This window comes from Bos grunniens, chromosome 9 (genome assembly GCF_055505025.1).
Source record: "Bos grunniens cultivar Pamir isolate PY7600 chromosome 9, Bosgru_T2T1.0, whole genome shotgun sequence".
Lineage (NCBI taxonomy): Eukaryota > Metazoa > Chordata > Mammalia > Artiodactyla > Bovidae > Bos > Bos grunniens.
In genome coordinates this window covers 24,652,922-24,797,100 of record NC_141173.1, presented here as the reverse complement: position 1 = coordinate 24,797,100, position 144,179 = coordinate 24,652,922, and the positions used below count along the sequence as shown (strand labels likewise).

General features: G+C 40.2%; 3 protein-coding genes, 1 long non-coding RNA gene and 1 pseudogene across 6 annotated transcripts in view; 2 read left to right on the top strand and 3 right to left on the bottom strand.

Annotated features, from left to right (window-relative positions):
- Window positions 1–45,303: 45,303 nt before the first annotated feature.
- Window positions 45,304–63,733, bottom strand: KIAA0408 (KIAA0408 ortholog). Its single transcript, XM_086317008.1, has 6 exons — window positions 63,522–63,733; window positions 56,669–56,923; window positions 51,757–52,116; window positions 51,589–51,668; window positions 47,936–49,268; window positions 45,304–45,894 (listed from the first exon to the last, which is right to left on the bottom strand). Exons 2-6 carry the CDS (start codon window positions 56,801–56,803, stop codon window positions 45,721–45,723), a joined length of 2,082 nt encoding a protein of 693 aa, XP_086173134.1. The 5' UTR covers window positions 56,804–56,923; window positions 63,522–63,733; the 3' UTR covers window positions 45,304–45,720.
- MTCL3 (MTCL family member 3) lies at window positions 56,694–122,786 on the bottom strand. The gene is made up of 8 exons (XM_086316971.1): window positions 122,649–122,786; window positions 119,495–120,693; window positions 118,791–119,015; window positions 116,853–117,011; window positions 84,850–84,921; window positions 77,067–78,248; window positions 75,142–75,446; window positions 56,694–56,923 (listed from the first exon to the last, which is right to left on the bottom strand). The coding sequence occupies exons 2-7, from the start codon at window positions 120,596–120,598 to the stop codon at window positions 75,336–75,338; spliced, it is 2,853 nt and encodes a 950-aa protein (XP_086173097.1). The 5' UTR covers window positions 120,599–120,693; window positions 122,649–122,786; the 3' UTR covers window positions 56,694–56,923; window positions 75,142–75,335.
- Window positions 77,514–86,467, top strand: LOC147365692 (uncharacterized). The gene is made up of 2 exons (XR_015132670.1): window positions 77,514–78,661; window positions 86,258–86,467. It is a non-coding gene; the product is annotated as an uncharacterized LOC147365692 (long non-coding RNA).
- Window positions 122,787–127,253: 4,467 nt separating the features above from the next.
- LOC147365690 (small ribosomal subunit protein uS2 pseudogene) lies at window positions 127,254–128,103 on the bottom strand (annotated as a pseudogene).
- Window positions 128,104–140,161: 12,058 nt separating this feature from the next.
- The window catches only part of C9H6orf58 (chromosome 9 C6orf58 homolog), a 13,414-nt gene continuing 9,396 nt past the window's right edge, over window positions 140,162–144,179 (top strand). Inside the window, exons 1-3 of one of the 3 annotated variants that reach the window (XM_086317010.1) lie at window positions 140,364–140,500; window positions 143,107–143,155; window positions 143,597–143,683. In XM_086317010.1, coding sequence (XP_086173136.1) covers window positions 140,444–140,500; window positions 143,107–143,155; window positions 143,597–143,683 — 193 coding nt within the window. In that variant the 5' untranslated portion in view covers window positions 140,364–140,443. Of the gene's footprint in view, window positions 140,501–142,453; window positions 142,531–143,106; window positions 143,156–143,596; window positions 143,684–144,179 lie in introns of those variants that run through there. The other 2 variants (XM_086317011.1, XM_086317009.1) reach the window with 2 other exon arrangements.

Sequence of the window (144,179 nt, the reverse complement as noted above, 5' to 3'; positions counted from 1 at the left end):
ATGATGTCACTACCAGTCTCAGAGTTTTCATCCATGGGACGGACTAGTAATTTTCAACTGGCAACCCACCAGATAACCTGTAACAAGTATAGCCTGATAATATCATGATTATCATTAGAGTCACACAATTTGGACTATTAGAGTTCCTCTCTCTTATTTTAGATAGGAGGAAGTTGAGTCCAGGCCAGTGGTGGTGATACAAGTCTATCCCATGAACCAAAGTGAAATCATAGAGTTTTATACAGACCAAGGCCATGTAATTCTTAGCTACAGGACTCAACGTGGTGGACAAAGAAGGATGATGACAGAAAGATCATCTACACCATAGAAACATGTAAAGTGTGAAAGTGTCAGTTGTTCAGTTGTGTCTGACTCTTTGTGATCCCATAGACTATAGCCCGCCAGGCTCCTCTGTCCATGGATTTCTCCAGGCAAGAATAGTGGAGTGGGTAGCCATTCCCTTCTCCAGGGGATCTTCCTAACCCAGAGATCGAACCCAGGTCTCCTGCGTTGCAGGCAGATTCTTTACCATCTGAGCCACCAGGAAAATCCCAGAGGGTAAGAATTGTCACAGACTGAAAGACAGCTCACAGCGAGCTGCTGTGCAAGAAGGGCGTCATTGTTGAGAAGAAAGTCTTTCCTTCCAGGACCTGAGTGACACATTTCGCCTCATCATAACTAAACTCTCAGGCATTCTTTCTGCCAATAACTTGAGTCATTCTCAAGTGTGATCTACAATCTCTTCTTCTGGATCCCAGAGAACTTCCATTCAAAAAAAAAAATGCAATGTACATATGACCAGACACATACATATATTGATATTCCATAAATTTCAAATAACTGAACATTTCTATAGCTCTTTATTTCCTAAAGTCTTACATCATCCCTGATTTCCCCAGAGATGTTAGCTCTTTAATTTCATTTTAGTGTTGTTCATCCATCTGTTTGCTTATTTTTATTCATTCTTGCATTCATTCATTCCACAGTTATTGAACACTTGCCTTATATGAAGCACATTCCACACCATGGGTGAGATACAAAGATGTTTAAGAGACGTTCTGAAGGATTCACAATCTCCTGTGTCAGACATGCCTGGAAATAGATAAATTAAAATACCAGAATACCACAAAAATGATAGAATTGCTGTTGGAGTACATGGGAGGGTGTTGCATAGTATGCTTGTGGACATTTGAGACAGAGCACAAAGGATGAGAGAAGTTGGCCAGACAGAAAGAACAATCCTTCCTTCTAAGTAACATCATGTACAAAAGCACAAAGTTCTAAAGAATTTGGGAAATGATGAACAGTTTCATGTGGGCAGAATAAAGATGTAATCAACCTCAGATGTAATCAAGAGGTTTAACTGGATGAACATTGGAAAAAGAAACTCCAGGTTTTCTAGCTCAGGAAATAGAATAAATACAGCATATAGTAAAAAAAAAAAAAAAAACGTTTAAACAAGTCTAAGAATATAGCATAGAGTTCAGTTTGGAACATCTGAGAATGTATAAAACCCTGAGGTCATTTGTAGAACAATTCTTATTCTGCTTTTCCAGTAGTTAAAAGAAATTTCCACCAATATAGATGGTCTTGCTTTGTTCTAAATAGTCAGGAAATAAAAGAATAGGAAAATACAGTGGCAGCCACTAGCTTTAAAAAAAGAAAGACTTTATTTCCTGCTATTGATAATAATAGGGCTTTCCATACGGCAAAGCAGTAAAGAATCTGCCTGCAATTCAGGAGACCCACGAGTGTGGGTTTGATCCCTGAGTGGGGAAAATCCCCTGGAGGAGGAAATGACAACCCATTCCAGTATTCTTGCCTGGAAAGCCCATGAGGTTGCAAAGAATTGGACATAGCAGAGTGAGAGTATACAGTATACACTATACACTGTAGATAATAATACTGGAAATCTGGACTGTATTTCTACCACACTTATTTAATTAACCCAGAGGGCTTAAAGAGTAGTGTGGTCCAGTTTTCTAGTATTATCCATTTTTAAATTAGTTGAAGCAGTTACACAAATAACTTGGAATTCTGTTGTTGCTTAGTTACTAAGTGGTATCGTGTCCAACTCTTTGTGACCACACAGACTGTATAGCCTGCCAGGCTCCTCTGTTCATGGTGTTATCCCAGGCAAGAATACAGGGTTGTCATTTCCTACTCCAGGGGATCATCCTGACCTGGTGATCTTCCCAACCTAGGAACTTTTTTTAAAATATAAATTTATTTTAATTATAGGCTAATTACAATATTGTATTGGTTTTGCCATACATCAACATGAATCTCCCACGGGTGTACACGTGTTCCCCATCCTGAACCCCTCTCCCAGCTCCCTCCCCATACCATCCCTCTGGGTCATCCCAGTGCACCAGCCCCTAGCATCCTGTATCATGCATCAAACCTGGACTGGCAATTCGTTTCACATATGATATTATACATGTTTCAATGCCATTCTCCCAAATCATCCCACCCTCGCCCTCTCCCACAGAGTCCAAAAGACTGTTCTATACATCTGTGTCTCTTTTGCTGTCTCGCATACAGGGTTATTGTTACCATCTTTCTAAATTCCATATATATGCGTTAGTATACTGTATTGGTCGGAGAAGGCAATGGCACCCCACTCCAGTACTCTTGCCTGGAAAATCCCATGGTTGGAGGACCCTGGTAGTCTGCAGTCCATGGGGTCGCTAGGAGTCAGACACAACTGAGTGACTTCACTTTCACTTTTCCCTTTCATGCATTGGAGAAGGAATGGCAACCCACTCCAGTATTCTTGCCTGGAAAATTCCAGGGATGGGGGAGCCTGGTGGGCTGCCGTCTATGGGGTTGGACATGACTGAAGTGACTTAGCAGCAGCAGCATACTGTATAGGTGTTTTTCTTTCTGGCTTACTTCACTCTGTATAATAGGCTCCAGTTTCATCCACCTCATTGGAACTGATTCAAATGTATTCTTTTTAGTGGCTGAGTAATACTCCATTGTGTATAAGTACCACAGCTTTCTTATCCATTCATCTGCTGATGGACATCTGGGTTGCTTCCATGTCCTGGCTATTATAAACAGTGCTGCAATGAACATTGGGGTACATGTGTCTCTTTATATTCTGGTCTCCTTGGTGTATATGCCCAGCAGTGGGATTGCTGGGTCGTATGGCAGTTCTATTCCAGTTTTTAAAGGAATTTCCATACTGTTCTCCATAGTGGGTGAACTAGTTTGCATTCCCACCAACAGTGTAAGAGGGTTCCCTTTTCTCCACACCCTCTCCAGCATTTATTGCTTGTAGACTTTTGGATCGCAGCCATTCTGACTGGAGTGAAATGGTACCTCATTGTGGGTTTGATTTGCATTTCTCTGATAATGAGTGATGTTGAGCATCTTTTCATGTGTTTGTTAGCCATCTGTACGTCTTCTTTGGAGAAATGTCTACTTAGTTCTTTGGCCCATTTTTTGATTGGGTCATTTATTTTTCTGGAATTGAGCTGCAGGAGTTGCTTGTATATTTTTGAGATTAGTTCTTTGTCAGTTGCTTCATTTGCTATTATTTTCTCCCATTCTGAAGGCTGTCTTTTCACCTTGCTTATAGTTTCCTTTGTTGTGCAGAAGCTTTTAATTTTAATTAGGTCCCATTTGTTTATTTTTGCTTTTATTTCCAATATTCTGGGAGGTGGGTCATAGAGGATCCTGCTGTGATTTATGTCAGAGAGAGTTTTACCTATGTTCTCCTCTAGGAGTTTTATAGTTTCTGGTCTTACGTTTAGATCTTTAATCCATTTTGAGTTTATTTTTCTGTAAGGAGTTAGAAAGTGTTCTAGTTTCATTCTTTTACAAGTGGTTGACCAGATTTCCCAGCACCACTTGTTAAAGAGATTGTCTTTTCTCCATTGTATATTCTTGCCTCCTTTGTCAAAGATAAGGTGTCCAAGGTGAGTGGATTTATCTCTGGGCTTTCTATTTTGTTCCATTGATCTATATTTCTGTCTTTGTGCCAGTACCATACTGTCTTGATGACTGTGGCTTTGTAGTAGAGCCTGAAGTCAGGCAGGTTGATTCCTCCAGTTCCATTCTTTCTCAAGATTGCTTTGGCTATTCGAGGTCTTTTGTATTTTCATACAAATTGTGAAATTATTTGTTCTAGCTCTGTGAAAAATACCGTTGGTAGCTTGGTAGGGATTGCATTGAATCTATAGATTGCTTTGGGTAGTATACTCATTTTCACTATATTGATTCTTCCAATCTATGAACACGGTATATTTCTCCATCTATTAGTGTCCTCTTTGATTTCTTTCACCAGTGTTTTATAGTTTTCTATATATAGGTATTTTTTTTCCTTTAGGTAGATATATTCCTAAGTATTTTATTCTTTTCTTTGCAATGGTGAATGGAATTGTTTCCTTAATTTCTCTTTTTTTTCTTATTATTAATGTATAGGAATGCAAAGGATTTCTGTGTGTTGACTTTATACCGTACAACTTTACTATATTCATTGATTAGCTCTAGTAATTTTCTGGTGGAGTCTTTAGGGTTTTCTGTGTAGAGGATCATGTCATCTGCAAACAGTGAGAGTTTTACTTCTTCTTTTCCAATTTGGATTCCTTTTATTTCTTTTTCTGCGCTGATTGCTGTGGCCCAAACTTCCAGAACTATGTTGAATAGTAGTGGTGAAAATGAGCACCCTTGTCTTGTTCCTGACTTTAGGGGAAATGCTTTCAATTTTTCACCATTGAGGATAATGTTTGCTGTGGGTTTGTCATATATAGCTTTTATTATGTTGAGGTATGTTCCTTTTATTCCTGCTTTCTGGAGAGTTTTTATCATAAATGGATATTGAATTTTGTCAAAGGCTTTCTCTGCATCTGTTGAGATAATCATATGGCTTTTATTTTTCAATTTGTTAATGTGGTGTATTATGTTGATTGATTTGTGGATATTGAAGAACCCTTGCATCCCTGTGATAAAGCCCACTTGGTCATACTGTATGATCTTTTTAATGTGTTGTTGGATTCTGATTGCTAGAATTTTGTTAAGCATTTTTGCATCTATGTTCATCAGTTATATTGGCCTGTAGTTTTCTTTTTTTGTGGGATCTTTGTCAGGTTTTGGTATTAGGGTGATGGTGGCCTCATAGAATGAATTTGGAAGTTTACCTTCCTCTGCAATTTTCTGGAAGAGTTTGAGCAGGATAGGTGTTAGCTCTTCTCTAAATTTTTGGTAGAATTCAGCTGTGAAGCCATCGGGACCTGGGCTTTTGTTTGCTGAAAGATTTCTGATTACAGTTTCAATTGCCGTGCTTGTGATGGGTCTGTTGAGATTTTCTATTTCTTCCTGGTTCAGTTTTTGGGAAGTTTTACTTTTCTAAGAATTTGTCCATTTCTTCCAAGTTGTCCATTTTATTGGTGTATAATTGCTGATAGTAGTCTTTTATGATCCTTTGTATTTCTGTGTTGTCTGTTGTGATCTCTCCATTTTCATTTCTAATTTTATTGATTTGATTTTTCTCCCTTTGTTTCTTGATGAGTTGGGGTAATGGTTTGTCAATTTTATTTATCCTCTCAAAGAACCAGCTTTTGGCTTTGTTGATTTTTGCTATGGTCTCTTTTGTTTCTTTTGCATTTATTTCTGCCTTAATTTTTAAGATTTCTTTCCTTCTACTAACCCTGGGGTTCTTCATTTCTTCCTTTTCTAGTTGCTTTAGATGTAGAGTTAGGTTATTTATTTGACTTTTTTCTTGTTTCTTGAGGTATGCCTGTATTGCTATGAACCTTCCCCTTAGCACTGCTTTTACAGTGTCCCACAGGTTTTGGGTTGTTTTCATTTTCATTCATTTCTATGCATATTTTGATTTCTTTTTTGATTTCTTCTGTAATTTGTTGGTTATTCAGCAGCGTGTTGTTCAGCCTCCATATGTTGGAATTTTTAATAGTTTTTCTCCTGTAATTGAGATCTAATCTTACTGCATTGTGGTCAGAAAAGATGCTTGGAATGCTTTCAATTTTTTTGAATTTACCAAGGCTAGATTTATGGCCCAGGATGTGATCTATCCTGGAAAAGGTTCCATGTGTGCTTGAGAAAAAGGTGAAATTCATTGTTTTGGGGTGAAATGTCCTATAGATATCAATTAGGTCTAACTGGTCTATTGTATCATTTAAAGTTTGTGTTTCCTTGTTAATTTTCTGTTTAGTTGATCTATCCATAGGTGTGAGTGGGCTATTATTGTGTTATTGTTAATTTCCACTTTCATACTTGTTAGCATTTGTCTTACATATTGCGGTGCTCCTATGTTGGGTGTATATATATTTATAATTGTTATATCTTCTTCTTGGGTTGATCCTTTGATCATTATATAGTGTCCTTCTATGTCTCGTTTCACAGCCTTTGTTTTAAAGTCTATTTTATCTGATATGAGTATTGCTAATCCTGCTTTCTTTTGGTCTCTATTTGCATGGAATATCTTTTTCCAGCCCTTAACTTTCAGTCTGTATGTGTCCCTTGTTTTGATGTGGGTCTCCTGTAGACAACATATATAAGGGTCTTGTTTTTGTATCCATTCAGCCAGTCTTTGTCTTTTGGTTGGGGCATTCAACCCATTTACATTTAAGGTAACTATTGATAAGTATGATCCCATTGCCATTTACTTTATTGTTTTGGGTTCGAGTTTATATACCCTTTTTGTGTTTCCTGTCTAGAGAAGATCCTTTAGCATTTGTTGGAGAGCTGGTTTGGTGGTGCTGAATTCTCTCAGCTTTTGCTTGTCTGTAAAACTTTTGATTTCTCCTTCATACTTGAATGAGATCCTTGCTGGGTACAGTAATCTGGGCTGTAGGTTATTTTCTTTCATCACTTTAAGTATGTCCTGCCATTCCCTAGCCTGAAGAGTTTCTACTGAAAGGTCAGCTGGGAATCCCCTTGTGTGTTATTTGTTGTTTTTCCCTTCCTGCTTTTAATATTTGTTCTTTGTGTTTGATCTTTGTTAATTTGATTAATATGTGTCTTGGGGTGTTTTGCCTTGGGTTTATCCTGTTTGGCACTCTCTGGGTTTCTTGGACTTGGGTGATTATTTCCTTTCCCATTTTAAGGAAGTTTTCAACTATTATCTCCTCAAGTATTTTCTCGTGGTCTTTTTTTTTTTTTTTTTGTCTTCTTCTGGGACTCTTATGATTCAAATGTTGGGGCGTTTAACATTGTCCCAGAGGTCTCTGAGATTGTCCTCATTTCTTTCAATTCGTTTTTCTTTTTTCCTCTCTGATTCATTTATTTCTATCATTCTATCGTCTACCTCACTAATCCTATCTTCTGCCTCCATTATTCTACTATTTGTTCCCTCCAGAGTGTTTTTGATATCATTTATTGCATTATTCATTATATATTGACTTTTTTAAAAAATTTCTTCTAGGTCCTTGTTAAACCTTTCTTGCATCTTCTCAATCCTTGTCTCCAGGCTATTTATCTGTGATTCCATTTTGTTTTCAAGATTTTGGATCATTTTCACTATCATTATTTGGAATTCTTTATCAGGTAGATATCTCTTCCTCTTTTGTTTGGTTTGGTGGGCATTTATCGTGTTCCTTTACCTGCTGGGTATTCCTCTGTCTTTTCCTCTTGTTTATATCACTGTGTTTGGGGTGGCCTTTCTGTATTCTGGCAGTTTGTGGAGTTCTCTTTATTGTGGAGTTTTCTCACTGTGGGTGGGGTTGTACAGGTGGCTTGTCAAGGTTTCCTGCTTAGGGAAGCTTGTGTCGGTGTTCTGGTGGGTGGAGCTGGATTTCTTCTCTCGGAGTGCAATGAAGTGTCCAGTAATGAGTTATGAGACGTCAATGGGTTTGGAGTGACTTTGGGCAGCCTGTATATTGAAGCTCAGGGCTATGTTCCTGTGTTGCTGGAGATTTTGCGTGGTATGTCTTGCTCTGGAGCTTGTTGGCTCTTGGGTGGTGCTTGGTTTCAGTGTAGGTATGGAGGCATTTGATGAGCTCCTGTCGATTAATGTTCCCTGGAGTCAGGAGTTCTCTGGTGTTCTCAGGATTTGGACTTAAGCCTCCTGCTTCTGGTTTTCAGTCTTATTCTTACAGTAGCCTCTAGACTTCTCCATCTATACAGCACCATTGATAAAACATCTCCTTTCAAAGACAATGGGCTGCTTTTCCGGGTGCCTGATGTCCTCTGCTGGCATTCAGAAGTTGGTTTGTGGAATTTACTCAGCGTTCAAACGTTCTTTCGATGAATTTGTGGGGGAGAAAGTGGTCTCCCCGTCCTATTCCTCTGCCGTCTTAGGACTGCCCCCTCAACCTAGGAACTGAACCTGGGTCTCCAGTTTGGCAGGCGAATTCTTTACCACTGGGAAGCCCGTAACGTAAAATGCTAGTTATTAAAACAATTGAAATTAGAATGGATGCAGATGGATAGGGTCAGAACAAAGTTGCAATGCACGTACTAAAAATAAATTAGATCACGGTGGGGGAAATAAATCTATTAATTATATTAAAAAGTTAACTGATTTATATTACCAACTTGGTTTTCTAATTTGGTGTAAATGTGGTGTAAATATGTGTTCTTCTATGTATGTATCTCGGAGAAGGCAATGGCACCCCACTCCAGTACTCTTGCCTGGAAAATCCCATGGATGGAGGAGCCTGGTAGGCTGCAGTCCATGGGGTCGCTAAGAGTTGGACACGACTGAGTGACTTCACTTTCACTTTTCATTTTCATGCATTGGAGAAGGAAATGGCAACCCACTCCAGTGTTCTTGCCTGGAGAATCCCAGGGATGGGGGACCCTGGTGGGCTGCCATCTATGGGGTCACACAGAGTCAGACACGACTGAAGTGACTTAGCATAGCATAGCATGTATGTATCTACATGAAGTAATCTATTATAAAGTACTATGAGCTATTGGAATAGAATAATATATTTCTTATAGTTTTCTTTTTTCTAACCTTTTATTTTAAAATAGTTCCAAATTATAGAAAAGTTATAAGAAAAATTTGAATAGCTTATATTGCTACAATATCACACTCAGTAAATTTAGCATTGATATAACAGTTTTATCAAATCAACTATTTATATTACACTTTGGACAATTTTCTCATAATGTTTATATAGTCTTTTTGCTTTCAGTACAAGACCAAGACTAGTCTAGGCTCATACATTTCAGGAAGTTGTCACATCTTTGTATTCTAGCATCTGAAATATTTCACTAGTCTATGAAATTGATATTCTGAAGGCTATAGCAAAGTTATTTCATAGAATATTCCTGAATATTTATTTGCCTATATTCAGGTAATGCCTTCCTGGCCAGAATGCTAAGAAAGTGATGTTGTGTTCTTTTTAGAATGTCATATCTAGAATCACATGATGTCCACAAATCCCCCCTTGGTGATGTTAATTTCGATCACTGGTCAATTTGTTGTCTGGTTTCTCCACTATATCCTTACTAACTTCCTCCTTGAAACTAATAAACAATCCAAGGGGTTGAAACCATTCTGCTGTTCAACATACCCATCAAACTCATTCCCTAACCCCTGGATATGATCAAACTCAATCATATCCATCTATTGATTATTTTCTTGGGCTCCAAAATCACTGCAGATGGTGACTGTAGCCATGAAATTAAAAGATGCTTGCTCCTTGGAAGGAAAGCTAATGCAAATCTACACAGCATATTAAAAATCAGAGACATCATTTTGCTGACAAATGTCTGTAGAGTCAAAGGTATGGTTTTTCCAGTAGTCATGTAGGCATGTGAGATTTGAACCAAAAAGAATTTCAAGCACCAAAGAGTTTATTCTTTCAATTTGTGGTGCTGGAGAAGACTTTTGAGAGTCCTTTGGACTGCAAGGAGATCAAACCAGTCAATCCCCAAGGAAATCAGCTCTGAATATTCTTTGGAAGGACTGATGCTGAAGTTGAAGCTCCAATACTTTGGCCACTTGCTGCAAAGAGCGGCTCACTGGAAAAGACCCTGATGCTGGGAAAGATCGAAAACCAAAGGGGAAGCGGGTGGCAGAGGATAAGATGGTTAGACAGCATCGCTGACTCACTGGACATGAATCTGAGCAAACTTCAGGAGATAGTGGAGGACAGAGGAGCTTGGTGTCCTCCAGTCCATGAGTCTCAGAGTTGGACAGACTTACTGACTGGACAACAGCAACAACAATTGATTATTCTTGCTGAAATCAATATTTAATATAATGGAGGCAAAATGATTCGCAACTCCAGTGAAATTAGTTGTCGTTCTACTCTAAGAAAGGGCTTTTCCTTTCCTCTATTTACCTATCTCTAATGTGGACCCATGGATTCCTATTTCATTTGATGATATTACTACTATTACTATCTTTATTTATTTGAATAATTAAAATGTCTCAGATTGCCAAAGTGGAGACACTTCAGGCTGGCCTCTGTAAGATTTATTTGTGCCCCTATTCTGTTTTTTTTCCCTTTTTCATGAATCCATCCTTAATTTCTTGTACAACAATAGGTTCCATATTCATCTTGTACCTTCCTTACCCCAGCTCCACAATCAGTTAACTCATATTTTATCAGCTCTATGGAGCCATGTGGGGCTTCCCAGATGGTGCTAATGGTAAAGAACCCACCTGCCAATGCAAGAGAAGCAAGAGACTCAGTTTCAATCCCTGGGTCAGGAAGATCCCCTGGAGAAGGGACTGGTAATCCACTCCAGTATTCTTGCCTGAAGAATCCCATGGACAGAGGAGCCTGATATGGTCCATAGGGTTGCAAGGAATAGGACATGACTGAATTGACTTAGCCCACATGGAGCCATTTAAAACATTTTACTTTTTAACATTCAAAACATAAACGAAAGATTTACTCTGGCATTCTGGATATATTCCTCAATATTGCTTGCTCTGCCACTAAGGAAAAATACTAAAGTGCTCTCTTTTTAACAAATGTGCAGCTCATTTTAAAATATCATCACACTTTGGTGGATTAAAAAAAAATCAATGATTCAATCAATGATTTTAAAAAATGATTAAGAAATATCTGATAGAACTTGTAAATCAGAGAACATCGCGCTGGATTAGAATACTTTCCTTGGCCTCTAGAGCATGTTAACAAGGACTAAGTTGATAATCACACAGTTATATATTGCTCACATTATGGGAGCAACTGTGGAGTCTGCATTTGTCTGCTGGACATCTGCAGCTCGTTAGCTCATACACCCAACAGTTCTGGTGATGTAGCTCAGCACCTGCCACCACTGTCAACTGTTGAAATTGGCTTTCATCACTAATTTTTAAACAATTTGGAGCACCACCTGTTGTTTTTCTTAATGTGATCTTTCTATCACATGATTTAATCATGATTTTCTGCTTCTCAGCATGCAATACTGTATATTAAGTAGCATTAGAATACAAAGATTGGGTAAATTTGGGAATAGAGTAATAGACCCTGATTCTAAGATTAGCTGTTGCACAATGAAATTGCAACTTGACCCAATTCATTTCTTTAGTGCAGTATGCAGGTTATAGATATCTTATCATAGCTCTTTAAGTAATGCAACTTATATAGTATGGGATCCACATCTGAATAAAATCTTGTAACAGACAAAGAAAGTTTTAAATTAGTGCTCTTGGGTTTTTCTGTGAGTACTATTGAGGGTAAAGAATCTGCCTACAACGCATAAGACTCAATCTGGGCTCAATCCCTGGGTTGGGAAGATAATGGCAACCCATTCCAGTATTCTTGCCTGGAGAATTCTTGGACAGAGGAGCCTGGTGGGCAGCAGTCCATGGGGTCACACAGAGTCGGACACGACTAAAGTGACTTAGCACACATGCAATATTTATTTGGCTCATGAAATTTTGTTTGGGCTCCACTGGTCTGAGTCTTCAGGTCTTACTCATGTGGGTCTGCCATCAAGTCAGGTTGGCTGGAGTCTGATCTGGTATGGCTCTCTATGCAATTTGTCATCCTTGTCTTGACTAACTGTGTGTGCTTGTTCACATGGGCAAGCTCCAATGTGCAAGTTTTTGTCAAGCTTCTGTTGCTCATGTCTCCTTTGGTAATGCTCAAATCAAAGGTGATAAAACAGATTCCACCTTTAATGGGAGGACTTGTAAAATCAAACTGCAAGGACATGGGTTCTGGAAGAGAAAGAGTTTGTGGTCATTTTTAGAATTCGTCTACATCTTAATATGAATAATATAAAATTATAAATAAATTATTAATTATAATAATTGTTAATACAAATTCAGATGATAGTTCCATAGTGTTTTATGTTTTCAGGAACTGAAGCCTCTTCATACCTGCTAAGTCGCTTCAGTTGTGTCCAACTCTTTGAGACCCTATGGACTGCAGCCTGCCAGGCTCCTCTGTCCATGGGATTCTCCAGGCAAGAACTGGAGTGGGTTGCCATGCCCTCCTCCAGGGGATCTTCCTGACCAGGGATCGAACCCATGTCTCATTATGTTTCTAGCGCTGGCAGGCGAGTTCTTTACCAATAGTGCCACTTGGGAAGCCCTATACCTTGTCTATTACAACATGTAACTAAAGGAAGAGACACTGCATCATGGTAAAGCGAACACAGTCATTCTTCTGTTTACACTGGGGATTGGTTCCGGGACCTACCACCCTCTCTTTTGCCCCCAGATACTAAAATTCAAGGAAGCTCAAGTACCCTATATGAAATGATGTAGTATTTGCATATATCCCTTGTACATCCTCCTGTACATGTTAATTCACCTCTAAATTACTTATTAATATATAATAACACTATACTATAATATATATATATATATAATAGAATGTTAATGCTAATTAAATAGTTGTCAGGATGTGGCAGTATAAAGTTTTGCTTTTGGAAATCTTCTGTAATGTTTTTTTCTAAATAGTTTTGATCTGTGGTTAATTGAATCAGAGGATGTGGGTTTGGAGGGTCAGCTGTGTGTGGTTTATTGCAGATGTTCCCTTATCAGCTGTTCCAGTGCCTGTTAACAGCACCTCACTTTTCTTTTTGGAAGTTTTCCTTCCTTCATCCCAATTCAAAGGAGGTGAAAGGCAAGCAATGCATATATTCCATACTGTGCTGTCATCTCTTAAAAATCTCAGTCTGAAGTGAAGTGACACAAACACTGTGGCTGAGATTCCCAGAGGTACCCTGGTTCTTTTATTTCTTGGAATCTGATTGCTCAGCATTTTCTTCAATACTGTTTGTATCTTTAAAAATGTTCTGCTTTGTGTAAACATATTTATTTAATAATATGTATGATTTGCTTGCATGCCCAGTCGCTAAATTGTGTCTGACTCTTTGTGACAACATGGACTGTAGGATTTGTCCCTGCCAGGCTGTCCATGGGATTTCCCAAGCAACAATACCGGAGTGGTTTGCCATTTCCTTCTCCAGGGGATCTTCCTGACCCAGAAATCAAACCCGCATCTCCTGCACTGGCAGGTGGGTTCTTTGCCACTGAGCCACCTGGGAAGCCCATGTATAATTTACTATAGGATATATAAATGATATGTGAAGCAGGATATTTATGAAGATACCATATATATCATAAACACATGTGTATATTTTTTTATTTTGCCAGAATTTTTTTTCTAGCCAAAATAGACTTAATAAGAAATTAATATAGCTTACTTCAAAACTGAATATAACAAATCCTGAATCCCAAAACCTTACTGAGGGCAATACAGTCTTTCATTTAACAACTACTAGCTGAACACATTTTGTGGATCACATTTTGTCAGAACTCTCCACCATGACCCATCCGTCCTGGGTGGCCCTACACACCATGGCTCATAGTTTCATTGAGTTAGACAAGGCTGTGGTCCATGTGATTAGATTGGTTAGTTTTCTGTGATTGTGATTTTGGGGCTTCTTTGGTGGGTCAGAGGTTAAAGCGTCTGCCTGGAATGTGGGAGACCGGGGTTTAATCCCTGGGTTGGGAAGATCCCCTGGAGAAGGAAACTGGCAACCCACTTCAGTACTCTTGCCTGGAGAATCCCATGGAGGGAGGAGCCTGGTAGGCTACAGTCCATGGGGTCACAAAGAGTCGAACAGGACTGAGCAACTTCACTTTTCACTTTTTCACCCTCTGATGGAGAAAGATAAGAGGCTTATGGAAGCTTCCTGATGGAAAAGACTGACTGAGGGGGAAACTGGGTCTTGTTCTGATGGGCAGGGCCATGCTTAGTAAATCTTTAATCCAAATTTCTGTTGATGGGTGGAGTTGTGTTCCCTCCCTGCTATTTACCTGTGGCCAAGCTATGGCAGAGGTAATGAAGACAGTGGTGACCTCCTTCAAAAGATCCCACGTATGCACTGCTACACTTAGTGCACATAGCCCTGCAGCAGGCCACCACCGATCCACACCTCCACTGGAGACTCTCGGACACTCACAGGCAAGTCTGGGTCAGTCTCCCATGGTCTGACTCCCCTCTCCTGGGTCCTGGCATACAAAAGGTTCCCCCTGTGCCCTCCAAGAGTCTACTTCCCAGTCCTGAGTAAGCTCTGTCAGCTCTACGGTGGGGTCAATGGCGACTTCCTCCAAGAGGGCTTATGACTTACTCAAGTCTGCTGCACCCAGAGCCCCTGTCCTGGCGGCAGTCCACTGCTGACACATACCTCCACAGAAGACACTCAAACACAGTTCTGTCCCAGTCTCTGTGGGGTCCCTGGGTCCCGGTGCACACAAGGCCTGCCCAAGCCCTTGAACTTCTCTGGTGGGAATGGGGTCCAACTCAAAATGCGAATTTGCCACTCCTACCATCTTGCTGGGGCTTCTCCTTTGCCCTTGGGCATGGGGTATCTCCTCACAGCCGCTGCATCGTCTACCATCTTACTGGGGTTTCTCTGACCTTGGATATGGGTATCTCCTCACAGCCACTGGCTCCAGGGCTGCACAGCCGCTGCTTGACAAAATTCCACTGGAGAAGGGACTAGCAAACCACTTCAGCATTCTTGGCTTGAGAACCCCATGAACAGTAAGAAAAGGCAAAAAGATAGGACACTGAAAGATGAACCCCCAGGGTTGGTAGGTGCCCAATATGCTACTGGAGATCACTGGAGAAGTAATTCCAGAAAGAATGAAGAGACAGTGCCAAAGCAAAAACAGCACCCAGTTGCGGATGTGACTGGTGATGGAAACAAGGTCCGATGCTGTAAAGAACAATATTGCATAGGAACCTGGAATGTTAGGTCCATGAATCAAGGCAAATTGGAAGTGGTCAAACAGGAGATGGCAAGAGTGAACATTGACACTTTAGGAATCAGCAAACTAAAATGGACAGGAATGGGTAAATTTAACTCAGATGACCATTATATCTACTACTGTGGGCAAGAATCTCTTAGAAGAAATGGAATAGCCATCATAGTCAACAAGAGTCCAAAATGCAGTACTTGGATGCAATCTCAAAAATTACAGAATTATCTCTGTTCATTTCCAAGGCAAACCATTCAATATCATGGTAATCCAAGTCTCTGCCCCAATGAGTAATGCTGAAGAAGCTGAAGTAGAACGGTTTTGTGAAGACCTACAAGACCTTCTAGAACTAATACCCAAAACAGATGTCCTTTTCATTATAGGGGACTGGAATGCAAAACTAGGAAGTAAAGAAATACCTGGAGTAACAGGCAAATTTGGCCTTGGAGTACAGAATGAAGCAGGGCAAAGGCTAATAGAGTTTTGCCAAGAGAACGCACTGGTCATAGTAAACACCCTCTTCCAACAACACAAGAGAAGACTCTACACATGAACATCACCAGATGGTCAATACCAAAATCAGACTGATTATATTCTTTGCAGCCAAAGATGGAGAGGCTCTATACAGTCAGCAAAAACAAGACCAGGAGCTGACTGTGGCTCAGATCATGAACTCTTTATTGTCAAATTCAGACTGAAATTGAAGAAAGTAGGGAAAACCACTAGACCATTCAGGTATGACCTAAATCAAATCCCTTATCATTATCCAGTAGAAGTGAGAAATAGATTTAAGGGACTAGATCTGATACACTCTAGTGCCTGATGAACTATGGATGGAGATTCGTGACATTACACAGGAGACAGGGATCAAGACCATCCCCAAGAAAAACAAATGCAAAAAGGCAAAATGGCTGTCTGAGGAGGCCTTACAAATAGCTATGAAAACAAGAGAAGTGAAAAGCAAGGAGAAAAGGAAAGCTATACCCATTTGAATGCAGAGTTCCAAAGAATAGCAAGGAGAGATAAGAAAGCCTTTCTCAGTGATCAATGCAAAAAAATAAAGGAAAACAATAGAATAGGAAAGACTAGAGATCTCTTCAAGAAAATTAGAGATACCAAGGGAATTTTCATGCAAAGATGGGCACAATAAAGGACAGAAATGGTATGGACCTAACAGGAGCAGAAGATATTAAGAATAGGTGGCAAGAATACACAGAAGAACTATACAAAAAAGATCTTCATGACCCAGATAATTACGATGGTGTGATCACTTACCTAGAGCCAGACATCCTGGAATGTGAAGTCAAGGAAGCATCACTATGAACAAAGATAGTGGAGGTGATGGAATTCCCAGTTGAGCTCTTTCAAATCCTAAAAGATGATGCTGTGAAAGTGCTGCAATCAATATGCCAGCAAATCTGGAAGGTTCAGCAGTGGCCACAAGCCTGGAAAAAGTCAGTTTTCATTCCAGTCCCAAAGAAAGGCCATGCCAAAGAATGCTCAAACTACCAAACAATTGCACTCATCTCACACACTAGAAAAGTAATGCTCAAAATTCTCCAAGCCAGGCTTCAGCAATACGTGAACTGTGAACTTCCAGATATTCAAACTGGTTTTAGAAAAGGCAGAGGAACCAGAGATCAAATTGCCAACATCCGCTGGATCATTGAAAAAGCAAGAGAGTTCCAGAAAAACATCTATTTCTGCTTTATTGACTATGCCAAAGCCTTTGACTGTGTGGATCACAACAAACTATGGAAAATTCTGAAAGATATGGGAATACCAGACCACCTGACCTGCCTCTTGAGAAATCTATATGCAGGTCAGGAAGAACAGTTAGAACTGGACATGGAACAACAGACTGATTCCAAATAGGAAAAGGAGTATGTCGAGGCTGTATATTGTCACTCTGCTTATTTAACGTATATGCAGAGTACATCATGAGAAACACTGGGCTGGATGAAGCACAAGCCGGAATCAAGATTGCTGGGAGGAATATCAATAGCCTCAGATATGCAGATGACACCACCCTTATGGCAGAAAGTGAAGAAGAACTAAAGAGCCTCTTGAAGAAAGTGAAAGAGGAGAGTGAAAAAGTTGGCTTAAAACTCAACATTCAGAAAACTAAGATCATGGCATCCGTCTCATCATTTCATGGCAAATAAATGGGGAAATAGTGGAAACAGTGCCAGACTTTATTTTTGGGGGCTCCAAAATCACTGCAGATGGTGACTGCAGCCATGAAATTAAAAGACAGTTTCTCCTTGGAAGAAAAGTTATGACCAACTGAAACAGCATATTAAAAGCAGAGACATCACTTTGCCAACAAAGGTCTGTCTAGTCAAGGCTATAGTTTTTCCAGTAGTCATGTATGGATGTGAGAGTTAGACTATAAAGAAAGCTGAGCACCAAAGAATTGATGCTTTTGAACTGTGGTATTGGAGAAGACCCTTGAGAGTCCCTTGAACTGCAAGGAAATCCAACCAGTCCGTCCTAAAGGAAACCAGTCCTGAATATTCATTGGAAGGACTGATGCTGAAGCTGAAACTTCAATACTTTGGCCACCTGATGTGAAGAACTGACTCATTACAAAAGTCCATAATGCTGGGAACGGTTGAAGGCAGGAGGAGAAGGGGATGGCAGAGGATGAGATGCTGGATGGCATCACTGACTCAATGAACATGATTTTGAGTAAACTCCAGGAGTTGGTGATGGACAGGAAGGCCTGGCATGCTGCAGTCCATGGGATCGCAAAGAGTCAACAGGACTGAGTGACTGAACTGAACTGAGTGGAACACCAGCCATGGCTAGGTCCTGATTTATGTGATAGGGATAGATCAGTGAAGACAGTAGATAGTAATTCCTGTCCTCCAGAAGCTAACACTCTGGTAGGGGGACAGCAAGGCTGCAATGGCTCTAAGAATTCACAAAACTGTAAATGACTCAGCCCTGAAATGCTCAAAGAAGACTCTGTGGAAGTAATGGTGAACTGTGTGTTCAATGAAGTGGGATTTAGATATCTGGAAAGGAAAGCCAAGAGGAATGCATTCTTGTAATTTGTTAGAGTTTTTTTGTGAATTAAATCAGTGTTTTAGTTGGTGTTGGTAACACACAATCTGAAATAAACTTTTAAAAACAAAGCACATGAGGTCGGTCTTGATTTAAATCCTTCAGTGGATTGCCACTGCTCATAGGATAAAGTGAAAGTCAAAGTGTTAGTCACTCAGTCATGTCCAACTCTTTGTGACCCCATGTACTCTAGCCTGCCAGGCTCTTCTGTCCATGGAATTCTCTAGGGAAAAATCCTGGAGTGTGTAGCTGTTTCCTTCTCCAGGGGATCTTCCCAACCCAGGGATTGAATCCGGGTCTCCTGCATTGAAGGCAGGTTCTTCATCCTCTGAGCCACCATGGAAGCCCAAGTCATAGGATAAGATCATAGGAAAAGACCAGGCTCCTCAAAGATCTGGTCCCAGCATACCTATGAAACTTCTTTTTTACCCTTTCTTGTCCTTGCTCAATAAACTCTAGCCACCCTGACCTACTTTCAATCTTTATACTTTTCCAGTTTCATGCGAGGCTTTTTGATCACTTTGCCTAGAAGGCCTTTTCCCTGTTGGTTTGCTTAACAAACTCCTACTCAGCCTCCACCTCTCAATTAACTGACATTTTCTCAGGGAAGGCTTTTTGTAATGTGCTAGTTTATGCAAGGTCCCCCAGTTATATGCTCTCAATATCCTGTATCTTTCCTTCAGAGCATTTCATAGAATATAATTAACTAATGATCTGTGAAATTACTGGTTTAACATGTGTCCTCCCTCTTGATGGTAAACACTTTGGTGGACATTCAATATTTGTTAAATAAATATAGGAGTAACATGAAACTCTTGTAACCATCGAGGCCCTTTTCTGCTCCAGTGACTGTTTACTGCAGGTACTCCTCATGTCTGGGAACAGATGACCCTAGATTTCCTCAGGGTTGGAATTGCCAACAATGAAGTTTCTAGTAGAGTATAAGCTCTACCATCTCCCTTGTCTAGAATAGGGTAGAGACTGAAAGAAGTTGTTACCGCACAAGGAGAAAGAGCCAAGGTTTGAGAGGAGGAGAGAATGATGGTGTCATGTGTGTATGTGAAGAAAGAGGACACAGTTCGTGCAGACAGATCTCTATTTTTCTTTTCTTTAAAGATATTAAATATCTTTAAATATCTTTAAATTAAGTTAAAAATAAGATAAGGTAAACTGTTCAAAACAAGGAGGGCATATGAAACAGATGGTTTTGGGAAGGTGTAGGACTGAAATGACCCTCAGGCAGTAGGAGAGAGAGGCTCGGGAGAAATAAAAAAGTGGCTGGCACTGAGGTCCTGATAAGCTTGACAGTAGCCCCTTGGGGAGACACACCAACCTTTAGAGGCTTAGAATTTCCTCCAGCTTGATCAGTAGGTAAGAGAAGCCAACAGATTGATATAGATGTGGGATTTTCCCAGGAGAATATCATGACTAGGTGCAAGTACCTCCCCTTCCTCCTGTGCGTGTTCAGTCATGTACGACTCTTTGCAATCCTGTGGATGGTAGCCCTCCAGGCTCCTCTGACCATGGGATTCTCCAGGCAGGAATACTGGAATGGGTTGCTGTGCCCTCCTCCAGGGGATCTTCCTGATCCAGGGATTGAACCTATGTCTCCTGCGACTCCTGCATTGCAGGTGGATTCTTTACCACTGAGTGGCCAGGGAAGCTCCTTCCTTGGGGCTCCTAATATGTTACTTAAATCATAGAAGAAAGTCTAAAAGTTAGAAAGCAGAAGAATGAGGGAAGAATGCATCTCACCACATGAACACACATACTTATACTGGTAAGTATATTATATTTTATATTTATATTTAAATATATATTATATTTTATATATATTATACTATAATTATTTACATTTTTGAATGCCTGATTTTATTGTGTATGTAATGAAAACCAATGAATCTATAAAAAGGTATATATTTTTTTTAATTAAAAATAACCTTTTATAATGATAAAATTATGTCTCAGGCATGTGGGAAATTTAGATTCAAAATACTTTACTGAAAATGAATGGCAGGTACCCTTGTTCCCTGCCCTGCTTTTAAAATATGCAGAATGGCCTATCTTTTTTAATCTCAATCTTCTTTTGTAGCCAGTTTAATCATTATCAAGTATCTTTTGCCCAGATATGATCTTGTAAGTAAAAGTTTTTTGCAGTTTTCAAAATTGCTGGAAAAGCAGTTTTGGACTGGAGGAAATTGTTGGACTAGAAGAAAAAATAAAGTAACTATTCTCCATGTTCAAAGTCTATAAAGTGCTCATTCAAATATCACCTCTTTGAGAAATGTTTAATTAGAAAAATTATTTTTAAATTATATCATAAAAAGATATGAGTCAAAAGATTGGAAAGTTTCCTGTTTTCATTTTTCATTGTGCTGTAACCGGAAGAAAAAAGCCAGTGAATATTTGTTGACTGAAGAATGAAAAAAAGTAAACATCAATGTACATCTGCATATCTGCCTTCCAGAAAGAAGACTCACAAACAGGCTGCCTCTGATGGTTACAGGCAGTAAAAGGTACATCAAAAAACATAAAAGAATTTCAGGGAGGAAGTTCGCCCTGCCTTTCTCTAAGTTAATATCCATCTGAGCCCTGATATAATTATTAATTACATTTAATTAATATACTTATGTAATTAATAATGTAAGTAATAAGGTTAATTACATTTAACCTCAGTTTAAATGCGATGCTTCAGTCCTTCCTGAGCTGATCCTTTTTCTCTCACTTACCTTTCTACCTGTCTAAAGCCAACTATACAGGGAAGTAAACAGCTCAGGAAGAGGAGACCTGTACCCCAGCTGCTAGAAGACCAGTTGCATTATTTTTTTGTATCCTACTGGGATGAACAACATTCTCTGACAGCAGCTGGTTAGCTACCCAACATCAACAGGCTCTTTTTCCTCTCTGTCTTCGTCTATCTGGTACATCTTTGCCTGCTTGGCTTCCTGGCCTGTTGTTCTGCTCCAAGTCATGTTAAGAAGTGCACACTGAATCTTTTTCTCCATTCTTCCTGGACTGTCCAGTGGGATGTGCCAACCTCACATCTTTTCTCCAACCCTCCATTTCTGGTGGGAAGAAATTCAATTCCCTGCCCCCTGTGAGCAAACTCCAAACCCTATCCTATGCACACACATCTTGAATGTTCTAAATCCCTGGGTTACTGCCACACCTAAAGAGTCCAGATTAAAAGGGAAATATTTACAAATGTCAAGCTAGAGTTACCTGAATCTGCTTTTATTTAAATTAGCTGGGTAATAATTCATACCAATGCCATGCTTAAAGGTACAGAATGCGTCTGTCAGATTGTAAGTCATTTACAAGTACTTTTTAATTTCAAGGTTATTTCTGGGAGCTCTGAAGTCCTTGATTTCACAGATACAATTTGACTGACATAAAACATGAAATACAGTTTTATGGGAGGTAGTTTAGATGCTGGGCTTCCCTGGTGGCTCAGACAACAAAGAATCTGCCCGCAATGTGGAAGATTCAGGTTTGACCCCTGGGTTGGGAAGATCCCCTGGAGAAGGGAATGGCAACCCACTCCAGTATTCTTGCCTGGAGAATTCCATGGACAGAGGAGCCTGTCAGGCTGCAGTCCAGGGCTCACAAAGAGTCAGTCATGACTGAACGACTAACACACACACACACACACACACACAGTTTGGATGCTGTCCCTTTCCTCCTGTGACTTTAGAAAGAAATTCTTTCCAGGATTTCAAGTTTCTGTGAGGAAGGGGGTTTTTCTGGGAACTGTAAGATCATGCAGCCCTCCAGGTGTGCAGACTCTTCCTGTTCACAGGGCCAGTGTTTTTCAGAGTCCTCCCTCACCTTCCCTCCTCATAATACTCAGGCTCATAGTTACTCTCTAGGTAGGGAGACCTGGGGCACAGCATGGCCAAAGTTGGACTTAGACTAAGTCAGCTTCTGGAGCTGCAGCCCTTACTCCTGATGTGTTCTTCTTATGTCTGTTCAAGGAAAGAGTTGAAAGAACAGAGATCACCAAAATGTTCCATCATCTTCCCTGCCTCAGAAATAAAATGAAAGGTTTATCCCAAATTAGCATGAGACTGCTCAGTGCTTAGCTTTATCTAAAATATATAAAAGTCAATATGTGCTGCTGCTGCTGCTGCTAATTTTCTTCTCTGATTGCCATTGCTGCTACTGCTAAGTCGCTTCAGTCATGTCCGACTCTGTGCGACCCCATAGACGGCAGCCAACCAGGCTCCTCGGTCCCTGGGATTCTCCAGGCAAGAACACTAGAGTGGATTGCCATTTCCTTCTCCAATATGTGCTATATATGGTTTCTTAAAGTTCAATGATGTTTTGCTTAATCCAATCTTTATAAAACATTATCATATCAATATTTAATCAACACAAAAATTCATGAGCTATTTTACCTTCTTTTGAGGGGTAGCAAGTCTTCCAATTCTGTGTGTATTTTGTACTTATGTTCTGTGCTTAGTCACTCAGTCGTGTCCAACTCTTTGTGACCCCATGGACTGCATCCTGCCAGGCTCCTCTGTCCATGGGGATTCTCCAGGCAAGAATACTGGAGTGGGTTGCTATATCCTCCTTCAGGGGATCTTCCCAACCCAGGGATGGAACCCAGGTCTCCCTCATTGCAGGCAGGTTCTTAACCAACTGAGGCACCAGGGAAGCCCATTTTATACTTATAGCAACTTCATTTAGTGGCTTTGTCAAAATGAAGACAATAAAAATAAATTTAATAGAATGCATGATTATTTATGAACTAGGTTTGTCTTTATTTTATTACTTGTTACAACACCAGTCTATAAATAGAACAGTCAATCTGTGTAACAGTAATCTGTGAATCTGTGTAGCAGCTAACTCTGCTGTTTTTCAGACTTTCAAGTTGTGTGAAAACCATAGTTTTACTGGTATTTTGCAATTTTGTTGTTATGAGGTATGTCTCATTTTGTGCTCTTGTCCCAAACCCGGTGAATATTAGAGGCGGGATTGACTGCTTTCCCTTCACTGTATGACCAGGTGCAGTGGAGGAGAGCCTCCTTAAGTAGTACTTACCACTGAGCTTTCTTATTCCTAAATATCTTCCCACCTTCCCTCTATTCCCCTCAATCTGTCTCCTTCAGTGAAATAGATATCAGTATTTATTGACTAAATAAATGTGATGTTTTTATTTTATAAAGACTCACTTCTGTTATCTAATTGGTACATAACATCCTCTGAGAGGCAAATAAGGAAATAGGCTGAAAAAGTTTAAGTTCCTGGGGTCAAAGTTTAACAGTTTCACCCAGGGCTCTTCATTTTAAGTTTTCACTCCTTCCACTTCGTAGCTGCATTTTGGACTTGGAGAAATGGGCGTCAGGGAAGTGTTTCAGCATGAGCAAAGAAACAGAAAATAGCTCTTTGGGTTAGCTAAAGCTCATTGCGTTCAGAAAAAAATAGAACGTGTGGGAAAGAGCAGGGCTTTGGTGATGAAGCCTCCGATGTCAGCTTTGGGATCTTGTGTATTATTCTGATAGTTTGCATGCTGTATATTTTTTTTTTAGGGAGAAAGTAATTGAAGTAAAGAAACTTTATTTTTATCCATAAAAATACTGTTTATTTCCTCTTGAGTTGAAGCTGGTCTTCATCTTAGTAGAAGCAGGAGCAGGGAGAGAAGTCGCTCAACTTACACTTGCCAATGATAACTCCCAAAGCCCACGGACTTCCTTCATTCCCCCGGGGTGAGCAGGAAGCCTCTAATCCCAGCCAGCTGGCTGCTCTGAGAGTACAACTGGACAGGAGAACCCAGATTAGAGAGGGTGGATACATTAGTTCCAAACTGACCATTTTTCTGCCAAATGCCAGAAAAAAGGAGCCACATTTTTGTACAAAGGACACGGCATTTCTTTTTTCAATTGATAGATACTACTTTATGGACTCTGTTTTTAAGGTAAAGGAGAACTATTTGTTTGGAATTTTCTTTTAAATTCTCAACAAGGCATCAGAGCCATGCCTTTAAAACATGTTTAAGATCTTATCATTCCTTTGCTTAAAGCCCTTCCAGGACTTTTGTTCTCCTTGGAGTGGAACTCTAAGCCCTTGAAATATCTCTGCCAGCCTTACACAATCTAGTTCTTCATGACCCTTCCAGTCTCTTCTATTTATCTCTCTCTTATTCCCTGTTCTCCAGCCACACTGGCCTCCTGGTTGGGCCTTTCACTCACCAGATATCCCACTGCTGCAGGACATTTGGTCTTGTTAATCCTACCTGAGCATATTTCCCCCAGATACCTACAGAGTTCAGTCCCTCACCTTCTTGGCTCAGTGGGTAAAGACTCTGTGTGCAATGCAGGAGTTCCAAGTTTGATCAGGAAGATTCCCCTGGAGGAGGAAATGGTAACCCATTCCAGTATTCTTGCTTGAGAAATCCCACGAGCAGAGGAGCTAAGTGTGCTATAGTCCATGGGATTGCACGAGTCAGACACAACTGAGGGAGTGAACAACAAGAACAAACTCACTTCAGTTGTGTCCAACTCTTTGTGACCCTATGGACCGTAGCTCATCAGGTTTCTCTGTCCACGGGATTGTCCAAGAAGAATACTGGAGTGGGTTGCCATGCCCTCATCTAGGGGATCTTCCCCACCCAGAGATTGAACTGAGTCTTTTGTTTCTTCTGGGTGGGCAGACAGATTCTTTACCACTAACACCACCTCGGAAGCCCACCTTCTTATCATCCTGGCTCAAACATCCTCTTCTCAATGAGCCCTCACTAATCACTCTATTTAAATTGAATGCCCATTCCAGCATATTCTCTCTTTTTTCTAGTTCATTTTCCAACACCCTACTCCCCACCTGGCATTCAAAATCTTACCTTTGTAAGTTTTTTCTTGGTCTTTCTTCTTTCAATAGGCTGTAAGCACCAAAGGAAGAGATTTGGTCAACTTGTATTCACCCAGCCCTACAACAATGCTTAATATGTGAAGATGATCAATTAATATTTGCTGAATGAAATAAGTGGGATCTTTTATTCTTGGAAGATTGTGAGTTAGCATTGCCTTGGGTCTTTTGTCTAGTTAAAGTAACTGTTAACCTTCTTATGGATTTCTATGAATCTAGAGGAATTTCTTCATCCCCATGAGTATTTTGGATTACAGTGTTAGAAGCTTCCTTTTTGTTTTTTTATTCAGGAGGACTAGCCATGTCATTAGGGTTTTAATTGGACTGAACAAGGATGGCCTGTTTTTTGTAGGTCATAGAATGGGGTTTAGCAAATCATGAAAATCTTGAAAAAAAAAAATTTCCATCTGCTGGATGGGACACGGGCACCATTTATGGTCAGGAAAATTATTACTCTATCTGCCTATTCTGTCATTTCCACCCTGATTCTATGTTACATGTGTGCATTTAATTTGTGCTGTTACAGTATTGTTTTATGCTTCAGTTCAGTTCAGTTCAGTCGCTCAGTCAAGTCCGACTCTTTGCGACCCCATGAATCGCAGTACGCCAGGCCTCCCTGTCCATCACCAACTCCCGGAGTTCACTCAGACTCACATCCATTGAGTCAGCGATGCCATCCAGCCATCTCATCCTCTGTCGTCCCCTTCTCCTCCTGCCCCCAATCCCTTCCAGCATCAGAGTCTTTTCCAATGAGTCAACTCTTCGCATGAGGTGGCCAAAGTACTGGAGTTTCAGCTTTAGCATCATTCCTTCCAAAGAAATCCCAGGGCTGATCTCCTTCAGAATGGACTGGTTGGATCTCCTTGCAGTCCAAGGGACTCTCAAGAGTCTTCTCCAACACCACAGTTCAAAAGCATCAATTCTTCGGCACTCAGCTTTCTTCACAGTCCAACTCTTACAGGAAAAACCATAGCCTTGACTAGACAGACCTTTGTTGGCAAAGTAATGTCTCTGCTTTTCAATATATTGACTGCTAATTTTGGAAATGCTTCAAAGCATGTATATTTTTCTCTATAACCATGTTTTAATACTTGAGATCAAAGATCCGTGTGACTATGATATCTAAAATGGTGGTGTATGCAAAGGCTCAATAAAGTACAGGTTGACTCATATTTATGGTGCAGTGATGACTGTCTTTTAATTCTGAAAGTCAAATAATGTCATAAATTATAATCGTAATCTGTGGGTATCAATTATACCAAGCTATTCAAGAGCTACATATGAACAAATAAATCTTGCATGTTTTTAAAATATCAAGATATGTAGAATCAAAGAGTAGGAGAAAAAGAGTAAGTGAAAGAATAATTTTCTATTATACTACTTCAAATTTTATCTCTAGTTTACTTATGCATTGAGAACATTTTCAGAATGCTAATTAATCTTATTCAACTTGATGTGTCTTGCTTCCATATAGTGTTATAAAATTAATTGGTATAGTATTCATAAGAACAATTTTAGTGAATTTTTCAGACTCATAGGTTTTCCCTATGCTTCACTGACAAGGAGTTTTAGAAGAGGGGCAAAGTTGTGGTGGAGCCAGTACTAGTGGTGTACAGCTTTATTCCATTGCAAGATGGAAGCTAGTCAGCTCCGAGCTGGAAAAGAAGCACAAAGAAATGTCCCCTAATCCTAGATCAGAATCTCTTGGCTCTCTTCAAGTCTTACCCAAACCCACGTTATGATTGTGCCCTTCACTTCCTCTCTGGCATGCCTCCTCCCAGTTTCCTGGTGTCTCAAGACTTTAGAGAAACAACACTGTGCCTCAGAATATGTTCAAAGTCCCTGAGAATAAAGTCTAATTATTGGAGATAAAATGGCCTAAGTTTGTAATTCAAAAAATGGTCCTCAGAATTTTGGAGCACTGCAACAGAGAAACAGTTGACATGTGTTGCTATCACAGCAGGGACATCTGTGAAGGGATTTTAACATTGTTGATGCCTGTAACATTTTGCCACGTTTGAGTGCCTGCTCAGTCACTTCAGTCCTGTCCAACTCTTTGCTAACCTATAAGTCGTAGCCCACCAAGCTCCTCTGTCCATGGAATTTTCCAGGCAAGAATACTGGAGTGGGTTGCTGTGCGGTAATCCAGGGGATCTTCCTGATCCAGGGATCAAACCTGCATCTCTTATGAATCCTGCATTGGCAGGCGTGTTCTTTACCATGAGCGCCAAGTTCAGTGGTCTGAACAATGTGTTCTGGCTTAATATGGCAGGCTTGAGTTTCTACGTTATGGAAGCCAAAACTGTCATTTTCTTCAAAGATAAAATGTCACAGTCTTGTTTCAAAATTTTCTCTAGTACCCATTGGTTTCCTTAATAAAGTGTAAACATTTTAGCCTTAGCATTTCGGTCTCTCCTGAAATCTCCCCTCAGACAAGCTGGCTCAGTCACTGTTCTTCAGATTCCAGTGGAAAGGCCTCAGGGATTCCTGTTTGGTGTGCTTTTGCCAACAAACTTCTCATTCACTTAACATGACCTCTGTGCCTACATCGTTAAATCCAGCATCTGTCATAAATGCTCTTTTGATAAAGCTATGCTCCAATTTTGATTTTCTAGGCATTTAATTGCCTGGAGTACTCCAGATAGTGAATTCGATGTCAGATCTTATCTCTTACTAGAAGTGAAATCTTGGGCAAATTCTTGTCTCTCTAAATCCCAATTTCTTCATACATTGAATGGTGGTAAAAATATCAAATTCAGAGTTTAGTGAAGGCCAAACTTAGCAGACTCTAATAAATCATAGAAATATTAGATATATCATAATTTCTGTTCAATACCATGTATGGTTATAGAAGTTACCATTTATATATAAATATCCCATTTCTCCATCTACACCCTGAAATTCTTGAGAGTGTTGTGTAGTATATGCTGTATATGCCTGGCTAAGTCTTTTTCTATTCTATATAAACAAAGGCATTTCTCAATTTATGGAATGAATTTAATACAGTGACAAAATGCTTCTGGAGTATCTCATGTTAAGTATCTTATTAGTTGGTTAGTAATATGTAAGGATAGTGCTTAATTCTTTGCTGTTGTTAATTACAGGGGACATGGGGTAATTTAAAATGGAATTGTGACAAAGAGGATCTAAGTTCTGTATATTAATTAAAAAATTATATATCCCTCCTTTTCATCTCTCTGCCAGAAAACCAGTGCTGAGTTTGATCAAATGTCACCTGTTATTCATCATTTTAGCTTTAAAAGCTAGGACCCTGCCTTGAGTCTCTGACTTCAGGGTGACTTGTAATTCAACCTATTGGGGTCCGACTGTATATCAAAACACAGTGCTTTAATTAGATCTTTCAAACAGCTGACAAAAGAAGAAACATTGAGGGTGGGGTAAAGAGAGAGAAAAGATGCTTCGTTTTAGGGACCTATTTTTTTTTTTTCCTTTTTATCTTGATCAAAGGACCTCAGTGGCTGCTTCAGAGACTCAAATCAGTGGAGTCTCCAGGGTTTACATTAGTTTCTCTCTAGGGTAAACAGGACAGCCTGCAGCAGAGCAAGGAAAGTATGTAATGCAGCCAAATAGATTATTTTTAAAAACACGTTTTGGTTATTAATTTGAAGTTGAGCAATCTGTTTTTCTATATGAGGATACAATGATTACAAGTGTTCATTAGAGCTTCAAAGCTTGGTCAAAGGCAACATGAGATTCACCCAGTATTCCTTTTTGCTACTGATTGGTTCGTGATGGCTCACTGTCAAGTGATGGCTTCCAATGAGGGCAAAAAGCATGGGCTCGCCTTAGAACTACAAAACTAACAGGAATATTATTTTTCATGATTCCTTATAATTTAAATGCTTTGAAGTATTTAATTGAATTAAGAATAAGGGAATTGTTCAAGTCACTTTTTAAAAATCATAGAAACTGTGCAATTGCTTGAAAAATTAGGGAGAGAAAAATTATTGGATAAGACATAATTGTGTTACTTAGAAAAGCAACTTTTAGCAGCTCAGAGACACCTAACAAAAGCTTTAAAAGACTCATTTGTATTTACTTAAGAATTCTATTTGTATTCTATTTCTATTTGTATTCTAATTCTATTCTATTTGTATTTACTTAGGAATCCTGACAATCTTTCAAAATGAACTAATGGTAAATATGAAGGAATAAAAGCTTTAACTGCTGTATGAAATGAACCATAATGCAACAATTAAAAGAGTACCATTAAAAGTGATATTTGTAATATGGGATAATGTTAATAGAAAAAGTTTAGACACAAAATTAGGTTTATATTATTTGATTAAAACTATAAAAAACAAAGTAATGTATAAAATATAACAAAATGCTAATAGGATTATATCTAGGTGTAGGTAGATATCGCCTTAACTTTTCTCATAACATTTAAGGGCAAATGCAATTTTTTTTTTTTTTTTGCAATTTTAAAATAAGAGGCTATTTCTTCCTGTTGAAAATATAGGAAGAGATCTTCCTCTCACTAAGCTCCTCTGTCCATGGAATTTCTCCAGGCAAGAATATTGCAGTTGGTTGCCATTTCCTTCTCCAGAGGATCTTCCCGACCCAGGGATGGAACCCGCATCTCCTGCAATGGCAGGCAGATTCTTTACCGCTGAGTCACCTTGGAAGCCCCATAGCTGTGAGTACGTCCTCTCTTTCTGAAATATATGTAAACCCTTTTGGAAACTAGATAGGCCTTTGTCAGCTTCATGAACCAGGAACATTTCTTATCTGGGAACTATCTCTTTGAAATGCAAACATCAAAGTCTTTTCCCTATGAGGACACAGTGGACAGAATGAACCTGGAAGTCTACGAACAAGGAAGCGTCCTTGTGAGTGTGAGTACAGTGTGCTAAGGCAATCCAGTCCTGTTGACTCTTTGTGACCCTATGGACTGTAGCCCTCCAGGCTCCTCTGTCCATGGGATTCTCCAGGCAAGAATACTGGAGTGGGTTGTCATGCTCTTCTCCAGGGGATCTTCGCGACCCAGGGATCAAACCCGTGTCTCTTAGTCTCATACACCGGCAGGCGGTTTCTTTACCACTAGCGCCACCTAGGAAACAACCTCACAGACATCTAATCTGTTCAGTTTGTCTGCCTTGATTTTGGACTTCCGACTTAGCAGCAGCAGCAGCAGAAGGCAATGGCACCCCACTCCAGTACAATTGCCTGGAAAACCCCATGGACGGAGAAGCCTGGAGGGCTGCAGTCCATAGGGTCGCTGAGAGTCAGATACGACTGAGCGACTTCACTTTCACTTTTCACTTTCATGCATTGGAGAAGGAAATGGCAACCCACTCTAGTGTTCTTGCCTGGAGAATCCCAGGGATGGGGGAGCCTGGTGGGCTGCCGTCTATGGGGTCGCACAGAGTCGGACACGACTGAAGTGACTTAGCAGCAGCAGCAGCAGCAGCAGCAGGGCTTCCTTGGTGGCTCAGGAGGTAAAGAATCCACCTGCAATGCATGAGACCTGGGCTCGACCCCTGGGTGGGGAAGATCCCCTGGAGCAGGGCATGGCAACCCACTCCAGTATTCCTACCTAGAGAATCCCCATGGACAAAGGAGTCTGGCGGGCTGCAGTCCAGGGGGTCACAAAAAGTTGGATATGACTAAGCGACTAAGCACAGCACAGCACAGCCTTCAGAGCTGTGAGAAGGATATGTTTGTTTGAGCTCCTCTGCCCCATCCCTACTCTGGCCCTGGCCCCACCACACATAAAAGGCAATGAAAACATTAAAGGAGACAGTCTCCCAGTCTCTGTGGGAGGACAGGAGCCTTAACTTGAATGGGCACCTCACTCCAAGGTATGAAACTACTTTCTGTCATAAAAATAAGAAAACGGTGTTTTCCCTCTGGCTAGTTCAGTTACCTAGCATAGATGGTCACTGAATTACCAGGTGAATTTAGAATGAATTCTGTATGACTGATGGTGCTGTCCAGCCCTCCCACGTGAGGATTAGTTATTATTATCTTGAAAATAGGTATGTATTGGGCTTCCCAGATGGAGCTAGCAGTAAAGAATCTGCCTGCCAATGCAGAAGATACATGAGATGTGGGTTCGATCCCTGGGTAGGGAAAATTCCCTGCAGAAGAGCATGGCAACCCACTCCAGTATTCTTGCCTGGACAATCCCATGGGCAGAGGAGCCTGGTGGGCTACCGTCCATAGGGTCACAAAGAGTCGGACATGACTAAAGTGACTTAGCCTGCAATGGGCTCTATCAGCTTTGCTTTATAAGAGGGTGAAACTCCTTTCTATCTTTACAGTCTCCTAGCAGGTTACCTGTGATGTGCATTATAGTCTGCTTTAGTCCTTATTCAAAAATAAAAGTACTGTCTTTCTCTATTATCTTTTTTGGGTTGGGAAAGCATTGTGTTTTTAATTATATTTCTCTAATGATTTCAAATTTTATATAATGAGTATTATTATGAATACAATGGGAAATATTTTATTTTATAATTAGCTTCTATTTTTGTAATTGATTTCTTAATCTTTTTTGTTAACCACCAGTTAATAACCACTTTATTTGTTTATCCTGCTCTAAACTATAAACTGTTCTTAGCTCTAGATCGACTTTTCCAAGTCAAAAGAATTCTTTTGACTGTCTGTTCCATTTTCTTCTGAGCTGCATGTTGTAGGGTGTTAAGCCTGGGAAATACCTGTTTAACATATTGTTGCAGCTAGGAGCTCCATTGATCTCTCAAGGAGATCTGCTTAAAATCTCCTCTGCTTTTCAAAGCAACCAATTTATTGTTAGTCTGGTTAGCCTTCCTTTGGGCTCTGCCTTCAAAATATTTCTCTTTTTCTTTCTTTCCTCTATTGAGAATCAGAAAACAACAAAAAATATTTTACTATAAGGATGTCCTAAATATTATATTCTATCTTTCTATCTTCTGTCTACTTATCATCATCTATCTATCTTTGTGTTAACAATCGATTCAGAATAGAATAAACCAATAGTGTTTTATAAACTGATTATTGTTTATCTGAAGTTCAAATTTAACTGGGCATCATGTATTTATAATTTTAAATATAGAAACCCCACATGTATGATCATCATAAATATGCTTATTGGAACCATTTTCCTCCAGATGATAATTTCTTTACCCAGGTCAGGGTAATTCTATAGTCTATTATTTAAAATAAGTTGATAGATTAGACACAGTGAAGCTAACAGAAAACACATAATTTAAATGAGTAGAAAGTGACTTATTTCTCAGATAAAAAGATTTCTCCTATTCTTTAGGGAAAATTAATTTTCCAATTAAGATACTGGAAGATAAGCATCATTTGAAGGAGTAAATCAAAGAAATCATATTTTATTTATAGATTAAAAAATTTTTTTTTCCTCTTTACAAATACATTGCTGTAAAATTTTGAGTAGAAAATACAAAAGTATTTTGCTATACATAAATGAAACCCCACTACTTTTTTCCCACTCTACAATATAGCAAAATTTTTTCCTTGCAGTCAAAAGAGTAAGTAAGTGCCTGTTTGCTACTAAGTCCTCTAAACTTCTCTATATTCTTCTTTCTCCTTCCCCTGAGTGCTATAGTTCACGTATATAATGAGAGACACCTTGAGATGGCTGGTGTCAGTAGCTCATTTCCTCCCCCTTTTGGTAGCTAGCTAGACTCCCATCTGAGGCTGAGGAAAGAACAAGCAGAAGGTGGTGCCTGAATTTGGGGTTCCCCTTTTCCAACAAGCCTGTTTTTAATGTCCCATGACATTGTGAAAAGAAGCTCCCTTTGTTACATTGTCAAAATCAAGTGGCCATTTCCTACTCCTCTTTCTCTCTCAATATGTAGAATAGTAGTATCTGGTGAGGTCTTCTTCTGACAATCCCTGTTCTCCCTCCTCAGCTTGCCCCCCACATGCCCCCCAGCCCCGCAAAGAGCTACACAGCATATGCAGGGCAATGGGATGGCTTTGCCTTGCTGTTTTCCCCGACTGTATGTTTTCCCAAAGCGTTCACTTTACTTCTGGTTGCTAATGTTGTGTGTTTCTTTGCCCTCATTGCATGTGTACTTTCTGAATTGGGGGACCGTAACAGTCAGGTAATTTAGAATCAGATCTATCTTTTCATTGTGTCTTATGAAACCTAAAGGGCATGGACCCCTACCCCAGAGTGGAAAACAGACATCAAAGCCATTCTTCATTCCATTCTGAAAATTTCCCTTTGCACTTTATAAAATTTCAGAAATTAGAACTGCTAAGGAAAAAAAATATTTGAAAAGGTCAAGATTTTCTATTAGGTTTTGCCAGTACCAAATTTTTTTCTTCTCTTGAAATGGATTTGAGATTTAAATAATTTTGGAAGCTTTGTTGAATAATCCATGAACATTCTGTTGCAGGAAGAGGGACTCCTTCCAGGGCCTGAAACTGAGCTCTTGTCTAACACTCGGAAATGAATTGTCTGAGGAGACACATGTGCTGACAAAGCAAGAGATTTTATTGGGAAAGGGCACCCGGGTGGAGAGCAGCAGGATAAGAGAACCCGGGAGAACTGCTCTGCCACGTGGCTTGCAGTCTCGGGTTTTATGGTCATGGAATTAGTTTCTGGATTGTCTTTGGCCAATCATTCTAATTCAGTCTTTCCTGGTGGCGCACACATCGCCCAGCCAAGATGGATGCTAGCGAGAGGGATTCTGGGAAGTGGACAGACACGTGGCGTCTCCTTTTGACCTTTCCCGAACTCTTCCGGTTGGTGGTGGCTTATTAGTTCCATATTCCTTACCAGGATCTCCTGTCATAAAACAACTCATGTGAATGGTTACTAAAGGGCCTGGCCAGGGTGGGTGGTTTCAGTCAGTGTGCTTCCCCTAACAATTCTAGAGTGTAAATTTCAGAGTTAGAGAAGAGATACCAGGTGAATTAATATATTTTCAGGTTTTGTAAATTGATGATCAGGGTAAGAGGTGCTTGCTTGGAGCACAAATGTAAAATGTAGTTTAAAGAATGATCCTCAGTGATTTGTTAATCTTCTTCCCTTTAAAAACAGATTGAATACCTTTATGTGAAAGACTTATTCCATATTCTTCTTCACAAAAATGTTAATATCTGAAGTACAATTTGGGGGGGAAAAAAACTCCATAAATTCCTTTATTCTCTTACTAGAAGTTTGAAATTTCCATGTAGTACTCTCTACCAATTTGAGCCTGTAAACTCTTCTGATTTTACTGAGATCCATAAGTAAATGATCCTGTTACACATCAGTGATAATTTCACTTTGCTCTAAAATACTGGAGAAAATAAAAAGTTGGCCAACAGGTGCCATCTTTGATCATTTTTCCTTATGTTTAAGGCATTAATGTTAAGTTAAACGTTTCATTTTAGAGTAAGTTCTGCAGTAACATTTTGGATTTTCCCACTTCCCTTTTATACTCTGCTGTGTATGACGAGGGCTGTGAGACTACACTGTATCTTCTAGGCCCCTTTGGTACTGGAAGGAGATCTGGATGATAAAGAAAGAGAAGCTTCTGGCTTCCAGCTCCCACCCAGTGATAACTGCCATTGTTGTTGTAATGATAGTGATGGTGAGGCGATTTTAAACTCAACAGTCCAAATGGAAGCTGCATTTTTCTATAGGAAATGGTTCTTATTTGGCATCCTAGAACAAGCCCTGATGGAGCTTCCAACAGTGCGGCTTCAACATTAGGGAACATTAGCAGGTCCTAATCTCTAGGTATTAAATCTTCTTTCTTGCTCCTCTAGCCCTCATCATCAGTTTGTTTCTCCAGATATTCTGTCCCTTTGTTATCAATTTCCCGTTCTTACATGTTTCAATTCCTATTGTTTCTATCCTCCTGACTGGTCCCTGACAAAGTACTGCTTTGAAGCCACTAGATTTCCTAGACTACAAGTAGCTTTGGAACCTTTGTCCCTTTCCCAGGTGGCGCTAGTGGTAAAGAATCTGCCTACCGATGCAGGAGATGCAAGAGACAGAGTTTTGATCCTTGGGTCGAGAAGATCCCCTAGAGAAGGAAATGGCACTGCATCCAGTATTCTTGCATGGAAAGTTACATGGCAGAGGAGCCTCTTGGGCTTCGGTCCATGGGGCTGTAAAGAATTGGACAGAAGTGTATGTGTGTGTGTGCGCACGCGCACACACACACACACACACACACACACAGATATGTGCAACAAACCAAATGGACCCCAAGGACATTATGTTTAGTGAAAAAAGTTAGATTTTCACCCCCACAATATTAATAGTGTATGATTCCATTTATATAACATCCTTGAAACAATAAACTAGATGGGTAGAGAACAGGTTAGCGGCTGTCTGGGCACAAGGATAGGTTTAGTGGGGAGGCAGCACAAAGGAATTGTTTTGTGATGGTGCATCAAACATGTATTTTGATTGTGGTGGTGATTATACAAATTTGTACATGAAAAAAGGTGCATAAAACTACACACACACACACAAATGAATGCAGGTTTTAAAATGCAGGTCCTAATGTCAGTTTCCTGGTTTTGATTTTACACTAGAGCCTCTATAAGGTGTCATCATCGGGGAAGCTGGGTAAAAAGCTGGGAAGCTGGGACTCTTTGTTCTATTTTCTCAGCTTACTATGAGTCAACTGTTACTTCAAAATAAAAAGTGTATAAAACTGTGTTGGGTACAAGCCAACTCAATAAAAATTAGATAACCTGATTTTCTTTGTTGGTGAATATTTTGTGGCTTTTATGTCAGCCAAGAAAGCATAACCTTTTTAGATACAATTATTGACTGGGAAGTTTAGTACTCTTGTGCTTTGGGGAATAAAGTGCTGTCAACAGTGTGGTCCCACAAAATGAACAGAACATGCTACTAGAAGAAGAACAGTGTGTTAAGATTTCTCCTGGCATTGGCTGCTAGAGCAGGAAAAGCTGAAAAATGGGGTTTCCCCATGTGTCCTCAGAGACCTGGACAGCCAGTCTTTAATTATTCAGTTGCTGCAAGAATCAGTGTTTCTAGCCAAGACACATAGTAATCAAACTGATGAAAAGTAAAGATAAAAATAAAATATTAAAAGCAACAAGGGAAAAATGACAAATAACATACAAGGGAACTCCCATTAGGCTATCAGCTGATTTCTCAACAGAAACTCTACAAACCAGAAGGGAATGGCATAATATCTCTAAAGTGATGAAAGGGAAAAACATACAACCAAGGATATTCTACCCAGCAAGACTCTCAATTCAGATTTGATGGAGAAATCAAGAGCTTTATGGACAAACAAAAGTTACCACCAAAGCAGGTTTACAACAAATAAAGGAACTTCTGTAGGCAGGAAACATGAGAGAAGGAAAAGACCTATAGAAAATAAACCCAAAACAATTAAGAAAACAGTAATAGGATCATTTATATTGATAATTACCTTAAATGTAAATGGATTAAATGCACCAACCAAAAGACATAAATTGGCTGAGTGGATGAAAACACATCCATGTATGCACTTTCACTTACCACATCACTCTGATTGACCCCCCAAATTCTATGTAATTATTTTATATTGCTAAGTTAATCATGGAGAAGGCAATGGCACCCCACTCCAGTACTCTTGCCTGGAAAATCTCATGGACGGAGGAGCCTGGTAGGCTGCAGTCCATGGGGTCGCTAAGGGTCGGGCACAACTGAGCGACTTCACTTTCACTTTTCACTTTCATGCATTGGAGAAGGAAATGGCAACCCATTCCAGTGTTCTTGCCTGGAGAATCCCAGGGACAGAGGAGCCTCGTGGACTGCCGTCCATGGGGTCGCACAGAGTCGGACACGACTGAAGTGACTTAGCAGCAGCAGCAGCAGCAAGTTAATCATGTTCCCAATATGGCTTGCAATTATGATCCTCTTTTATTTTTTGTCTGGCTATTGATTGTGAAAACTGATACACATCTTTCACTATTGAAAAAGAAAGAATCAGTGTTTTTAACCTTTAGATTACATGCCACAGAAAGTCATTGATTGCAAAATGGAATTTAAGAATTTCTAACAATTACCGTGATTATGTATTTTGTTTACAAGTGCTTGATTCCTTCTAAGTTCTACTTCCTGCCAATAGAGAATAAGTATTTTAAAATAAGCTGCATTGCATGTTATGGTATCATTTTTTGAAAAGCCCCTGATGCTGGGGAAGATTGAAGGCAGGAGAAGAAGGGGATGACAGAGGATGAAATGGATGGATGGCATCACTGGCTCAATGGACATGAATTTGAGCAAACTCTGGGAGATGGTGAAAGACAGGGAAGTCAGGCATGCTGCAGTCCTTGGGGTCACAAAGAGTTGGACATGACTAAGCAACTGAACAACAACAACAATTTTAAAATTGTATTTCCTCAGGAAATATATTATGTCATTTAAAAAGGAAGTTTGGGTCCCAAGCTGAATATTGAGTAAAGTAAAACAGATAATTTAAACTTCTTAGTACTTCCAGAAATCAGCAAAAGTTGGAGAGATGAGTTTTACCAATGAAATGATGATGGAAAGGTCATAGACCACTTTCTTTACTACTGAACTGGTACTAGGTAGCTGCCATCTAAAAATAGTAGGATGTACTTAGAGGCATATTTGAAATATGAGCTATAATATGGTGGAACTGCCAAAGGTCTAGTTGTTTATATCTTTCAGTGGATAAAACTCTGAGAATAACTGCATAAACCATCACTGTTCTTGTGGTTAACATTAAAATAAACTGTTCAAAGGAGCAGAAAATGTTGCACCAACAGAGGAAAAAAATATTAGCCAGGAGTGAAAAGCACAATTGAAAAGACAAAATTGCCTGATTATTAAAATCTGTTTAAAGAAAATAACCCCAATCTTGGTGAAACTCCACGCTATAGTTATGATTATATCTGTTTGGAGATTAAAAAGAAACCAACAGGATGAAAAAGATACAATTATTAAATGATGTTTGATGTTTGATAGTTCTAACATACAAGAAGAATGACTGATTGAAAGATGAACCCTAACCTTGCTCTTTATTTTAAATTGGAAAGCATGGACACTGATAACTTGGTAATTTAAAAATCTTTATCCCAATTTATACAGATTGAAATTACAGAAAATGATTTTTAAACTGTATATGAGATTTCTTTTTAATTAATGAAAATGCCCATTGATGAGTGTTTGCAGAGAAATGAATCTATGATGTTGATATTGATGTCAACAAGGGGTCACCCTTTTATATTCTGCATGAATCAGCATCCCTGGGGTGGTGCGTCAATAATATCCCCTCTCAAAGAATTTGTTTTTTTGCTTTTCTTTGTGGATTAGTGGGCTGGACATAAATGCTGGATTTTGTTGAAAATTAACAGAAATAATTATTTAGATGCTTATCTTTTAGATAAACTTATAAAGAAATGGGAAATGAGTTTGAAAATCTGCGCTTTGACACGTATATGTGCTGGTTTAGGCAGAGAAATCTGCTTATCAAATTAGGGCCCTCCCTGGTGGTCCAGTGGTTAAAGAATCCCCCTGGCAATGCAGGGAACATGGGTTTGATCCTAGTCCAGGAAGATTTCACGTGCTGCGTAGGCGTACTGCAACTACTGAGGCCCACAAGCTCTAGAGCCTGTGCTCTGCAACAAGAAGAGGAGCCCCACTCTGCAACTAGAGAAAGTCCCCGCACAGCAACCAAGACCAAGCATAGCCAAAATAAATAAGTAACGATTTTAAAAAGATTTTCAATTTAGTAAAACTACTGTTTTAAGAGGAAAATTAAAAACTTGGAAAAATGGCTAAAATATGGGTTAAAATGATGAATCACGGCTTTATCTAATGGCAAACAGTAGTTCTCAAAGTTGGCTTATTTAGCAAAACCATTTTAAGATTGAATTATCTGTGAAAGCTTTCACCGGGTGTGATAAGACAGCAGTTAAAATGTGACAGCTGTGAAGAACTGACATCAACCATGAAATTTTGGAAATTTTAATTCAGTGACATGTGGTAAAAGTTAGTCCTATATTATTATTTTTTTGTCTTCACAAAAGCCCTTCAACTATGTTTCTTCTCAGACAATAAAAAAGAGAGCCTTACAATATTTCACATAGCACACTGACTTTTCAGCTAAAAGATACTTAAGTTTCTACCAGCAGTCAATTCAAACATTCAAGAATACTATCTCGTTGGTAGTATTCTTGTCATTTTATGCCAGTGATTATGCTTATAAAGTTTACAAAACAGTGAAAACAAATGATCTCTATTTGTAGGCATATTTTAAGTGCTGAAAATATGGTGACACCATCAAGAAGAGAAATTACTATACAAAGTAAATTCAGCTGGCTCAATTTTGGGAAATAAATAATTTCAGTCCGTGGTAATTAAATAAGGAAGCAGAGAGGAAAACCTATTTTGATTTTCCTGATAACAAATGATTAAAGCATTTTGTTACTGTTAAACAGTTAACAACAATTTTTTTTTTATTCAACAAATATTTATTGAGCTTACTTTCTGCTGGCACTTTCCTAAGCACTTGGCACAGTAAGTGAACAAAGCAAACACAATCCTGGCTTGTTTAAGGACTATAAAAATTTTCAAGTTATGACTACCCTAAATGAAATGATTTTAGACACCACCCTTTATGGATCAAAGCCTTGTTGTAGCAAAGGGGCTTGTATAAGTCAATGAAGCTATAAGCCATGCCATGCAGGGTCACCCAAGGCAGATGGTCAGATGAAGAGTTCTGACAAAACATGGTCCACTGGAGGAAGGAATGGCAAACCACTCCAGTATTCTTGCCTTGAGAACCCCATGAACAATATGAAAAGGCAAAAAGAGAGGACACTGAAAGATGAGTCTCCCAGGTCAGAAGGTGTCCAGCATGCTACTGGGGAAGAGTGGAGGGCAATTACTAGTAGCTCCAGAAAGAATGAAGTGGATGGGCCAAAGTGGAATTGATGCTGTTGTGGGTGTGTCTGGTGGTGAAAGTAAAGTCTGATGCTATAAAGAACAACACTGCATAGGAACCTGGAATGTTAGGTCCATGAATCAAGGTAAATTGGACATGGCCAACACGAGATGGCAAGATTGAACATCAACATCTTAGGAATCAGCAAACTAAAATGGATGAGAATGGGTGTATTTAATTGAGATGACCATTTTACCTACTACTGTGGGTAAGAATCCCTTAGAAGAAATGGAGTAGCCCTCATAGTCAACAAAAGAGTCCAAAATGCAGTACTTGAGTGCAATCTCAAATATGACAGAATGATCTCTGTTCATTTCCAAGGCAAACCATTCAACATCACAATAATTCAAGTCTATGCCCCAACCACTGGTGCTGAAGAGGCTAACGCTGACCAGTTCTATGAAGACCTACAACACTTAGAACTAACACCAAAAACAGATGTCCTTTTCATCATAGGGGACTGGAATGCAAAAGTAGGAATAATAGGCAAGTTTGGCCTTGGATTACAAAGTGAAGCAGGGCAAAGGCTAACAGATTAGGTTTGTAAAGAGAACATACTGGTCATAGCAAACACCCTACTCCGACAACATGATTCTACACATGGACATCACTAGATGGTAAATACTGAAATCAGATTATGTTCTTTGCAGCCAAGGATGGATACAGCTCTCTACAGACAGAGACTTTGGGTAGTTATTTTTTTTTACTATTAGAGAGAACTTCCTGGAAATGTTAAAAAAAAAAAAACAAAAAAAAACACTGGTCTTGATACTCTCTTATTTCTCTAAACAAGTCGTTAATTTGAGAATCAGAACGGTACTTGAGTGAGTGTGGGAAAAGTGAGCTGATGGAACTGGGTGACCCTTTGGTGCAGACCTGTGGGGCACTGACAGTCTGCGGGAACCTCCTCCCCTAGAGACAGAATGGAGTAGTACAATGGCCAGAAATTTCATGTCCTCAGGCCCTGGCCTTTTGGTTTGTTTTAACTGGATGGCAGAGCATCAGCAGTGGATACTCTTGCTCTCAAGTATCTTTTCCTCTGCTCCATGCAGCCCACCTCCTTTCCATTCAGGACAGAGCTCAGAGAAGCTGACTAAGCTTCACCTTCTTTAGTTATAATATCGCTGCACTTCTTTTTCCCTGAGACCATATTTTATTCCCAGATGCAATATGGGTGTCCCCTATGCTTTTCCACTTCATATATACAGTCATTTTCTAAGTTCTTCTAGACATGGTCTTACTCTTTGATGTTGTGCCTATTTCTTTTTTTTATTGAAGAAAAATGTCACATTCAGTTTCTGGGGTATCTAATTTTGCTCTTATTATATGAAGATTTTATTTATGGGTTTATCTAGATAAAATTTTAGATGACAATAAAAGGACGGTGGAAAGAACAGATTATCAGTCTACAGGCACCACCCTTGCCTGTCTTTTAAAGTCAGATGAGATGGCTCTGTGTGATTTCTAAGGTCCTTCCTACTCTAGCTTCTTCTCTCATTTCTAGACTCCATTATAGATTCATAAAAACAGAATCATTTTTCTTTCCAGAAGTTGCCAATCTTACCTGTTGGATTCATGAGATCATTGTAATATGTATCAGATTTTAAGTCTTAAGATTTTTTTTCTCACTGAGACAAAGATTATTTTCTATGATAAGAATTCCCACAATAAAAAATGGCTAGGCACTTGCCTTAAAACTCCTCCTGCAATTTTTTTCTTTGCTTTCTTTTACTTTATGAAGCTCATTTTTGGAGAGGCTTATTTTCTGAGCTGTAATAAAATGAAGGTCATGGGTCTAGATTCTGATAAAGTTGCATGCATACTAAGTTGTTTCAGTCATGTCCAACTCTTTGCACCCCTCTGGACTGAAGCCTGCCGGGCTCCTCTGCCCATGGGATTCTCCAGGCAAGAATACTGGAGTGGGTTGCATGCCCTCCTCCAGGGGATTTTCCCAACCCAGGGATAAAACCCATGTCTCCTGCAGCTCCTGCATGTGGATTGCACATGGATTCTTTACTGCTGAGCTGGCAGAGAAGTCCCTCTGATTAAGTACTTGCTACTTAAGAAATGTGCAGAATTTGAAGTGAAATAGCACTCTACTAGAAATCTGTGGGGCTTTCCGGGTGGCTCAGTGGTAAAGAACCCACCTGCCAAGCAGGAGGTGCAGTTTCAGTCCCTGGGTCGGGAAGATCCCTGCAGAAGGACATGACAACCCACTCCAACATTCTTGCCTGGGAAATCCCATGGACAGAGGAGACTGAGGGGCTACAGTCCATGGGGTTGAAAAAGAGTCAGGCACAACTTAGCAACTAAAACAACAATAACAAGAAATCTGTGTGTGTCTAAAAATAATGTAACTGCTTTCATAATGTAGGAGCAAATTTCAGAGGAGTATTTCTTTTTAAAACAAACTTAATCAGACTTAATAAGCAGATAAATAGACACCAAGTGGTGTCACTACATGAGAAACTAGATGTGTTTGCATATGACTGGGTGCAGGAGTTCAAGCAGGCTTGGTCTTTAGACTACCATCTTGAGATATTTTAGGAGAAGCTAGGTTGAACTGTGTACATATTTGAGTTTAGACTTTAGAAAACTCTCAGCTGGAGTTTCACCAGTAAAAGAGGAAAATATAAATGCTCTTCCTCATGTATACACATGCCACCACGAGTGTTTCCACACCTATTTTACTTGATAGTTTCCAATGATTGAAAGAGATTTCATTATTGAGTAGCTGTTTGTCAGCAAGCGTGACTAAAAATCATTTTAAAAAGTCTGTATGGGAAAGCAGATTCTCGTATTTAGGTCCAAATGTTTTCTTAGTATGACGTGGAGACTGGCTAAATCCTCTATGTAGAAGTAATCATGTTTTGTGCATGATAATATCTGGTCTTTGTCATTGTCTATGTAAAAATAAAGTTATGAATAATGTTTAAAAAAGTGAATTATACAACATCATTTGTATTTGGCTTTGATCATAAAGCAACATAGGGAGCATGGGCAAGGGTTGTGCACATGTACACACACACATACACACATACAGGCACACGGGCACAGAAACTCACACTCTCCTCTGCCTCATTCTTCTTCCTTTCTGAGATCAATCTACAACATCAGTAACTCTACTGAAATAATATAAGATTTTTTTCCCTTCAAAAGTCTGCCAGGGAAAACTTCTAATCAAGTGCCTCTGAAAGGTTTATAAACCCCTAAAATCCAGTAATGATGGTATAATAAAGGTAAGTTTGGGGGGAAGAAAATGCCCATCCAAAGTAGAAAAACTACTGGCTAAAAGTCACAATACATCAAAAATGTATTTTCCAGGATAATTTCCATTTAACTGATAGGTTTTTCCATAAAAAATTATAAAATATGTAAAAGAGAAGACAGAATATTCAAATAATATTTGTTTTAGTTTTTCCAACTTTACAATCAAGGAGTTGGAGTAGATACTAAGTTTTTTTTTTTTCCCAGCGCTAATATTCTATGATTTTTGTCAACATAGGATGTTAAAATGTATCCCACTGTTTTATTCAGATGGTTAGAACAAGTGGCACAAAATTGTGATGTGTGACAATATCACCCTTTTAATTTACAGATAAGGAAGTCCCAGAGAAGTAACATGAATATATCCAATGATACACATCATTAGGGTATCAATGAATGTCACTGCTTCCAAATCTCCCTAATTAGCAAGTATTTTGTTCTGTGTTATTAAGGACTCAAAATTCCCTCCCCACCCCTGGAAATTCTCTTTTAGTAGTTATGGGGTGAGGCCAAGAATTAAAAAACAACCCTCAATATTTGACTTGTAATTCAAGTTAGGACCACAGACCCACGTCAGACTACCTGGGATACAGCGAAGGAGAGGAGGAGCTTTGTCGCACAGCCCTTGGGCAGGCTTGTGCTCCACTGTTACACAGCAGGATCTTCCGGTTCATTATCTTATGCCATAGTCTCCCACCTCCCCAGGGTCTTCTCCCTTTTAGATGAACAGCATATTATATGAGTGACATCACTTGATATCTAGGGTACTTTTCTCTTACAGTCTTCCTATGGAAAAGGATATGCCTGAAACAAAAAGAATTAAAAGACTGGATCTGTAGCACTTTCTTACCATCTGCTCCAACCTCACGTTCTAGAAGTTTAATTCTGCTCAACTCCCGGAAACTCTTCTTATCGGAAAATATGAATCTGGCCATCACCATGCAACAGTCTTGAGCCTTTAAGGCAGTCTGGGATTCAAAAATTAATTACTGTACGTCAAATCATGGTGTGATGAAGTGAATTTTCCTAAATTGTTAGAATGTATCACAAGGAGAAGGCTCTTTGAATATCTTTGTAATAAGAATTCGTTAAGCTTTTGGTAGTAAAAGAAAAGCTTAAATAGAATTACTATCTAATAATGTAGTTGGCTTTATACAGAGACAGTGGACAGCAAAGTTGCTTCTAAGATCATTCATGTAGAATTCCAAGCACCTCAACGTTCCTATTTCTGTCAGCTCTCAGTATATGGATATTCACTGTTGGCAAAGTGCAACCACCAAAAAAGTTTCTGCCCCTTATGCTACCCACAGATGCCAAAGGTTAGTTTAAGGCTTTTTGAATGTAGCACACTGCAAGAAATACAATTCAGCTCTCAATGAAATATCGTTCCTGATTTTCTTTGTTAATAAAAATTTGAAATAGTCTCTTATCTACTAATTTCAGGGAAAAGGTTAAAAAAGGAAAAAGTGAATAACTTACCTCTCACAATATGCATTGCTCCAAATGCTGAAAAAAAGCTTACTAAAATTTTGCCAAAATTAGAATTCAGCCTAACCAAATTTCTTTTTAAACCATATTTAAGGTATGTTTGTTACTGAAGTTGTCAAAATAAATTAATTGTTTAGTTATGTTGTTTATAAAGCAGTCTTACGCTGGCTCTGAGGATCAAGTATACAGCGAAAGCCATAATAGACTGCTGAATGATATATAAAAGTTTTTGTGGACATTTTATGTTTGTTTTAGAAGGCTGATCTGTTTCAACCTATTTAAACTTTTTATTTATTAATATTTAAAAGAATAAATGAGGAGATCAATGGTATTAGTCTATCTTTGTATGGGTTAAGGAACTGAGTTGGCTGTAGAAACCTACTAACCTTAGGTATATGTATAGTTAGTTTTCTATGTAGCTGGGGCCAAGAAAGTGGTTAGTTAATATATGTACCTCAAACGCCTTAAGTGGATACCTATTAAAAGGTACAAAAAATATAAATAATACTGTGTATTTTAAAAATTTTTAAATAAACACAAAGAATATATAGGTATATATGTTATAATTTCAAAGTCAACACTAGCACATAAGTTTTACTTATCTAAATACATACTGACATTTCCTGTATCAACACATGCACCTACAAAACACATAGCCATGCACATAACCTTGCTTTCTGCCACTTGCAAGAAAGTCAGAATATACAATATAGTACACTGTTTCGATGTAAATCATATTGGCAAATTAATGAGGATGGCATTAAAAAATTCTGATCTAGGAAATCAAAATACAAGAAGATAATTACTCCATAGATTAAAAACACTGAAGACTGATGGGAAGTTAAGGTTTAAATTGTCCCAGTAATCTTGAAAGATACAGAAGAGATAGAATTGGTTGTAAACACTCGGAATACTCTGTTTGGCAATCAGGACTTTCGTAGTCTAGCAATCCAGGCCAGAGACTTAGACCATCGATGCTTCTGATCGCAGAGGAATGGGGAAGTTGTGGGCAGTTCTCCGCAAGGCAGGGGGTGCTGAAGGAGATCTAGATGCCCATCTGGATGGGAGACGGCGATTTGCTGGTCTGGCAGGTCGGGAAAATCCTTTTCCAGGTGAGGATTTCACTGCCATGGATTCCTAAGACACAAAAGAAGACCTTCACCTCACCATTCAGGCACCAACAATGAGCTTAATATACTATGGATCCCAACTGTAGGATTAATGTATTTACCATGTTTACAAGCAAGAAAAATTGAAGAATCTCTTTGTCTAATATTTGTGGTCTGGGATGTTTTCATCAAAAGAGCTCACTTTGAATATGAATATGGCATTTTCTAATCTTGTGGATCTCGTCATACTAAGTTTTAATACAACTAATTTCTAATTTCATAGAACTAACCATGTAAGTTAATCTTATGTTAGAACTCAAAGTTTATGTCAGGTAACATTGATATGATGGAACTAAAGATTTTCCTTAGTGGAGTGTTAGGATATTTCAGTTTTTTAAAGATAATAATTTAAAGAAGAATTAATTTGCGTCCAGTTATTTTATGTCAAGTTATTGACACTTTTAGAGATCATAAACAAAAGGGACACAAATCACCAAATGATTTGTCTGATGCTATCTTTTTTTTTGTTCACTAAGAACCACTCTTATTATCAATCTTTTAAAAGCTTCAAAATTATCTTCAAAAGACTTTAAAATAGAACTTTGTTCTTTTTAAAAATATTTACTTTTGGCTGTGCTGGGTCTTAATTGGGGCATGTGGGGTCTTTTGTTGCCGAGTGGGCTCTCAGTTACCATGTGTGAGGCATCTCTCTAGTTGTGGCTCTTGGGGTTAGTAGCCCCTTGGGCATATGAGATCTTAGTTCCCTGACCAGATATCAGACCCATGTCCCCTGTATTGGAAGGTGGACTCTTAACCACTGGACCACCAGGGGTGTCCCAAATATAAGAACTGCTCTTAAGGATCTACAGTAGAGGACCCTTCTCAAATCTCCAATCATTGCAAAAATGGGAAATATTTAATAATATTTGTTAATGAGAATTTTGGGCTGATCATTGTGTACATGCTCCCACGTCCATGCCCTTCCATCTGAAGCCAGAGGACCTTACAGGTATCTATGGGCTCAACTGAACAACAGACATACAAAAGCAGGATAGTTATTTGCACTTTGGGCAAACAGACAAAGTTTCTGATCAACTGGATGTAAACTGATATTTTTGTAGGACTTGAAAACCACATAAAAATTGCTCACACCAGAAGGAGGCAACTTGCATCCTTTAAAAACTATGCTGCATACACACTGTGCTTTGTAAAACTAGGATTTTCAAAGTATTGCCTATTATAATAATATGTCACCTTGGAGCTTTTTATAAATTATGTGTATAAGGTACTGATGGATAGCTCTTCACTGTAAATACAGATCTCTTCAACCTCTTTTCTCCCCTCTAAGATTATACTCTTTTGCAAGCACACTGTAATAAAAAAAAGGTAACAGTTTGTTTAAATACCCATTTTGGGGGGACAATTTCCACATAAAGAATTTATACCTACAATAATAACTTTAAAGTTTTTATGCTATACTATCATTTTTTTTTCATATACTGCCTTTTAGCTCCACAATAAGATAACTTTATGAGGCACTATTTTAAACGATTTTTTTTAAACCAAACTCATATTCATGTGAATAATCCCATGAGGAAGAACACAAATCAAATTCTGGGAATGACTGAACCAATCATAGCTAATAACAGAAAAATACAAGTTATTTTTAAAATACTTTCCATATACTTTAACAAATATAAACACTTTAATAGGATAAAATTCTATAAATGAACAAACTCACATTCAGAATATTCTTTAAGAAAGAAACACAACAAATACTTGATCATTTTGTTCTGGAGCCCACTTATTACATATATTTTCTGCTATTTCAGAATTTAAACAAAAGCTGTAATGTGCTAACCCCAGACTTAAAAACTAAACTTTTAAAAGTTCGTGCTGAGTTACAATCCTAAGGTTTATATTTATTCACAAATGAAGGGTCAAAGAACTAAGAAGATGTCAAAACATTTGCCTATGTTCTATTTATATGAATGGGCAAATGACCGAACTCTGAGCCATTGCTAAATATGGATGCAGTTCCACCAAAATATGTTAAATTGCTTTCTCACCTCAGTTACCTTTTTCCGATCTACTCCTTGCCTCACTTGCTGTGCTCCATGCATTGCTGTCTTGTGCTCAAGCTCTTGTTCTATTTGGAGCTTTTCTAAATGTTGACCTAATGTGGCTCCACCACTGACATCAGAACTACATTTGGTCCAGTTGGCCTGGAAGCATCGAGAATTCTGCAATGCAGACCCCGCAGATGTCTCATAGGTTTTCAGCAGCTTTTCCACCACACCATAATTTGACCTGGGGTCCGCAGACCTTGGCCGGCCAGACAAACTACTTGGTCTCCAGTCATGCTCGTGAAGCATATTCCGGTAACTGCGAGGGCTTATGGGCTCCCGCGTTTGTCTGAACTGGCCTGGTGTGGGTTTTTTGGTGGAATTATCAGGCACATTTTCCCTGGGCACAGGCATGGGGGCACTGGTTTTCAGAACATCAGAAACACTCTCACTGACTGAGACGTTGTCTGTGCACGCAGTCAAGGTCTCACAGCGCTGAAGATCTTCGGATCGTTCTGAGCAGCTTTGACTTTGTTGTACAGCATGACAATTTCTATCTGTTCTAAATACAATTCTGTTAAATTCATCAGTCTTTTTTGCCAGCTTTTCATTCCCAGTAGTCTTTTCAAAGCCATAACTGAAACTTCTCAGTGGGCCGCTGCTCTGTGACGCTAAGGAGCTACAGTCATTGCTTATATGAAGATCAGGAGGAGGTTTAGCAGAGTGATCTGGAATTACCTTTTCATATTTCGGCTTATTGGGAGTAGAGCAGGCTTTCTGAAACCACAGTGTAGAGGGGCTATTTTTTGCACAAACCCCAGGGTTGCACGACCACATGCTAAGTCCAGCATTTTCATTACATGGAGGCTTGTTATCTACTTTGGCTTCTGGTGCCAAAGAAGGAAACGTGATACCATCATTCAGAGTCTTCCCTTCATTTAGACCCAGCAGTGGCATCTCATCATGCTTCCAGAGAAAATGAGGGTGGCTGTTCTTTTCACCTTGACCCTCTTGGGCCACCCAGCTGCTGTGGTCTAAACATTCCTTCCAACTTTCATGGGCTTGTGCAGAATATGAGCTAGGAAAATTTCGAGATGTGCTTCTTGGAGGAGGAATTGGTGGAGTTTCACTTCTTTTCGGATCAGTTGTATCAATTCCATCTTTTTTCTTGGAATTGTTCTGGAAAACATTGGTACAGCTCAGATTTTTTCTGTTTTTCCATTTTTCGTTTTCTAAACTGGTTGAAGGAATGCACTGGCTGTTGTTGATCATGTGACCTCCATGTGGAGTATTCATTACATTTGGTGTTTCCTGGAGAAAAGAATCTGACTTCATCCTAAAAATTATAAAGCATGCTATATTAGTGATGACTTTGTTTATGATAAGCTCTTAAAAGACACTGGGCCTAAAACAATGGATTCTGATATAGGAAAAGGAGTCACAACTTCCTTAAACAATATTTTTATATAAATTTCCTAGTACAAAACTTCAAGTCACTTTTGCTGTAGGATAAAGACCACCACTCAGTGTTGTATTCAAGACTATATACGTAGTCTGACCCAAACTGTCTTTTTAACTGTCTCTCATTTTCTTCTATTACCTGAAACTTCACCTACATTTAGACTTTGTGTAGTCTCTTGGGTGTCTCCTATTGGTGTTCCCATTTCCATAGGTTTTCTCTTGCCATTTCCTTATGTCAGCTTGGCCTACTGAATTCCTATTCATAATGTCTTCTGAGCTCAATCTCCTCCCCTCGAATTTGAAATAACACTCTAAGAAATTAATGAAATAACATTCTATTTCATTCCAGAAATCTGAATCAAAGCACAGAGAGACATGAGCAATACCAAATGGGAGGTGTTATTTGGACAAGAAAGAAAAGTGAGCTTTTTTTTTTTTTTCTGATGAGTAAAGGACATATTTTTTTTAAAAAGCTGCAGTAAAAATCATGTGGCTGCTCAAGCTACAGTGAGTAATCTGGCATAGATGGAATATAAAACAGAGTGGGAAAGAATGATGACAAATAAGAGAGAAATGCTAGGTCAAATTGTAACAACTTTGAATTACATATTAAGAATTTTGAGCTTTTTTTATAAAGGCCATGAAGTCACAGTGAGAACTTTATACCAGGGATGGTTTGTAAAAGCAAATTGGAAAGTAAGAATTTTCTGAATTATCGAAATAAAAACCTAAATGTAGCAATAATGTGGGTTCACAAATTAACATTAATTAATCATATTGATCAATAGAAACCATATTTATACCTACTTAACTTCCATTATGAGATAGCTTATAATAAAGCACAGATGAATGCCTACTAGGCAAAAGCTAAATGGGAAAAGTGGAAGGCAAAATTATGTATAAAACATGGTTGGGTAAGTAAAATCTGTTGTTAAGTCAGTACAAAAATTCTCTCTGAGCTTCCAAAGAGATGAAGAAAAATAAGGGTTCACATTGCTATAGCTTCTCAGAGAAGTACGCTGTCCCACAAGGAGATAAATGGTGATTTTAGAGCAATCCATCACTTAACTTGCAGAGAATCCAATTTATTTTTCAATTTGGCTAAAACTTACCCTTAGAATTATATAGGTGTTTCTGAACTGAAACAGCATTTTTACAGCACTGTGTAAATACATATGTGGGTATGTATTTACAGTACGTTGTTCTGAAAATTATGAATGCTTTCATTATATACATAATAAATGTAGAGAAATAAATAATTCAGAATATTTCAGCAGAACATCATTATAAAATTAAAACACCATACTGTTAAATTTGACACAGCTTAAAGATGTATTTGGAGAAGGCAATGGCACCCCACTCTGGAGTGGAAAATCCCAGGGACAGAGGAGCCTGGTGGGCTGTAGTCCATGGGGTCGCTAAGAGTCGGACACGACTGAACAATTTCACTTTGACTGTTCACTTTCATGCATTGGAGAAGGAAATGGCAACCCACTCCAGTGTTCTTGCCTGGAGAATCCCAGGGACGGGGGAGCCTGGTGAGCTGCCGTCTATGGGGTCGCACAGAGTCAGGCATGACTGAAGCGACTTAGCTTAAAGATGTATTTAACTAGGTTAACCCAGCATACTGTTCCACTGGGCAAATACTCCAAACAAAAAGAATGCCATTGCATACACTTGTTAATTTACTATTTATTATGGTGAGTGTTGGGGTTTTCCAGGTGGCTCAGTGGGAAGGAATCCACCTGCCAATGCAGAAGGCAAAGGAGATGTGGGTTTGATCCCTGGGTCGGGAAGATCCCCTGGAGGAGGGCATGGCAACCCACTCCAGTATTTTTGCCTGGAAAATTCCATGGACAGAGGAACCTGGTGGGCTATACAGTTCCTAGGGTTGCAAAGAGTCAGATATGACTGAGTGACTGAGCACAAGGGCAAGTATAACTAAACTAAACATCAATAAAAAGTAAAGTACACGTAATAGTCAAATTATAAAGAAAACAAGATTTACTTTAAGAATTAATGAACAAAGAAATGTACAATTTAAGCTTTTATCTCCTAAAATAACAGATTTTAGTAACATTACTAATTCTTGCTAACAAAGTGTTAAATGTGAAAGGTAATTTGGACTCATTAACTTAAAACAATATCCGTCTTGATTTTTCAACATAAAAATCATCATAGATGTACCAGCCTACCTTCTGTGGTTAGACCGCTTCCGAATTTCCTCTTGAAAGTTGCATAATTCTTCACTAACTTTGGCAAGTTCTTCAAGAGCCTTTATACATATAAGCAATATCATGTTAGCCCTTTGAAATGTAAATATTTCTTTAGAAACAGTCCAAGGCAAATCCCGTCTTACTTACTGTGTTGAGGGCGCCAGAGCAGCTCTTGTTCTCTGCCTCAGAAGTCCTCAGGTCAGGCCAGGCCCCATGTTCTTTTTGGTTGTCTCTGGCTTCAGAATCCATATACCCTACTTTTGATTTTTTGATTGTTTTTTGTTCCTTGCACACTTGATTTCTTTCCCTGAGTAAACTCTGCTCTGTTTTATCTTTTTTTCCCAGAATGTCCCTGGGATGTATCCCTGTAAATTTACATTGTCCTGAATTGGGGTAATCTGGAGAAGATTCCATTTTATCTCCAACAGCCTTCTCACAATCAAGATCAATGACCTTAGCACGTTCACTCATGTTGATTTTCCTCCGACGCTTTACTTCATGGCAGAGCTATAAGGAAAACAAAGATAAAGTTTTCCCCCTAACCCACTTTCTCAATAGTTTTGATCCTAAACACAGTGTTCTGAGTTCTCTTAGCCATATTACTATATAGTGGGTCTTCCCAGGTGGCACTAAGGGTAAAGAACCCACTTGCCATTGCAGGAAATATAAGAGACTTGGGTTTGATCCCTAGGTTGGGAAGATCCCTTGGAGAAGGAAATGGCAACCCACTCTAATATTCTTGCCTAAAGAATCCCATGGACAGGGGAGCCTGGTGGGCTACAGTCCCTAGGGTCAGACATGACTTAAGCTACTTAGCACGCATGCATACATAGACTGCTCCAGGGCACTAATGCTTATGCTTCCAAACTATGCTTCTAAAATCTGGATTAGGTGGAGCAACTTTTGATGAACCATAAAGACTACATGTAGTAGGGCAAAGAAGGTAATTTCTATTTGACTAGAAATCAATTCATTCAAAAATGACAGAAACCTGCGTTTATATATAGATGTCATAATGATACAGAGCACTGTTAACAAAATTGGAATGACCTCAATCAATTACTGGCTGCTGCTGCTAAGTCGCTTCAGTCGTGTCTGACTCTGTGCGACCCCATAGACGGCAGCCCACCAGGCTCCCCCATCCCTGGGATTCTCCAGGCAAGAATACTGGAGTGGGTTGCCATTTCCTTCTCCAGTGCATGAAAGTGTAAAGTGAAAGTGAAGTCGCTCAGTCGTGTCCGACTCCTGGCGACCCCATGGACTGCAGCCTACCAGGCTCCTCCGTCCATGGGATCTTCCAGGCAAGAGTACTGGAATGGGTTGCCATTGCCTTCTTCCAATTACTGGCAATGTGCTCTAATTTAACCAACATTAAAGCCATATTTTAAAAATATATGATCCTACTTGTAAGTCAACATTGAACTGTCTAAATGACTGACAATCTCACATAGTAACTCAGCTCATTCTGTCCCCTAAGTAATTGTCTCATCATCAAAAGACGCTTCTTTAGGACGTTATGTGAGTGAGGAGTAGGTAATTCTCAGACTTGCTTTTTTTTTTTTTACTTCCAAGGCTATATACATTCAAAAAAAGTTTCTTCCTTTGTCCTAATTAAATGTGAGCCTGTCCTATGTAATACAATTGAACTCTAAGGCTTTGATCATCTATTAGTTTATTAATTGCCCCAAATTATTTCTTGAGGATTTAGTTTAACCTGCAGGCAATTAGTGACTTTCTCTTCAGGCTTGAGTTCTGAGAAAGCTTGTCAAATTCCAAAGACTGTCAGAGAACTATTAAAGCAAATGACTCTACATTTTACAATCACATCCTATATCTGCACGAGATCTATTAATCAAAGAATAACAGATTAATTTCTGCTCAGTATTTATGCAAATCTCAGAGAGAAGCACTAGAACATATTTAATGCCTGAAGGATATGCAGTGCATTTATTGCCCTAGTCATAAATTTGTCATTGGATAAAGTCAGGATAGCATCAAATTGCCATCATGAATCAACCATTTTGGCTCCTGTAAAATTATCTGCACTGAACTTCTGTGGGCATTATAATTTTGGCCGACCTTGAGGGGCATAATAAGAAGCAACCCTCAAAAGCACGAGGCTAAATCTAAGGATGTTCTTGGTGGCACTGTCCTCTTATAGAGGAGTCATGGGTGAAAACAAAATTGCTTCAATGTAAAATTAGGGACCAAAGCACTATTTCTGGAAAATTAGTCTGATTTTGTTTCCTGAATATTGAGAAATATGCATCTGATAATTGTTTGTTACTTGCTAGAAAGACAGGCCTGCTGCATGCATTTTGCAAGGGATCCTTCCTCTTATCTTCATTTCACCTTTCTCTTCTCGTTTTGAAATACTTTAATTTACACAGAATTCTATTTGACATCTTAAATTCTCTTGGGGACTTAGGTGACGTATGAAAAAACAAAAAACATTATACTATTGGGAAACCATTTATTCTGTGCAAGGAAATCTGTTACTTGGTCCTCAGCTGTTTTCAATGGGTATCTGATCATTCAAACAAAGGACACAGGCAGGAAAGATGGCAAAGTGATTAAAAAAAAGAAAAATTCCCAGCTGTCTATTAACTCTGTTAAGAGTAACTATCTGGATCAGTCTAGGTTTCAAAGATCCAAGTATCTACATCTTCACTTTGTAACAGCAAATGCAATGATTGTGGATAGTGGCTGAAAAAAGAATCATTAGCATCTTAATACCCAATACTGATCCTTTCACTAATGATATATTTACTTGGAATCACAGAAGTTATAAGCCTGCACCTAAAATTGTCAAATTTTCTAGCATATGACTTAATAAGTTGTGTCTGATTTAAAACACAGAATTTGTGATAAATAAGAAAGAAATACAGTCTCTTAGTCTGGTGCTACTAAAGAACCTGCCTGCCAATGCAGGAGACATAAGAGACACAAGTTCGATCCCTGGATCAGGAAGATCCCCTGGAGGAGGACGTGGCAATGCACTCCATATTCTTGCCTGGAGAACCTTATGGACAGAGGAGCCTGGTGGGCTACAGTCCACAGGGTCGCGAAAGTCGGACACGACTGAAGTGACTAGCACGCACACGTGCACATGCTTGTAGTATCTTACATTTTTCCAAGTGTAGACTTTTAATTTTAGTTAACAATATTGTCTTGACTTTCTATGACATGTGAGGACAATTTCCTGTTTTTCCCAATCTTTTCTAACCCAGCTTTGTAGCTTCTAAGCAGGAAGATATTAAAGGTACATTATTACAGGTACAAATACTGGGAGTGGAAAAGGATACATACATACTCTGCCATTTTATATAAGGAACTTGAGAGTATCCATGAATTTTGGTATCCATGGGGTCTCCTGGAGCCATTTCCCGTGTCTACTGAGGGACAACTGTATTGTTATGACAAGGGGGACACAATGCTAGTCTTCAGGTATTGTAGAGCATCCTCTCTGGGTGGGTAGTCTGGGTAAGCACATTTTTCAAACATATTCTCAGGTATGGTGCTGTACCATGCATGCATCATGACATAAATAGCACCACAGCTACTATCCAAGATAAAGAAAAAATATTCCATTCCTTCTGTCAGTATTTTTACGGACTATCACCTAAGTTGGAAGTATGTTTAATGCCTGCTAATTGATAGGGCTCATATCCTCCATAGATGGAATCAGCAGAGCTGTCAGAATAATTATTTGACAATAACAAATTTAACCAGACAGCAGACTGTCTTAGCTACCATCTTAAGCTACATGGCTTAAACAATGGGCTAGACTAATCCTGACTCCCTTAATTATTTTGCTCAGATGCTAGAATTATCTGAGACTATTATTTAATGGATTTTCCAAACCTTGAGAAGCCAGTGACCTATGAGTTCAGGTTTCAAACTGGCATTGTAGACTCTGATTTAGCCATCTCCTTTTTGATCCAATTGAACTCTGGGTGGAGGAGTTAACAGAGGAAGCAAAATGTATTTTCCAAACTATAGAAGGACAAGAAGCAAATTCTCCTTTCAATCTGCAATCATCTACTACATGCCTGACTTCTCAGCTGGATTTTCCAAGAACAGTCTAACGGCCATGTGTTAGTCACTCAGTCATGTCCAACTCTTTGCAACCCCATGGTCTGTCCATGGAATTCTCTAATAGAGTAATGGCTATTCTTTTTTTATTTTTCCTTTTAGCATGCCAATTTGTATTTTATTCATAACTAATTACATGGCTGTTAATAAGAAAATTATTTGCACTATAAACAAAGCATCAGCATTGATTGCCTGTGAATGAAGACCAAGGAGTCTGTTAAAATAACTGTCTTGACAATGTGCCCAAAACCATGTAAGTCAACAGCAGGGATGTTACAAGAAAGCAAGATAAGTATAAATAATTTTCAGTTGGAACAAGCCTGAATATACGTCAATGCAGATAACTAAAGGAAATATTCAAGGTCCAACAGGCTGAAGGGATTAAATTATTATTTGTATCAGATTCTGGGCATGTCATTTTTCATACTCTTTTATAATAAATGTGCCAATAAATGTGGTGCACCTTGCCAGGATAAATATGTCCACTGTCATTTTCTTTTTGAAATACGACACTCCTTTTGGTTATACTGAATTATTGAGTACATAATTTCCTTTAGTAGATGTTATTCATAAATTATCTCAGGAAAGATCTAGTTTTAATGCCCAATTGTAATAATCCAAAGGTATGTTCCACTAATTATGTTTTTCTTTTATTTTCACACTGAGCTCAGCATTTGAAAACTCATGCAAAATACATACCTCACTTTTGATGCCATCAGAATTTTAGTCAGAAAAGAGTAAATTGACATATTTTAGAGTTTTCATGCCAAGTTATAAAATAAGTATAGTCTCTACACTACCAATGGGTTAGGTTATGCTATTTTCAGTCTAATTAAGTATCACTGAGACATGTATCTTTTAGGTAGAATTGGAAAGTAAAAACAGTTTCCAATACAAAACAAGCCAAAAGGATTTTCATTCTGAGTTTTAAGTTTCCAAAGTATTCAAACAAATCAACACGTACCTCTTCTATCTTCTTCTGCATTATCTTCCATTGACTTTCCCATTCCTTTCTTTCATTGTCAAACTGGTCCAGTAATTCCATTTTTTCCTTGTGCCAGTTAGCCTCTGTGTTCTCCCACTGCTTGTGCAGGTCCATGGCAACCGTGTGAGTGTTAGTGAAGGGGTATTTCTGTTCGTCTCTGCCTTCTCTTAACTGTTTCTTGGAAGCTTGGAGCTGTTTTATTTGAAGCCGTCTCACTTGCCTTTAAAACAAAGCCTAATATAAACATAACAAGAGAGAGTTCCAAATCCATGTGCTTTCTGGAAACATTTTATCAGACTGTCAAGAGCCATTGACATAAACAAACCACAGGAAAATTGGACTCAAAAGAAGAGATGACAAAAATATCTGCTTAAGAAGAGACTAGCACAATCAAAAACAAAAAAAAAGTATCGTTCAGGTTTTTTTTCTTCCTCTTTCTGAAACCAGACAGCAAAATTACAGTGGACAGGATGGTTAAATGCATGTGTGAGATATAAGTATTCCTTAAACTAACCACCTAATCTAAAGATAGAATTTTTCATGACTATTTAAGAGTGGAAGTATGAAATTCAACCGGATAGTCACAGCTACACAACTGTGGTAGATTCTTCTGCAGTAGAATTACTCCTTCTGTTCTGATGCAACCAGATTATATAATTTTATGATTTTTAAAGTCCTGAGACAGTGCTATGCTACAGTCTTCACTTTATACTGAAGAGCTCAATCTTGTGGCAAATGTAGTTACTGTATCAATAAGACCCCAATGTTGGTAGTCAATCTGGGACTGATGGTATCAGCAAGAAACCAAACTAAAGCATGGAAAAATATTGTCATTATTTTATTTCATCAAGTAAAATACTAAAGCAGCAAAATTATTCTGAAAACCATGTTAGAACTTATCCATGCTCTCTTTTCCTTCTAATAGCAAATTTGGAAAACTCAGCAGTGGCCACAGGACTGGAAAAGGTCAGTTTTCATTCCAATCCCAAAGAAAGGCAATGCCAAAGAATACTCAAACTACCACACATTTGCACTCATTTCACACGCTAGTAAAGTAATGCTCAAAATTCTCCAAGTCAGGCTTCAGCAATACGTGAACCATGAACTTGCAGATGTCCAAGCTGGTTTTCGAAAAGGCAGAGGAACTAGAGATCAAATTGCCAACATCCGCTGGATCATCGAAAAAGCAAGAGAGCTCCAGAAAAACATCTATTTCTGCTTTATTGACTATGCCAAAGCCTTTGACTGTGTGGATCACAATAAACTGTGGAAAATTCTGAAAGAGATGGGAATACCAGACCACCTGACCTGCCTCTTAAGAAACCTATATGCAGGTCAGGAAGCAACAGTTAGAACTGGACATGGAACAACAGACTGGTTCCAAATAGGAAAAGGAGTACGTCAAAGCTGTATATTGTCACCCTGCTTATTTAAATTATATGCAGACTACATCATGAGAAACGTTGGGCTGGAAGAAGCACAAGCTGGAATCAAGATTGCCGGAAGAAATATCAGTAACCTCAGATATGCAGATGACACCACCCTTATGGCAGAAAGTGAAGAGGAACTAAAAAGCCTCTTGATGAAAGTGAAAGAGGAAAGTGAAAAAGTTGGCTTAAAGCTCAACATTCAGAAAATGAAGATCATGGCATCTGGTCCCATCACTTCATGAGAAATAGATGGGGAAACAGTGCAAACAGTGGCAGTCTTTATTTTCTGGGCTCCAAAATCACTGCAGATGGTGACTGCAGCCATGAAATTAAAAGATGCTTACTCCTTGGAAGGAAAGTTATGACCAACCTAGATAGCATATTCAAAAGCAGAGAACAAAGGTCCATCTAGTCAAGGCTATGGTTTTTCCTGTGGTCATATATGGATGTGAAAGTTGGACTGTGAAGAAAGCTAAGCACTGAAGAATTGATGCTTTTGAACTGTGGTCTTGGAGAAGACTCTTGAGAGTCCCTTAGACTGCAAGGAGATCCAACCAGTCCATTCTAAAGGAGATCAGTCCTGGGTGTTCTTTGGAAGGACTGATGCTAAAGCTGAAACTCCAATACTTTGGCCACCTCATACGAAGAGTTGACTCATTGGAAAAGACTCTGATGCTGGGAGGGATTGGGGGCAGGAGGAGAAAGGGACAACAGAGGATGAGATGGCTGGATGGCATCACCAACTCAATGGACATGAGTGTGGGTAAATCCCGGGAGTTGGTGATGGACAGGGAGGCCTGGGGTGCTGCAATTCATGGGGTCGCAAAGAGTCGGACACGACTGAGCAACTGAACTGAACTGAATAGACTAGATATCAGAATGTATGTTCTGATACTGAATTTAGAGTATTGAAGAAAATGTTTTAATCACTTTGCAGGGAAATCTTTGATCATACTAAGCACTGACTGAAATAATTAGATTTCTAGCATTTAGGGCATGTGTACTCAGGATTTTAAGATGAATTTTAAAATACCTGATTGGTAACTCTTTTATAACTCATCTAAAATTTCTGAGATTTATTTACTTACATTAGAATGGGGGATATCCACAAGGTTATTATAAAGATTAAATGACATGAATAAAAAGAGATTTGAGAAAGATAAAATTTCCCCTATTTCTTGTTTAAAAAAAAATCTTGTGCTGACTTCCACTGAAAGTATTTTTGTTAGTAAAGCCAGATACATTTTTAATGGGTAGAAAAGCATGCTTAAAATGTTCAAATCTCCATCTAAGATAATCATGCCTAAAAGAAGTCTTTAACTCTTCAACTTTTTAGGCCACGACCAAAGTGCCTTGACTTATGAGGTGGCAGATGATGCTACTTTTGAGCTAATTCTCAAGAGTCATAGCTGCCTGGGTGCTGGCATTGTCAAATGAAGCCCACAAAACCAGGCAGCAAGCCTCAGTTTGCAGTCATAGAAGGCCGCATATTTCATATCCCAAATATAAACATTGAAGACATTTGATTTTTTTTTTGGTCAGGCTGTCCTGAATGTGCATATCATGTGCTAAACTGTGCCAAACATACACTTTTGAGCTGCAATCTATTAATGAATTATAAGAGACTAATAAGGGTCAAAGAATATCAGTGCTATATGCAGGGCTCCACCCTCAAAAAACACCCCAATAATGTTAGGACCTATATGGTTATTCTTCTCTCAAAAAATTTGTTACAGATACTTTGATCATTCTTACCTACTTCTTTGGCACTCTACTGTGACTAATTTATCCAAGAAAAAGAAGTAATTTCAGATTTAGCCATTAAAAACACTACCGTGTCTCAATTTTATCCAGTTTTGCTAATCTCATTTTCCATCCTCTCTGTCCCCCTTCCCTCCTTTTGCTACCCTCCAGCCCTATGAGACAGTGACCAGAGGTGCGTGCCACAGCAAATGGAAGTTGCCCCAAAATAATGTGTCGATGAAGACATAGCATAAGAAAGAGAGTAAAGAATACACAGAACTTTGTGTCTTAGTAAATCTGTTACTGATTTTGATTACTTATTAATCTTCTGCTGCTGCTGCTAAGTCGCTTCAGTCGTGTCTGACTCGGTGTGACCCCATAGACAGCAGGCCACTAGGCTCCTCTGTCCCTGGGATTCTCCAGGCAAGAACACTGGAGTGGGTTGCCATTTCCTTCTCCAATGCATGAAAGTGAAAAGTGAAAGGGAAGTCGCTTAGTCATGTCCAACTCTTAGCGACCCCATGGACTGCAGCCCACCAGGCTCCTCCGTCCATGGGATTTTCCAGGCAAGAATACTGGAGTGGGGTGCCATTGGGTTCATCTAATTCACAGGAAATGGAGACAGTGCTAATTTTCAGAGAATACAGACTGCTTTACTATATGTAATTACTTGTGAGCTAAAACTATCTTGCAGACTAGCAGATATTTAACATTAAAACCTCTTAGGAAGAGTGGAATGCTTTAAGATATCAAGAGAAAGTTGCAAATTTAACCAATCAAGTTATAGAAAGAGAGCAGGCTAATTTCAAGCGACTAGAAAAGAGGTGCTATGATAGTCCATGTTTCATTCCGTCTTTAAACACTAAATGTACAGAAATCATCATAAGAGTCTCCTACAATTATGTAGCAAATGGCTTCAATTTTTCTTTTCATTTCAAATTCTTCTTGAACCACTTTCAAATCAGGGTTAAAGGGCAACAGACCCTTTTCTTTTTTACCTACTTGAAGAACATCATCCAGGAAAACCTTCAATCAGGCTTGCTCCTGGTAACAGGACTACACATGAATCCAGGTAATGTTCCTGAAGCAGACAGAACCCTGCACTTAATTGCAAAAAGCCAAACTCATCACTTAATACGGAGAAGGACCAGAGCTTCTACAGAGCTTCTCTTTTCCAAGACTAGAGCCATATCTAGTGCCACAAAACTCAATGGCTACGGATCAAAAACAAGCCTTTGAGAGCAAATTCCTATAGAGCAATGTCTGTGTCAAATTCTGTGGGTTTATTGTACTTTTCACTGTCTATGTCTTATCACAAATGTCAAATATAATACAGCTGAATATATTGCTTTCTCCTCCAAAAATAAAGTGGGGTCCAAAGCATTTTGTGAGGATTAAATATGCAAGAGAGAGAATGCTTAATCCAAGCACCTAACACCGTTTCGGATCATACTAGGTGCTCAATAAAGGGCTGCTTTCTCCTCTCTCCTTTCTCCCTCTCTCTTTTTTTGGTCTTCCCCTGCACCCTTCTTTCTTTAATCTATCTTCCTCTAGATAAAACTATGATTTTGATTTAATTAGAAAATTCACAGAAGCAAGTATAATTGTGTGGACTCATATTTTTAATGGTTTTCCTTTGCCTTCAGTGTTTTTCAAGTATTTTAAGAACAGAAGGCAAGTTAAAGATTTAGGAATTTTTTTTATTGTTAGTAAAAATCTGAGTAGATGAATCCTACATAAAACCGTTCTTGTTATAATTCTCCCTAAATGTTAAAAAAAAAAAATCCAACTAAATAGGGCAATTTTGTAGGGACATAATGTTCTGAAATGAAAAGTTATGGGGTAAAATGGCTCAACCGATTCAAAAACTCAATTTCAGTGCTTTCTGCGGAGGCCAATATCAAAGTTCTCTTTGTTCCTAGCTATCTCTCTTTTTCGCCCACAGATACTGGTATCTCCGTGGGAGAGAAAGAAGAATTTCTGCTATCTACATCCCTCCCCAGGTCTCCTTGACTCTCCATTTCACTTCACTGTCTCCAGAATTTCATTCAGAATAAAATGTGTAAGAGCACATGTGAAGTATCAGAGGGAGTTGCATTACTCAGTCATGCACACATTCTTCCCCCAACAACTCTAAGTGAGCATTACATAATCCACTTTAACCCACCTCTCCCTCCCCAAGGCCGGAAGCCAGATTTGTAGAAGAGTTGTGAGTGGGTTGCATAAGTATGATGATGAGAGGAAAAGAAGTTCTGCTAACCTTCCGGCCCTACTAGGAAGCAAAATTTAGGAGCAACACAGGAATTTCACAATAAATCAGTTCCATTTTCCATGTTAGGCTCATGTAGGCCATGGTAACACTTCTTCATCTGAGGGATGCTCCACTCTTAACTACACCTTCATCATTACCAGTTCAACCTTCATCTTCCCCACTAAAAACTGGATTTTAGCCAAACAAATGAAACAATGTTAGGAGAGCAGACTGGATGGCAACTTCTCCCTTTGGAAAGTTTTGTTCCTAGTTTGTTTCCTATTCTCTGATTTCCTTTCCCTAAACATGCTACTTTTCATATCATGGAAACATTTTCATTTGTAGGAGGTTACACATTCCAATAGGAATGCCACTGGTACTGCCAACCTCACAATTCCTAGAACAACCGTTTGCCTTGGAGATGCTTTGCTTCCTCTTAACTTTGAGGAATCAGGAATTCCCTTGTCTATACCCATCAAAGTTACACACCATTTGCTTCCAGGATTCTCCAGCCCTTTCTCCAGGCTATTAGGAATCACTTGCAACAATTCAACTGATTAACAGACCTTATTCCTCCCTTAGTGTTCACTGGCAAAGGCATCTTTCCAAAGAAAACCATGACTTGATTCTGTTACAAGGCAAAAGGGAATTTTTAAAACTGGCTATTTCAACATGTTCTTTATCTTCCAATAGGGTCAAAGGGATATTACCACACACAATTCTGAAAAATCAATTTTGCCTTTCCATTATCTTTTTGTTCTCTCTTCAGTTATATATTCAAACTAGAAAATATCCAAGGATAAACAGATGCCTGAAGTTAACCAGCTTAAACAGTAGAAGACATAGATTAAGGTTCCCTCCTAACTGCAGATGAACCCATTATGAATGTTATGCACTTCAACTCAAATTACAGAAACACTTATCATGCAGTGAGTAAACCATCATCTTGGATGAAACCACACTGATTTATTTTTCCCTGCCATTTTCAAATGCCAACAATTTCAAAGACTGTGAACTTTACTCGGCAAATGTTAAAAAGTCTTCATCCTAATGAAACTAGTTTTCAAATAAATAAATTAAGTGAAATCCTACAGCAGGGAAAGCGGTCTTCAAAGTTCTGAGAAGCAGTGTTTGAAAAACCGTCTCACAGAGCGGATGGCACCATCAGTCCAGAGTCAGGATATCCACTCACGGCAGCTGAACCCTTTCTTCCCTGGGAGTCAGTAAAATCCGTTACGCACCCCGCCCCACTGTTTTGAAGCCCAGGCACTGATGCTGAATCAAGCAGATGTTGAAATCACCCTCCACTTAAACCGTATCCACAGCTTTAAACATGTCAGCAGCAGCCCCTCTCTATATTTTGCCACAATTACTCACTTGCTTTCAAACTGTCAGAAAACAAACATACCTTTTTGCACTGGGGAGAAATCCTACAGAGGTCCAACCACCGGTCAACCTAGCAATGGGAGGACAACTGGTTGTTTTAGAGTGAAAAGCCTTTGACGTCTTGGAGCAGTGAATCTTGCTTCTTTGCATGAAATGGGAATATAAAATCAGTCCAACCATTCAACAGAGAAGTACTGACAAGTCCCTTTGAAATCTCTACCACTTTCACAAATCAAAAAGCTGCTCAGCCCAGTGTCACAGCGGCAGCTGAGACTACTGTGACGTCAGTTTCTCGGAGGCGGCCTTCGAGTCACCTCTTCCAACCAGAGCTCTGTAACTTTAGAGCAGCTCCTACTCTGGGTAAACAACTCCAGGTCCAGGACATTTTTAACTTTTATAAGGGAGCCCAGTATTTCTAAACTTGCCAAAAGAGCTGGTGTTAATATCTCACGATGACAATGGCCAATTTTAGATTTCACTTATTTGGAAAAGTTAACTCCTTGTTTACAGGCAAGAATCATCTGGCCTACCTCTCTCTTCCCCCCTTTCAGAACTGCGCTTTTTGGTCCCTTTGGAAGTTGGTGTTTTATGTGGCAGAAATTTCATATATATAATCTCAAAAGATTTGTGAAGATGTATCAAACTTCTGTCTTGAAATAAGGTAGAAATGGCACATAAAGACTAGCCTCCTTCTTTGTGATTCATTGGTAGCTTGCTGCCTATATCCATAGCGATGGTGATGTCTTTCTGCTAGAGGAAATTAGATACCATGGGAAAGGACGGTATTTATTGTGGGAAGGAAAAAAGAAACAATGAGTTACTTGTTTTCAATTAAGGCATGCTGCAGCCTAATTCAGCAAATATGCTAGATAAAACTTTAAATAATAAGGGCTTATCCTCAAGTCCAAAGTCTGTGTGGTCCTTAAGGCACTACATATTCACTCTCACAGTATTTTGCTGCTTCCAGATAAATGGTTCATGGGGAGCTAAAATGTTTACTATGTATAACCTTCTCATAGTAGGACTTTAGTATACGTAGGACAATTAAATGAAATCATACTTTGTGTTTCGAAAGCCCAGCCTCATAATCTCAAAAGCAATTAACAACAATAGTAGTTATAGTAATAATAGTGATGACTCATGGAGAGACAACTCTGCACAGCTCTGTGCTAAGTACTTCTAATAACTAATGTATCTTCATTTTAGTTCACTCTTGCAGAAAATGTGTCTGTAGATATGAATCCAATTTTACTGATAAAATCAGGGCTCAAAGAGGCCAAGTATCTTGCTGAAATTCACAGAAGCTTGACTACATCAGAGGAGTAGGTCTTAGAACTGGATTCTCTAATTGAGGACCCTGGAATTTTGTCACAGAGATATTGGTTTCAAATTACTGCTACCACTTATCTGTGTGAACTTCAAGTTTGTTAATTCTGTAAAGGGATAATTTACTTAGTAGGGATGTTTTAAGAGTATGGGGGGTGGGGGAAGGACTTACAGTACCAGGTACTAGGAAATGTTAGCTCATTCTGCCTCCATCCTTATCAGGACAGAAGGAAGATCTTGGCATGGGGGTGGAGGTGGGAGTTGGGGGGAAAGGAATATCCCCAAGGCATCTCTACAGAATTATCTAATGAAATTGTTTCTCCTACCCTCTCTGTCACTCCAGACCTCTTAATTTCAATGTGTCTTTTGTAAATCAAATTCAGACAGTTTTCCACACCCTGTCAGAACTTCAGATAATATGTAGCTAATTACAAAAGAATTACATTGCTCTCTCCTCTGTACTTCACTCAATAGTACCTATTTCAATGTCATTTTTGACAGATGTTCCAGTAATTATTTTTTGCAGTTGTTTCATCTGCATCTTGTCATGGTAAAGTTGACCTTAAATTATATATAGAATAAAAATGAGGGATGAAAAACTGATGGAATTTCACCCAAGTCTACCATTTTTTTCTAGTATTTACCAACCTTTTCTGTTGTATAATTTTATGTGTATTAGCTAATATTTCCAAGCTATATTTCATACTTAAAGAAATAAAGTAATACAATTAGATGACAGCATATAAAGGCAATAAATATTCAGCACAGGTATTTCTGAACCTTACCACTAAAACTTTTAAGGAAATTTGTTTTAAGAAAAGTTCCTGCTCTTATGTACACAAAGCAAATGGATTTTAAAGACTGATGCCAGTATGCCCAGCCATAGAGTAATACTCAGACATTTAGAAGTTCCTGACATTTTCAAGCAGGAGTCATAATGGCTGAAAACCTTATAGAAAAAGTGCAGTTTGTTGCATAATACAGGTTACTTTGAACCCATTTAAATATTTAAAACTTCTAATGTGAAACTGACTCAAATTATTGCTCTATACCTTGGAGAGAATTTGGAAGAATCATTTGTATCTGATGTCATACTAATCCTTTTTCAATGTATAACAAATATGTAAAAAAATGCATATAATAATACTTAAAGTAAATGTAGAAACACAAGCTGCTGTCAAGAAACAAAAACAGAAAATCCTGGAAAGGGTTTGAAATGATCTGTATAAATGATGATATTAAGCCACAAACTAAAACGTTTTGGAAAGGGGGCAAGAGGAATATTGAGAGCATAAATGTCACTAGGAGGTGTTTCCAGACTTATAGAATTTTATGGCCAGAAAAAACTGCAACTGTCCAGTCAAGCTTCTCATTTTACAGCTGAGGGAAGAGGCCTTGATGTTATTTACTCAGGGTCACAAAGCCATTTACTAGCAACATCAGGAACAGAATCCAGGTCTGCTAATTCCTGGGGGAGTGCCTCAAAGTTTAAAATTCCAACGCGCTCAAGGTAAGGAATAGAACCCAGGGATGAGAGTTTTGGGCATAAGACACTGACTTCTAGCCTTGCCAAATCTTAAACTCACTTTTTCTAAGTCCAAATGAGGGGACTAATACTAATATTTCATCTTCCAAGTATGATGCAGGAGTCATATAAGACAGTATTTGTAACTATTTATCTTGAAAAGTTTGTATCGTTCAATAATATAAGTCCTTGGTCAGAATAAGAAGAAAAAGAATTTTAACTGAGTGATCATAAAAAACCTGGGGATTAAAGCACCGACTTTGTCTTTAGCATATAATGCACATTTCATTTACAGTTCTCTATCTGAAGAATGATTTTGAAGCACCACAAAGTAGTTATTTATTTCATCTCTTTATGCGGTTACAGCTCTGGCCGTATATTAGATTGGGTAGCTTCTGATTTCTTGCTTGTACAATTTTCAGGCCCTTCTTCCTTTACTCTTTAAACACATTTGCCAGCTAAAGGAGTACTGTTTTTCTATTTTTATTGTAAAGAGATGGAAAAAATTGGAAGGGATGACTTTGAAAAACTGAACTCATAGCATAGTAAAATTTAGAAGCTATTACAGGTGGCAAATCTTAAATAATCCTTCCTTACAGTATAGTATCTGCCCTTTGCAATTTTTAAAATGCTTTATATGGAAACTCTCAGGACTTTCTGCATTTTTCTGAAACCAAAACTGCTTAAAAAGTCTTCTAATTTGAAAAGTATAAATTTTAACAAATTATATCTATTTAATAAAAATAAAGTGCTTCATGAAACATCTCAGTTGTTTAATAGAACTCTCTTGAATCTTAATCTTCCATTCTAAAGAGAGGTCTTGGGTACTTTTAACATTCCACTTAATGAATATTTGTGAGCACCAACTCTGGGCCAGGTGTAGGGTTGGATTCTGAGGACTGCAAGAATAAAGCAAATCTTTGTCCTCAACTGGCTCCATCGCCTCTGAAGATCCCTGCAATAGCAACTGCAGCGTGACTACCCACTTCCTGAGTATTCCTTGAAACAAATGAACAAATATGGAGCACCTCTCTTGGTAGTCCCCACAGCATTCTGCCACCGGGAGCACCATTCAGTGTTACTCTCAGACCCTGCTGTATGCTGCAATCACTCAATTACTTAAAAAACTCTCCTCCAGAGACTTTCTGAACCAGACCACCCAGTGATGAGGCCCAGGTTTCTTAATTTTTATAATGTTCTACAGCTGATTCTGTCAAGTTTGGTCCTGTGTTTATGAGTCATAGAATGACAGAGTCTAGACTCTTGTGTTAGTAAAAGAAATATTGTGTCAATACTTACTAGAATCTGTTTGGGGTGATCTATTTTCCATGGAGTTACATGTTCAGATTGTCATGTTCCAGCTAATGTGCTATGTTCCCAGTGCTGGATGTTTTCCCCTTAAAATCATGGGATGCTGGCCGTCTCCTCTACTCTGAGGGATGGCGACATGTCAAATATGTTAGCCAAGCAAGTCTGTCATGGGGTTTATGTACAGGCATTTCCAGATGACAGAAATATTCAAAGGAAAGAGTTTCAAACTATCTGATTAATTTTTTTAAGTATTGGCCTATATTTTGAAGAAACAAAACATTTTTAAAACATGTTTAGTTATTTAGGACTAGAGACACATCTTGCTGACGATTTTCCAATTTGTTTCTGGCATCTCACTGTATTAAATTTTTTTGTTATTATATTATTATTTGTTTTTATCTCACTATATTATTTCCAGATTCTTGACTTGGGAAATGTTGATACTGAAGATAATGATAATGTTGATAGTGATGACAATAAAAGCTAAGTGACACAGAGACTCTTCTGGGGCTACTTCTCATTTCATTCCAGAAAAGGGCCTTGGGAATGCCTGTCCACCACAAGAGGGCCACCCTGAGACACTTCTGTTAGGAAGTTCCAGCGATAGAGCAGGGCTCAGAGGCCATTGCTGCTACTACTAAGTCCCTTCAGTCGTGTCTGACTCTGTGTGACCCCATAGACGGAAGCCCACCAGGCTCCCCCGTCCCTGGGATTCTCCAGGCAAGAACACTGGAGTGGGTTGCCATTTCCTTCTCCAGTGCATGAAAGTGAAAAGTGAAAGTGAAGTTGCTCAGTCGTGTCCAACTCCCAGCGAACCCATGGACTGCAGCCTTCCAGGCTCCTCCGTCCCTGGGATTTTCCAGGCAAGAGTACTGGAGTGGGGTGCCATTGCCTTCTCCGGAGAGGCCACTGAGAGGGTGTTATAACTTGAAGGACACAGTAATTCGTATTCTCCCCACCCTGCCCCATCCCAGGGTGTTTCCACCCCACCTTTATCTTCTACCAGAAATGTTAGATTTATCACCACTAAGTGACAGCATTACATTTTAAGTAACTGTCTGATAAAATGCCATTGACAGAGGAAGCGATTACTGGCTAGTCACAACTTCATTCAGAAAAGGAGAACCAATGAAAAGAACACGAGAAATCCTCCAAAAGAACAACCCATCTCTCTAGTCTACTTGACTCCTAGTTCAAAAAGGAGGTTAACAAAAATGCTAAAGGATTTAAGAAAGATGATTAATAGAAGCACAGAGCACTGTAACAAGGAACCAGAAACTGTAAAGAGGAACCAATGGAAAATAGATAACTCAATTGCCATGATTACAAACCCATCTAAAAGAAGAGGAGAACAGCCAACACACAAAAAGGGCTGGAAAGAACAATCAATATAGGTAAGCTTTGATCAGAGCCTGGGGAACGAAGCTGTTTCCTTTGTGGGCTGTAGAGCAGACAGACAGACAGAAGGTCAGAAAGAGGAACTGAATGAGTGGTGCTAGATTTTGAGGGGCTAATGTGAGAGGTCTTGATACCCAGGTGCAAAGAAAATGTGGCATCATGACTTGAGGAGGCCACGCTAAAGGATCTGGAGATGAGAGTTTAGAAAGGGAGGCCCGCAGTCATACTTCAGATCCTTTACCGTGGTACAAGACATTTATCTTGGTACAAAATAAAACTTAAGAGTATTTATTTATCTAATAATGCATCGATAATTTAAAAGAAAAACAATCAAAATAAGTAAAATATTATGAACTGAACTTGAAAAACCCTCAACAGGAAATTTGGTTTCAACAACATTCAAAGAAATATTCTCATCCTCAAGTCAAAAGCGTTACATGAATATTTTCTGAAAGGATGAAAAACTGCTAAACACCATTGATTATATACGTGTATAGTAAATTTTAGGGCTTCTCAGGTGGCGCTAGTGATAAAGAACCCGGCTGTCAACAGAGGAAATATAAGAGACGTGGGTTCGATCCCTGGGTCGGGAAGATCCCCTCGAGGAGGGCATAGCAAACCACTCTGGTACTCTTGCATGGAGAATCCCATGGACAGAGGAGCTTGGTGGGGTACCGTCCACAGCGTCCCACAGAGTCACACACAACTGAAGTGACTTAGCACACACGTGTAGTAAATTTTGTGAATTCGTAAAATCTTACAATTTTATTTTCAGATGCTGGATGTGGATGGTACCCTATTTAGCTATAGAGAAACTCATACAAGTGTGAACTAAAAAAGCTTTTATAATTGTAACAATGAAATAAAATAATCAGGAAATGTCAACATATTTAAGCTTATTAAACATAAACATCTGAGGTATAACATAAGAATAGGTCCTTTGAGACAACACCACCTGGTTTGACAGTGGCAAGTGAAAGGTGGAGATTCTTCCTTGTTTTTAAGAGTTGAGTGTTGCCTTTCCTGCTCCTATTCTTTGATCAAGCGAGGTTGCAACAGCGCTGTACTTGAAAATGGCCCCTAAAAGTGTCAACTTTTCTCACTTTCAATCCTGACTTTACATTAGAGCATCTGACCTGAAGCATGACTGCCAGATGAAAATGAACTGTGGTTCTATAAGAATATAGCTACCAACACCACATGAATATTTAGAGTTAAGGCTTAGCGACCAAACTGACATTCCAAAGTTCACTGGCAGCTGAGGAAATAATCGTATCCCACTCTACCACACAGAATGAAATGAAGGCTAGGGAATGCAGGCCAATACACATTCCAGGCTCAGCACTGAATTTTCCCTTGTTTTGAGTTTGAGCCTGTTCTGCTTAAAAATAGCCAACTGAATTCTTTTTTTCTTAAATCTCAGCCAAATTACCAAAGACACTCCTTCCTACGCCCAAGAATGTGCAAGCAATGGAATTTTTGTTTGTTGGAATTTATTTTCAGGGTGATGTTTAAATAGCACAGTTTTCAAAGGTGCAAATAGGAGAAGAGTCCCTGTTTCAATAATTGGAGGACTGTGTTTTCTTCATGAATAAAGGAGCCTGGATGTTGCTCTCCTAGAACTAGCTTTATATGACAAAGACCATGCAAGGAACAGAATCAAAGGGGAGGGGAAGGGAGATAGTAGAGATTTCCTTTCTGAGGTCTTGGGAGTCATCTCTGTTAACTTTTCTTCCCATGACTATATCCTGCAGTGTAAGGAAGACATTCACCCTAGATCCTGGGTGCTCACGGAACAGCCTCAGGTTCCAAGGAGAAGGCCGAAAGGGACAAGGTTAACTTCCGTCTGCTGGCAATTTGCTGAGACCACCTTCCAATTACTGGCCCCCAGCAGTGCCCTGAGATAGAGTCAGGCCTGAATTCCCTGACACTGGATGCATTTCCCATTGTACATCACAGTGTATAAAGATGTGTGTGCACACACAGGCACAGACTGGGTAATCAGTTCTTCAGTGGGTGGGGCAGAGTTGGGAAGAGCCTCCAAGTCAGTCCTATTTCCCCTCATCTTTTTCTTACTGGGGTTTATATACAAAGAGCCTGGATGGAGTTCAAATTTCTCATGAAATTCTTCTATAAAGTCAATGGCTTAGGGATCCACAGGTAAGGTTAATAACACTGTTGCCAGGAAGAATTTAATGCTTCACAAGAGATCTGAGGACAAGGCTGATGTTTTGGATAGCCTGGACCTCCCTTGGTTACCCTCTCCTTTCTTGTTCAGGTCACAAGATATTGTTGATATATATACTGCACGCATGCTAAGTCTCTTCAGTCGTGTCTGACTCTTTGTGACCCTTATGGACTGTAGCCCACAAGGCTCCTCTGTCCATGGGATTCTCCAGGCAAGAATACTGGAGTGGGTTGCCATGCCCTCCTCCAGGGGATCTTCCTAACCCAGGGATCAAACCCACATCCCTTGAGTCTCCTGCATTGGCAGGCAGGTTCTTTACCACTAGTCTATGGGGTCGCACAGAGTTGGACACGACTGAAGTGACTTAGCAGCAGCAGCAGCAGCAGCGCCATGTGGGAAGCCTACCCCTGCATTGATTTCTGTATTCTTCTATCCAAGAATGCCTAGGGGGTTTACTGTGTTCTCTGAGGGAAATCTAACATGCTATCAGGTATGCAATAAAGAATAAATTGCAACCACAAATCTGTTTTTTGCACTTTGGTAAGAATACAAGTCAGAGTTAGCTGTCTATATCTCAGTCCTTGTCAATCAGCCAGTTGAAAGCTGTGAAAACGTAGAAACTGAACCTCAATTTCTTCTATACTTAACACAGCCAATACTTCAAAATGTGTGTTAAATAAACAAAGGATCCATGCTCTATCTTTTTGCTCACATCTCTTATGTATGCTTTCTCTTTGGGGTTTGGAGGTTAGAGTCAGTTGGCATCTGTTATCCCTGGTGGGTTTGTGGGACACCATATCCTCTCTGTGGATCACACGGGGAAGCTTTGTGGCAGAGATGATTGTGTAACAACAAAGTGGTGGTTTGTTATGATGTGTTGGGGGGGATTATCTTGAGGTTTTAATTCAGCGTTTACATGCACCATTATCTCCAGGTGTGTGTGTGACCCTGACACACACAATATTCATCGTGGTTCTCCTTTCTGACACATATTCTGATTTGTCTTCTCTAGCTTTGTTTCTTTCAAAAACCTGTTTGAATGAAAGGGGGAATTTTTTAACACCATTACCAGTATGGAAACAGAGTTGCTTTGTCATTACAGGTCTCTGGCAAAGGCCATATGACAAAGGTAGACATGCTCTATAAAGAGGATACAGATGTTCAATGAATGCTTGGAATTTTAAGGTCTACTAAAATCTAGACAACCAATGATAGTATCACACAGTTTGCTGTGACATTGGTATATATGTTGTATATACCTTATATGCATATTTTAATAATTCAAACATCTAAAGAAGTGGTTCTTGGGAGTTAATATATATATATCTGCTTGGGTTCATGTATTGGATTTCAATTAATGTAAAGTAGCATCTCAATTCTAAAAACAAGCCAGGAATTCTGATGCGCAGCTAGGATTGAAAACCACTAATGTAAATATTTAGTTTTTGGTTCTCCTCGTGGTAAAGATAATTTCAATTCCAAAGCCAGTTTCTTAAAGCCACACAGGATACTGAATATCTATAACATTTCTGAAGTGAACACCTGCACTGCACACCATGCTTCCTCATAGGAACAAAGCTAGGAATCTGGGGATGACACGTATTTGAAGTTCTGGCCCTTTTCCTCTAAATGCCAGTAGACCTTTCAGTCACCGTGACTGGAACCTGAAACACCTCCAATAACTACCAAATGCCTCATAGGTAGATGAGAGAGTCATTGCTTAGCTGACTGTATTCCAGTCCAAAGGCAATAAGCATTTCATTTAAATTTCTGCCTCAAACATTTACTTTCAGTTCCACTTTCATTGCCAAAACGATTCCTCTGAGACAGCAAAAGTGAAAGTTGCTCAGTAGTACGACCCCATGGATTGTAACCCGGCAGGCTCCTCTGTCCATGGAATTCTCCAGGTAAGAATACTCAAGTGGGTAGCCATTCCCTTCTCCAGGGGATCTTCCTGGTCTGGGGATTAAACCCGGGTGTCCTGCATTGCAAGCAGATTCTTTTCCATCTAAGCCACCTGGGAAGCCCCCAGGATGGCAATCTGGGGGTTAATCAAGGTTCTAACAGTCAAATTCTGATTTTTAATTAATTTTTTATTTTTAAAGTGGCTTCTTTCCTGGAGATGAAATATTTTTTAAAGTAACATTTGTATAATTGATTAACTATAGCATTTATGCTATTTCATTTGTTCTTGTCATGAAGCTCTATCTAACCACTTGAAATCTTAAGATGAAAAGCTGGGAAGTATGTACTGACAGATTCTAACTGTTGGTTAACCACTCCTCACTCCCAGTCTCTTTTTTCTCCAAAACAAAGCAAAAACTAAAACTAAATTAAAAATCAGGTACATTAAGAGTAGGTATCCCTGATGGCTCAGACGGTAAACAATCCACCTGCAATGTGGGAGACCTAGGTTCGATCCCTGGGTGGGGAAGATCCCCTGCAGGAGGACATGGCAACCCACTCCAGTATTCTTGCCTAGAGAATTCCATGGACAGAGGAGCCTGGGGGGCTACACTCCACCGGGTTGCAAAGAGTCGGACACAACTGAGGAACTAAGCACATTATAAACTCAATTTTTAATTATTATGTAGTTTTTACTACATTAACACTAAAAGGGAAATTTACATGCCGAGGGATGAGGACTCAAAAGCCTGTGGTCTGCACCAACTTCTGTACTGGAGCAAAGATTTTCCATATATCATTCTTTATGCCTGGGGCAAGATACTTCATTTCGTTACAGATTTTCATATCTATCCACCAACTCAGCAGTATTTCTAAGTAGGTAACGTCAGTTAGTGTTCTCAATCACTCAATCAGCATGACTCAACATGACTGAGTCCAGTTTTATACTCTGTAAATTGCCAGTGAGATGGACAGCATAAGACCTTTTGGCTACAGGAAACCTATCCAAACCACTTTAGGTAGGAGGAGAAAGGGCAGTGCTGAGATTCACCAAAGTAAAATTGTCTACAGAGCAACTCCCACTGGAACTATGCTACTGGCTTTGGACTGTGATTTCATGAAATTCTACTGATTTACTATTTTTTCCCTACTCAAAATACTTCATATACTGAATTTCTAGCATATTTCCTGCTCCAGAAGCAGTCCTACATGGTAACCTATTACAGAGGACAGGATGCCAGGCAACAAACCTGATTAGCAACATACAGCTCCAAGTATAACAGGTAAAAAGGTTTCCCTGGGGGCTCAGCAATAATGAATCCACCTTCGATGCAGAAGATGCAGGACATGTGGGTTCGATCCCTAGGTTGGGAATATCCCCTGGAGGACAGCATGGCAACCCACTCCAGTGTGCTTGCTTGGAGAATCCCATGGACAGAGGAGCCTGGTGAGCTACAGTCCCAGGAGTCGCAAAGAGTTGGAGACGACTGAAGTGACTGAGCGCGCACGCACATAATAAGTAAACACAGATATGGTTGGTTTGGTCCGAATGGTTGAAACTGGTCAAATGCAGAGGACAAAGATAATTTCCTTCTCAATGAACTAACTAATCCAGTCTCATGCTTCCAAACACGTAGACAAAACACCATCAGCATCACAATGACTTGTTTAGTTTCCATGATGGTCACATTTTATTTCTTCACCATAATTTTTCCTGATACTTATTGGTTATCAAAGTTATTTTGTTAATCTGATGCAATTTAGCAAAAGCACTTTATAAATCTATACATTTTCTAAGATGTGACCAACTTGTGAATGTCCAGATTTTGAATTATCATAATAGTCAAATACTGAGAAATAATTGAGAGACTTGGGAAATGTTCACAGTCATTCTTACAGTGATTTAAGAAGAGTACAAATCAAAATGTAAAAGAAAGTAGTAAAAATGAAAATGATTTATAAAAAGAGAAGTTGTACTTCCACCCTTACCTGAAATATTTAATGCTCAGGCTTCTTACTGAATTTGGTAGTGGGAAGATGCGTCTTTTTAAAGAAATAAGCAGTCTTCAGTGTTTTTATAGCATTGGTTACTACAGAAATTATACTTCTTTTACTTCTTGTCTTGAAGGGTGAACAAAACAAACAAACTGAAATACTACAATGAATGGTAAACGATGAAAGGTTTACAGTACAAAAAACAGTGTAAAAAGGAAGACAAGTTTAAATATTGTTGTGTAAGAAAGTGATGAAAATAATACAAGAATGAGAATAAGTAAAATGATAGGCTGGAACATCTGGGAAGGTAAATGCAAAGACAAAAAGAAGAATTAATTAATAATAATTTTTAAAACTTAAGTTTATATCAACTAATCTACATATCCATTCAACTTAAAATAAAGACCCCTCCCTCATATATACTTACAAAGTCTGAAAGCCTACTGTTATATACATACTTTCTCTTACTCTGATTGCTATTTCTTTCTGAGAGTATCATTGAAAAAACACATGCGCAAAGTATTCAAAATCTGCAACAAGGAAATTAAAAACCAACTATTTGACATAATACATAGAGAAAAAAATCATTAACATTTCAAAATTCAACAAGTTTTATCATAAAACTTTTTATTTTTTTTAATAGCAAAGCAAAGCAGCATGCAAGATAAATAAGCAATAGGGTTGGGATTTTTCTAGTTGTGACTAACAGGCAGTTAATCTAATATCATGCTTCTGTGTATAAACTGATTTTTAGATGTAAACCTCTTGCGTGCCTTAAAAGCCATGCATGCTGTTGCTCTTCTGTGGGTTCTCCAATGGATACAAGATACCAGGCTTGCCAGAAGGGTAGTACTGCCTGTTTGTTTTGTAAACTCTCTTTTATGTGGTTAACTCTGACAAAATGCATTGGTTTTTGGCCACCATACCTGGCTAGAGGAGATCAGTCCAATTCATCAGATGTGCCTCTACAATTAGGATGAAGGAAAAATGCTGGTTTTCCCTGTTCGGGAATAGTTATTACTATTTCTCTGAGTTAGTGTTGCCTTGAGGCTAAAGTGTAACACTCCTTCCCCAGCCTGAGGGTCTTCTATAGAACGGACAGTGATTTTCTCTAGAAATAAATATCATGTTACTTTGACTGGTGGTAGGTACAACAGCGGCTTCTATCTGCTCCTCTTGTAGGGAGGGCTCCAGACACAAAAGCATCTCTCTTTAGCTGGTTCCCTGGTGGCTCAGCGGTAAAGAATCCGCCTGCCAATGCAAGAGATACAGGTTCGATCCCTGGATTGGGAAGATCCCCTGGAGAAGGAAATGGCACCCCACTCCAGTATTCTTGCCTGGGAAATCCCATGGACAGAGGAGCCAGGTGGGCTACAGTCCACGGGATCACATAGAGTCGGACACGACTGAGCGACTCAACAACCGCCACCACCACCAGTAGTGATGCACCAATACTGATCATTTAGTGATTTAAAAGTATGTTAAGCTTAATTTGAATCTCGGCTAGAAAACCACAGGCCAGCAATTGAAGATTTCTATTCGGGATCTTCCTGCGGCAAAATCTATTAGAATCAGTAGAGTTAATACTGAAAATGTCGACCTTCAATAATAATGTATCTTAGAAATCCTTTCATCTTTACACAAAAACTGGGGGAAGGGAGAGGTGGGTATATCTCTCTCTGAAACAGATCAGAGAGGGAACAATTAACTTAGCGATTGGATGACGAAAACCTCAGGCCTGAAGAAGGACAGGGTGAAAGAACAAGTGCGCCGTGGAGCTTCCAAGCCCAGAGAGGCTCTGAGCTGGGGTTTCCCTAAAGCGGGGCGTGGAGGTGGGTGCGCGGAGTCGCCCCTCCGGGGACCGCGGCTCCGCGAACCAGCCTCGCCAGCGCCGTGGCTCGCAATAGGCAGAACTGTACCTGACTCACGGATATGGGCTCCTCGGCGCCGGGGTCGTCGGCGGACTTGGGCACCTCGAGGCGGTCGATGAAGGTCTGCAGCTCCTTGCGGAAGGCCTTCATCTGCGCGTTGATGCGGTAGAGCAGCTCGTGCTCGCGGATGCGGCTGCCGTCGTCCTCCTCGTCCATGAGTCCGAACAGGTCCCCGTTGGCCACATAGATGCGCGCCTCGGTGATGATGGTGCTGGTGTCGGCGATGAGGCGGTCGATGGTCTTGCCCAGGCGCTCGGCCTCCGAGCGGATGTCCTTCATCTGCTGCCGGTCAGAGAAGCTTTTGGGCCAGGGCCCCGGCGGCGGCGCGGGGTAGAAGGAGCGGGTGGGCGTGAGGCAGCGGATGTTGCGCACCTCCTCTGAGTCGCTCTCGCCGCCGATAGGCCCTTCTCGCTTGCGATGCGGCGGCCGTGAGTCGTCATCACTCTCCTTTTTGCCCGCGTCGCTCTCGGCGTCGCTGTCACGCGGGCTGCCGCGGATGCCCAGGTGCGAGGCCAGGTCGTAGCGCTGCATGTTGGACATGAGCACGCGGTTCTCGTACTGCAGCTGCATGACCTTGCCGCTGAGCTCGTTGATTTGCAGGCGCGCCGCCTTCAGCTCCTCCTGCAGGGCCTCGGTCTTGGCGCTGTCGTGGTGCCGCGCGCTCTCGTGGCCCCCCGACTTGTATTTGTACTTGTTGAGCTCCGCCGTGATGCGCTTGTTTTGCTCTTCGAGGTCAGCCACGTTCCTACGCAGCAGCTCCGTCTCATCCTCCACCAGCTGCAGGTGCTGCCGCAGCTCCGACAGGGATTCGCTCTGCTCCCTCATCAGGGGGTTGGCCGAGCCGTTGAAGTCGTCGCCCCGTAGGTCGTCCAGTTCCGCCTTCAGGCCTCGGTTCTCCACTTCCAGTTCGACGATCTTTCTGCCCAGGATGTTGGCTTCTTCCTCCACCAGCCTCAGCCGCAGCTTGAGCTCGGCTTCTCTGGTGCTGGGCGGGCCCCCGGCTTCTCCTTTGGGCAAAGGACTGTCCAGATCCCCGTAAAAGGATCGGTACTTCTGGAGCTCGTGTTCGAATCTGTCCTTTTCTTTGTCAATCTTGGCCATTTTCTTTCTCATCAGAGCGGCTTCTTCCTTCACGAACTGCAGCTGGCATTTCAGATCTTCATTGTCCTCCTCAATTGGGAAAAAGAAAAGGAAGGGGATAGGAGCTCATTTTTCATGTAAAGAAAGAAAACAACCAAAAAGGGACACCTGCGGAAATCATTCCCTTTCCTTGTAATTTAAGATTTAATGAGACAGAGGGAGAGACAGAGACATAGATGCTGTATGTTTTCTCCAAATCATTTAAATTCTTTGGCAAATAAAAGATCAGGACAATATTACATCCTGAAAACAAAAAGAGAAGGGAATATAAGAAGAGAAAAACTGTGGTCATCACTATTCACAAAATTATATGTTCCCAATGCATACCACTGGTTTTGACTGTCATTTTCAACAGTGTTCACTTTGTTTTGTTTTTCTTGCAGTTTGAATTCCCCGGAATGCAGTAAATATGAAAAACATTCCCTGGAAGGAAGATGTGGTTGGTATGTACTCCCTGCCATTTATTGAGCTCTGACTCTTAGCCGGAGTCTATAAAGTTCTCAACATATATGACCTAATTTAATGTGTAGAGTAAATTCAGTAGTACGTATTACAAGAACTGGTTTAAAGATGTTCAACAAATTGTTCAAGGTTACATGGCTATTAAGTAGCAGAGGACCGAGGTGAAATTTGAATTCAGTTCTGACATTAAGGCTCAGTTAGGCACATGATCACAGAGCCATATGGAAAATAATCTATCTACCATCTTTATTCAAGGGAGAATTGTTTTTACAGCCTTTAAAATAGGTAAAGTTTAACACAGGAATGGTCCATCCAAGAAGAAACTGGTTCCACCTAGATCACTTTTAAAATGGGATGTATTCCCATAAGTCTGAAATGGCTAGAACTGGTTCTGCCTGATGAAAGAATGGTAGAGTAGATCCTACAGAACAGGGGTCCCCAACCTTTGGGATCTAATGCTTGATTATCTGAGGTGGAGCTGATGTAATAATAATAGAAATAAAGTCCAATAAATGTTATGCACTTGAATCATCCTGAAATCATCCTCGCCCACTATGCCCTTGTCTGTGGAAAAAACTGTCTTCCATGAAAACTGGTTTCCCTGATAGCTCAGTTGGTAAAGAATCTGCCTGCAATGCAGGACACCTGGTTCGATTCCTGGGTCAGGAAGATCTGCTGGAGAAGGGATATGCTACCCACTCCAGTATTCTTGGGCTTCCCTTGTGGCTCAGATGGTAAAGAATCCACCTGCAATGCGGGAGACCTGGGTTCTACCCCTGGGTTGGGAAGAGCCCCTGGAGAAGGGAAAGGCTACCCACTGCAGTATTCTGGCCTGGAGAATTCCATGGGGTCTCAAAGAGTCAGACACGATCGAGTGACTTTCACTTTCACTTTTCATGAAAACTGGTCCCTGGTGCCAAGAAGGTTGGGGACTGCTGCTATAGAAGTTCTTCTCACACATTTGTGGGCACCCTTCAAACCCTAATCATTAACTAAATGGAAAATTACAAACAGAAAAATGGAAATCAACTCTTTCTCTGAGAGCCAATATAAAAGCACATTATAATGTTCAAGGACATATTTCCCAAGGACGATTTCCCCAAATTCTCTTTTAAGCAGGAACTTTGGGCATATCATGTGACTTTGGCGGACTTTGGTTTCTTTATTTCAAAAAATGGGAATAAAAATGCCTTTCTTTTCCAGCACTGAGTCAGCTGTGTTTGAGGTGAATTCTGGTAAAAATGTAGCAACCACGGAAGGTGAAGGTGAGGAGAATAACGAGCTTCTGCCAGGGATGCTCAGTAAATACAGCCCAGAGCTTTCCAGATGGAAGAGAGGGAGAGTGGGGCACGGGCTCTTATGCTCCCATCCACTAATGAGAATTAGTATGAAGGTCTGAGAGCTGCTGAATGTGCAGAGCCTTAATGTCACATTCTTTATATCATTACATCTTCATACTAGCCCCACGAGGAAGCTGATATACAAAATCTACTTTATAGATAGGGCAGCTTCACGGAAGAGCCCAAGTTAATGTGACAGAGCACATCTGTATTCAGACTGATTCTCAAAATCATGTTTTTCCACTGCACATGATGCCTCTAGAAATGATGTGCAAAAGGAAAAAAGTAGGACAATGAGTTAAAATAACAAAATCAGATGTGTTGGCTTGTATGCTTTCCTCTAGAAGGGGTTCACAAGAAAGGAGAGAAGCCCAGAGAGATAAGAGAACCCCAGGAGCACAGTGAGAGAAAGGGGTTAAGAATATATGTCACAGGAAGATTAGATATGAAAATCCATTTCACCAGGAAAGAAAGAAGCTGCCTTGTAAGAGACTATGTGTGGGGGTCCCCTGGACTAATTCAGTGAGAATGAAACCAAGGACATATTGTGTGTGTTAGTTACTCAGTCATGTCCGACTCTATGCAATCCCATGGACTGTAGCCCCCTAGGCTCCTCTGTCCATGAGAGTCTCCAGGCAAGAATATTGAAGTCGATTGCCAAGCCCTCCTCCAGGGGATCTTCCCAACCCAGGCATTGAACCCGGGTCTTCTGCATTGCAGGTGGACTCTTTACCATCTGAGGCACAAGCCTAAGGACCTATCACAGTGTCTAATATCACATCAGCAGAAGAGTCAAAGATAACCCTGATGTTTTTGAGCTTAGGTGTCTTGATGAATTGTGTTGCCAATAACAGGAACAGAGACTGAACAAAAAGGATCAGCTTTTAGGGGAAGAATATGGGTTTAAGTATATTAAAATGTTGCCTTTGAGGTGTGTCCGCAGAGGGATACCCAGTAGAAACATCTATCAGTGGGAATCTCAGGCCCACGATTAGCAAGATTACAGCCCTGGACCCGGAGACAGCTTGGGCCCAGAGAGGAGGACATGAGGATGAGATGCACAGAGGTGATGGCTGAGGCTATTGCAATGGCTTCAGAGGCAATCAAAGGGGAGAAGAAAAGAAAGGGAGACTGAAAAGAAATGATCAAAAGTTGGAGCCCGGAGCAAGACAAAGTCATTAAAGCCAAGAATTGGAAATAATGCTTGAAGAGAAAGGTGACCAACAATATGCATGCCGAATATGCTTTTATCTAGACTAGATTCTGTCAGGAAGTAAGAGTAGGTGAGATGGGGAAACCAGCTAGGCTCCATGTTCTGTCAAAGTCCTTGACTGCAAGGAAGGCCTTTAGCTGCTAGTAAAAAAAAAATGTTCACATAACACTGCAGTTTGAATCTAACTAAAACAGCAACACAGTTTAATATATAAGTCATAGATTAGAATAGAATGACAAGCAAATATAAAAGAGGAGGATATCTCATTTGTGTAAATGTAAGCTCTCCTGTCCATTCTTTCATTCCATTTCATGCAATGAAAACATTAGAAGTATGTTATGAGTTGGACATGTATTCCATGTAGCAAAGTCATGAATCCTGTATGTCAATGTGCCTTGCATCCTGTATGTCAGAATCCTGTATGTCAAGGTACCTTGTATCCTCATCCTGTAACCCAAGTATTGTAGGCACCATTTGGAACTGGGCAGGGAAATCCCATACGTAAATGTGAATCAGTAAATCAGAGATTGTATGGAAAGTGCCTGGTTGAAATGTAACTGATCAGAAATGTTTGCTCCTATTTTCCACAACTAATGGCAGTCAAGAAACATTACAATGCTTTGAGATGCAAAGCAAGTTATCTTTTTTGTGTGTGTATGGTAAAGACTCACTCTTAAGAAGATATAACCATAAGAGGAAGGGGAACATTAAGATGATGAGGGCCCAAAGAAGAGAGCTGAGCTTAACTTTAACTTAGCCATTTCTAGAGCTAAACTGCACTCTAATAAATTAACTAATTGGAAAAGACCTTGATGCTGGGAAAGGCTGAGGGCATGAGGAGAAGGGGACGACAGAGGATGAGATGGTTGGATGGCATCACTAACTCAATGGACACGAGTTTGAGCAAACTCTGAGAGATAACGAAGGACAGGGAAGCCTGGTGTGCTGCATAATCCATGGGGTCGCAAAGAGTCAGACACAACTGAGTGACTGAACAACAACAACAACTCATTTAATCTGTGCAACAACTCTCTATTATGACCCCATTTTAAGGATGAGGAAACACAGGCATAGAAAGAATAAGTAACTTGTCTAAGGTCATGTAGCTGGTATATGGCAGAGATTTCCATGTAGGCAACCCAGTCCTAAAGTTACTGTTTTTAACTGCTCTGCAAGACCATTTCTCAGTATATAAAGTCACTGTGCCGCTGGAGGAATATGTGGGGAATACGTAAAAGAAAGTGAACAAAATGAAATACAAAGCTATCCAATAGTAGCAGGTTGAACCATATGAAATAGCCATTTGTGTAGGTCAGAATCAACAGTATGTTGGCAATTTCATATGGCTCATCTAGAAAAGGGGTACATGGAAGTATTCAAAAGTGTGTATTGATCCTACTCCAGAGTGCCAGACATTAGACACTGATGAGCACAAGCTGAATAAGATGGTCCCTGGCTACAGTATGGGGGCTTCCCTGGTGGCTCAGAGGGTAAAGAACCTGCCTGCAATGCAGGCCCCAGGTCCCACTGAAAAGCTAATGAAAGCTGCATGTGTCTTTTGAAGAAAAGTGCCTACATGCACATGGAGTGGGGGTCCACAGAGCCAGGAACAAGCACTTAAGGATTCCTGGATTAGAGAATATGGGTGAAAAGAATAAATAAACTTTAACACGGGAAGTATAAGAATAGGACAAACACAAGTTAAAACTGAACTGAACCGAACTGAACTGAAGTTAAAAAAAATAAACTGTTAGTTAAGCTGACTTAAGACTTTAAAGCAAGGCGTATAAAGCACCTTCTCCCTAAATGAGGTTGGGGAAGAAAATTGATGGATAAAATTATGGCAAGACAGAGTTAGAGAGTTGTGGTGACAGAGCATATATGAACTTATTAAGGGAGGATGAGACAGGTACAGATTGTAAAGAATCCACCTGCAATGCAGGAGACCTGGGTTTGATCCCTGGGTGGGAAAGATCCCCTGGAGAAGGGAATGGCTACTTACTCAAGTATTCCTGCCAGGGAAATCCCATGGACAGAGCAGCTTGTTGGCTATAGTCCATGGGTTTGCAAAGAGCTGGACACAACTTAAGCAACTTAGCATGCATGCACAAGACAGTTACAAAAGGGAGATGACTTTGGTAGAAGACTTGGGATTCTAGAACTGCTGAGGCCTATAAATGTTCATGTCAGTACCAAGGGGAAAATGAACAGAGAGGGGAGAGAGAGAACAGGAAACTTAACAATTACTATGTTATGCTTTTAAAAAAGAATGAGATCAACTTTTTCAAATTTGAATATTTAAACATTGCTTTAGTTAAAATTATTACCAAATGAGAAAATACCTTGTAAGAATGAAAAAAAAAAACATATGCTATAGTATTATAGATCCCAGTTTACATCTTTAAGAATAAATATTTAGCCAAGTAATTTTAGCGAGCCATAATGTCATAGCTCGGAGAAGGCAATGGCACCCCACTCCAGTACTTTTGCCTGGGAAATCCCATGGACGGAGGAGCCTGGTGGGCTGCAGTCCATGGGGTCGCTAAGAGTCAGACACGATTGAATGCCTTCACTTTCACTTTTCACTTTCATGCATTGGAGAAGGAAATGGCAACCCACTCCAGTGTTCTTGCCTGGAGAATCCCAGGGACGGGGGAGCCTGGCGGGCTGCCGTCTATGGGGTCACACAGAGTCAGACACGACTGAAGTGACTTAGCATAGCATAGCAATGTCATAGCTGACCCTAAATATCTCGTCTTCTGTTTTAAAATCTCCTTTATTACATCCACCAGCACCTCTGCTCACCATAAAGCTAGTCTTTACTGTAGCTGTTCTAGGTTCTTAACATGCCCATGTTGAGGACATGTTTTAAGTTTTATTTTTATTCTTTCATTTCTTTTCTTGGCTCCCCCAATCATGGTAGAGAGAATTACTTCATTCTGGGACTCTCCAAAACCATCATGAGTCTCTCTTTTCCCTCTGCCATCTTTCCTACAGCATTCCTTTCTTTCTCCTCTCCTGATACTATAGGAACAGCTATTCTAATGTCCTTATTAATTATGGGTGAACAAGATTAGCACCATGGGTACAGTTCTTAAATGCAGCAACGCATAAAGGACTAAAGACATTTTGCTATGTGATTACAACACAGAAGCAATAGTAACAGGAATGTTAGTGGTAGTTTTTTAAGCAAAGATACTGAATGTTTTATATTGCCTCCTGCATTTATAGCTACATAATGGATACACATAATGTAATTCTGTTTTACACAAGTATGTCTCGTTAATATGTCTACATATGAAGTGAAGTCGCTCAGTCGTGTCGGACTTGTCATGACCCCATGTACTGTAGCCTACCAGGCTCTTCCGTCCATGGAATTTTCCAGGCAAGAGTACTGGAGTGGGTTGCCATTTCCTTCTCCAGAAGATCTTCCCAACCCAGGGTTCGAACCCAGGTCTTCTGCATTGCAGGCAGAAGCTTTACCATCTGAGCTACCAGGGAAGCCCTGGTACAGGGAAGCCCAGAGAAGCCCTATATGTCTACATATAGATGTAGCTTATCATTATGTACATTTAGAGGTGTTTGATGTACTAGTTGAAATTTTATTTCCACATACCTCTGTGGGAGTCTGCTGAGCCTTTTTTTCAGATTTTGGCAAATCTTTGCTTCCTCTTCTCTTTAAAGATAGCTGAAACAAAGCATGAATAGGTTTAGTTTGATAAACTACAATTTAAATTCAATTTTAGTTTTAAGAGTTCTAATCTCCTATGATTAAAAAAAAAATAAGCCAAATAAAAAGTTCAATAATTGTAAGAGAGGGAAAAAATCCAAACCATATATATCTTACTTTGGATGGGAATATATATCATAATAGAAGGATAGCTGGCAATTATCATGTTGAACTGAGAAATAGAGGAAAACTACTGTAACAATGCAGAAAAGCAACTTGGAGGAAATTTAGATCAATAACTTAATATACTTATATTGCAAATGAAAGCAAATCCTTGTTATCATTCTACATCATGGAAGAAAAAAAAAAGAAGAAAGTATTATTTCTGGTTGGACTTAAGGTTGTTATAAGATTATCAAGACCAACTCTCAGTGGATTTATATAGAATTTGAAGAATCTTGCTCTTTCCTAATCACTCACTCATGTAAACAAATATGATACACATGTCCATGTACACACTTACACGCGTGTAATACAGTTGGGAGTGGTAGGGGTTACAGTGAAATGGAGGCATCATGCTTTTTCTAAAGGAGCAGGATGATGAGAAGGAATTAGAAATATAGGCTTTTTCAAAAGAAGCTGGAGATTTGGATAGTTATGTAAAATCTTCCACGTTTTACTTAACTGAAATTCAAACAAACAACACTTTGCAGGTCAAAAAAAATACACATTGAGTGCCAAATCCTCTGAGACCAGCAGTGTTTGATCTCTGGTGCTCGGTTCTATTTCTCACCACCAGTAAAGTAAAGTCATTCTGTATGAGTAAGAATCCATATGTATGAAAATCTATCATGTACCAAATATTGAGCTGGACACACAAGGATCAAACATATAATGTACCGACCATCAGTAAGTTCACAACCTGGCGAGGAAGACAGAGATACAAATGCAAACAATTTAGTGCAAGTTGGCAAATGCCATGATTTAGGTTCTGTAAAGAAAGGACTTTGTCTCAGTGTGGCATCTCCACCATGAGAATAATGGTTGCCACAGAGCAGATGTTGAAATGAAATATTTGCTGAACTAATGAGTGAATGTGAAATATGAGATTCTGAGGTCAAAGAGAAGGATGGCCGTACAGGCTGACAGTAAAGGCAGGCTCGGTTTCTCAAAAGAACAGGCTTCATGAATTTGCCAAGAACTGCAAATTAAATTCCTTACATGCTAATTTCTAACCCATTTCCAGTGTTAAACACAGGCATATGTTCAGGTTGCAACTGCTTTCATTCAGTATAAAATGGTAACTACAGAGCCAAATGAATAGTCTACGTGGTTACTTATTTCTCTTTTACAGAAATTCTCCATGTTGCTTGTATAATTTTCTTAGAAGCTGTGGGGACTGATTCACCATAACCAAAAGTGATTTAGGAATGAAGCAGCAAAAACTGTCTCAAGAAAACCAGGAATACAGTAAGCCATCACTAGGGACTCGTGGAACCATCTGTACAGGGGCTATCTATGAAGACATGCCTAAGTTCATTTTATTAAATATTTATGGAATGCTCTTACTTTGAATTTATTCCATTATATGTTTATCTAGTGCTTGCTAATGTACTTCATGAAAGTGAAAGTGAAGTCGCTCAGTCATGTCCGACTCTTTGCGACTACCAGGCTTCTCTGTCCATGGGATTCTCCAGGCAAGAATAGTGGAGTGGGTTACCATTTCCTTCTCCAGGGGATCTTCCCGACCCAGGGATCGAAACCAGGTCTCCCACACTGGAGGCAGACGCTTAACCTCTGAGCCACCAGGGAAGCAGTACGATAATAACACTAACACAGTTTCTGCTCATTATGATTTTCCTGATTTACTTAACAAATGGTCTGTTCAGTCTGCAATTTAATAGTGTGGTGAAAGCAATGATAATGTAGAAGCAATATTAACTGCCATTGAGTACTATTCATATCAAACACAATTTTTTTAAGTTTACTTTGTAAATGATAAGGGGCTTCCCAGGTGGCACTAGTGGTAAAGAACTTGCCTGCCAATGCAGGAGACTATGAGATATGGGTTCAGTCCCTGGGTTGAGAAGATCCCCTGGAGAGCAACCCACTCCAGTATTCTTGCTTGGAGAATCCCTGGACAGAGGAGCCTGGCAGGCTATGGTTCATAGGGTTGCAGAGTCGTGCAACCCAGAATCGTTGTATGACTGAAGCATCTTAGCACAAACATAGATGGTAAAAATAAAGCTGAGAGAGGTTAATTAGATTATTTAAAGCAGTGGTTCTCCAAGTATGGTCCCCACAGTAACATCATCAGTGTCACTTGGAAACTTGTTATTTGTGTAAATTCTCAGGACCCATCCCAGAGCTACTGAATCAGAAAGTCAAGAGATGGGGACCAGTGAGCCATGGTTTAGCCAGCTCTCCACGTGATTCTGATGCATGATAAAGTTTGAGAAACACTAGTCTAAAGTCACTGCTTGGTAAGTAGCAAAATCAGGCCTTGACCCAAGTCTTTCTGATCTTTTGTTGCTGTTGTTGTTCAGTCACCAGGTCGTGTCCAACTCTTTGTGACTCCATGAACTGCAGCACCCCCGGCTTCCCTGTCCTTCACTAACTCCTGGAGTTTGCTCAAACTCATGTCCAATGAGTTGGTGATGCTATCTAACCATCTCATCATCTGTTGCCCCCTTCTCCTTTTGCTTCAGTCTTTCCTAGCATCAGGGCCTTTTCCAACGAATCAGCTCTTCGCATCAGGTAGCCAAGGTATTGGAGCTTCAGCTTCAGGATCAGTCCTTCCAGTGAATATTCAGGGATGATTTCCTTTGGAATTGACTGGTTTGACCTCCTTGCAGCCCAGGGGACTCTGAAGAGTCTTCTCCAGTACTATAATTCAAAAGCATCGATTCTTTGGTGCTCAGCCTTTTTTATGGTCTAACTCTCACCTCCATACATGACTACTAGAAAAACCATAGGTTTGACTATATGGACCTTTGTTGGCAAAGTGATGTCTTTGCTTTTTTAATATGCTGTCTGGTTTTATCATAGCTTTCCTTCCAAGGAGCAAGCATCTTTTAATCTCATGGCTATGATCACCATCCATGGTGATTTTGGAGCCCAAGAAAATAAAATCTGTCACTGCTTCCACTTTTTCCCCTTCTATTCATCATGAAGTGATGGGACCAGATGCCATGATCTTAGTTTTCTGAATGTTGAGTTTTAAGACAGCTTTTTCACTCTCCTCTTTCACTCTCATCAAGAGGCTCTTTAGTTCCTTTTCACTTTCTGCCATAAGAGTGGTATCCTCTGCATTATCCAAGGTTGTTGATGTTTCTCCCAGAAATCTTGATTCCAGCAAGCTTGATTCTGATCTTTATTATTTACTAGACCACAAAGAAGAAAGGCTTGATCCAGCCTAGGGCTGGAGATGGAATGGGGAGCTAGAGATGATTTCCAGAAAGAAGTAGAATCTTATCTTGACTCTGGTAGATGAGGAGTAATACAGCATGGCACCCCACTCCAGTACTCTTGCCTGGAAAATCCCATGGACAGAGGAGCCTGGTAGGCTGCAGTCCTTGGGGTCGCTAGGAGTCAGGCACGACTGAGCGACTTCACTTTCACTTTTCACTTTCATGCATTGGAGAAGGAAATGGCAACCCACTCCAGTGTTCTTGCCTGGAGAATGGGCTCGAACAGAGTCGGACACGACTGAAGCGACTTAGCAGCAGCAGCAACACAGCCGAAGATGGAGAGGAGAGGAAAAAACAAAGCATTCCATGTAGAAAGACCATTGCTGGGACAAAGATATTTGGGATTCTGTAACAAAGTGTGAGGAGAGGGTGACATGGGATTTACTATCAGATCTTGAAGGACATTGAATAAAGCCTCGATTTTATTTCAGGAAGGTCAAACTATTGTCCTGATGTCAATTAGGACAATTAAGAAGTCTAATTATTAATTTATTACATTTCATTAGTAAATTAGAATAATTAATTAATGATTAGATTACATTATTAGGTTAATTGAATTTAATTGTTAAATCAAGTTATTAATGTTTTAAAGGAGTGTCCATAATCAGACTGTCATAGAAGAAATACAAAGACACAAAGGAAGCAGTCCAAATGACCATGAAGTAAAGGGATGACATTAAAGGGAAATGAGGGAAAGCATGCTCTAGTTCTGAGAACTTTTGGTGGGGGGAGCGGGGGGGCTTTGTTTTTTATTCACTACATAGATATAATATTTGTTGACTTCTAACCTAATATACTGGAGAAGGAAATGGCAACCCACTCCAGTATTCTTGCCTGGAATATTCCATGGATAGAAGAGCCTGGCAGGCTATAGTCCATGGGGTCGCAAAGAGCTGGACACAACTAAGCGAATGTGCATGCTGGCACAGCATGTATATGGTACTATCAGATCAGATCAGTCGCTCAGTCGTGTCCGACTCTCTGCGACCCCATGAATCGCAGCACGCCAGGCCTCCCTGTCCATCACCAACTCCCAGAGTTCACTCAGACTCACGTCCATCGAGTCAGTGATGCCATCCAGCCATCTCATCCTCTGTCGTCCCCTTCTCCTCCTGCCCGCAATCCCTCCCAGCATCAGAGTCTTTTCCAATGAGTCAACTCTTCGCATGAGGTGGCCAAAGTACTGGCGTTTCAGCTTTAGCATCATTCCTTCCAAAGAAATCCCGGGGCTGATCTCCTTCAGAATGGACTGGTTGCATCTCCTTGCAGTCCAAGGGACTCTCAAGAGTCTTCTCCAACACCACAGTTCAAAAGCATCAATTCTTCAGTGCTCAGCCTTCTTCACAGTCCAACTCTCACATCCATACATGACCACAGGAAAAACCATAGCCTTGACTAGATGAACCTTTGTTGGGAAAGTAATGTCTCTGCTTTTGAATATGCTATCTAGGTTGGTCATAACTTTCCTTCCAAGGAGTAAGCGTCTTTTAATTTCATGGCTGCAGTCACCATCTGTAGTGATTTTGGAGCCCAGAAAAATAAAGTCTGACACTGTTTCCACTGTTTCCCCATCTATTTCCCATGAAGTGCTGGGACCGGATGCCATGATCTTCATTTTCTGAATGTTGAGCTTTAAGCCAACTTTTTCACTTTCCTCTTTCACTTTCATCAAGAGGCTTTTGAGTTCCTCTTCACTTTCTGTGGTACTATATGGTTATACAAATAGGATTGGGAAATATTTCACTCTCCCACCAAAGGGCTAACTATTTATGATGGTAAAAAGAATGCAGATGATTAACTAAATCAGTAGACAGAATTAACTCTATTTATTAATGAAGAACAAATAAAAGATGGAGAGAGGGAAAAAACAGCTATGATTCTCTTTTTTTTTTTTCCTGTTTTTGGCTGTGTCCCTCAGCTTGTACAGCTTCCCTGGTGGCTCAGATGGTAAAGAATCCACCTGCAATGTGGGAGACCTGGGTTCAATCCCTGGGTTGGAAAGACCCCTGGAGGAAGGCATGGCAACCCACTCCAGTATTCTTGCCTGGAGAATCCAACGGACAGAGGAGCCTGGCAGGCTACAGTCCATGGGGTCGCAAAACGTCAGACACAACTGAGCAGCTAAGCATAGCTCAGCTTTAGGATCTTAGTTCCCAGCCAGGGATTGAACCTAGGCCGCCAGGGGTAAAAGCACAAAGCCTTGGCCACTGGACTGCCAGGGAATTCCCTATGACTCCAGATCTGGGGAAATCAGAGAAAATCACCCAAGAGGGCTGATATTTGAAGGATACATGACATTTCAACAGAAATAAAACCAAGTAAGCAACAAGGGCAAAGACGTGGAGAAATAAATGTGCTTTATAGATTTGCTGACTTATGAAAAGAAGTGATGGAGGTAGAGACACTAGAGTTGAGGTATAATGCTTCAGGGATTGAGGTCAGCATGTGGAGGTAAGAAATTTACACTTTATCCTGTGGGCAATGTTAAAATGAGCCCTCTGAATTAATATAGGAGAAATGCTGAAACTAGGCCATCTTTTCCTAAGAGGCATTTTCTATTTTACTTTTATTTAAATATCACTCAAGTGGGATGTCAAACTCAAATAGAATTCTGAGTAAAGGTTTCCCCCTGAATAAAAATATATTGCCTTTAAGGCACATCTAGGGCCACACATACCTTTAAGTAACACATTTAAATTTTCAATAAATATTTGACCATCTTTTCATATTCCAGTAAGTTTTTATTAACTTTCTGACTCCAGTGAAACAAAGACAAGAGATTCACTTGGGTAGAGAAAGCTGGAGAAGTAAGTGAAGTCTAAACAGCCTCTTTCCTATGAGGATAACATTTGTCACCTCCCTCCACTCCCCATCATCCTGTCCCATCTTCATGTACTAAATCTAGGAACCTCTATAAGGGGACCAGTTTGGGAAGCTAGAGCTAAATCTCATATTGGTTCTCATAGAAGGCACTTCAGGTGACTCTCTAGAGAAATATACTGAAATCATGTCTTCTCCACATCATAATTCTTTGCATTCCCATCCTCAGCTATCCAAAAGACTGAAATTCTTTTTATCCATGTCAAGGCCAAGAATTAGAGAGTTTTACCCCAAATTGTTTGCATAGCAATTATATAATTTGGACTTGTGTTCTAAAATGTTTCGAGACTGACTTCCTTCAGCGATTAAAATTTGGGTCATTTCTTAATATGTGGCATCTTTGTGCTTTTAGGATATTAAACAACAGAGAGGAACCTGCCTAAAATTCTATCTTTATACATGTTATATGTATAAAAATCTCCTGTGTTTTTTAATAAAATTAAAGAGAGGCCTATTTGCATAGCAATTAAATTAAGAAGGAAACCATAAGTGTATTAATATAGGATTTGTTTGTGTGTTAGTTACTCAGTGGTGTCCTACTCTTTGTGACCCCATGGACTGCCGCCCACCTCTGGGACGGCTGCCCAGGCTCCTCTGTCCATGGAATTTTCCTGGCAGGAATACCAGAGTGGGTTGTCGTTCCCTTCTCTAGGGGATCTTCCTGTCCCAGGGATTAAACCCAGGTCTTTTGCATTACAGGCAGATTCTTTACCATCTGAGCTACAAGGGAAACCCAATATTGGATTTATGGAGCACTAAAAGTATGCCACATACTTCTCCAAATACTTGATATGTTCCCACTCACTTAATCTTACCAGTCTTAGGAATTTGCCACCATCATCTGAAGCAAACAAGAGATAAACCTCTCAGCTTGTGTTAGAGCCAGGATGTACATTATCCAGCTCACAACTCTTGCTCTGAACAAATACATTACATCCCACTGCTACTCCAAAAGAATTAAAGTACAGAGTTATATTATTTCTGGCCATATCCTTCTGCATGCTATTACACCATGGCTGCAGCTGCATGGGGTTTGGGGCACTGGTCTACAGAGATTACACAGGAGCAATGTATTTTCCTATTTTCAACATAGGAGTCGGCAGAAGTGACATATACACCCATTGGTTCTCACAGTCATCCTGTAAATGCTTGTGACTTCAGGGCAACATTGGAAGTGAGGCACGAGGATTTCTGACTAAAATCTAAGGAAAACTGAAAGGCAGGAAGTCCGGCTCTGCTACAGTCTGAATGTTTGTGTCTCCTCAAAATTCCTATCTTGAAATCCTAAAGCCTAAGATGGTGGTGACAGGAGATGGGGCCTTTGGGAGGTGCCCAGATCACGAAGGTGGAGCCTTCAAGAGTGCCCTTATCAAAAAGACTTCGGGCTTCCCAGGTAGTTTAGTGGTAAAGAATCCGCCTGCCAATGCAGGAGATGCAAGAGACCTGGGTTCGATCCCTGGGTTGGGAAGATCCCCTGGAGAAGGAAAGGGCAACCAACTCCAGTGTTCTTGCCTGGAGAATTCCATGGACAGAGGAGCCTGGTGGGCTGCAGTCCATGGGGTCGCAAAAGGGCTGGATGTGACTGAGCATGTACAAAGACAAATGCAGACAGAAAAGAGACCCCACAGAGCTCTCGAGCCTCTTCAGTCATGTGAGTATACTGGTTTGTGTCCTGGAAGAGGGTTCTCACTCGGCCATGCTGCCACCCTGATCTTGGACTTCCAGCACCCCAGACTGTGAGAAATAAATTTCTGCTTTTTATAAGCTAACCAAGCTAACCAGCCTGTGGTATTTTGTCACAGCAACACAGTTTGGAGGGAAGCAGGTGTGGCTCGGGTCACGAGAAGTCCTCCTCCCTCCCTTGGATTGCATCCTTGACACCTGGCAGAGGAGAGGCAGGTGAGCGTACCCAGAGATCTTGCCCAAGACCACATCCTCCGCTCTCTCCCCTAAACAAATGAGGCAGGGTCCTAAGCTTTCTGGGGCTTCCCTGGTGGCTCAGCGGTAAAGAAGCCACCTGTAACGGAGGAGACTTGGGTTCAGTCCCTGGGTCAGGAAGATCCCCTGGAGAAGGGAATGGCTACCCACTCCAGTATTCTTACTTGGGAGATCCCATGGACAGAGGAGCCTGGAGGGCTACAGACCATGGGGTCACAAAGAGTCAGACACAGCTTAGATGCTGAGCATGCACGCACACTACCAAGAAGTTGGTAGGTTAAAACAAAATAATAAATAAAAGTCCACTTAAAAAATTCCATTTAAAGCTTAGTAGGGCTTCCCTGCTCACTCAGTGATAAAGAAGCTATCAATCTAGGAGACATGGGTTTGATTCCTGGTCCAGGAAGATCCCATATGTTCGGAGCAACTGAGCCCGCATGCCACAACTATTGAGCCTGTGCACTAGAGCCCAGGAATCTCAACTATTCAGCCCACATGCCCCAAATATTGAAGCCCTAGAGCCCATGCTCCACAACAGGAGAAGCCGCCACAGTGAGAAGCCCACACGCTGCAGCTAGAGAAAAGCCCAAGCAGCACCGAAGACGCAGCACAGCCAAAAAGTAAATAAAAAAAGAAAAACAACAAAGCTTAGAAAAACAAAATGTCTCTACTTTTTCAACAAAAGACTGAAGAGCAAAAATATGTATGAGCTGAAAAGTATTTAAAATGGGACATATGAAACACCTTTGTTCTGTTCTATTACTTCTAAAAAAAAATTTCTTTTTTATCAATTCATTTTTCCAGAGTGATAAATTAAGATTCTAGGTCTCGAAATCATTCTGTAAAGATTATTTGGTCCCAGCACTCTTTAATGGCCTATCTGCCTTTATGGCTTCTACTTATCAGCACCTTTTCAACAATTTCTCTTCTATCCCTGGCCCTGGAAGTCCCCAGAGTCTTGACACTCTTCCCCAAAGTCAATTCTTTTTTTTTTTTTTTTTGGCCATGTGGCATGCCCTGCAAGATCTTTGTTCCAGACCAGAGATCCAATCTGCATGCCCCTGAAGTGGAAGGATGGAGTCTTAACCCCTGGACAACCAGGGAAGTCCCCAAATTGCTTTCTTAAATGACCTTTGCCCTCAGTCATGCAAGGAACCAAGTTAATGACTCTCCTGACTCTTTCACTTGCCCCAGCCTTGGGGAAACAGCAATGTGGTAATTCTGATGTGAACTAAGTTGGTTTCCATGTAATATAATTCACCAGGGTTTTACAAAACAACCTGGAAATGATGTTCATAAAGGAACCTAACTTTGGGCTCCAACCAGTGTCTCTTATACATCAGATCTAAGACTTCATTAGTGATGAAGGCTTTCCACAGTAAAAACGTTTACAAAGCTGACTGTATTTCTCCCCTCCCAGTAGACAGCCCATTTGCAATGTGCCCCCATTAAGAGGCAGAGTCTTTTCCTGTACCTGTTCAAACCAGGTTGGCCTTGTGACCTGCTTTGACCAATAAAATATGGTAGGAGTAAAATGTGGTAGAAAAGATGACAAGCTAATTCTGACTAACCCTCAAGAGATCTTGCTCATTTCTGCTCATTTTCTGTTGGTCTCATGCTGTCCCATATGACAGTCTGGGATAATGTGCTAGATGGAAAGAGTCACGTGGCCCAGTTATTTTCCATGGTCCTAGTCAATATCCAGCCAACTCCCAGAAGCAGAATCTCCCAACTAACTGGCTGCTGCTGCTGCTGCTAAGTCGCTTCAGTCGTGCCCGACTCTGTGCGACCCCATAGACGGCAGCCCATCAGACTCCCCTGTCCCTGGGATTCTCCAGGCAAGAACACTGGAGTGGGTTGCCATTTCCTTCTCCAATGCATGAAAGTGAAAAGTGAAGTCACTCAGTCATATCCGACTCCTAGCGACCCCATGGACTGCAGCCTACCAGGCCCCTCTGTCCATGGGATTTTCCAGGCAAGAGTACTGGAGTGGGTTGCCATTGCCTTCTCCAACTAACTGGCAGATGACCACTAATATGTTTGGAGACCCAACTGAGACCAGAATAATCTATATAGAGAGCAAAATAATTGGGCAAATAAATGACGGTTGTTTAATGCCACTAAGTTTTGTGATAGTTTGTTGCATATAAAAAGCTATTTCATTTACCAAACGTTTTTCACCATTGAAATTGAAAAATGATTCAGTTAAGTTTAAAAAAACAAATCCTTTATTCAAACCCCAGAAAAGCAAAAGACATATGTAAGAATCCAGGAAAAAAAAAGTTGAAGGGAGGGTCAAAAAACATAGGAAAAAATAAAACTCAATATACTTTCTTTGTTCTTACCTTGCCCCTACTTGTGTCAGTATTTTGATTCCATAAAATATTTTTTAAAATAAAACTGAGCTTTAGATAAGTTATCATAAAAGCTCACCTTCCAGTTTTAAAATGCAGATACTTAAGATGCTTCTTTTCATAAAAGAAGGTGTTTAATTAGCACCAAAGGTGTGATACAAGTTAAATGCTAATAAAGTTCATCCTAACAGTCAAGCTTAATGCAGGGTCTGGCTCAGCATATTTTTGAAATACTTCTATTTGAACTTAGTTTTTATTCTTCTTTTTAAAGAAATGATATATATATCTTTACAGTGCTTCCCTGGATCCAGGTTTTTGTCCTTTTGTTTCTATAGTCTTCTTAGGCAAGGCAAGAAAAGAAATCTTGCAAGATGCCCTAATTAAGTCAATATGCAGAGTTGAAACATAAAAATTCAAGGAAAGCTGTACTGAGAAAATTCTCAATTGTATTTTAAGAACTAGATTTCCCAAACTTCTACTGCTTGCTATTTTCAAAGGCCAGAATGTAGGAAAGAATAGAATAGAGAAGAGAGAAAAAGAAATTAATAAATTCTAAGAAAAACCTTTGGAAGGTTTGGGAAAGAAAGCTAATCAACAATTTAAATCTTAGATTTGTTCCCAGAAAAAAAAAAACAATAAATAAAAAATGGAATTTTCCTCTCTTGGGGAACATGGTGATCTGAATATTATCACAGAGGTATAAGTCATAGTGGAGAGGTGTATCTGGCATACAGAAATGTATGTCATAGAGGCGGAGCTCCACATCTGCAAGAATGAATCTACCCTCTTCTGTCAGAAGGTTACTTACTGTCTTCTGTCCCATAAGCCCAGGCCCCACTCCTATCTTCTGAGTTATGAGGCTTCCAAACTTATTTTTTCCTTACCTCCAGTGACTGCCTAAATAAACACTTTTAAAAGCTGGAAATGTTAGCTTTCTGCTCTAACTACTTCAAACCAAAGCCAAATTGAAATAGCTAGGATCATGGGATCATGCATGTTCTTTTCTATTTCAAGGTTTTCTTTTAACTATTAAAATTTTTATTGGAGTACAGTTGCTTTACAATGTTGTGTTAGTTTTTGTTGTACAGAAAAGCGAATCAGTTCTGCATATATCCATACATGCATACATGTATTCCCTCTTTTTGAGATTTCCTTCCCACTGAGGTCACCACAGAGCAATGGGCAGAGATCCCTGTGCTAGGCAGTAGGTTCTCAATAGCTATCTATTAGTTATCTACTGTTTGTTTGTATTTTTAATAAAATAATCCAATAAATTTTCCTTTCCTTGTTTCCTTCATCCTTCTCCCTTTGTGCTGCTGTAGATATCTACAGCAGAGGTCAGGTTGGCTGTAGAGGAGTAAAAATTCTTTATTGCCAAGGAACATCAATGCATGAGCTTTGTAGAACATGCTATCAAACCGGACCACCAATGAAAGGGAAAACATTTGAACCTTTGCCTATATGGGAATAGGGGTTATCTCCTCAGGGCCACATGGCTTTGAATGGCTCTAGATTTGCATAGTGTCTTTCCTTTTATAAAAGTCATTCTTTGTTGCCAATCATCATCACTTTAGATCTCTTCTGCTCCCTTCCTAGCATACTGCTTGTTATTAGTGCTTAAATGTTGTTAGATTGGAACCCACTTTCCATAATTAGCACAGTGAAATTTAGGTAAGCCAGAAACTTGAAAAGCAAAATACCGAACTCAATTCCAGAAAATTCAGAAGATCTGAAGGACCATGGACTATCAGAAGGGAAAAAAAAGGAAAACGAATGTTTCTCTTATTAATGGGATGTGCTTACTACAGAACTAGAGGAAACGACATTGGGAGGAAACTTGAGATAATATTGTAACAGTGGGGGCTTATAAAACCTCTGTGAAAAACATCCCTTTAAAAAGTTAAGTTTGGGCTCAGTAATTGCCTGCCTCCCATTGTATTGTGCTTTCTATCATATGATCAAACTATCTCCCGGATCCTTAGGGGGAATTAGTGTCTATATTCTCTAAGCTACTTGAGGACATTCAAGGGGCTCAAGGCTACTGGTGAGAGATTTTCTAGTACTAAAATCTCATACATCTTTGAAGAAATCCTCTTTTGATGCAGGGTATAGGTTCTTAGAGGGTCTTCCAAGTTATTAATACAGCAATAAACTGATCCCAAAGCAAGATCACCTTGCATTAAAAAAGCAAAGTCAACATGATAACAGTGTTGATTATTATTCTCTGATACACATATCCCATATTACACTTGGACAGGTATACCTTTAAAAGGCCTAAGAAAGTCTCACACAATCAAACAGATACAGGACTGGAAGCTTTCTCATTTGAGACTTTTTTTCAAACCTGAGAGCCTGGTTAATGACTTCTGAAATAATAATAATTAAAAAATTATTTTATGTCTTAGATACTTGATCCACTATAAATGTATGATTGCTAAGCTATGAAAGTCATCAGCAAATGCAGAGATTTATATTCCCTTCTAAACTGCTCTTGTTAATGAATTGAGTTCTAAGCACCACTGCATTTAGCAATTAAAATTCATTTAGAAAATTGTAGCTGGGCAGTGAAAGCAGTTTCTTATGGCTTTTCTCTCTAATAGGGCAAAGAAAAAAATTGCAGCCAGCATTTGTAAATTAAAATAATGATTTTTCCAGTTTCTACATTGTGTATCAACCACCTTTACTTAATGTAGATTTTAACATCATTTGATTTTAATGATTAATTTAATTTTAACATCATTTTGTATCAACTTATAAGAAACATGCTTGAAGTACCATTAAGACGACAGGATGCTAAGGGCGGTATCGCATAGGTGCTTTAAAATTGTTCTTTATGCAATCACACATTTAGATATTTCATGATAAAATTTCAAAGGTCAGTGTGTGTGTTGCGGTTAGTCACTCAGTCATGCCCCACTCTTGGCAATCCCACGGACTATAGCCAGCCAGGCTCCTCTGTCCATGGAATTCTCCAGGCAAGAATACTGAAATGGGTTACCATTCCCTTCTCCAGAGGATCTTACTGACCCAGGGATTGAACCCAGGTCTCCTGCATTGCAGGCAGATTCTTTACTGTCTGAGCCACCAGGGAAGCACTTCAAAGGTCAGAGTATTCAGTAATTCCTGAAATGCACTTCAGGGGAGTAGAAGCAAGGTTCTAGGGTAATTCCTGGATGAGATTTAAAAGTGATAGCCCACAATTGCGCTTTAAAAATTTTGGAATTAGTTGCTAAATTTTAAAATGTGGACAGTTTCCATTTTAAAAAGGAAGATTTCCAGTTTCAGTTGAAAAATTAGAAGACCTGGTAAAGTTGGGCCTTGATTATGGCGGGGCAACCATGGGCTGGAACCAAATATTGAGACATACACACAATATCCAATTAGTCCCATCACTCCTAACACAGACAACTTCACTCATTCATATAACCTTTTTGACCCCTAGTAACAGAGAAAAGTTCAAAGTCTGCCCTGGAACGCTAAGGTCACATATGTGGAAGGAGCTCAAGAAACTCAACCTAGACCCTGCCTGTACTTTTCTAGTAGTTTGCTTCTATAGAAGGCAATACAATCCCTTCACAAATGACTCTAATGGATAAAATATCTTTATTTTTATCTCAAATCTACTTAAAGTAGAAATCACTTAAAGCAATTCAAAAAATAAATCTACTTTATCTTCTGTACTATATCCTTTCACTTAGAAGAAAGTGATCACATCTCAAGTATTTTCTTCTCTAGGCTGTATATATTGCTCACGCGTGCATGTTAAGTCAGTTTAGTCATGTCTGACTCGTTGAGACCCTACGAACTGTAGCCTGTCAGGCTCCTGTGTCCATGGGATTCTCCAGGCAAGAATACTGGAGTGGGTTGCCTTGCCCTCTTCCAGGGAATTTTGCTGACCTGGGATCGAACCATGTCTCTTATATCGCCTGCATTGGCAGGTGGGCCCTCTACCACTAGCACCACTGGGAAGCCATATACTGCCCAAAGTGTGTTAGTTGCTCAGTCGTGTCCGACTCTTTGCAACCCTATGGATTGCAGCCTGCCAGGCTCCTCTGTCCATGTGATTCTCCAGGCAAGAATACCAGAGTGGGTTGCCATTCCCTTCTCCAGGGGATCTTCCCGACCCAGGGATCAAACCCAGATCTCCTGCACTGCAGGCAGATTCTTTACTGCCTGAACCACCAGGGAACCCCATGTACTGCCCAGTTCTTCATCATATGACATGATTTCATGTCTAGTTTATGGTTAACTTAACTTCCTAAACTTTTCTTTGTGTAAATAGCTATGAATATATTTCTCTCTTTTTTTTGTATTTGTAGAAATTTAAAAAATCAAATAGTAAGATCACATTTATTCATATTAAGTTTCATTATGAATTTGGGATTATTACTCTAGGATATTAACAATTTTTTATTCTTTCCTTACTTGTATTTTCCTTGATAGCTACAAGAGGGTTCTGCCTACATATTCTTTTATTCGAGTATAATAGACATTTACTAGAGATGCAGTTGAAATAATGTGAAAATATTTATATTTCTTATATTCTTTTGGAATAGGCCAAAAAGACGAATGTTTGCTGTCCATGCTAAGTCACGTCAGTTGTGTCCAGCTCTTTGAGATCCTATAGACTGTAACCGACCAGGCTCCTCTGTCCATGGGATTCTCCAGGAAAGAATACTTGAGTGGGTTGCCATGACCTCCTCCAGAGGATCTTTCCGACCCAAGGATCGAACCCACATCTACTGCAGCTCCTGCACTGTAAGCGGATTCCTTACCACTGAGCCACCAGGGAAGATCCTCTCAAGAAGGGGATGTTTTCCCACCCACTCCAGTATTCTTTCCTGGAGAATTGCATGGACAGAGGAGGGTGGTGGACTGCAGTCTATGGGGTTGCAAAGAGTCAGGCATGACCTAGCAACTGACACTTACACTTCCTTACTTTACTCTCATACTAGCCACTCTGTGTAATAATGAAATGTCTACTAGCTGCCAGAAATTGGGTTGGAGTTGTGCATATCAAGTTGCACCACAGCTTTGGATCTGAGTACTGGCAGTGAGAAGGACTATGGAAAAGTTACACAGTGTCTTGAGCCATGATGAAATATAAAAAGAAAATCTGATATTCAGTGATAACATTTTTTTAAAAAGAAACAAAAATTAGAAAAAGAGATGAAAGTATATGGGACGAAGACATTTCAACAGGTAGAGGATAAGTTTTTCCCATGAACAGGGCTGGTGCAGTTGGAACTCCACGTGCAAAAAGATGAATTTAGACACCTAAATCTCATGTTCAATGTTCATGTTCAATGTTTAATAAAATAGCTATAATAAAAAAGAAAATAATGTTGGTGAGGATGGTGTTAAATTGGAACCCTCCCCCATTGATGAGCCATGATGGTTTCCAAGTGTTGCTAGTCTTCTCTGAATGCCTAGCCAGCTTAAATTAAGAATGTGTGCATGCTCAGTCACTCAGCTGTGTTGAGCTCTTTGCAACCCCAAGAACTGTAGCCTGCCAGGCTTCTCTGTCCACTGGATTCTCCAGGCAAGAATACTGGACTGGGTTGCCATTTCCTCCTCCAGGGGATCTTTCCCACCCGTGTCTCTTTTATCTCCTACATTGCAGGTGGATTCTTTACCCGCTGAGCCATCAGGGAAGCCCCAAATTAAGAGCATGTTCCTTCAATCCTACCCACACCACTGTGAGTAATCCTATTCATTTGCACCATCTAAGGCAAATTTTATTTCCTACTGAAGCACACTGATTGATACAAAGGGTAAAGAAAAAATACCCAGAAACATGCAGAGAGAAAGTAATTTGATACACAAAGGAATCAAAATCAAGATAAATCTCACACTTATCCACTGCAAGAAAAATGACAGAAGCTAATGGAACAAAATATGTAATATGAATGTGAAAAAAATTCACACATAACGTGGAAAAAATTTTTTTTTCTCCATGATTCCTTTTTTTAAAATTTTTTTTACTTTACAATAAAAATTTTGACTTAAAATTTTCATTCTGCCATTCCTATGTGAAGTCAAGCAAACGCTATTTTCAGAAGTGCAAAGTCTCAGAAAATAAAACATCTACAAACTTTCCTTGAAAAAAAAATTCAAGAGCATTATCTAATCAACTTAAGATGATATACAATTGAGGTCTCAGAAACGTAGAAGTTGTGGTTTAACATCATTGACAATAAGTACTGAAATTGAATATACAGAATTGTTTCTGTGACTATATAATTACACAGGAAGCAAAGATATTCTTTAAATTGAAACTTGATACTGCAACAATGAATACTTTAATAGTAATCTCATTCTATAATCCCATTTTAAATTAACAAATACAAGACAGTAGGTGGCTCAGATGGTAAAGAATCCTCCTGCAATGGGAGAGACCTTGGTTCAATTCCTGGGTTGGGAAGTTACCCTGGAGGAGGGCATGGCAACTCTCCAGTATTCTTGCCTAGAGAATCCCCATGGACAGAGGAGCTTGGCGGGCTATAGTCCATGGGGTCACAAAGAGTTGGACATGACTGAGTGACTAAGCACAGCACAGAAAATAATCCAAGGGACCGTACTAAGTAAAAGAATTCTTAATTCTGTGTTCCATTCTTGGTTTTGGTAATAGTGAAAACTGAAACTTATACATGTATTAAAAAGAAAATGTATATTCAGATATAAAAGGAAAAAAAAAAACGAGCAGAATTTAAAATGTCTTTTAAAATGGAGTATTACTCAGCCATTAAAAAGAATACATTTGAATCAGTTCTAATGAGGTGGATGAAGCTGGAGCCTATTATACAGAGTGAAGTAAGCCAGAAGGAAAAACACCAATACAGTATACTAACGCATATATATGGAATTTAGAAAGATGGTAACAATAACCCGGTGTACGAGACAGCAAAAGAGACACTGATGTATAGAACAGTCTTATGGACTCTGTGGGAGAGGGAGAGGGTGGGAAGATTTGGGAGAATGACATGGAAACATGTAAAATATCATATAAGAAACGAGTTGCCAGTCCAGGTTCAATGCACGATACTGGATGCTTGGGGCTAATGCACTGGGACGACCCAGGGGGATGGTATGGGGAGGGAGGAGGGAGGAGGGTTCAGGATGGGGAACACATGTATACCTGTGGCGGATTCATTTTGCTATTTGGCAAAACTAATACAATTATGTAAAGTTTAAAAATAAAATAAAATTTAAAAAAATATCTTTAAAATATATTTTTAAAAAATTTATCTTCTGAATCATTATAGAACATAATTATTCTAATTCAGCCATATCTCTAAGTAAATGAATTCAATCATTGCATTTTACCCTTGAAGGACAATACTTTCCATATAACAGATTCTCCTAAATACAAGCAGACAGCTACCATTTCATGAAGTTCTATGAAAATGCTTTCTTCCATGTGTAAAGAGGCAGTGGATATAATCACATACCAACATATTAGACACTCATTACGCACTTGAATGCAATAATCAGTTGGGTTGTCTAATTATTTCTACTATTAGTCAAGGCTCTTGGCCAATTGAAGAATGCTTACTTTGTGAAGGAAAGAAAAAATAATGTAGTTAATTTTATTTACCACTATGATTAACTGGCTAGACAAATTAGAAATAACTGAGCTAGCCAGACAACGAATATAGAACACTTGAATTTTTAATTTTAAGCACTTCTGAGTTGAATCATGCTGAATACAAATGGCCTTATTAAGTGAAATATTTAAGTATAAAATGGAAAATGTCAGGAGAGCAGCTAAATGACATCTTTAAATGTCATCTTCAAATGTCGTTTGCCATCTGGATAAAGATCAGTTTAACTGACCCTGAAGTGTAAAAATGGAATTAGAACAGACATCAAATAAGTGGCTGCATTTCCATTAAAATGCAATCAAGTACAAAATATTAAAGATATGACTGAATTTTCAATTTGGAAAACATTTCCTAATATACAGTGAAATTGCATGTTATATTTACTCAAATGTAACACAAGTACTGGAAAACAAAGGAACCGAGTAAATTCTAATTTTAGGAGCTAAAGCTGGGCTCCTCTGACAGCAGTCAATGTCTTCTTAAACACGTCTTCCCTTGACTGTGCATTTATTGACAGCTTTTGCATGTTTAACAGTCTGCCTGTGTGAGTTAAATGAAATATGGTTCTTGAATTCAGAGAGCATAGAATTTAGCTGTGGAGTCAATAAAAGCTAAAAATTGATCAAAAGTATCTTGTGCTTGAATACAAGAGCCCTCTTCTCTCTGCTAAGATGTTTCTCTTTAAGAATAATGTTCACTGAGCAGCGGAGGTAGGAGAGAAACATTTATCCAGACACATGAGCACTGTCAGCCCTGTTGATGGTTGCAGGGGCAGGCAGGGCAGCCTCACTGTAAGCAGGTCCCCCCCAAACCTTTGCAAATGTGAGCTAATGGATGGCAAAGCAGCAAGGACTAAGGACATACCTCCTGCTTCCTGCCTCGGGACGGACAGAGTGGTTTTATAGTGAAGTTAGATGTCATAGGGAGCTTCAGAAAGTAGCAGACATTCATGGGAAAAGAGAAAGCAAAAGAGTTTCAAAGGACTACATAAAAGAACTGGAGTCCTAGAAAGACCTAAAATTTCAACTACATGGACTTAAAAATTCTTCCTAGGAGTTGTCTTAATCGGCTAATCTAGAGCTATTTGATATTATTATTATTATTATTATATTAACAACAAAATCTGATGTCTACATCATACCTGACAGTTTTTCAAGCACTTTCACATTTTATCTCCTGTTATCCTTGTGAACAGATTGGACAGGGAACATACTTATTTTCCTTTAAAAAATTAAAGGAAAATAAAGGAAAATCACTTTATATTTCCTTTAATAAATTATTTCCTTTAATATTTTTTATTATTTCCTTTAATAAATTAAAATTATTTATTTTAATTATTTCCTTTAATAAATTAAAGGAAAATCACTCTCAGTGATTAAACTGAGAGTTGGGCTTTCCTGGTAGCTCAGTGGTAAAGAATCTGCATGCCAATTCAGGAGACACAGGTTTGATACCTGGTTCAGAAGATCCCCTGGAGAAGGAAATGGCAACCCACTCCAGTCTTCTCGCCTGGGAAATCCTATGGACAGAAGAGTTTGGTGGGCTATAAACTATGGGGTCGCAAAACAGACATGACTTAGCGACTAAACAAGAGTCAGCCATTAACAAATCTATCTGAAAAAACACAGGTATTAAGTCTGTAAAAAGAACAGGCAGGATCAACAGACCTGAAAATATTTTTCTAGCTTTATGTTCTTAGTTTTTTTTTTTTCTTCAAAGATTCCCTTTTTTGTGAGATAAAAGAGATTTTTCTTATAGACATCTTGAAAGTATTCTCTTAATGCTTGTCCAGAGCATTCCCTAAATGTGTGCTGGAGATGCAGACCTTGAAGATTCCAGAAGTACTGAGGTGCCTATAGAGGACAGGTCATTTGTGGGGTCAGGAAAAAGATGAAGTGGCAGCCTGAGACTCTGCAGTGAGACCAAGCTGGCCAGTGGAGACAGGGGTTTGGAGGTAGATGGACTGATGCGGACCTGGCCTATTTTCTGAGCATTAAGTGTTCATCTCGAAAATGAAACTATTAACACAATGATACATAAAGTGACTGGCTTATAATTAGCACTCAACACTGATGGCTATTGAACAACTGCAGCCCTGGGGTGATTTTCCACATCTCCCAGGCCAAATTAACTGCTAATTGAATGTCCCAAACATTGGCCATTTAAAGTAAATTTAGATAAGTCTTTGAGGGTGAAAGGATCTGCAGTCTTCTTCCATTCTCTAAACCTGCAGTTCACGATTTCTCACCAAAGAACATGGAAGTTCAACTGCAGATTCGATGCCCAGGATGTCAGTGTCATCTCCCCTTCCAAGAAGCCAATGAAATCTTGTTTCAGGGAAGACTTGCTGCTTCTGGGGAATAATTGGGGTTTTCAGGAAGCAAGGTAGAGGCCTGGAAATTTCTAGGAGGCAGGAAAGTCTCAAGAGACCTCTAATGCTGGAAGTGGGGTGGCGCTGGAGTTAGTCATCTACTTCCTTCTCGTCTTGTTTGTACAATCTCAGCAACCAAAGAAAGAGCCCTGATTCTGAGTCAGCTTCCTGTCCTCTCTGCAAAAGAGGGCCTGAAACACCTTTCCTAATTTCCATTCATCCGCTCATTAGAAATTATTTATTGCTTGTCCAATGTTGTCAACAACTTCCAGTTGTTGTGGATACAGTGGTGAATAAGACAGACTCAGTCCTTACCCTCAGGAAATTTACACTCTAGTGCAGAAAAAAGCTACAGACAAGTGAAATATGAAATATCAGTTGTTACAATATTACAGAAGCACAGGGTCTCATTGACTACAAGCCAGGCACTGAGCTGGATGGAGTGCGACAGTGATCACAATAGGTGGGGCCCTGTCTTCACAGTGCTCACCGATGAGACAGCGAACACCAGTGTGCATGCTGAGTCGCTTTAGCAGAGTCCGACTCTGTGACACTATCGACTATAGCCTGCCAGACTCCTCTGTCCATAGGATTTTCCAGGCAAGAACACTGGAGTGGGTTGCCGTGCCCTCTTCCAGGGGATCTTCCCCACCCAGGAGTTAACCCACATCTCTTATGTCTCCTGCATTGGAAGGCGGGTTCTTTACCACCAGCATCACCTGGGAAGCCCGAAAGTATTCAGCACAGGAATGCAAATACTTTGCTGTCAAATAAAACCTCTACAAGACCATCTTTTCCATCAGAAAGTAATTAACTTGAGTCCAGGGACTACTCTCATGGTGACATTAACTGTTATTCCCTTATACACACTATATGTACACACTCAGTAAATGTTTAAAAATACTTGCTAAATTAAAGTCAGATCAAAGTTTGGGGATTCTAGGCTCAAGGAAAAGGCTGAGACAGAGAACAGATGCATTTTATGCCACTGCTAGAGGCAGGGCCATTCTCAGGTAGCCAAGAGTGGCCATGGGTAGAGGGCAGTGGTAGAGAACAGTGTTGGTAGTTTAGATCCCAAAGCCTAACGCACCACGGGGAGAAGTCAGGCACAGCTACACCCTGAGTAAGGAATGGACTAGATTGTTAAATGAGAGCTGGTTCTACATGAGATTTTTGTCTGTCACACACAAACACACACATACACACACACACAAGCCAAGCCATCTCAAAATAATTATTTCACGCTTAGAAATATAAAGACTTTCACCTTTAAAAAGCATCAGAGAACACAGCAAAGGAAACTATAAGCAAGATGAAAAGACAACCCTCAGAACAGGAAAAAATAAACGCAAATGAAACAACTTACAAAGGATTAATTCCCAAAATATACAAGCAGCTCATACAACTCAATGCCAGAAAAACAAACAACCCAATCAAAAAGTGGGAAAAAGACCTAAACAGACATTTCTCCAAAGAAGACATATAGATGGCTAGCAAACACGTGAAAAGATGCTCAACATCGCTCATTATTAGAGAAATGGAAATATCAAAACTACAGTGAGATATCACCTCACATCAGTCAGAATGGTCATCATCAAAAAGTCTACAAACAATAAATGCTGCAGAGGGTGTGGAGAAAAGGGAATGCTCTTGCACTGTTGGTGAGAATGAAAATTAATACAACCACTATGGAAGACGGTATGGAGATTCCTTAAAAAACTAAGAATAAAACCACCATATGACCCAGCAATCCCACTCCTAGGTATATACCCTGAGGAAACAAAATTGAAAAAGATATATGTATCCCATTGTTCATTGCAGCACTATTTACAACAGCTAGAGCATGGAAGCAACCTAGATGCCCATCGACAGATGAATGGATAAAGAAGTTGTGGTACATATGCACAATGGAATATTACTCAGCCATTAAAAGGAACTCATTTGAGTCAGTTCTGATGAGGTGGATGAACCTAGAACCTATTATACAGAGTGAAGTGCATCAGAGAGAGAGAGATAAATATCATATTCTAATGCACATACTTAGAATCTAGAAAAATGGTACTGAAGAATGTATTTACAGGGCAGCAATGGAGAAAAAGACATAGAGAACAGACTTACAGACATGGGGAGAGAAGGGAGGAGAGGGTGAGATGGAAAGAGTAAAAGGGAAACTCACATTACTATATGTAAAATAGATAGCCAATGGTAATTTGTTATATGGCTTAGGAAACTCAAACAGGGGCCCTGTATCAACCTAGAGGGGTGGGATGGGGAGGGAGGCGGAGGGAGGTTCAAAAGGGAGGGGATGTATGTATACATCTATGGCTGATTCATGTTGAGGTTCGACAGAAAACAACAAAATTCTGTAAAGAAATTATCCTTCAATAAAAAATAAATAGAAAAAAAAGCATCAGAGAAGTCTCATATTATTTCAATAATAGCATAAAACAAACATTTGGATGTTTAACTAATGACCAGCACTCATTAACTCATGCCACACACCTTAGGGTGAAAACCGATCAGCCTTCCAGGGCAGATTTCACTGCAGAGAATTACAGTCAAAAACTTAGACTATCTAGATGCTATCATTCCATACTGTGGTTTATTACTAATTGGAAAAGATGGTGAATTCTTTAGTTACCATGGGATTTAGATACCTCCTGAGGCCACTGGTGCAGTAAAACTACTGAATACTCTGAGCGGGGCTCAGCAATGAGATCCAACCAGTCCATCCTAAAGGAAATCAACCCTGAATATTCACTGGAAGGACTGATGCTGAAGCTGAAGCTCCGATACTTTGGCCACCTGATGCGGAGGGTCGACTCATTGGAAAAGACCCTGATGCTGGGAAAGACTGAGGGCACCCCTGAGAAGAAAGGGGTGACAGAGGATGAGAAGGTTGGATGGCATCATTGACTCAATGGACATGAGTTTGAGCCAATGCTGGGAGATGGCGAAGGACAGGAAAGCCTGGTGTGCTGCAGTTCATGGGATCGCAGAGTCGGACACGACTGAGCGACTGAACAACAACAGATTATTCAGAAAGCTTCACTTGTTCTTGCCCCCTCACATAGCGTCTTCAGTTCTGATTTCCACAGTAAACCAGCTCCTTAGATGCTGAATAGTAGCAACAACCAAAGAGAGCATTGCAGGTCTCTGTGGTTAAAACCCTTCAGCAGAGCCCTCAGTGAGTGCACACTCTCAGTTTAATGCAACATTCTGATACCTGCATCTCGGTAGCCTCTGTGGCATCCATAAAGTGTAGTGTGTTAGTCACTCAGTCATGTCCAACTCTTTGCAACCCCACGGACTGTAGCCTGTAGACAGGGGAGCATCTGTCCATAGAGTTCTCCAGGCAAGAATACTGGAGTGGGTTGCCATTTCCTTCTCCAGGGGCATCCATATGGCCACATTATGTGCTGTGCTGTGCTTAATTGCTCGATCATCTCTGACTCTTTGTGACCCCATGGACTGTAGCCTGCCAGGCTCCTCTGTTCATGGGGATGCTCCAGGCAAGAATACTGAAGTGGGTTGCCATGCCCTCCTCCAGGGGATCTTCCCAACCCAGGGATTGAACTCAGGGTCACATTATAGCAGGTGTTAAATTACTATTCAGTAAATATTGTTGATTGTATAAATGAAAAAATAATTACAGTAATAAAATAACAGTAGTGAAATGAAATGGCATCCTGACTACAAATAGAATTTTCAGGGAACACAGAGATGGATAACTTTATCAAGGAGAAAATGACACTTTTCTTGAGAGTATTCAGTTTAATTTCTACATTTATGAGTAAAGAAACTAAGGCCTACACCTTTCAAATTATTGTTCAACATTATAGGGAATGAGTTGGAGAAGGAAATGGCAACCCACTCCAGTGTTTTTGCCTGGAGAATCCCAGGGACAGGGGATCCTGGTAGGCTGCTGTCTATGGGGTCACACAGAGTCACACATGACTGAAGAGACTTACCAGCAACATAGGAAATGAGAGATGAGGCAAAGCCAGTTTCTAAACTCCATGACATATGAGGTTTTTTCAAATAAATCACCCTAAAATTCACAGCTAATGACAAAATGTCTTAACTGTATTTTCAGCAAAATTTAAATTCCTAATTTATTGATTGTATAGATGAGAACTGACAATTGTAACAAAGGCTCATCCATCCACTGGCTGCCATCCATCAACATATAAAGTCTGTTTAGAATTGATTTTCTTCATGGTTGCTCTAGGCCTGGGGTTGCCTTTATATCTGATCACAGCTAGGTGAGAATTTCTTCCAATATTTCTCCCTCTGCCTTGATTGCTACTTAACTTAGATTAATAGTGTACATCTACGGATTAAGTTTTCCTTCATGGTCCCAGAATTTTTCTGTGACCAAATTTTAAACTCTTTATTTCAATGAGAAGCCCTGAGCTTTAGCAACAACAGTGTGGCTCAATTGACTGAGAACCATTCAAATCCCTTTTTAAGGTAGGTTAGATACAGAAGTCAGGGAAGCAAGCTACTTTTCACTGACTATGTAGGTCACATGCTTCCATAAATGCACGGAAACACAGGTCAGCTGCTCAGGCCACTCAAAGTTCAGTCTAGAGCCCCAGTGAAAGTCGCTCAGTCGTGTCTGACTTTGCAACCCCATGAACTGTATAGTCCATGGAATTCTCCAGGCCAGAGTATTGGAGTGCATAGCCTTTTCTTTCTCCAGCGGATCTTCCCCACCCAGGAATCGAACCAGGGTCTCCTGCATTGCAGGTGGATTCCTTACCAACAGAGCTATGAGGGAAGCCCCTAGAGCCTCTGTTAAACTGGCAGAGTCCAGAGTAGAGACTTAGTTCCCACAGATATGGTTTATCAGCAAACAGAACATACATTTATTGAACATTCCAATAAATGTTTCAACATACATTTATTGAACAATTCCTACAAAGCCTTGGGAACTGCATATGTACTCAAGGGGCAGAGGCTTAGTCCGTTATTTTAAGAATTCATCATCTGTTTAGTGCCTTACTGTTTCAAGAATATAAAGTTCGAAATTCCAGCCAAGAAAGGAACTGTAATCTGATCCATTATATAGGGTGTGTACTGCTGACGTGGAGAAAAACATAAATTTGAAACTTATAATAAAAAATCAGTATGTTTCACCAATAGGCATGTTCTGATCTGTGAACCACTTTGCTTTTACTGAGAGCTTGGCATGTGGGTAAAAGAAAAGGGCCATTTACCCAAATGAGCCTTGGGAATCACTTCAAAGTGCATACAACTGCAAATGTGATTTCATTTTTAAAAAATCCAACAAAGCTTACAATTCGTAAATTAATGCATCTTTACAAATCCAACGATTGGTAACCTTGAAGACAAGCTTTCCTATGCTTAGGTGCCACATTATGCTTTGCGTTTACTTTAGTTTCTTTTATTCCTGCCTGTGTTACTCAACAAACTAAGGCCTCTGAGAAGATGTGACTACAGTCATAGTATTTAATTGATACATTTCAAAATATTTATGGTAATTTCACCATAAAGATCAATGACTACTATTCCATTTTTCAGACCATAAGTTAACTACCAGGACCAGGGAGAAGTAACTTGGATGCCAAAGAAATTCCCCACTTTAACGTCTTTAGGGCTGTTTCTTTGCCGATTTATCACTCAGAATTTCTTGTTGCACCTTAAACATGCCCAATCAAAATGCAGCATGGTTACCATCAGCTCTTTATCTTACATAAGAAAATAAGCAGGTAACTGTAAAAACGCAGGAAAAGCATTTGTTTATTAAAGTGTTCTGTCTGTACAAAGAGTCTGAATAAACAGCTATAATCTCCATGTACTCTATAAAAATTTTAAAAAGACACTACTGTTGAAATTTATAGTACTAATTATTGTCGTGTTCTAGAGTGAAAGTTCACGGCAATAGATAGGCTATATTAACCAAGTGCACAGAAAATAAAAGTCCCAAGATAGATGGTGCTATTGCAGTAGGCCAGTTAAGAGCTCCCTAGAGCAACAGGCAGAAAAAGTTAAGAAAATTAATTTATTTTGAGATTTTGGGGTTGGGATTGGGGATGAGACAATACAAAGAGTACAGATTCTGAAATTAAAAAGATCTAATAAACATTCTCATCATCATCATCTAATTTACTCTTTTTCTCCTTTTTTATGTTCAAAGACAAAAGGTCTTTAAAGAACTTCTGTTGGTTCATTCATTTCTCAAATATCTATCACCAATGCTTCTCCAAATGCCAGACTTTAGAGGTGACATGAGAAGACCCCTTCATTCTGAAGAGCACAGGGCTTTCAAAGCTTTGAAAATCAAGGTGGTTTCTACAGAGGTAAGACTTCATGAAGGGCAGTGACCTTCACTTAACTGTAGCAGAGACTCACCCCTCACAGAGCCTTCTCCATACTGTAAATAGCCTCCTCTATATTCTTTTTATTTTTTTTTTTCCTTTCCTGCCACAATGCCTGGCATGTGGAATCTTACTTCCCCAACCAGGGATGGAACCAGCACCCCCTGCATCAGAAACAAGAGTCTCAACCACTGGACCACCAGGGCAGTCCCTGACCCCTCGATATTCTCATGCTAGAGGTGCAGTACCCCAATTCGGAATTCCAAAGGTTGATTGTTGGTTCCATAAAATAACTTTTAAAAAAACCTCTATCTCACTGATTGTGATGCTGAAAGACAGAAAATCAGTTTTACTAAGTTACATAAAGGTAACGGCATTTTTCTGCTGCAAGAAAGCATATTGCCAGTCTCTATCAATGTTTTATAATTGCGATGAGAATGCAATTAAGATTTCAAGCCAGCATCCTGAGAGGTCCCTCTTGTTTGCAGTTGGCAGAACATCAGCTGTTTCAATACAGGCAATGAGTAGCAGTAGAATCAGCTAATTACATCCATCCTGCCTCTACTCAACTCTTCTGAACCCCTGGTGCTTACTCTGTGTTCTCAGGGGGAGAAGATAAGCAGATGGATGTGAGCAGGTGCATGGGACCTTGTACAGCCACCAACCCCGAGAGGGATTGGTCAACACCCTCGAAGCCAGTTAAACTCCCAGTAAACGGTTTGCAAACTCTGACAGATGGCGTACTGGTCCCTGCTGTGCTGTTCAACATCTATATGACTCCATACAAGTAACCAAACTCTGTGAGTTGGAAGACTGATTCTCTCTAGTATATTCTGTTTGACATTTTATGATTTTACTCCATAACTAGTACATTGTTTTCATAATGGAAAGCTTGGCCTGGTTCTCTTTACTCCACTGGTAGGACACCACAAAGGGCTAACAATTGTGTGATTAACACTCACCAAAGACTTAAAAACTGTTTCTGTTTTACACCCATAAAAGCAGATAATTAACTGAAGTTGTTGCAATCAGATGGGGGACAAGTCAGCTCCAAACCCATGACCTCTACTGCACAAAGTAAGCCAGTTACGATTGCACCTCAGTTTTTATATTTATCTTTTTAGAAGCTAACAAAATCAGCATTACAAAAATCTTATTTTTTGTAAGTGAAACATTTCTGATTTTTAAACATATTTAAAACTACTTTTTCTATCTTTGATACTTTAGAACATTATGAAGGTCAACCTCAACTGACCTTCATATGACTACAAAACTTTCTTGCCAGAATATTTTTCATTTTCTCTTTAGAACAATATTTAAAATCCTTCAGATATTTTTCTGCTTTCTCTCCCTTCCTCTTTATTTCCATTTATTTTCCCTACCACCACTCAAATTCCCAAACTGAATGCTATTTTAGAGCCCATTTTAAAAATAAAAGGTTACTTTAAAAGCTGATGTCCTGATGAAAGTGAAAGTGTTACTTGCTTGGTTGTGCCCAACTTTTTGCGACCTCATGGACTGTAGCCCGCCAAGGCTCCTCTGTCCATGGGATTCTCCAGGCAAGAACACTGATGTGGCTTGCCATTCTCTTCTCCAGGGGGTCTTCCCAACCCAGGGATCGAACCCAGGCTGGGTTTGGCTTTTATTCTTCCCAGGTGCATGAGAATTTCCTTTTTGGCATGAACATACACTCACACTGCCTAATGCAGCAAGAGTATTTTCCCAACTCAGAGTTAGAACCCCGAAGGAGGAAATGGTTATAAGAAAAAAGTATGGGAGACAGAATCAATGAAATGTAGTTTTACAATGAGGATATCCCCAGGTTTCTTTTTTGTTGTTGTTGGCAGTAAGATTATTTTGACTTTAAAGACAGAAGAGGTCCCATCTCTCTGGCTAATGGCCAGGCAGTTTACAGGAATCTTCCCCTTTCCCAGACACAGGATGAAAATCAGAAAGCTCTTATGCCATTCTTAAACCCAACTTTTCAGGTAGTCACTTGAAAAACATTCATATAATACCAAATCACAAGGCATTTCTTTTTCATCCCTTGTAATTAGTGAAGTTTGTTTCGACTTGAAAATTTTTAATTGCCTAGACAAAGAATACGGAAGAATGCAAGTAAGGTCTGAATAAGGAATGAAGCCTTATTTATGTATGTGACAACGAGCTTTCTTTTTGCTTGTTACTAAGAAGGTATTTAACAGCTACTCTTATGGGCTGGATTATACCCCTTGCCCCAATTTACATGTTGAAATCGTACCCCAAGCAAATATCTCAGAACGCAACCTTATTTGGAGAGGGTCTTTACTGAGACAATCAAGCCTTAAAAAAGTCATTGCAGTAGGTCCTAATCTATTTTGACTGGTGTCTTATAAGAAGGGGAAATTTGATCACAGACAAAGTGAATGCCATGTCTACGTGAAGATCCAATTTATGAGCCAAGGAGAGAGGCCTGGAATAGATCCTTCCTTCACAGCCCTCAGAAGAAACCAGCCCTGCTAACATCTTGATTTTTGGACCTATTTATTTAGAAAATAAATGTCTATATTTAAGCCACTCTGTAGTATTCTGTTATGACAGCCCCAGCTACTTCCTTAATTTAAAAAGTAAGGAAATCAAACTTTCCATTTTCCTGGCAATCAAACTTTCCATTTTCCTGGCAATCAAACTTTCCATTTTTCACAAACTTCAACTGTATATTATTATCGAAGAAACATCTTTATACCTATGTTAATATTTGATTTCTCAAATTTAGGGGAAAAAATCTTAAATGGCAATGTCCCAGATTTCACAATAAAAAGCATGATCGTTGCAGAAGGTGCTGAGACTCACTGAAATCATTGAAAGTAACATTTTACAACTGAATACACTGAGGCAAATAGAAGTTGGAGAACTTTTAAGTCACCCAATAAGTTATTGGTGAAGACAGCCCTGTGGCTGTCTCTACTGTAGCACACAGCCACCCTCAGGTACTAGCTAAAAATCACGTATCAGTACAATGATGTTGCTCTGATTTGTCATGTTAAAAGTGTTTACATGATAATGTAAAATAAGTAGAAACTTTGACCGTAAAATAGTTTATCCCACTGAAACAGCTTTCTACAAATTCCTGCCACATGTTCTTGACTACTGATGTTTTCATTGTTACGTTGTAGTTGCATTTATTTCCCCCAGGGAACAATAGCTTTATTAATATACTAATCACCATCATCATGAACCAATTACAGTACACACATTGCTTTAGAAAGCAAAATAAGGACAACCTGGGTTTTGCTGGAGAAGCTGCCCTTGAGGTTAGACATGTACAGTTAAATTTGGAGTCAAGTTGAGGTCACTGCTAATGAAATAGAGAGTTGGTGATCTGTGTGGAAAATGGTTGCCTCATGGAAGCTATTCACTCACCAATAAAACTCACTTAGAGCAGGAAAAATTTAAGGGTTTTAATCCCAAAACAAACTTGAGCTTTTCTTAAAGTCTTGGTTTTACTTGAAAAGGAGGTTCTATGTTATTTAATCTTTGCCATCCATCCTCTGTTTCTAAAAGAAATCCTAGTAAAAGCTGAATGAGAAGTTTTATTGGGAAGATACTACACACCATGTACATTCCAAAGGAATTTCACTGTAAACATCTAGGGAATAAGCTTTGTTAAAAGAAATGTTAAAAGAATTCATTGTTAAAAGAATGTCAGTTTTTCCTTCACTCTGGGTCCCTCAGGGATTCCCTGGTGGCTCAGATGGTAAAGACTCTGCCTGCAATGAGGAAGACCCAGGTTCGATCCCTGGGTTAGGAAGATCGCCTGGAGAAGGGAATGACCACCCACTTCAGCATTTCCACCCGGAGAATTCCACAGACAGGAGCCCGACGGGCCATCGTCCACGGGGTCACAAAGAGCCAGACTCAACCGAGCGAATAACACTTACCTGGGTGTAGTTACATGTTTATACCACTTTGAGATAAGCACAGCAATGGAAAGTGCAATATCTCAATTAGTGTATGGAAAGATCAGGATTTTCATTTACATGTTCAGAGAACCACATGTGTATTTGCTAATTTTCAATAATGCTTTTCACAAGTTGCACCATACGTTTTCAGGCAGTTTTCAAGGAAGAATACTATTTTATTTCCAATTGTTACTTACCACAAAGCTAATTATTTCTTGATATATCTTTTCTGTTTCTTTTACTCTCTAGTTATTTTCTTATTACTGATTTTGTTCTTTGAGAAGATTCAGGGAAACTTGCTAAGAATCGTCTAGTAGCTAAAGTGGAAGAGAACTCTGATTCTTCTACTTGAACGAGTAGGACTAAGATGAATGTATTAAACTTACTAGTAAATAAATTTCAACTCGAAAGAAAATCTTAAACAGAGTTATGCTGTGATAAAATTAAGAAATGGAAACCCACTCCAGTATTCCTGCCTGGAGAATCCCTTGGACAGAGTTGCTTAGCAGGCTACAGTCATGGGGTTGCAAGAGAAGATCTTAAGGGCTGGGTGCTGGTGATCCTCTAAGCATTAGATCATTTGGGGGTTGTGTTATAAGGAGGAGTCAAGCAACAGTTAGATCATATTGAATTGCCTTGATGGTCTTTTTCATCCTAAAAGTCTGTGGTTCTATGAACTCTGGAGAAATCTCACAGGATTAGCACTTCCCCCTCAACTAACTGAAGGCTCAGTCCTTCATACTTGTGATACCCTTTGGGTTTGGCATAGCTGTGTAATTTATTTCACTAACATCCATTTAGAGGGCACACACAAAGCATCAGTCACAGTTCATATATGTCAAGTCAGAAGCAGGGCAGAGGTCAGAATTATTTCTTTGCTACTTATTTATTGGTATGAAAGCTTGTATCTGTAACTATATTGGGTGAGAACAACAAACTGTCCTACAATCATAAAAATGGAATTACTTTAACAGTCATATTAGTCTTTGGCACTCTCTATGAAGAGCTAAATATACACAACATGCCATGAGATAACCAATTACTAACCTCCTTCATTTTTTCCAGTTCGTTCTGTAATGCTTGCTTTGCTATCTCAACTTCTATAAGCTGTTGCCTCAGTTTCTCATTTTCATCCTCTGTTGTTGTTCGCTTTTCTTCCACATTTTCCAACTCATGGTGAAGTCTCACAGATACATCCTTTGCAACCTAAATTAAAGTGTTTTTTACCAGTAAAATATAATTAAAGACAATACAATAAATGGACTAGTTACATTAAAAGTATTAGAGCCAATACGTATATAGTACCTACCATATGCCAGGCATCCTTCCAGATGCTTTACATATAAACCATTCACACATATAAACCATTTAACCACCACAACAATCCCACAAGATAGGTTTGAGTATTATTCCTATTTTATAGATGAGGAAAACTGAGGCTCATCACGGTAAAGTAATATGCTCAAGGTAACAGAGCTAACAAGCAGCCAGGTAGTCTGGTTCTACACTCTGTTCCCTTAATGTCTACATGATATCATGGTTATAAATGTTCAATCGTGTTTTACTATGCGTAGAGAAATTTCACAAATCTCCTCTCATTCCGGGTGCCCCCATTATCACTTATTTTAAAACACTTGAAAATAAAATTTTTCCAGGTAGAGTCTGGGGCTTGAATTTTGATCCTATCATTCTCGGTGCTTAGTTTTATGAAACATTTTAATCTTTAAGATTAAGTTAAAAAAATTAGTGTGTGCATTTTTGCCTCCTGTTTTAAGATTACCTCAGAAATTTTAGAGTTTGGAACAAAAGTGAAGTAGTTTGGTTCAGTGACTTAGGACACAGACAGTGAATCTAGACTAGGTAAGGAGCCAGGCTGACCACTTACTAGCCAAGTTCCAGAGTTAGGGGCTGGGTGCTTAACTTCTGTAAAGGGGTCATCTTGTCACCTGGGAAATTATGTTATTAATAATCTCTACCTCATAGTTTTTTTTTTTTTCCCCTTGAGAACTAAGTGAAATAATAATGTACGGAACAAGGCTTGCCAAAGTGCCTGGTGCACGACCGACATTCCACAAATGTCAGAAAAAGGAAAAAGAAATAATACAACTTGCATAAAATGTTTTCCCATAGCTTAAAAAAAAAAAGATAATTACACTCAGTTTTGATATCTTGATGAAATTAATACAACTGAAATCGCATTTCATTTGTTGTCCAAGACAGTCAAGATAACATCTGATTTGCATTGTCCATGAATCTGCCTACAGTCAAACCCAATGAACAGACCGCACCTGCCCCAAACTCGCGTTTCCAAGCTGAAATTTCTCCACTGGCAGAGATTCTGAAGGAGCTACTTCACTAAGAACAAGGTTCTTTCATTTAGCTCACTCTCCCATTACTTTTCCTAAAGGAACCACACGAGACAGTGTTCCTTTCTGGGAGTGGTTGAAATGGTTAAGTACAGAAAGGAAGGACTTCTGGAAGAAGGCGGGGATTGGGGGGGGGGGGGCGGCTTTCAGAGAGAAATCTCAATTCTAGTATCTTCCCCGGAGCTGTCCCTATTCTGGGCTTCAACTCCCCCGAGGAGTCTTCACCGCGCTGCTCCTGAGTGCCTGAATCCATCCACTCGGCCTGCATTTGGAGGAGGCTCTCTGGAAGCCAGATCCAGGCCGGAGCCGGCGCTCTGCCACACCCTTGTTCCGCTAGGGAGGGAGGCGCCCTCCTCCCACCTCGGTAAGAGTCACGGTTCCTTCCCAGGAGAGTACCCCGAGCTCGCCCTCCGAAAGACCTTCCGTACACACAGGACTCTCACATCCACCTGTCTGTTCCTCCTCCTCCCCTTCCCGGACCTTGAATTGCTGTCATAGGCGCTGCGAAAACTCCCGCGTCCCTAAAGCTCTTGGCCTCTCCCCACTGAAGGCCTTTCGACGCAAAGAGCCCTGGATCCGCGTCCCCACCCCCGTCCCGTCCCCCGCGCCCGCCGCAGACCTTGAGGTCTTGCTCCAGGCTGCGCAGCAGCTCCCCGTCGATCTCGCCGGTCTGCGCGTAGCGGAGCCGCTTGCGCTCGGCTTTGCGGAGGCGGTACTGCAGGATCCGGCAGTTTTTGTTGGCTCTCTCCAACTCGTGGCGCATTTCCTGCAGTTGACAGGCGTCCTCCTCGAAGAAAGTGTCCCTCATTTCGTCCATCTCGGTCCTCAGCTCATCGATCTCGTTCTGAGGCGGGGACAGGCCGCGGATCAAAACTGGCCTCGCCCCCCCACCCCACCACACCCCTCGGACACATAGCACGTATACCCCATTCCAACTCCAAATCCTCAGCTTTAGCGGCCCCTTTCCATGGGACAGGGATGACACGGAGCTGAACGAACAAGAAACTAAGGAAACGGGCCCTTGGCCTTCCCTCGCTCTCCTAACTCGAGTGCTCTCCATGAAAAAGTGAGACAAACCATAATAACCAGAGAAACGAAGGCCCGGATTTGGAGCCAAATAAAAACCTAACGCTACTGATCTCGAGCCCTCTGAGATCCGGAAGGGGCCTAGGAACCCCCTCTTCTCATTTCCTGTCCCCCTTCCCTTCTTCTTTAAGTGAGAGAGGGTTAGCCGCCTCTCACTTTGCCAGGACACGCCCTAATCCTCCGAGGCCCACTCCTCCCCTCCCCCAACCGCACCCCCCCGCCCCCTCCGCCACTCACCTTGAGAGTCTCGTTCTCCTCCCTCAGCTTCTCCATCTCCTCCTGCATTTCTTCCTGCTCCTGGAGCTGCTGCGGGTGCGGCTGCGACGAAGGGGGCGCAGCCGCCTGCATGCCCCCGCCGCTCGCGCTGCCCTCTGCGCTCTGTTGGGGGCCCTCTGCCGCCGCCGCCATTGGGGAAGCGGGAGGGACCGCCAGGGGCTCACAAACGGCAGGGGCGCCGGCGACCGGAGAGCTGCGGTGGCTGCTGCTGCTGCCGCCGCCGTTCTTAGCGTGCATCTGAGCCGCGGCCGCCGCCGCTGCCCGCTCTTTCTTCAGATGGAATTGGATGAGCTCAGACTGCAGACATCCTTCCTTCCAGTAGCTCCCTCCAGCACCGCCGCCACCCGCCACCACGCCAAGACCGGAATTTCTGCTGCCGGGGCCTGGGGTTTTGCCCGCAGAGGAGGAGGAGGATAGCGAAGGGGAGGCCCCCTCCCCGCCGCTGCCGCCCCTCTGCTGAGCGCGGACGCTTTTCCCTCGCCAGCCCCTGGGCGGCGGCGGTGGCAGCGGAGCGCCCCCCTCCCTTTCCCCGGAGCCACTGACGGCTCCTCCTCCTTCCCCACCCCCTCCTCCTCCTTCTCCTAGCGGAGGGGGTTCCCCGAGTTTAGAGGACGCGGGCTCTAGCTCCCGGAGCGGCTCCTCCGACAGACCAGGCCTCCTGACACCCACCGGGGCCACGGTCGCCACTAGGGCTGCTTCAGCACCAGCTACAGGCTGGACAGCTCCCGAGGCCGCCCCCTTGGGCGCCGGGGGCGCGGCCTTCTCCGCTCCGCCTCCGCTTCCCCGGGCGCTGGCCGGAGGCGCTGAGCGGCTCCCGGTCTTGTTGCCCTGCTGCTGCTGCAGCTGCTGCTGTCGACTAGAATTGAGTTTAGTGCCAGCCCCTACTGGGGCCCGGGTGGTCGCGGTTGCCTGTCGGACAGAATTGTCCCTCAGTCTAGCGGGTGACTGAGCACGCTGCTGCTTTCTGCTGCTGCCCTCCGGGTGCAAGCGAGCCTCAGTGGCACCGGTGGCGGCAGGAGCCGCGGCTGTGAGAGGGGCAGCGCCCCCCGTCGGTGGCTGACTCATGGCGGTCTAGGAAGAATCTAAGGGACGTGATTTACAATAGTCCATCACCAGATCATTCGCTTCCCTCTTCACTGCCACCAACCTTCCTTTCTAATCTGAGACGGAAACAAAAGAAGGAAAGCACACAGCATGTCTGCGTTGTTACAGAGCAAAGGCTGATTCCCCCAACAGGAGAAGCCCTAGAAAATGAGATTTGAAAGGCGCTTTATAGAAGCCTTGACTTTACAAATAGGATGCAGAATTGTCAATTCTCATTTCGCCCGGGGAGGCGCTATCACCACCCCACTCTACCGCTGTAAAACGAAGATCTGAAAGCTGCTGAACCTAACATTCTCACGGTAGCAGGTTATGGCAAGCATGGAGTCAAAAGGAATTGATGGGAGGAAGGAAGTTTTTTGTTTCTTCTTCTTCTTCTTCTTTTTTTTTTTTAAAGAAGATAAGGTCAAGAAGAAGCTTCAGAAGGAAAAGATGTCCATATGCTAGAATTGTTAATACCTTGATATTTCAACTTCGGTTTCTTCACTATCATATCTGCATTTCAAATCCTAGTTTTGCGGAGAGAGTTTTAATTAATATTCTCAAATGTCAATTAGATGAAAAGGGTTTTCCCAGAGAAAATTTGTTATGGATAAATGATACTCTTCTCAAACCGATCTAACCCTTATTGTTGCTTTTAATTAGAGAAATGCACCCATTTTCCTTCCTTTAGACTAGAACTGAAAGAAAATAGAAATGATGAATGGCTTCAAATCAAATTCAGTTTCAAGAAAATATGGCATTAAAATCTTCTATATGCTTTCATCATTAGCAACCCTAAAGGTATTTTTTCTTTTAATTAATTTTTTAGCTTTGAGAAATAAATTAAAAATACTTTTTGAATAATTTATTGTGAATGTGCAAAATCTTTTAAATTAGAAGTGGTAACTTTTCTACACCTATCCAAATTTCATTGTTTTTGTGAATCGTTTTAGTTTTAAGGGTAATTGCTAGATAGAAAGCATTTTCATTATTAAGCATCTCCTCAGATGGCACCTAACAGGCAAAGTTATACTTTTAAAGTGCCCAGTCCTTTCCATGAAGTCAAATTAAGACAGAATGACCCTACACCCAAGAAGCCTGGTGCATCCTCACTGTGGTACAATTAACTCCTACTGTGTATTTTTTTTTTTTTTTCAAGATAAATCCATTACTGGCTTTTAAAATCTGGAAAACAACTCAAAACCCATTGCCTCCTGGGTTCTTCTCCCTACTGATTCAGCTTACTCAGCTATTCAATTAGGTGCCTTTTCCTTAGAAATATAATTTCTCTCTAAAGCACTGAAAAGGGCATGACTAGGCAGAAAGTTCTGTTTAAAAAAAAAAAAAGCTCCTATTATTAGAGAAGATATTTGCTAATTACTGTACTAGCATTATTCCTGATATTGTCTAAGTACCATAACTTAGTCAATGTGTAGTAATACCTCAATTTATAAAGAAATATTACTGGGAAGGCTCCTCCATCTGCCATTCTCTTTCAGGAATCTCCTTCCAACTGGGTTTGGAAAATAATACTGAACAAAGAAGAGATGGTGGGAGGGTGAAGGAACAGTCGTCCATCAACTTATTTTCTATATGTTCTCCCAGAGCAACGTGCTCCGAAAATATCTGAATACCTGGCCTAGCTATTTGGCAGGTCCCACTAAGGTGGATCACCCAGATAAGTTATACTGCCAACGCAACCTTATTTTTATTTTGAATTAGGCATAACCACTCTGAAGCTGAAAGCCACCAGAGAACGCTTAATTCACCCCCATATAGTTCTAATCCAGGTTAGGAAGCTCGAGTTCCAGGAACTCGACTCCCACAATCAAAGGTACCTGGCTGCTGTCACGTGGTTCTCACAAAGTGACAAGATGCTGTCTCTCTTGGAGGCTTCCCTTACGAAAATCGCCAAGCAAGCACCCCAGCAACGGTTTAGACCAACACTTTTACTCTCAAGCTTTATCTGCCCACTGACCCACCCAACCCTATATCTCATCCCCATCCCTTTAGAAAATGCAGAACTGCTCACTTCTTAGCAGAGGCGATGCTTTTTGAAGTCAATCGACAGCTCTTTCCTTCTGATCTTCCGGGGACTTCAGGATTTATTGTGTCTTCAGGAGACGAGGAAAGTTTCACTTCGCACTATTGTATATGCGACCATCTGGCAGAGCACTTTGACTCTGGGCCGGTTCGCACCAGTTCCACACCCACTCGCTTTCTCCAAACAATGATGTGAACGCGGAGACTCAGCGGCCGGGAGAGCGAATGACTCCTTCGGCGTCCGCGGCGGGGCTGGAGCTGCGGCTCGGAGCCGGCAAACCCGCGAGGTACCACGCCGTGCCAGACGCTCCCCGGGAAGTGCACTGATATTCATGAGCTGACCTCACAGGCCTGGGCAGGGGAGGGGGCGGGATTGCAAGGGAGGACAGGGCAGAAGTAACCAAAGAGAGGCTATTTTCAAAAGGGAAGAGAAGGCGGGGGCGGACGCGGAGGGGAGGGTGGCAGGCAGACAAAAAAGGGCCGGAGCCACGCCCGAGATGGAAGACCCGGAGCGGCGCTCATAGGTTCCGCTGCACTCGCATATCCCTTGGCAGAAGCTTCCAAAGCCGCTCGGAATCGGATGCGCTGGTTTTCCGCAGAGCTTTGTTCTGGGCCGGATCAATCTCCATCAATTATTTACTTGAGCTCTGGTCTCGGGGAGGCGGATTCCAAGAGCCTTCCGGGTGTGATCGGCGTCTCTCGATGCAGCTGCGCGGCGCTGGCGGGCGGCAGCTGGGAGGTCTCTTTGTTCCCTCACTTTAATTCTCGGTTGAGCTCTCCACGCGGTGCACCCTCCCCACCCCCAGCCCGGGCGGAGTCTTCAGACGTCGTCTCCACGGGGAGATAGATAATGGTCGCCAGATACGTCGTCCCGCAGACAAAGGGTTCTTGTCACGCCTCGACTCATTTAGTACAAACCGAATAAAAACCGGTTTGCAGCGATCCCTTACAGACGGGTTTGCCTTCGCTCCATTTTCTTCTCTCCACTGTGAACACAAGGAGCAATTACCGTGGTCCACTTCATAGTAGTGCATGTGGGTAACAAGAATCATCAAGAATGTTATTTACTATAAGATACGAGTTTAAAGCGGGGGGCGGGGGGTGGCGGTGAGGGACTTCTGAATATATGTCTTGACGATGCACAATAATCCATACTGCTCCACAGTAAGAGTATTTAAAAATAAGACTGGAAATTCTCTTTTTCCTTCCTTTTTTTTGTTTGTTTTGGTGGGGTGAAGTGGGTGGAGGGAAGTAGGAAGTTCTCTTTCTTACCTTTAAGAATTCCTTGGTGAACTTGAAGATGAGAAAGAAAATAAGCGCTGCTTTACAAAGAGTATTTTTATTTTAAATTTCTCTAACATTGATATTCTGGTTTTGCATGTGAAAGAGGATCGATATCTGGAAATAGTAATTTTTATATTGACATGAATTTTAGTGTAATATTTTATTTTCCAAGAGTAACACCTTGCATTAAAAATGAAATAACACATTTTAGGAGTGGTTTGCATACAAGCACTATCATTACAGTGAAACATAAAGATGCTCAAGCCCTGGTGATTAGTATCTCCAGCAATATATAAGACAAATATAGCATCAGGACAAAATTATTCATATGTTCATCTGCTCCAAAATAGATCAATGCCTGTTTTATGCTCGGCACTGTCCAAGGTGCTGGGTATGCAAAGAAATATCAAGAAATAGTTACTGTTTGGGTAGGCTCAAGCATGTTGACGAGAAATGGGATGATTTCCATATAATCCTTTAAATACCTTTGGAAGGTGGAAATGGGATGTCTATGACATCTGCCATGAATAGTTCAGACTTTGACTAACATACCAAAAATAAAGGGAAAACAGCAAGGTAAGATGTAATCACAATTTACTTGGAATCTGCTTTATTTTCTTAAGAAATACTAAGATTGATTTAAAATGGATAAAAACATTTTTCAGATTAATCTTTACAAATCAAATAATGATATTATAAACATAGTCTGTGGACACAAAATCCACCTCATGCTGCTTCTTTAAGAATTTGTACTCTGTTTAGGTATCAGTTTTTCCTTAGTCGATATTGTTTATTTCAATGCAATTAGTAACTTTAAAAACATCTAATAAAAATCAAGAATTGATTATCATACATCTTAAATCAAACAGCCAATGTACTTAAACATGTCATTTTATAATATAGTATTATGCAATTCAGGGTTTAAAGCTAATAATAAAGATTAAGTGCAAGCAGTGTTTAAGATGCTTCTTTACTCATGTAAAAGTGCCATAAAAAGAACTTTTGAATTGGAAATTTATCTGGCTTGCTATTTTATTTGCTAGTGACAGAGAAAAGCTGATGTTTTCAGATCCATCCTCTGTTTTCAAAGAATAATTTAGCTTGGATATGTGCCGTTGTCTTGACCACTACTGACATATGTGTGCTGTAAAAAAACATGTTATGTGAATTACATTTTAGATAATAGTTTATGAATCATAGACTCTTCGGGTTGTAAACATCATGATTTATCTTTTTAATCTCTAAGCAGGTTACAAACCACATTATACTTTAGTTTAGCCTAATTTCAGCCATCTCAATAAGGTCTGTTCTACAATCTCCTGGATCAAGTGAACACATGTTATAACTAAACATTAGGACCAAAAACTGAGGGTTAATTCATATACTGGATAAGGCTGCTACTTGTGAATGGCAGAAATTGCTACTCTACCACAGGTATTTTATTTACTCTTGTTTTTGCTGTTGTGTAAGTTTGCAATTGCATATTGCATACCAAACTTCTGTCGTACTACTTCTATAAATGTTCATGAATATCAACTCTTGATAATTCAATGTCTAGCCACTCATTATAGCAAAAATATTATCAAGCATCTGATTTTAATACCATTTCATTTTCAATCATAATCTTAGTGAAGATTTTTAACAAGTCTAGTAGTTATTATATAAATTCTATATACATTTAAGATTCTATACACATTTAAATTCTATATACATTCCATACACATAAATTTAATTAAGTTATTAAATTTTCCCTAATCTTATGAGTTTAACAGCTCAGAATTGTCAATTTTTACATATCAGTGCTTTAAGAATTTTTTGTCTTCCTACCCTAAATCCTCCTTCATCCCTGGTGGCTCAGATGGTAAAGCATCTGGCTGCAAAGTGGGAGACCCAGGTTCGATCCCTGGACTGGGAAGATCCCCTGGAGAAGGAAATGGCAACCCACTCCAGTACTCTTGCCTGGAAAATTCCATGGACAGAGGAGCCTTGTAGGCTACAGTCCATGGGGTCGCAAAGAGTCGTACACAACTGAGCGACTTCACTTCACTTCACTTCAATGTGAGTATAGTAGACATCCTAAAGTAATTTAGGATAGAGTAACCCATACTTGGGAGAAGGCAATGGCACCCCACTCCAGTACTCTTGACTGGAAAATCCCATGGGCGGAGGAGCCTGGTAGGCTGCAGTCCATGGGCCGCTAAGGGTCAGATGTGACTGAGTGACTTCACTTTCACTTTTCACTTTCATGCATTGGAGAAGGAAATGGCAACCCACTCCAGTTTTCTTGCCTGGAGAATCCCAGGGACAGGGGAGCCTGGTGGCCTGCCGTCTATGCGGTCGCACAGAGTCGGACAGGACTGAAGTGACTTAGCAGCAGCTTAGCAGCAACCCATACTTAAAGCTCAACATTCAGAAAACTAAGATTATGGCATCTGGTCCCATCACTTCATGGGAAATAGATGGGGAAACAGTGGAAACAGTGGCAGACTTTATTTTTTTTGGCTCCAAAATCACTGCAGATGGTGATTGCAGTCATGAAATTAAAAGACGCTTACTCCTTGGAAGGAAAGTTATGACCAACCTAGATAGCATATTAAAAAGCAGAGATATTACTTTGCCAACAAAGGTCTGTCTAGTCAAGGCTATGGTCTTTCCAGTGCTTATGTATGGATGTGAGAGTTGGACTGTGAAGAAAGTTGAGTGCCAAAGAATTGATGCTTTTGAACTGTGGTGTTGGAGAAAACTTGAGAGTCCCTTGGACTACAAGGAGATCCAACCATTCCATTCTAAAGGAGATCAGTCCTGGGTGTTCATTGGAAGGACTGATGCTGGGGCTGAAACTCCAATACTTTGGCCACCTCATGCGAAGAGTTGACTCATTGGAAAAGACCCTGATGCTGGGAGGGATTGGGGGCAGGAGGAGAAGGGAACGACAGAGGATGAGATGGCTGGATGGCATCACTGACTCGATGGACGTGAGTCTGAGTGAACTCCGGGAGTTGGTGATGGACAGGGAGGCCTGGCATGCTGTGATTCATGGGGTCGCAAAGAGTCGGACACGACTGAGTGACTGAACTGAACTGAACTGAACCCATGCTTCACTGTGAAACCTTAGAACAGCTTTTTCTATATTCTATTTGTAAATATTTTCTCCAGACTGTCTTTTGCCCTCTGATTTTGTGGTGTTTTGCACAAAATTCTTAATTAATATGTGGATATATTTTTCTTATTTTTTCTTTCTTTTTTTAAAAGAAACTTTATTTTCTGTCAACCTATTTCCATTTTGAGTTTGTTGAAGAACAACTTAAGACTACTCCGGGGTTGTTCCTACCTATTCAGTGGTCTGAGCAGTGGGAGCTGCAGACCAGTCTTCATTGACAGGCTTGAGTGGGGAACAGCTGAATAGACACAGAAAGCACCTACATACCTTCAGGCCAGTCCATCACCTTAGCTTAGGAAGCAGCGAACTTTGGAGTTAGAGTGGTCCAGTCACCTGGAAATTCCTCCCTGGTCACAGCCTTCTCAGCTGCCTCCTGCTTTTCTTTGTCAGTCTCTTCAGGATTTTTGGAGATGCAGAGATCAGATGTGACCTTCAGTGGGTGTTCACAGGAGATGGTGCCGCGCAGGTGCAGAACTTCCACTACATCAGACCCACTGAGTGAGCTCCCTTGTTGCACAGAATGGTGATGTCCACACAGCACAGGGGAGAGTCTGTGTTACATAGAGCAATGCTAAACGAGTTAATATATGAGGCTTCTGTAAGAGGCCAGTGGTCAGCCCTGGGATCAGTAACCACCAGAAGTCTTGGCCCCCGGAAGGCTGCCTGCATCTGGTTAGTGAAGTTTCCAGAAGTAAAGCGGCCAGCAATAGGAGTGCCTCCAGCGGCAGCCCTGGACTCCAGCACAACTGACTGGCCGGTATTCCTAGAGAATGTGAAACTGACATCAGTTGGGTTTTCAATGGCACCGATGACATGCTGCCAACAGAAGTTTCTCCCAGGTTCTCTTCATACCTATGATGTACATGCCATGAGCTCTCCTTTGGCAGATGTGCCATTCCATCTGGAAGTCAAGGTTGGGGCCACCTAAGTGGGTTCCTGCGGCAAGAAATTTGAGGACATCCTTCTCCTTCATTTGCATCACATCAAGGATTTTGGACATTGTGAAAGTTTCCCTTTAATTTAAAATGGAGATCCAGAACAGTGCTGTATGAGCTCCTGTCTTGGCGGTGCGGAAAGCCCATATACATTTTTCAATAATATATTTATAGCTGATAGACTGGCTTCAGAGATGGCAATGGCACCCCACTCCAGTACTCTTGCCTGAAAAATCCCATGGACGGAAGAGCCTGGTAGGCTGCAGTCCATGGGTCTCTACGAGTTGGACACGACTGAGCGACTTCACTTTCATTTTTCACTTTCATGCATGGGAGGAGGAAATGGCAACCCACTCCAGTGTTCTTGCCTTGAAAATCCCAGGGACAGGGGAGCCTGGTGGGCTGCCGTCTATGGGGTCGCACAGAGTCGGACACGACTGAAGCGACTTAGCAGCGGCAGCAGCAGCAGACTTTGGCTTAGAAAGGTCTTCCCATTACAAAGTTATAATATGTTTTCATGCATAGTTTTAATGCAAATATAATTTTTAGAAATTTAAAAATTAGCTGCTTTGAATAAATCTGGAAATTATTTTTGTGAACGATGTGCTATAGTAATTTAACTGTGGTTTCAGGAAGTAACCAGTTATCCTTTCTCCACTGGCTTAAAACTAATAGTAGTAGCTGTTCTTTGTCTTACTGAGATGATTATAATTATAAATGATATCTTTTGATTGCTGGTGAGGATGCTTCAGTTGTGTCTGACTCTTTGTGCCCCCATGGACTGTAGCCCGCCAGGCTCCTCTGTCCCTGGGATTCTTCCGGCAAGAATACTAGAGTGAGTTGCCATTCCCTTCTCCAGGGAATCTTCCTGACCTGGGGATCAGACCCTCATCTCTGGTGTCTCCTGAATTGTAGGTGGATTCTTTACCCACTCAACCACCTGGGAAGCCAGCCCAACTTTTCAAGTATTTATATTATTTAAAAATTTAGTCCTAAAAATAGGTAGGTACTGTTACATTCTCCATTTTATACATTAGGTTATCAAAGTTCAGTGACAGTAAATAATTTTCCCAAAGTGAAAATTTAGTGTCAGACTCAGACTTGAACCAAGCCATGCTAGCTCCAGAGCGCATGCTCTTAATTATCATACTGGTTTTTTTTTTTAAATAGTATTCCATATTCCAATAATAATGGCATCTTTTCTGCATTACCCACTCTTTTCATTGATCTATTCCTATGCTGACATATGCTACTTTAATTATAAAAAATTCATAGACCACATTGACATCTGATAGGGCATGTCCCCTTTTATTCATTTAAATCTTTTCTTTTTCCTTATGTCCATTTTTTCTCTCATGTGAACTTTAGTTTATCATGCTTTCTGGAAATCCTGCCGTGATTATCTAACTTTATACATCTACTTGGGAAAATTCATGTCTTTGTAATATTAGAGTATTTTTGCATGGGAATGTAATCTACCTATTGATTTGAATTATTTTAACTGTTCCTTAACAATGTTTCTTTTGTGTTGTGGTTATAATCTTGCACTTGTGTTTTGGCTTTATTTTTAGGTATTCCAAAATATTTGTTTCAATTGTAAGCAGTATATCTCTCAAGTATATTTTCAATTATTTGTTGCTATGTATGAAAACTATAATTAGTTGATTTTTGTCTCTGCCATATAGCTGAATGATACTGTAAATATTAATTGTTTTTCATTCACTATTTTTCTTTTTTTATAGAAATGAAGAATATGAAAGCCTTTTGAATTTCTTTTAGAAATGAAGAATATAAAATTGTTACACAAGTGAAAAAACAATCCCTGAAACTATCCATTACAGTCACTACATTTTATGGATTTTGAGCTAGACTATGTGTGTGAATCAAGTTTCTTCACTTGAATGATTTTTCCTTGGCTGTTTGTGTTTTTTTTTTTGCTTTTTCTTTTTTTCTTTCACATAAAAAAGTCTAAGAAAAAATGATATGCCTATTTACATTACTATGACAATTTCAAATCTTGCTTAAGCCACTACAGAGTGCCTGACAAAGTGAAAACAGCATTGTGCAGTGAATTCTTTCACTGTGTTTTATCAACGTCAGCACTTTTAAATGGCGAAAACTTCATACTATGAGTGTCACTGAGGCTCTGAGACCACCTAACGAGTATTTTGTTTAAAGAACACACACACATCACATTAACATATACCTCTGAAATGTGAAAAAAAGGTTAGGGAAACAGCAAACTAGTGTCAGCCATTCTATATGAAAGTCCCCATTTTGGCCAGAATCATCTTGCCAAGAATGGACAGAACTAGCATAAAAGCAGGTTTTAAAAGTTTAAAAAAACAAGCTACCTTTACAGAATGTTTCAAACTTGATAGTGTTTCCGTACATTGTTTCTTTTAATCTTTATCACAAAGTGATAGTGCTTTAAATCAAAATACTAAACAGGAAATTAAAGTAACGTGCACTGCCTGATAAAAGGAAAATCACACATCATGATTGACAGCAATTGCACAGAATATGTGGAAATAATAGTACAGTTGCCTGATGTAAAGTCTCCGAGCTAAAATTAGGGGACAAGCATTTGGCTAATTCTTTCAACATTTAATGTATTCCTATTTGGGATGCAATACACACACACACACACACACACACACACATATATATATTCAAAAAAGGAAGTTTTCTGGACTTTCAGGAAGACTATCCTACCCTTCCACACTCCTCTTCCAAAAGCATTTTACAGTAATATAAGATTTTTTATATTATGAATAATTTGTGTATTTTCTAATTTTTTTAAACAATATTTAGTGTTTATAAAGTTTAAAGGAAACTAAATAAGATGAAGTTCTTGCTCTCATGTTTATGTTCCGTAGCACAACTAATGGATACTTTTGAGAAAATATAAACCTAAGCAAAAATTCGAGTGCTGATTTTATGTAGGTGTTAAGGAAACTTACCAGAGGGTAATTTAGTCAGGGAAAATCTCATGGAAGGATAAAATTCAAGCTGGCCTTGAAAAAAATTACAGGTTTGACCCATTTATTGAATCCCCCTGGTTGACGGTGATCTATTTCTGCCTTAATTCTGTGTCGTTCTTTCCTTTTTTTTTTTTTAATTGGACTTTCATTGAACTTTTAGCATATAAAGAACAGGGGCCATGTCTTGTTCACAGTTACATTTCCACTGTTTCTGTACCTATTCACTATTCTTTGCTCATAAATGATTATTTAGCCATAAAAATATGCACATTTGCATTATGTTGCTTTATTGTCATAAATGCATGTAATATTCTTCTCATATAGATTGTTTGGGATATGTGGGGCCACATCTTACTTATTTTATATCCTTCCCAGTTTTTAGAACAAGGTTTTGCAAATTATAAGTACTCCATAAATATTCTCAATTGAATGGGGATATTGCAAAAGAGAAGAGGGATTTAAGCAAAGGAAATGAAGGCTACAGCCTAAGGCAAGGAAAGGGTTCCTCAGTGGCTCTGTGGGTAAAGAATCCGCCTGCAATGAATGAGACACAGGAGACCTGTGTTGGATCCCTGGGTTGGAGATCCCCTGGAGAACGGAATGGCAATCCACTCCAGTATTCTTGCCTGGAAAATCCCATGGACAGAGGAGCCTGGTGGACTACAGTCCATGGGGTCACGAAGAGTTTGAAGTGAAAGATGTAGAATCTTTCTGTTAACGAGTACTCGGGTATCTTCAGTAGTTTTCCAGTACCAGTTAATAATAACTCCAACTTTCTGGTTAGTTAATTCAAAATTCTTCACTCCTTTCTTTCTCCCTGCACACCTCCTTAAGCATTCAGGTAGTCTTATCAGCTGTGAATACAAAATAATTTCCAAATAGATTCATTTCTCACTACTTTCACGGCTACTATCACAGTCCAAGGTCTTCCCTGGTGGCTCAGATGGTAAAGAATCCACCTGCAATACAGAAGACCCGGGTACCATCCCTGGGTTGGGAAGATCCCCTGGAGAAGGGAATGGCAACCCACTCCAGTATTCTTGCCTGGAGAATACTATGGGGAAAAAAAAAAAGAATCCTATGGACAGAGGAGCCTGGTGGGCTACAGCCCATAGCGTCGAAGAGAGTCAGACACGACTGAGTGACTAACACACAGTCCAAAGGAAAATAACCACTTCCCTGAGAGGGTCGCCCTGCGTCTACCCTTCCTCTCTCTCCTATGTAGTAATGTCCACATGGTGACCAGAGTGATAGTTTCAAGTCAGAACACGTTGCTCTTCTGCTCAACCCTTAAAACAGCTTGCCAGCTTTCCCAGGGCAAAGCCCCTGGTTCGCGTATGGTTCAAGGAGGCTCCCTTAGTGTCTTCACCTTGTTGTACCCTTACACCCTCGCTTTTTGCTCAAAGGCTACATGCACACTCAGGACTAGAGATTTTTGAAACATTGTTTCCCTTCTGCTAAGAACTTTCTACCCTAAGATTGCCATTTGCCTCATGCACATCCACACCTCTTCTCATTTTTTTTCAAATGTCACCTTCTTTGACATGTCGCAATATTCTGATTTCTTTATACAAGCTTGTGCCAGGTCAACAATTTCTACCTTACTTTTTTGCACCTTCCTAGCACTTATCTCCACTTAACATACTCTACATTAATTGATTTTTTCCTGTCTGTTTCCCCACTCTAGAATCTCCAAGATGGTAGAGCTTTCATTTTTTTCACTTCTCTAGCTCTAGGACCCAGGACAAAAGACCTTCGTAAGCACTCAAAAATGTTTTCACTTGTTTGAATAGATAAAAAAAATAAACGTGTAAGTAAATAAGTATCCGTGAAGATTTCAGATGTCAAAACAAAGAGTTTTGCTTTGATCAAAAAAGCACCAGAGACACACTAAGGATACTTGCAGAGAGAGGAGAGAGAGGTTGCCCATGGTCAGAAAGGACAAATCCAAGGAAGACAGAGTAAAACACGGATTTGTCTAATCCAATCTGAAATGATTGGAATCCGGTTTAGGAAAATAGTTAAGTTGTTGTTCAGTCACCCAGTCGTGTCCAACTCTTTGCGACCCCATGGAATGCAGCACACCAGGCCTCCCTGTCCCTCACCATCTCCCGAAGTTGGCTCAAGTTCATGTCCATTGCATTGGTGATGCCATCCAACCATCTCATCCTCTGATGCCCTCTTCTCCTTCTGCCTTCAATCTTTCCCAGCATCAGGGACTTTTCAAATGAGTTGGCTGTTTGCATTGGGAAAAACAGTTACAGAAATGGAGGAAAAGTAATGAATTCCAAAGGGACAAATGTGTATTGGCTGAATTAACGACCTTGGGTGGAGAGAAGTGACATTTCACAGATATTCTAAATAATACTGTGATCTTAGAGAGCTGGAAACTGTTGGGCCACTTTCAACAAGAAAGAAGGTGGGAAGGTTTGGAAGAGATGACACTGCTATTATGGGGGAAGAGTAATGATTTATTGAGATTTTAAAAAAAATCATTCTGTTCCCATAATGCTCTTTATTGCAATGATGTAGAGGATGAAAGAAAATGAATTTTTTTATAGTCATAAAAGACTATAAAGCATGTTTTTATTTTTTATGTTTTATACAGCTCCTCCCCACATCAGACAGCTGTATTTGACCTGCATACTAATCAGGAGAGGAGTGATTCTCTACTGCTCCAGGTTAATTTAGAGTGTGTTCCTGCTGGGTCTAAAAGAGCCCTGAAACAATAGAGGGGTCGCCAGATTCTCTATGTCCCTATCCCCCAGCAGTGTGCTCATTTTAGGATTCTGCTTTCATAGGCAGCACATGGCATAACAGAACTCAAGATTCTACATGTTTCTACTGAAACAGAGAGAGCAGGAGAAAAAGGGAGAGCGAGAGAGAAAGAGAGGTCAAGATCTACACTGGTTTATTGCCTTGAGATTCTGCACTAGAACTGTACTATCTTCTGCCGTTTCCTTTAGTCGAGTTTCTGAGAATACAAGTACTGGGAAATACATGATTATCCCATTAGTTTTAAAGAGTAGAATCAGGACCAGAATAAAGTTATGCCACTTACTTACTATCCAAAAAAATAATGAACTGCCCAGCAGGAGAATGTTTAGGAAGGCTGAGCCATCCAGATTTTTTGAACTGAAGTGATGGTTGTAAGAAGTAACAACCATTTATAAAGCGCTTAGCATCTCTGAGGGAAGCACTTCCTTTCAAGGTTCAACTTACTTCTAATGAGTCACAAGCTTGAAACTGTTTCCCCGTATTTTGTCTTTTGCTGTCTTTGTGCTTTTTCCTCTTCTGGTATTAAATACGAAGGGAGTTAAACTTGAAGGGATTATGGGTAAAGACTTAAACTGCTTGGCTATATTTTTGAATGAACAGAATGAGTGAGTCCCTTGATTAGTAAGAATTCTTTTGGTTAAAGTGATGATTACCCAAGTCAAACTAGCTGGGGCAAAAAAAGAGTATTTATTGGAGGGACATCCTGTTGCCAAATGTAAGAAAACAACTGGACTCATTAACTCTTGGGACGTGGACACTGCAGGACTCTCTCGGCCTCTTATCTCTGTGTCTCTGGTTCTTCAATGTCAGTTTTTCCTACTTCAGGCCAGCTCCTGCCCTTCTTCCCTGGCACCTGCATCCCACATTGTGATCCTCCCACTTCAGGGAAGCCCTGGCTGGCTTTCCCAATTCTGTTTTGAAAAAAGCACAGAGAAAGATTCAGAGTCACTGCTTTTAGGACACAGGCTCATCCTTGGTGTATTCTGCCAAGGCCAAGAGGCCATGTCGTGGGGTCCTACATGAGCAAGGAGTCTTCTGCTCATTTCATAGATGAGGAAACTGAGGCACAAGGAGGCTAACTGACTGGTCCCAGATCATTCAACTAATAGCAATACTATTTGATCACTATCTATATGCATCATTAATAAATATTAATTCAAATTGGACCTGCAATCATTAAAAAGTCATCTGGAACGAGCCTGAAACAGAGGGCAGTAAAAACAAGATGGTAGATGGTATTAGAACTGTGGTGCCGGAGAAGACTCTTGAGAGTCCCTTGGACAGCAAGGAGATCAATCCTAAATCAATCCAGATCAATCCAGTCAATCCTAAAGGACATCAACCCTGAGTATTCATTGGAAAGACTGATGCTGAAGCTGAAGCTCCAATACTTTGGCCACCTGATGCGAAGAGCCCACTGATTGGAAAAGATCCCGATGCTGGGAAAGATTGAAGGCAGAAGAGGGCAACAGAGGATAAGATGATTGGATGGCATCACCGATTCAGTGGAAATGAACTTGGGCAAACTCTGGGAGATGGTGAGGGACAGGGAGGCCTGGAGTGCTGCAGTCCATGAAAGGTGGGGGGCGGGGGCGGGTGGTTACAAGATATTCAATAGGTTATATAGCACCATCTAGTGGTCATCTAGAGAATTTAATTTTATTCACATTTCACTGTGATTTTAATAACTGAGGAAGTTTTGCCTATTTTTAATAAGGTATCATAAGCCAGAAACATAGATTTACATCCAGAAATCTGTGTATTTTATGGGCCCAGTCATAAAACAGTGCACATCTAAAGGGTCATTTCAACTAATATTTACTAGACCAGTTTCTTAGTGCTGATGTTTAACAATATCTTTGAATTGGGGGAAAAAAAAAGTGGAATAAATCCTCTTGTGGAAAATAGCCATTTATTCTCAAATGCAAAATAAAATGAGCCAGACTTCAAGGTTTGCAGGAGAGAGTCTTGTTTCTGGGAAACAAATAGTTGCTACTATGAATTAAGTAAAAGTTATATACAAATCCTAGGGGCCTTTCTTGAGATGAACTTGCTTATGCCGAAAGGACAGGACGGGAATCCGCGCTGCTCTACAGTTTGCTGCGAGAATAGGAAAGAGGGAGCCGCACGCAGGGGACAGATCTGGTTGGACAGCTTGGTCCTGAATGCTAAATTCTCCAGATGACCACGAGATGGCGCTTTATAACCTATTGAATATTGTCTTGTTTAACGGCCACATCGTGTCCGACTCTTTGTGACCACTCTGGTGCCACCAACTATTTTGATACAATCAGTCATGCTGCTTTCTTTTATAAACGTGAAACTTACAACAGGATGATTCTAGCATTTATTATTTCTACATACTACAGTAAAATTTCTAGGAAAGAGAAAGCTTACACAAAAATACTGACCTCTTGACTATTTTAAGATTACATTTAATTCAGCATAGTTTGATAATTTTTTAAATATAAACTTAAACTTCTATTACAGAAATGATATTTCATGGTGCAGGTAATCAATAAATTTGTCCCTGGAGCAATAGATGTGTAAAAAGAAATTTTACGTATCTTTAGAGAATTCACCATACCATGCTCTATAACACTGGAATCAGGCTAATATTTATGACCCTCCAGTTACTTGATGAGGTCATTCAAATCTTGATATGAAGACTTGACGCACATCTGCGTCTCCATTCCTCCCCTGCAGAAAGGCCTATTTCTATTCTTGATGCAATATGTGATTTGGGGCAAATAGATGTCTCTGGACTGGACCTCAGTTTCTTAAGCCAATAAAATGAGTTTTTTGCATTATATGATTTTTTCATATTTCTTCCTGTTCTAAAATTTAAAACTCATTCATCTCAAGTATTTATATTTATATCTTACTATTCATATCTTACTATCATGATCCACTGGCTCCTGGGAGGGGAAATGAGGCAGATATCCTGTCAATTCAAGATTGCTAGAAAAGTAAATCCTAGCCCAAAAATGTTTTTTCTCTTCTGTAGACCTTATAATTTATAGCCCCCTGGTAGTTAAACATTAAAATAGACACCGATCTTTCCTTTTAGAAGATTTTAGTGTGTACATGTTCGCTGCACAAGAGGAAAAGAAAAGAAATCCTGAGAAAACAGCTCACCTGAACATGATATTTTCTTCCTTCAGGCAACTAGATTTCATGATACGTGGAAATATTCTGAAGGAGGAAGCAGACAGAACAAGCTCCATCTTAAAAGCAGGACTCTGTCTTGGGCCAGACTGTGGGCTTTGAGCTATATGCCCAGTATCTAGGAAAGTGACATACCAACTGGAAAACCAGACCCCCCAGAAGGAAGAGCCCCACTGCTCGTACCTAGACTCTCCATTGCCAAAAGAATACCTTAATTATCTGTGTAACCGAATAGAATCATAAATTCTATTATGTTTATTGGGGTATGACAAGAGGCCTGGTGATAATTGTCCACTGTTAACTACCTAGGCTTAAGGCATATGAATCACGGGTTAACTTAGATTGTATCTTTCTTTTCCTTTGTTCAGACTAGTTTCAGGGAATTTGGGGAGCTTATATACACTTAGGGTATATAAGACTCTGCCTTGGGCCCGCCCGTGTAATAAACTGCACTCCACCATCTGCATTGTCATTCTGAGTGAGTTTGTTTCCCAAAACGCCTGACTACAACAATTCTATCCTTCCCTCAGGTAAAAACAGACCTGTTACTCCAGCTTGTTCAGTCAGTTCAGTTCAGTTCATTCGCTCAGTCACGTCCGAATCTGTACGACCCCATGGACTGCAGCATGCCAGGACCCCTGTCCATCACCAACTCCCGGAGTTTACCCAAACTCATGCCCATTGAGTCAGTGATGCCATCCAACCATCTCATCCTCTGTCGTCCCCTACTCCTCCAGCCTTCAATCTTTCCCAGCATCAGGGTCTTTTCCCATCTTCGCATCAGGTGGCCAAAGTATCAGAGTTTCAGCTTCAACATTAGTCCTTCAAATGAATATTCAGGACTGATTGCCTTTAGGAGTGACTGGTTGGATCTCCATGCAGTCCAAGGGACTCTCAAGACTCTTCTCCAACACTACATTTCAAAGGTATCAATTCTTCAGTACTCAGCTTTCTTCATAGTCCAACTCTTATATCCATACACGACTACTGGAAAAATCATAGCTGTGACTAGATGGACCTTTGTTGGCAAAGTCATGTCTCTGCTTTTCAATTTGCTGTATAAGTTGAGCATAGCTTTTTTTCCAGGGAGCAAGCGTCTTTTAGATTCATGGCTGCAGTCACCGTCTGCAGTGATTTTGGAGCCCCCAAAAATATATTGTCTGTCACTGTTTCCATTGTTTCCCCATCTATTTGCTATGAATGGATGTGACTGTTAGGTTGTTAGAATAGGAAACAGGGGTCCAGAATGGCGGTGGCTAAAAGACAAGGAGGAGAAAAGCCCGTGAAAATAGAACAAAAGAAGGTCCGAGGACCAAAGTGAGGACCTCAGGTAGAACAAACAACACTCCTGGCTAGCCCAATTTACATACAGCAGGCCGAAGGTGGGTGGGGGACATATAAAAAGAGGAGCCAAAGGGCTGGGGGTCTCTCTCTTTCTCTCCCGCGCGCTGGGGCTCTCTTCTCTTCACATCTTTGGGTTGGCAAGCCCTCAGGCCTTGAGGATGGATTTTCCTGCTATTATCTAAATAAAATAGAGCTATAACACGGAGCTGTAACACTAATTTGTCTAAAGAGCTATAACATAGTCTGTTCGAGACCTGAGAGCTGTGACACACCAAGGGCTTTAATGTCTGTCACTCCAAATCTTTGTCGTGATGAGACAGAACCAAGAAGTATATACTCATCTGACAGGATGAGTATCAAGATGCCATGATCTTAGTTTTCTGAACGCTGAGTTTTAAGCCAACTTTTTCACTCTCCTCTTTCACTTTCATCAAGAGGCTCTTTAGTTCTTCACTTTCTGCCATAAGGGTGGTGTCATCTGCATATCTGAGGTTATTGATATTTCTCCCAGCAACCTTGATTCCAGCTTCTGTTTCACCCAGCCTGGCATTTTCTATGATGTACTCATACATCATAAGCAGTGTAACAGTCTACAGTATAATGACAATAAAAGTGTGAATCCACCTTTCTGCAAACATGAGTTGCATTGAGTTCTGAGTTATTGTAGTTATCTCAAGGCAAAAGACAGTGAAGCTGGAGAAAGGCTTAAGTTCAAGAGGAAAGGGGGCGGTGGCTGCCATTCCAAGAGTGAGTCTCAAGGAGTTAAACCTTTCCTCCGTGACTGGATGAGTGTGACCTTGGGAGCTGTACCCACCCGTATCTCAGGCCAAGTCAAATACCTGGGAGGCACCTTTCAGGTTCCTCTTTTCATTCACCCGCCATGCACGACAGCAAGAAATAATATTGTTTCTTACAGAGAAGACCACAAAGAGTCTTGAGAAAATTTCTTCCGTGACACAAGCAGGTTGTGGGCAGTTGTGTTACTAGAGGAGGGGGCCAAAACTCCTTCTGGTCCCTTCGCTCCTGTTCCTTTATGAAAAGCCCTAATCTTTGCATATGGGGATAGCATGGCAACAACTGTAGTTCTTAGGACACTGGGAGAAGATAAGATTAGAAACCGTGTAAACATGGGGAAAGGGCAAGAATGCAGGGCAAGAGGGCTATCGACTGAAAAATACGGTCACAGCCTGCAAGTAGGGAGTTATTTTCTTTGGTGGGAATGTTGAGCACTCTGAGCCCAGGAGACAGTATCTCAGTAGATCTGAGAAAATTTCTTCCACGACACAAGCAGGGTGTGGGCAGTGGGGCTACTGGAGGAGGGGCCAAAACTCCTTTTGGCCCCTTCTGTTCCTTTAAGAAGCAGCATTTCTTGTTCCCTTATGAGAAGCCCTAATCTCTGCATATGGGGATAGCATGGCGACAAACTGTTGTTCTTACGACACTGGGAGAAGGGGAGATGAGAAACTGTGTAAACATGGGGGAAGGGGGAGAATGTAAGGCAAGAGGGCTAACCCAGCCCAGGGATTGAACCCATATCTCCTGGGGCTCTCGAACTGCAGGCGGATTCTTTACCATTGAGCCACAGGGGAAGCCCATATTTGCATGGGTATTTATAAATTGTGTTATGTAATATTGCTGATTATTTATTTCATGCAAGTTTAACGCCCTCCCCACCCCCTCTCCCTGCCCTTCTCCCCTCTCTCTTCTGGTGTCCATTAGTTTGTTCTGTAATCTGAGGAAGCAGCCTATTTTCCTTGGTAAGACTTTCCTACTATCTCAAGGAAATGAACAAAGATGATATGCTCTGATATGAGGAAATACCATGTCTTCTTTCTGCACTTTCCAATAAAAGCCCTGCCATACTCTCAACCCCCCAGCTCCAGCATGCTGTCTCTCCTTGCTCCTTCGGCCTGCGTGCTGGTTGGTTGCATTTTTGTTTCTTCAGCAGAAGTTTTTAGTCTCTCAGATCAGTATCTCCCACTGTGGAATGAGACTCCAGGTCAGTTCAGTGACTACAGTGTGGAGAATGGAAAGTACATTATTGATCCCTGGGTATACCCTAAGAGAATGGGCATGTATAAAATCCTCCTGAACAAGACAGCCAATTATTTTGAAAAATTCGCACCAGATAATGAACAAAATTTTTTATGGGGATTACCTTTGCAGCATGGCTGGCAATATAAAACAGGTAAGAATGATTTGTTTTTACTCGTATGATTTTTCCAATCTAACCGTGCGGTAATTGGGAAATGGAACTCTGTATAAACCAAATTTTGAAAATCAAGTTCTTTCTTTTTCCTCTTTCCCCCTCATAACCATTAGTTTTCTACTTTTTCTCCTCCATAAATCTTTCTGGGTTGCCTGTTTTGATTTGAAACTGCAGTGGGGCATATAGCATAGTTGCCAAACACAAAAAGACTTCATTTCCAACATATTGGGCATTCTACTTGAACTCCTACTAGGCACTAGATTCTATTCTAAGCACTGTGATGAACAAAATAGTCAAGAAGATATGCACTGAAACAGATGATGTCAAATTACTTTGAATTTCTTGAAGTTCTAACTATGATTACCTATATATGTAGATGGAGAGAGGCAAGAAAGGGATCTTGTTCATGAGGATGTTTCTCTGCAAAAGATCAATTCCTTTTAAAAATAAAGTACATTCTAGTGTTTAGTAGGCAGATATGTTTGGGCCAAAGATTCATAAATTATAAGATGTTTGGCTGGCAGAAAGTCTTATGAAAGAGAATGGTGTCTCTTTCACTCCATACAATAACACTACCGATAAGGAAATTTGTTGGGGGCCAGAGTGAGGTACTCTGCCCATGACAAAGGTCATGAGGAAGGAGGCTCGACATACGCAAAGGCGGGATCGAGCCTCAGGAGTCCGCCTGGAACTCCTCGAGCATCTACCCCCCATAACCAGAGCCTGCCTACTTTACTACTTTGTGCTCTCACCTACATCTCTGACTTTACGGGGGGCTGTCCCCCACCACCTCTTTCGGAGAAGGAGTTAACCTAGAGCTCCAGTTAATAATAATTCCTGGGCGTGGTAAGAGTGTTTTAACCTACAAACTCTTCTGAAGGTTCTCTAGCCTGCCTGACAGGCTTGTCCGGCCACATGTGATTGCTCACAGCCTCCCAACCGTGACAGGCACGAGATGCTTTAAACCCTCTAAAAACAGGTTCTTTAGAGAAGTTAGAAAACTATTAGTATAAGTATAATGGGCTGATTAGAAATTGTATTGGTGAAGGGTTTTTCATTTGTTGAGCCAATGTTTGTTGCTAAGTCTCCACATCCCCTGCCTTTACACATGTTAATGAGTATATAGAAGAAATAAGTATTAACCTTTGATATTAATCACGTTAGACCTTAGGCTAAGTAAATTCTTTCCTTAACTAAAACCCACTACACCCTCACCCTATAGGAATGTAACTTTATTTGGGTGGTATCTGTTTTGAGAATAATCAGCCCTGGAGAAATAAGTGTCCTGGTTGACTGACTGCTGTCACAAGGAGAGGGTCGTAAATTGTCAGCAGGCCCCCTGGCCAGAAGATGATGTAACACCCCTAAGACCTCTGTATACATTTGTATGAAGCACCTGACTTTAATAAAAGTCAGGACTGCTGACTCCGCGTGACTTTTGCATAACATCTCAGTGTATAAAAGTAGACCATGGAAAATAAAGAATTGGGATCAGTTTCTCGAAATACTGGTCTCCCCATGTCTCTCTCTCTTTCACTCTGGCTGAGTCTCCATCTGGAGCGCGGAACCCACCATGCTTACTAATTATGCCTGGGCTTCTAAGATCCGACCGGGGAGGCCTCAGTGTCTCCTCTCCTTCGGGAGAACGGAAGGACGCCTGTGGCCTACGTAAGTGGTGCAAACTTCTTGTCTTGAAGTTTTATTGGTCTCCCGCGTAAACCAAGCTACTCAGCCTCTTTTCTCCACTGAATTTTCCTACTGAGCTATCCTCATTCTATTACTCTTTATATCCTTAATTAACATTTAATTAAGCAATTGTTTCCTGATCTTCGCCTACGCTGTCTCTCCTTCGAATACCCTGGATCAGCCGGGACAGGACCCCGGCAGAAATTTGTTCTGTTCTGATGAAATAAATATATATATAGGGAGAAGATTATAGTTTATCTGAGATCTAAGGAGGAGTCACCTGCAGGAGCTCCTGAAGTTGGCTGTTCACACGCCTTTGTCAGGTGATGTCTTGAGACTCAAACCAGCTCTTTATCAGGCTTTTCCCAGAGTCAAAAAGATGGAGATCTAGGAGAAATCATTAGCACTATGGGAGGCATGCCAGTCTCAGGGGCCTAGGGGCCAGCAATAGATGGAGGCTGAATAGGCTGGTAGATTAATGTTTTTCTTATTCTTTCATTACACTTACATATTATGATCAAGCCTGAGTAAACTTACCTAATAATGGGCTTATATGTCTCCAGCATTTTCTAAAAGCAGCTGTGGGGTGGGAGTATTTCAGACGGTTTCCTTGCCATCCAAGACCTTACAACACAATTAAAACAGAAAAGATATCAGAAATGCAACAATGAGCAATAAATAACAACTCTTGGTTAAAAATTAAAGTGCAAAACAAAGGGACACGGTGGAGTCAGATGGAATAATCAGAAAAAAATGGATTTGAATTGAAATTTGAAATGTGAACGAATTTCCTTGGGGAAATTAAATCTCCTAGGGAATAAAAGTATGAACAAAAACAGTGGTTCTCAGGAGTGGCTGCACATGGAAAACAACTAATTTTCAAAACTATCAATGCCTAGGTCCTCCAGCAGAAACTCGACTCTCATCTCAATAGTATGGAAAATGAAGGTAAAGAATAAGTGTCTGTGACTGGGTGCAGTGTGTGTGTGTGTGTGTGTGTGTGTATGTTGTGTGCGCGCACGCCTCTGCAGTTTGAGGAACAATCAGGAAAGTTCACACTTCTAATATTCATGCAGGTGAATAGCATTAGCAAGTTCTTTAATGATCATTGTTTAATAACAATCAGGTTAGGAAAAATAATAAATACAAAAGCAAATAATATTCGAAACAGATCATTCTAAAGTGGAATATTGTTGTGATGTTAGATGAAGGAAAAGAAATTGGCCCTGAGATGGGAAACGAAGGTAAAGAGTGATAGGAAGAGAAACACAAGTCATGAGAAGATAAATGTTTGTGCTTCTTTGCAAACAAAATGAATTAGGCAAGGGATGATTATAACAAGTTTCAAAACGTGCATAGTAAATAATCTGTGCATCTTCTCTCTTCTAGGCAGATTGGTTGATCCCACCCAAACGACAGACTGTGGCTATGAATCTGGAGATCGTTTGTGCATCTCTGTAGACAGTTGGTGGGCTGGTATGTTCATTTAATAGCAAAATACTTAATAACCTTCCCCCAAAGAAAATATCCAAGTTAAAATCTTAGGGACAGAGACAAAACAAAAACAGCGCTATTGCTCCGTAAAAATGAATCCACTTCATCATGTATCTCGTGGCCTTTCTGTCACATTCTAGGATTTAATGGCCACAATTTCAGTAACGATTCCTTAGGACCTATTTTACCCAGGGACTGCAACAAGGACCTGCCAAGGACAATGGCTTTTGAATGACCAGCTCTGGTGTTAGATGGGAGGTCCCACTAATCAGAGGAGTCTCCAGGACCAGGAAGGATGAAAAAGGAGAGAACGAGAAAATAATACTTTTTTCTTTTTCCATTTTGCTCAGACCAAATATATTTAACTAGGAAACTTGTAAAAATGTCAGAGATGAATGTATCACAAATCATTCTATCAATTAGTAATGTAAGGCTTCTGTCAGATATTTAATAGTCAAATAATCAGAAGGTATTTCCT

Bases quoted from the DNA above. Each gene is read 5' to 3' on its own strand.
- KIAA0408 (XM_086317008.1), bottom strand. From the start codon at position 56,803: ATGGACCTGCACAAGCAGTGGGAGAACACAGAGGCTAACTGGCACAAG. The intron at 52,117-56,668 runs GTACGTGTTGAT...TTTTCCTTATAG, and splicing joins TGCAGAAGAAGATAGAAGAG to CTCTGCCATGAAGTAAAGCG. The intron at 45,895-47,935 runs GTGAGAAAGCAA...TTTGTGTCTTAG, and splicing joins ATCGGAAAAAGGTAACTGAG to GAATCCATGGCAGTGAAATC.
- MTCL3 (XM_086316971.1), bottom strand. From the start codon at position 120,598: ATGAGTCAGCCACCGACGGGGGGCGCTGCCCCTCTCACAGCCGCGGCT. The intron at 119,016-119,494 runs GTGAGTGGCGGA...TCCCCGCCTCAG, and splicing joins AGGAGAACGAGACTCTCAAG to AACGAGATCGATGAGCTGAG. The intron at 117,012-118,790 runs GTCTGCGGCGGG...ACTTTAATTTAG, and splicing joins GCCTGGAGCAAGACCTCAAG to GTTGCAAAGGATGTATCTGT.